The sequence below is a fragment of the Xiphophorus hellerii genome, chromosome 1 (genome assembly GCF_003331165.1).
Source record: "Xiphophorus hellerii strain 12219 chromosome 1, Xiphophorus_hellerii-4.1, whole genome shotgun sequence".
NCBI classification, from domain to species: domain Eukaryota; kingdom Metazoa; phylum Chordata; class Actinopteri; order Cyprinodontiformes; family Poeciliidae; genus Xiphophorus; species Xiphophorus hellerii.
The window spans coordinates 13,714,178-13,823,506 of NC_045672.1; the positions used below are offsets into that span (position 1 = coordinate 13,714,178).

General features: G+C 41.1%; 1 protein-coding gene across 3 annotated transcripts; it reads right to left on the minus strand.

Moving 5' to 3' along the window:
* Positions 1 to 443: 443 nt before the first annotated feature.
* samd11 (sterile alpha motif domain containing 11) lies at positions 444 to 67,342 on the minus strand. 3 transcript variants are annotated; one of them, XM_032572593.1, is made up of 13 exons: positions 66,132 to 66,585; positions 65,168 to 65,259; positions 47,358 to 47,533; positions 37,335 to 37,444; positions 27,236 to 27,328; positions 23,030 to 23,194; positions 15,746 to 15,899; positions 8,791 to 8,906; positions 7,509 to 7,587; positions 6,591 to 7,381; positions 4,169 to 4,302; positions 2,772 to 2,882; positions 444 to 2,535 (listed from the first exon to the last, which is right to left on the minus strand). In XM_032572593.1, the coding sequence occupies exons 1-13, from the start codon at positions 66,583 to 66,585 to the stop codon at positions 2,263 to 2,265; spliced, it is 2,748 nt and encodes a 915-aa protein (XP_032428484.1). In that variant the 3' UTR covers positions 444 to 2,262. The 3 variants fall into 3 exon arrangements, with proteins under 3 accessions (XP_032428484.1, XP_032428502.1, XP_032428493.1); XM_032572611.1 differs by lacking the exon at positions 66,132 to 66,585 and adding an exon at positions 65,884 to 66,087; XM_032572602.1 differs by lacking the exon at positions 2,772 to 2,882 and having other exon boundaries at positions 66,132 to 67,342.
* Positions 67,343 to 109,329: the final 41,987 nt, after the last annotated feature.

A 109,329-nucleotide genomic window follows, 5' to 3' on the forward strand; every position in this document is an offset into this window, starting at 1 on the left:
TGAGTGTGAGTGAGGCGCTGAGGCTGGTGTGTGTGTGTGTATGAAGAGGGTCAGGTTTTCCCCCACAGGCAGGGAGGCCTTGGCCTGCGGCTGAACCTCACACTTCAACAGCTGGTGTTGACCTGAACTGTGCCCCTCATGGGTCACCTCCCCCTTCTACACACACACACACACACACCTCAGGAGACCACGTACCTCCCCCCTCCCCGCTTTGCACATTTTTTACAGAACCACCACAAACACACAAGAGACGGCAGAGTATTTTTCTGTAGGATTTATTTCACCTGTGTGGTGAATAGAAAAATAGGATGAAAACAAAACTTCTGAAGGGAAATCTAGAGAACATTTTTTTTTATTAATTCATTGCTTTTTATAGTTAAAAAAAATTCCATAAGAAATTCAAAACACTTGCATTAAGAGCTTCTTGTGCCTTTTTTTTTTTCCCTGCAACCAAGAGAAAACAAAGTAAAAGTTATCTTTGGAATCCATCTTAAGGGCTGATTTTTAATACATATCATAATCTGCTTTTATCTACTACATCAAAATGCTATAAATATTTTGTCCTCATATTTATATGCTGGGTTAGCATTTGAGCATCTTTTTTTTAATACTTTTTCTTTCTTTTTTTTAAGAAAATGAACAAAAGTACCACCAAAGTTCAGCAAGTCACATTTGTCAGTAAAGAAATTCTTACTCGTGCAACTACGTTAAACAAAAAGTACCACCAGAATATTTTCATCTTAAGCGCAATTCTGTACAATTTTGCATGTTTGTCCTACTTTAATAGTAGTCAACACAAGTGTACAAGGGACGCTGTAGACGCCCTCTGAGGTTTCTCCATTTCTGATAAGTTGTCCTCAAATTGTGCATCAAAATAAACTAGAATATCATTAAAAAGTTTTATTTCCATAATTTCAACAAGAGGAACTCCATATAGATTCATTACAAACGTATTTAAAATGTTTTTTTTTTGTTGTTCTTTTATCTTGGCTTACAGCTAATGAAAATCCATAATTCAGTTTTCAGGCCAGCAAAAAAAATTTTAATAAGAAAAAAATGTACTGGTTGTCCTGAGTTTTGTATCCAAGCATGTCAATTGAAAATTGAGTGGTGGGAAAAAGTGTGGTAGAAATCACTGCAAAGGTAACAACTATAACACCAGCCTTACATTTCTGGATTGAACAAACTCGAGGCCCGGGGGCCAAATCTGGCCCATCATAATTTTTTATGTGGCCTTCTAAACCCTAAAGACACAAATAGAGCCTTCACAGAAACAGTTGTGCCTAAACATTGTTTCATGAAGTCAAAGAATGTTTCTCTGTATTTCGCCAAATTATATGAATGCGAGAAGATATTCCGTATTAAGTCATCGAATCCAGACACCGATTTATTCATATTTTAACACTTTAATGTCGTTTTGTCAATATATTTTGCCACAACTGGCTCTTTCCGTACATTCATGAACTTGATGTCGCCCCAAATAAAACTTAGTTTGACATCGCTGATCTAAACCAACAAACTATTTAAGTACTGATCTACTGAATCCATACGATTTTCAGTTTCTGAATCAAATTGTTGAAATAAATAAAACTTTTCAATGATATTTGAATTTATTGAGATGCAGCTGCATGAGGCTTCTCCGCTTGGGATAAGCGTCAGTGAATGACGGGTCTACCTCAGAGTCCGCTGTACGAGGCCCAACCTCAGCAATTCCCTGTGGGGCCATTAATGCAAAAAGAAGCAGACACATGGTGAGTTCCACACGTCCGGTCATCTTTGGTATCAGGACAGTGGAATGCATAGTTGCAGTGATATAAGAGGGAGCTGGTGCTTTTTCAGCACAGGGTGACGCTGCTGCTTGGCCTCAGGGAAGGAAGAAGAAGGGAGACGCATTGCTCTTAATTCCTGGATTCAGGAGAAACACAGAGTGAGTGAGGAGAGCTTCCTCCTGCCCAGGAAGGAGAGAAGAGTTTCCGCTAGTGTCTGTCTGATTTGCAAGAATGTCGCGTCCTGTGGCAGGGCTCTGCTTCTTTTTCTTGGCAGCCCGTCTGCGACCAGCTGTCTCCCTTTTCCCCCCTCGTCCTCCGCTCCTCTGTCACTTCGCATTTCTCCCTTCCAGCCCAGTTTCTTTGGGTTCTGCTCGTCTCCAAGCCACTGCAGACTCTGTCCACTAGTCTTTTATTCCAGTCTAATGTTTCACCGTCGATTTGAAATGTCTGAAACGTCGGCGAGTCTGGTTTGCTCACATCCGCGCGTCTGCTCCTATGAGGGCGTTTTAGCCTCGTACCGCCCCACCACTGCCGAGCCGGTGCCGTTTTCCTGTTTGGGGGACGAGCATCCGGCCGTAGGGCCGCTGTATGGAGAAGAGCTGCTGCTGGTTGAGGTGGGCCGATGTGGCATTGACAGGGTCAGCGGGGGTTCAGACGCCACGGGTAGGGGGTCCCGATCTGGGGGGCGCAGCACAGCAGAAGGTGGAAACGGGAACGCCAGAGGAAATCCTGTCATATAGAAGAGCCTGCCGACACGACGCGCCACCTGTGGAGTTGAACAGACCAACATGAGTGTCAGAACAGCTCGATTAGCTTCATGCCGCTGACTTTCACTTTATTTGAGAGAGAAGAAGAGAGGCTGCAGTTTGAGGGGCAGGCGAGTTCAAGGGGGGTCAGCTACGCTATGCTAGCAGCTATCCTAAGGACACATTCACACGCACACACTCAGCTCCACGCCAACACACCGAAACACACACTCGCAGGTGTGTGGTGCGTGTGTACCTGAGAGCGAATCTTGAGCGCAGGCCCCAGCTTTAGTCCCAGAGTGTTGAGCAGGTGCTCCTCAGTGAGCAGCGGCAGTGTCTCCCCATCAATGGCGTGCTCCCGAAACACCTGGCAGAGACACAGCCGCTTCAGCCACAGCCCCGACAAACACACACACACACACACACTCTCCCACTACAAAACACCCTCTCTACTGCAGAAACCTTGCACGCCCATCAGTGTTTATACAGAATGGCTGATCCGGTGATGCAGAATGGGAGAACTGATGTATGGAGAGTTATTTCTCGATGGTAAATCCCTCCTTATGTAAAAACTGATGTGCCAAATTTGGCAGCTTGGATAACTTTTTTTTTAAATCAGCAAAAACCTTCATTGCCTCCTAGCCACTAGTTTATTGATATTTGTCAGACAATCAAAATGAGGTATTGGATTGATACCAAAATATGTGGTATCGCTCAGATCTACCAGTCTGGTAGTTGATCTCACTGTTTTCTAGTAGATAAGTATGAGAAATCATCTTTCCAGTTGGAGTTGGATTAGCACCTCCAACAACGGGGACCATGGTTTTAAGCCAGAAACGACTAGTGTCTTCTTCTGGTCAGGGTTGGACAACTAACCCAAGTGTTGGGCTTTAAGTGTCTCTGGGTGTTAAGGAATAAGGAAAAAGTGGAGCAGGCGATCGATAGGCGGATTGGTGCAGCGATGCAGGCGTTGTACCCGTTTTTGTGATGAACAGAGAGCAGAGTCAAAAGGCAAAGCTCTCGATTTACGTTCCTACCCTCATCTATAATCACAACCTCTGGGTAGCAACTGAAAGAACAAGATTGCGGCTACAAGCAACCGAAATGGGTTTCCTCCACAGGGTGTCTGGGCTCTCTTAGAGACGGGGTGAGGAGCTCGGCCATCTGGGAGGAACTCAGTTTTCCTTCCTCCTTTGTATTGTACCTCTGTTTCTTCTTTTTTTTTTTTTTATTGTTTTACTTTCCTTTTGTGGAATTTCTGGAAAGTTGGATCTGGAAAATCAATGATGGTTTGAAACTCAAAAATCTGATCTTCTCTTTCCACCACTGAGCACATCTTAAAGTGCTACCAGGTTCTACAAACATTAAGATTTAAAATGTTTGTTCCCAAATGCTGGACTGGTGATGCTTACACATACATTTGATTCACATGCACACCCAATCTCTCTCATTCACACACAGATTTTGCTGAAAGAAAGCTTGAGCATTCATGCGTCTGCACACATTCTCAGTAAACCTGAAAACTGTTTTACTGTCACCACCTCAACATAAGGACGTTCATCTTAAAATACACTTCAGAGTATCTGCTGTTATTACTACTATGCTGTGGTTTTAGCCTGCCCCTGGCCTCCGTCTCCTCCTCTCTGCTCTCACCTGTGCGTATTCGGCACATCCAGCCAGGCTGCTTATGAAGCCGCATACATCCTCCACGCTCCACTTGCTGACGTCCTCCACAGGGTTTGACGTGGCTGAGTCCTCCCCGTCCATGAAAAGACCCCCCAAAGAGCCTGGAGATACGAGAGGGAAAAAAAAAAAATCAACGGTGTGAAAATGATGTCAATATATGCAGAGGCCACACAGCTTCATCATATGTCAAAAAAAAGCGGTCATTCTTAAGCGGCGGGTGGGTTTAAGGAAGAAAGCCTAATAATGAGATAAACAGATGGGGTCGATGTGGAGGGAGCAGATCAATCGATACGTGTGAATCGAAAGGATCGATGCGTCTGAGTGTCTTTAGTGATGGTCTTGTTTGAGTAATGTGGGGAAATGCCAATCAGCAGAGCAGTGAGGGAAAAGCAGAAGCATAAACAGCAGTTCGACATCCTGGTTACTGTTGCTAAGGCACCAAACCTTTAAAAACCGCTCCTACAGTTGAATGTTAGAGAAAGTGCTAAAGTAGCCAGCTACATGGAGAAACGCCATATGTTGCTTTGCACTGCTGGCCAGCTGACTGAAGAAAGGCTGCTGCACTTTTCCCCCACTTTTGTCTTCGGAAACATTTCAATTCACGGAAATACAGACAGGCATAGCGTGGAAACTAAAGGAGTACCAAACATCAGTATTAAATAAGTAACCAGCTAATATTAGCTTGTGCAGTTTACTCAATGAAGAGCAAAATGAACTCTGCAGAACCACAAATTCTATGAAATTTGTAAGAATAAGAAGGAAACTTCTAAATAGATTTTTTTTTTGCTTATGTTTATATATAAAATAAAAACAATGCTATCTAAACCCGCATAACGAATAATCAAGAGGCTGAAGTTGGCTAAATACTAAAAGTCGTTGCCACCAAAGCCCTTCCTAAATTGCTATTACCTTTTCCAGCTAATGCCAAAAGCAAACTTAATCAGTGAATGCTGACCAGTCATTAATAAAATAAATTTAAAAATCCCAGGGAAAAAGCACTGACTAATCAATATGTAAGGCCCTAACTAAATATAATTTAGGACCTAATATGGACGCATTTATTAAAATGTTCATTTGCAGTCATCTACAACTTGTTTCTGACATAAATATTACTTTCATTTTCTGTTGGGTTCCAAGCTACCAACTCTGTCAAAGAACCTGTAGAACATGTTTTTTCTCTAATGTGTCGCAGTCCCTACAATAAAGAAAATAATCTGAAACAACTGAAATCAGCAGGTTAAACCTTAAAGCTGCAGTAGGAAACTTTACTTATTTATTTATTTTATATATTTTTTAAAACTGTCACTATGTCATCTCAGATTATTTATATCCCAGTATATAGATAATCTGTTAAAAAAATTTGAGCTCCTCTGCTTTTTCCCTGTGGCCCTACAGCCACCTACGGAAATGCACCGCTCTGTCAGAAGCAACCAATCAAAGCCAGGAGGAAGGTCTTACGCCTGTCAATCATGTTTGTGTACGTGCTGCTCAAGACTGCTGGTTTCCTGTGCACAAAAAGGAGCAACCTAATGTTACAGGAAAACTGTTCATCTGCCATCATCTTTGACCATTTGGCTCCTCTGTGGGGAACTAACTGTAGCCTAGCAAAGAGCAAGATGGAGGGTGTGAGCACTGCATACACGGACATGATTGACAGTGCAAAGCCCTTCCTCCTGGCTCTGATTGGACCACAAGGAAGAGGCAGAGGAGCTAAAATTTTTTAAGATCATCTGTCTCTCACTGTGCTATCACAACATAGTGCCAGTTTTAACAAATATGTAAAAAGAAAAAAAATATGTATCCATCTTATAAAAGTTATGAACTGCAGTGCTAACAAACCTGGAAATGTGGATTTCCAGGTTTGTTTAAAAGCAGGAGCTTTAATCACCTTCGCAGCTGTGGTGATAAAATGTGAAATAAAACAGTTTTTGCAGCACTTTTTGTTTTTTTTAATTAAAGCAATGAGATCATGTTAAACCTTTTTTTAAAAATACGTTTGTAAAATATTCTGGGTATGGTATATTTTAACAAAAGGCTGAAATACAGTGAGTCTCACGTCAGTCTAGGCCTTACTTCAGCTGCTCATCCTGAATTTCTTATTCTCAGGTTACGGTCTAATAAATGGTGTAACGGCTGCTGTTGGTCCAGAAGCGGTCCGGCCCGTGTGTGTGTACAGACAACAAACTGCTCCTCCTCCCCCTGCTTTGCTCTCGTGGCTGTGCTGCTGGGGGTGTGTGCATGGGTCACTCTGGGGTCAAAGGCAGGGCCCCTAACAAGTAGAGGTCGCCACACTGGAGACATCCACACATAGAGTGATGCTAATGGGTTTCACATGTCACCTCTAAGCTCCGAGTGTGTGTGGGTGTGTGTGTTTGTTGGAGACTCTCACCCGCAGGAAAGTAAGGGCTGGCGTAGGGAAATCCAAAGGGCAGCGACTGGGCGTGAAGAGCAGGCAATGGCGGTATGAAACCCGGTGGCAGGTGATATTTGAGATCGGCCTTGCCAAGTCCAGGAGTGAAAAGGTTGCGACTAGGTGACTCGGTATCTGCTGAGCTGGAGGCGCTCAGCCTCCCTGAGCGCCCTCCGGTCTCCTTGGCGCTCTCACACCCCGCCTTGCTGCCAGCCTCCTTGCCCCTGCTCCTATCTCTGTCCCTGGGTTTACTGCCGGGCTTGGAAACCAGCCCCTCTCGCCTCTCTTCACTCATCTCCGTCTCGCTGTCTGAGTCTTTCATCTCCTCGTCGTGCACCTCCATGTCTCCTTCCCTTCCCCCGTTGTCTCTTCCTCCTCTGTGATCCCCGGCGCGGAGCTCCTTCTGAGCTTCCCTGCGATTGACCTTTCTGGATTCGGCACCCGGCCCGACAATGGAGCTCTGCGCCTGGGTGTCCTTGGGCGTGGACGACGCTCCCGGTTGCTGCTGCTGCTGGTTGAGAGTGAGGAGGGGAGTGGCGGCCCCGTGGCGAAGCACCAGCATCGCATTGGAACGGCGGAGCAGCTCCTCGCGTAGGGGGTGTCCCTCAGGGATGTCGTGGAGACTGCGCAGGGCCGGGTGGTCGGGGGGCAGGCCGGGAGGAAGGGCTCCCAGAGGGTCTGACCCGAGCAGTCGCTGCTGCTGCTGCTGCTGGTGCTGGTGGAGGCTCTCTAACTCCTTGTGTCTCAGCAGCTCTGCCGACATCTCAAGTCTGACAAGAAAAACACACAGAGACTTTAACAAACAGAACTTTTTTTTTCTCTCACACCTCTTGTTTTTATGTAATAAATCCAGCTGCAGTTAAACATTCGACATATATCTTACAAAATGCAACGAACCTAGCCAGATTCTGCTTCCTTAAAAGCTCCTGTTGTCGAGCCAGGATCTCAGCTTGGGCCGGCTGCAGGAACCCATAACCTGGAAGAGACGCACAACGTCAGACACAAATTTACATCATTTCACAGCTCTGTGCTGAAAGGGCATGGGATTATCTGCACTTATTTTTACACAGATCAGGCATAACATTATGACCACTAATAGGTGAAATGAAAAACATCAATGTTCTCATCATTAAATATTTTAACTTTTTGATTTTTTTTGTGTCATTAAAAAACATGTTGTACATCACTGTAGATCTGAAACCTCAATTTTGCCTTTCCTCTTTGAAGGTGACGTATTATGCTTCCTTGAACATGTTATGATAGCTCATTGAGGGCAGACACAAAACATGTCCGCTATATTTTTTGCACAAAAACAAGAGCTTTTTGCGGGAGCTCTTGTTGCTTTAAATCCTCAAAAGCTGCAGCTGGCCACGCCCCCCAACTCAATGTTTACACTCGCACTTTGCGTGAAACTGTTGACCCCTGAGTCAAACCCAGAAGCAGAAGAGTGGAGCCTCCAACAGCACCCATGAAACATGCAGCAGCTGTTTGTGAATGATAAATCAGCAACAAAATACTCGTCTTGCTCAGGTTTTGCTTGGGTTGCTGGGTGACGGGCTGGGATTAGTCGATTTTGCTAGGTAACTGCATTGCCCGCCAGTGGTAACTTAATAATTGTGAGCTTTAAGAAACGGTGTGTTTTCCAGATACCAAAAAACATTAACTTATTGCCAGAAAACAAATGGGTATTTTTTAAGTACATGGACTGTTTTCAGAAGCAGAAATGGAAGAATAAAGTGCAAAAAGCGAATTCTATATAAAACATCCTCCTTAAGCAAAAGGCAAGCAACCTCTTGAAGTTTGATTTTTTTCGATTTACTTTCCAGAAATTTGTTTTGGTCTATCTGCAAAACAAAAACAGTACGTGGGTCACTCTTTCTTCAAAAGCACCTGATTTTACCAAATTGCACAAGTCTGCTTTCGATTTTCACCATTTACTAGGAAATTAAAATAAAAATGCTTTGTTAATTAAAAAGACGCATACCTAATATTTATCATTTTAGGTCAATTTTCGTCTGCTAGAGAAAATCTCAACCACACAAAAACATCAAGGGACTGCAAACCCACAGACCACAGTTTAGACGCCCCTGTTTTAAGTGATTTTGGAAATTGTAAAAAAAAAACATTTGATTTAAATCAGCTGAAGTCATATAGATAGAGTATGTTGTTCATCACTCACCAGGAGTCTGGCAGAGGGCGGAGGGCATGCCCAGGAAGGGGGGCCGCAGGTGAGGCCCTAAGGTGACGTGAGGAGCAGTTGGAGGGGACAGGAGGGGCGGAGGATGGGACAGCTCTCTGTGGACACAAACGAAAGCCAAGACATTAGTTTACAAATAGATTTTGCTCTGTGGGTTTAGCCGAAGCACACCTTCCCAAACAGAAAAGGGTTCTCCCTGCTCTGAGCTTCAGAGAAGGGAAAAGTGTGCGTTCGCCTCCAAAGCGATGTATGCAGAGTATTTTTATCAGAGGCCCCAGTGTCGCCTCATCAGTCTTGTCACGCCGCAGCATTCGCCGTAGGCCATTGCTCTGCCCTGGACGGCAACTCTTTCCTTCCCCCTGCAGCCTCTCCATGCACACACACACACATAATGAGGGCTGAATGCACAATGCCAGTGTGTCATGCTCCAACAGCTGGGGCGGCCCCTGCGCCTTGACCGGGGCCACGGGGCTGAAGGACCTTCTAATTAACACTCATCCCTCCTCTTCCCTTTTCTTAAATGGCCCTCACTCAGCCTCCCTCCCCGCCGCTCTCTCCACTGCATTGAAAAGATGGAGCATCCTGCAACCTCTCGTTCTGAAAAGGCCTCTCCATTATTGCAGGTCGTCTTTTGTTCTCCTCAAGGGGGAAAGGTGCCTCTCACCTTTCTCCCTCTCTTTCTGTCTTAACCATCTTTTTTTTCTGGTCTTTACTCCCATCTCTACACTTCTGTGTAGTCTTGTTCACAGATTTTTTTTTCCATCCCCCATTCTTTCACCTTTAAGTGTCTTCCTGCTGGAGCCCTTCATTCTGTCTGTTTATTCTGCTTATTTCACTTTTTCTTCCTTCCTTTTTCACTTCTTTCGTCTCAGCTAAAGAAGCACAGACAATGTTTGCCAATGTAACCACACCCCTTGAACTTTTGCACATTTTGGCTCGTTACAACCAGAAACCTTAATATATTTTAATTTGTATTTTACGTGAAAGACCTTCACAGAGCAGAGTGGCATCGTAAAGTGCTATGTAAAATCGACTTTTGGAGCTTTACATCATGTTATCATTTTGTTTCCTCATTAAAAATATACCTGGAGTGTTGCTTTGATTATTTCCTGCATGTTTGAGAAATCCTTTAATCTCTCGTAGCAACCATTAGAAGTGCATAAACCTTTGCTAATCACAGAGCACCTCCTATTTCCACAAAGCTCCTCCTCAGAGCTGCAATCTCCAGCTGAGCTTCCTCACTCAGCTCCTCCAGACTAGCGGCAGCAGCAGTTAACAAACACCTGGTGGAACTTCGCATCTGCTGAGCTTGTTATAGAAACTACGTCTCAATCCAAAGCTCCTAAGAAAGGCTGTAAACAGAGCGAACACTGTTGTGATGTCAAGCTTCTTAAAGAGACAGGGGCCAATTTCAAGATGTTAAATTGGGAAGTCAAATTTGTTTTATGTCGTGTTTGATATATACAACATTTTTAAAACAACTAAAAGTAACATAGTTTCTTGATTGCACTACAAAATAGCACTAAGTGCCTAGAAAATGCATAGTACCAGTTCTTTAACACTGTCTTTTACAAAACAAAATCTCAAAGGTGTGTGACTTCATACCTAGCCTTCTCTACCCTAATTCCTTAAAATAAACTCAACTGCATCCGACTGAGCTTGAGGTTACTTTGCAAAAAAGAATGGGCCAGAATTGGGTAGTGGGTGTGCAAATACCCTAAAAAGAAAAGGAGCTGTAACTGCAGAGAAAGGTTCTGACTCAGGTGCTAAACATAACATGCAAAACAGATGTTTATTTGTACAACATTTACCTTTAATTTTGCAATTAAACACTACTTTTTGTCCATTACATAAAATCCAAACACTATACACATTTACGTTTGGTGTTATGTTAAGAAGCATGACTTTTTATTCAAGCTACCATAGGAAGCTGTGGCAGGAGTGAACCGCATCACTCAAGGCAGCTGTCAAGTGGATGAAGCTTTGACCTTAGGGTGAATAGCGAAGCCGTCTCCACGACCTTCCTTGGGGCTCAATTTCTAGCTCGGTATAATCTCTTTCCGCCACCACCTCAACAATCAACGCTCGGCTGTGTGTGAATGCCGGTTCGACAAAAGCATACACGGGAAACGAGCTGAGCCGAACTACAAAGTCAAAACCAAACGCTGGGACGCATGAAACCGCAGATATTGTTTTGAGACCGTGTTCAAATTAGCCAGCGCCCGCCAGTCTCCATCCGCTCTAAATGGCAAGGACACATGCTGAACAGGAGACGGCAGATGAGATTGAGGGGGGAGAAGGTTAGCCGTGTGTGTGTGTGTGTGTGTGTGTGTATTCATCGATTGCCGCCGAAATGTTAATACTAATCGTATAACCGTTCTCTCCGGCGGTGCCTCGCACTCCAGTGGCAGCTCCAATTAATCTTGGGTGAGGGCTGTGGCGCGTGACCCCAGAGCTGCTAGCCAGGACCCCGTTAGCCGCCGCTTATGTAATTACACCGCCCAGTGTGTAATCACCTGGCCTAATCCCTCAGGGCCAGCAATTAGCCCCACGACGCGCACTTCCACCAGACTACGCCACGGCGTCCGCAAAACTCCCATCCACCCCCACCGTGGCTCCCGCATGCCAGACTCTCATCACAACCCCCCCTCCACCTCTTTGCTCCCTCCTTCCTTTTCTTTCTGATATTCCCTCTCTCTTTCCTCTCCTTGCGCCGCCTTGCCTAGCGTTAGCCCGCAGATGAATAACGGTCAATTAAAGCTGCATGACTGGGGCTGCCAGGCGTCTGCGCCACCATAATTAGGCCTAATCACGGGGAGGAAAAAGAGGGAGCAGAGAGAACGAGTGCGCCCGACACTCCCCTCCTCTCCTCCGTCTCTCCCTCTCTTCCTCCTTTTATAGGAGGCAATTTTGAGGAAGGAGTGGCAGACATTAGACGAATGTGTGTGTATTGGATGCATGATGCACACATGTTTGTGTGCACTTATTTCTCTGAGTCTGTGGTTTTCTTTTAGCACTCTCTGTGCATTTTGTTGGCAAACCACTGACATGCTATAAAAAGATGAAGAAAAAACATTCACCTTTTTTTTTCCTTCCCCTCCCCAACCCCCACTCTTTGCAAAAAGGCTAAAAAGAAGCACAGATGCAAACTGGAAGGTGGACTCATCATCGCGCGGGACCTCTCCCTGCAGAGGGGCCGCAGGCTCATGGGGGATTCACTGGTGTGTGGCGACCTGTCAGAACGGCGACAGCGGTCTCGTCCTGCAACAGCGCAGGCCCTGTGTGTGTAGGTGTGGGTGTGGTGTGTGTGTGTGTGTGTGTGTGAAGGGCTGCCCTTAATGACTGAAGCGTGGGGGGATTAGGAGCGCCGCGCGGCCGCCTTCGGCTCCCTCTCCGCAGGAACACATTTACACAGGAAGCTCATTAAAATGGATGAGGCTCCCTCCACGCTTGCTCTCTCTCCCTCCCTCTATCTCCGTCTCTCCCTGCACCCTCCCTCCGCCCCTCTTCCTCCCCTTATCTCGCACTCTCTCGATTTCCTTACTCTCTATTTTAGTTCATCTCTCTCCGTCACCTCGCCGTCTCCTTTTGCTTCACCTCCGTTCTTAGCTCCCGTGTTTTCTACTCTCTTTGCTTCCCTCCATCCCTCCCCTATTTGCTTTGCACATGTTTGGTGAGCCTAGTGCCATTTAAGGCCAGACAAATGGAGCGCCAGGCTCTAAGCCTATCGAGCAGCCCTAATGATTTGTTTTTAACAATGGGCCCTAATGGGCCCCAGATAATCAATGATGAGGGGTCGATGGAAAGGTGAGCTGCGGAGAGAGTTAGAAAGGAGGAAGCTTCCATCTCTGGCTCGCTCGCTTTCATCTTGCTGCCGTTTTTTGTTTTACTTTAACTGAGCAATTAGATTCATTCACAAGTTTCTCTTCACGTTTAACTCGTGCAACCCTCACGTTTTCCACCGGTTCTTAAGGATGACTGGTGCCGATTTTACACCAGTGTTCTGCTGCCCAATGCATCCAATATACTGGCACTAATATTAATCAGGCTGAAGACGCTTTTCTCTACATTTTGGAACTGGTCTTCAGAACATTTCTTTATAGACCCCACAGAGGGGCATTGTCATGTAAAAATATGAGGGGGCTTCCCTAAACTATCATTACAATGGCAACAGTGAATGCGCACTACAGCTCAGAGAAAATGTTATGCTGTGTCGTTTGGATTCTCTTCAAGGGGAGGAAAAAGCCACGGTCCAAAACTTTTCACCGACTCAAAGTAATTTGGAGTATTTACCCACCGGAGGAGCCTGCTTAGCGTATTCAGGGAGATTTATCCCTCGTTTAATAGAGATTAAAATATCTTCATATATTGTTGCTGAATTTCAATACTCTTCTATAGGAAAAAAAAAAAATCTTTACATTTTTCAAAAGCAGCACCTCCAAGCACCAGAATAAAACGGCATAATAGAGAACTTCCTTTGGCCGTGCAATATGTATGCCATTACTATATGCACCTGTAGTAAGTAATTTTCAATGCTAATCTCTAAGCGTTCGCAAAACGAAGGATTATATTGTCCATAACAAATCTAAAACAGGCCCAATGGGAATGAATTGGTCCAATTCAGTCATTTGGTTGTTACTTCAACTTGACTTGACTAATGCAAACATCAACTGGTGGCTTGTTGCAGCAAAAAAAAAGTGATGCTCAATGAAGGATCCACCCTAAACCATTTGTATCGGTTGTATTCTTAGCAGTATTTTCATGAATTAAACACTATAATAAACTGTACTACTGTTTATTAGTAGTTTATTATTCTTTACTTTATAAAGTAAAACATAATACTGTACTTTAGAATAAAAGACAGTTTATTATAGGGGTAAACACTAACACAAACACTTAATCTCACATATAATTCTGTTATATGTTATTTTTTGAAGACGTTGTAATGTTTCTCTCTATGTTGATTCCGTTCGACATTTGGAACACAACAACAGCAATGAGTAACCTTCTTCTCTTAAATAATTTTAGTGGAGTCATATTACAACAGACTATGAACTGATTAGAGAAAGTTACTTTTAAACCCTTGGGTTGTCAAAGTGGGACGCGAATAAATTGACATACTTGGCACAGAATGTTCTGTGGAAGTCACTTTCCTTTAGTAAGAGTCGAATAGGAAAGTTTAGCAGCTGAAAGTTTTCTGCACATAAGAAAACAAAGAGGAGTAGATCTGAGATTTCCCATCAGATTAGTTACTTTCTGCAAAGGAACTAACCTGTGGTGATTTTTTTTCTTTTCACTTATAAATGCAAACGTACAATAAAAGTACAACTTGGTAGCAAAGAACGGATTCCTACTGTGGGATTTTACAAAATCAAAAAAAAAACCCCTGCTAATTCGGTTTTTGTGCGATTAAACCAATGACATCACAAAAGGCACAACAATCGAGCACCAGCGCGGCACAAATATTTGTTGTACCTGTATAAAATAGAACACCTTTGAAGGACAAATTTGATTTAAAAAGTGCAAATAAAATGGAAAAACACCCCCAAAAATTCAAATATTCAATTGCCTTTTGTGACGTCATCAGGGGTATGTTTGCGTGGAAGCTTGTTTTTTCTTCATTTAAAACGTTTTCACAACCTGATTTTACAACACCTAGAGTTTGATTTTATAAGAATAACTTCTATACCAACACAAGCAAATAGAAGCTGAAGCATAAACCAAGAGGCTAACTAATGTCAAGGGTCAAGACAGTTTAGCCTCGCCTTGTCCTGCCATCACACGGCCAGTAAGCAGATGATTACATACATGCCGAACACCCAGCTGAAGTGATCATCAGCATGTTCCTCATTCATCAATCTTTTTTTAATTTACTGCAAAGCACGTATTAAGAGGGATGGGGTTAAAGAGAGCTCACAGCGAGATGTGAGGATGGGTTTGGACAGTAATGGATGGACGGACGGTGAGGCCTGGGTAACTCTCCCCAGTCCTGTGTGGCTAATTACTCAGTGTTCTGTCAGAGAACAGGCGCGGCTCACCGACTACGTTCACACTGCACCACTGGCCTCTCACACTCACACACACGCACACACACACACGCAAATTAGTAGACATATTCACACAAACAAACCCAGATTTAGTACGCATAGATGAGCACGCATCAGACCGCCGGCTCAAAAAATGGAACAAACAAACATGCGCAAGCACTAAGCTACCCCCTCCTCACTCTAGCACACAAAAATATATACACCCCCACCGTCTCCCAGAGCTGCACCACACAGCGCCTGGCCGATCTGCTTCCTGCTCATTTCCCCCTCCTACCCCTCACCAATCTTTCTCTCTGCCTCGCTCTCTCACACACACACGCAAGCACACACAAAGATACACACACCCCCTGCTGCCGCACCGCCGGCCCATTATCGATCCCCCGCCTCTCCCGCGCCACATAAATAATCGACAAGCAATTACCCGCCCACTCCCGCTGCCCCTGGCTTTGTTTGGGAGGCGTAGGGGCCAACGCTGGGGGGGAGGGAGAGGAAGAGGGAGGAAGAGCAGGCGTGCAACTTCACAGCGGTATAGCTGAGATGTTACTGAATATATATATATATATATATATATATATATATATATATATATATATATATATATATATATATATATATATATATATATATATATATACATATGTGTGTGTGCAATGAAAAAGCCCAACATAAGATTAAATCTTTCTCGAAAAGCAAGACAGAATAAAAAGAAAAAACTGCAAATAGTACGTTGATGAAAACTGACAGGTGTTTAACCCTTTCAGCTCTTCCGCACTGTCCACCTGAGGATGAGGCGGTGCTTATTTATTTATTTGTTTGTTTAATCTTTTACAATTTCTTGTATTATAAGCAGGGAAGGGCTGCAGCTGTTTGTGACGTAGCGGGTTTTTTACCTGTCGGTGTAATGTGCGTCGCGGTGCTGCGGCAGGCCCTGCTTACGTCTCTGGCTGGATGATGAAGAGCTGCCCGCTGAGGGCAGGTGGGCCTCTAAGGCTGCCGGATTCCTGACTGCCGCAGCCAGCGCCTCCTGACGAGCCCGCAGAATGTCTGCAGAAACAGGAGAAGCACAGAAATCAGTGAGTCGACATGATAACGATCGGGATGGATTTATAGTTTTAGGCTGCTAAAACCTGACCAATTCCTCATCTACTAACTGGCTGTGCCTGAATATTGGTTTACTGGGAGACTAAAGGGCAATGAATGAAAGTTTTTTTACCTGTAAAAACTACTAATTCAACATAAATATTTTTAAATGATACTAAGAATAGATGAGAAAAAAGAAAATCATCTGGTGACTTAACTGATTATCCCTTACTGGAGACTGGGTTCAAAAATACCATATTTTTTTCCAGTCAGTAAACACACCATACAACAGCTTTTGGTGTGAAAGTTCTTACTGAGTAAAGACAACTCAAAGCTAGCCAATTAAAAAAATAAACCACAAGTAATGTTCTTTTTTTAAACTATTAGTGTGTTACATTAAAGTAAAGGTTTCTACAACATGCTAAGACATGTCTTGGATTCATTACAAGAGATTGAGAGAGAGCAAGACTTTCATCAAGGTAACAGGAAGGCTAAATGGAGTTCAGCAAAGTTTCTCTGTTTCATGCTTTTGAGTCATCAGTATTAGCGATGAAACATGGTGGAGACGCTAGCAGGTAACACACAGAAATGACTGTTTTAGTAATGCTAACGGCAGTAACCCTGCTAGGCGCTAATAAAAGACGCTAATCATTTCATCTCTGTTTTAAAATAGCAAAACATGGATCTAAATGCTATTTAACAGCCACTGCTTTCCTACAAACACACACAGTGTGACTTCGCTTCTGATCCTATGGTAAATAACTGATGAACCTCAAAATAGTAAGATTCTAAAAATATTTAACATGCTGCTTTATATCTTCTCATATTATAGTCCTTAAAGTGAAATATGAATATGTTCAAAATTGGCATCAGCAGATCAACACTATGAAAACCGGAGACCAGATTCTGTTTTGAACAAATAACACAAAAAAAAAGCACACAATGTTTTTATTCCTCCCCACCCCTGCCGGCGCCGCCGCCATCATCATGCCCCCCTTCCTCCATCCCTCCACCTCCACCTCCTGCCCTCAAACGCTCGCCTCATTCCACCTCTTCGCTCCCTCGGCCTCGCTCTCTCTCTCTCCCTCTCTCCCTCGCAGGAGAAGAGGACTCATCATTATCAGCCAGGCCAGGCCACACCAGGAGACATGGCTTCTAATGAGAGAAAAATCCATCCGGCTCTTTCTCTCCTCCCTCTCACTCCCTGCCTCAATCTATCCACCCCCCCCCCCCCAACACACACACATACACACCCACGCACGCACACCCCTCCGACCCTCCACCACCCTTTTTTAATTAGACGGATCCCTCGGGAGCTAGGGGCCATTTCCGCCGCCGGTACGGGTGTGATGTGTGTTTTTGTGTGTCTGCGTGATTTAGGTGCCTGCTAGTGCGTGCCCGACTGTGTGTTTTGTGTGTGCGTGTGTGTACTGAAGCAGCTGAGTGGGCGCCGGGGCGGTGGTGGGAGGGGGGTGAAGCGACAGATATTAATGCGGCCTAGCTCCGGTGTATCGATCTGTTTGCTGCGCCGGGCCACAGGGGACTCGGCTGGCGGCAGACAAGAGTGTGTGGGTGTGTGTATGTGCATGTGTGTGTCTGTGGGGAAGTGGTGGGGTAGAGGTGGGTTGTGAAAGATAAGAGAAGGATGAGAGGGAAGTGAAGCCCCAGAGCGCACACACAAAAACACACAGTCGGGCTGTTGTGCGCTTGTGACAGGGAGGAACAGGTGACCTCTGAGTTCTCTGTGGTCACAATCCCGTCTCACCAATTACTTTGCATGGCTGGCTCTGTTCAAGGGATGCTTTAGCAATTTTTATTATGGGACCTTTACAACATCCTCCCAAGCAACTGATTTTAAAAGGAATCAATGCTGCAGACCCCAAGGCATCCCGACCATATCCCGTCACCTAACTTTAGGTGTTGGATGCTGCTGCTCGAAACCCCAAACTCACGGATGAAAGGAAAATATGAGTAAAACTGAAAATATGCGTTTTAGCAAATACAGTATTTAACAAAAACAGATTTCTGTGTTATTTTCTTTTAAATTCAGTAGTACATAAAAATAATTGAAGCGTCCCAGATTTAAATGTGAATTGGTAACATGTGCAATTAATGTAAGTTTTGATGAAATAGAGTCCAAAGAGTCCTCAAATCCAGACCTAGAAGGCCAGTGTTGGCCAAGTTTTATCTGTAATTCAACACACCTGAGTGAGTCAAATGGCTGAATTGCCTCCTCTAAAAGTTGCAGTACACCGGCCCTCAAGGCCTGGTTTTGATAACCCCACTTCTATATGGTTGTGTGCTATACATTGTTTCTCTATGTAAAAAAGAAAGCCCTGTGCTAATTTTAATTTGGTTTGGATCTTTAGACTCCTTTCATACGCTATGTAAAATACCAAGCCTAGCTGTTTGCCAGACCTAATTGGTATTTTAGCAGCAACATGGAGCCATCTGCTGAGAACTGTTCTTTTTTTTTTTTACAGCAGCTAATCAGGATGATGCATCAACTCAGATGCTGCATCTCAGACTTGCTTTCTATTGCTGTAGATGGTCTTCAAAGGAATGAAAGTTATTTAGCTTTTCTGCTCATCCACTTCTCTCACTTTAGGCACAGCCAGTACAATATGCTGGCTTGTTCTGGTTCAAAGTCTGGAAAATGTGTACAAAGTAAAACAAAGAAATAATTACACCATTACAGTGGACCGCCGCCTATTCACAGATTCACCAACTTGCAGATTATTTTGTGGAACGTGACTCCAAATTATTCACAGATTATTTTCAGAAGGTATATCTAAAATATTAAAAAGGAAAAAACAGCTTGGGAAGCTGAAATGCTTCGCCGCAATGCTACTTGACATGCTAATGGCTGACACTTGCAAAGCAGCCAATCCAGGAGTGTCATTCATTCTCCTTAGAAGTGATTTTTTTGGACCCCAAAAACGGGAAAAGGAAGAATATAACTGCGGTAGAGCTAAGACCACACTACTGCACCGTGCTTATTAATACATATTAATGTATAGTATGTGCTTGAACAATTAAGTTAGGCTACTATAAGTGTTATTAGACGGGCTCGCATGTGTTCACAGACTTTGTATGTGCAAATATCGGCAGTCTACTGTAATTACTATTCCTTATTTGTAAGTCCTAATTTAAAGTCTAATCAGAGAGAATGTGAATCTTATTAATAGCTATTTTCTGGTGCTAAATTAAATCAGTATTTAAATGTTTCTTTAAGAACTTTGCACTTGTTTACCTCTATTTCAATATTTTGCATGTCTAAACTGGTCAGACATCAACTAGACAACTCTTCATCAGTGAGCACACAATATTTAAAAAACACAGTTTGAGATTCATGAAACTTCAGTTCCAACTTTGAAAAGCAACACATACCACTTATCAATCCCCACTTATAACTCATTATAATGCCTAATCAGTTATAGTGAGATCAATATTTTTGGTTATGTTCTTATGTTTCTAATAAGTTACACAGTGAACAGCATTGGATTGGACTTTGTTGGCAGGGTGGGAGTGTGTTTGGTGTGTGGAGGCAGAAACATGGACGGCAATTATTCAGGGAACCTATTATGCAAGATCCGCCACTGCTAATGCAAAAGGCATGATTTGAATTCAACAGGAAAAGGTGGTAGAAGTGATCACTTACATCTACACTGCAAAAGATTATCTTCTCAAAACAAATATAAAAATATGGAAAACAAAACTTTTTTTCCATGGTACCAGTGAAAAAATCTGCCGAAGGGAATAGCACTTTTAACCAAGATCCATTTATTATTGACTTAAAACAAACTCTTACATCTTGTAGAAAAGTTAGGTTTTTCCTTATTTCAAGCATACCACAATATTTGCACTAGAAACGAGGCAAAAACACTAAAATACTAAGCAACACAATTAAAACACGTAAAAACTGTTAACTGTGAAGTGGTAACTGTCTTTATTTCTTTGGATTCTGCTGTTATTAACATCTATATTTATCCTGTGTATCCTTGTAAAACCTCACCAAAGCAACAGGTCCATATTTTTTCCCTCCCTCTCTCCCTTTATTTCTCTTTTATGTGAGCAGAGAGTAGCAGGGTCACCCAAGGCGCTGCCCTTCTGCGAGTCTGTCTGTGTTTGTGTCCACAGAGAAGGTACTCAGATGCTTCATTTTCCTACTAAAACTCTGGTCTCGTATTGCAGCTGCTGGATCACACGAGTGTCCCTCTCATTACAAATTAAAGTCCTAATTGACAACACACAAACACTAACTGGCCCCTTTCGTTCCATTAAGTTACTTCAGAAAGCAGTCCCAGTTTTTGTACCATCCCATTTTTCTCGCCATAATCATCCCTGAAGTTGTAAATCCCCGTAGTTAAGCCGGGTTTTCCTCAGCGCGAGAATAAAGACTAATGCCTCACCGATGCAGCTTGGCTGGATCGGTGATGAATTTTGTGGATTGGCAGGTCGACAAAAGCCAAAATCCATCCGCTAAAACTCTGCATGCACCAGAAAATTCAAGTATCTTTTCCATAGGAGGGCATTCTGCCAGTCGTCTAAGCCCGGGCTGCTGTAAAGACGTGGTGAATCCGCAACGCCGCACGTCTTTGTCCTTTGACCAATCGCCTGCTTGAGTTTTCTCTACATTTTTTGGACAATGCTAAAGATGCTTCGCGTTTTGAGTCGGGCCGAACAGCAGGAGACAAAACATCCAACCCCTCCTCTCACTTTCATCTGGATCTCTACCCCCACCTCTCATTTTACTTTCCCTCTCCCTTAACCTCCTTTCATCATGTGAAGAGGGAGGGAAAGCCCTCCTGGCCATTTCTACAACCCGGCTACCCCCCCAATCCTCCCTCCTTCTCTTCTTTTGCCCATCAGGTCCAAAGAGAGCTTCTCAAACAACACCTTGCACCTACACACATACACAACCAGACACATGCACACACAGAGATCCTCTTCACCCCCGCCTCTTTCGCGCGCACACACACTTTCATTTTCTGTGCCCTACACTTCAAACACATGAAAGGATGCTCTGCGGGGACCAAGGCTAAAGGGAGAGTTGGCAGTAAGGAAGAGGAGGTGGAAGAGGAGGAGGGGAAGGGGTGCTGGAGAGGGAGATGTATAGGAGACACGAGGGGCCCAGGGGGAGTTGGGAGGAAGGGGTCACTGGGGGCTTATTTGAGACCAGGTCAATGTCAAGGAGGGCTCGGCGGGACGATTCATGTCAACCTCTTGAGAGACAAAACATCCATCTCTCTGCCTGTCCCATCGTCTGTCTAACAGTGTCGGTTCCTTATCAAGCTCCACCTGTTAATTAGAGAAGAGGAAGTCTAATAACGTGTCTCGTAAATAAACTAATAAACCGTCTTCAGGTATCTTGAGGAAGTCGCCCAGTGTGCCGCCTAGGGCTCCTCCAGGGTGTGACAGGATGTGAGGACGCAGACTGCGTTTCACTGTGCAGACGTTTTTACCGAGAACTTATCCTCAAACTCGCAGTCGTACAGTTCCTATCGAAAGCATTGATACTTTGTAACTTTTCCCCTTCTTGTCACGTCAAAACCACAAACGTCATTGTGTTGTATTGGAATTTTAAGCAGCAAACGCAACATAGTGCATGACTGTGAAGTGGGAGGAAAATGACTGATGGTTTTTAAACTTTTTTTTTTTACAAATAAGAATTTGAAAAAAACAAAAAAACTCACGGCATTTGTATTCAGCCTCTGGAGTCAATCTGTTGTAGAGCTACGTTTTTCTAATGTTCGCCAACAAACCTCTGAGGTTTTTACGGAATGGTTGCATTTATACCGAGATTAAATTACACTCAGGTCAACTTTATTTACTAATCAAGTGACTTCTGAACTGATTGCAACGGGTTTTATATGGGGGTATTAAAGTAAAGACTTAACGAATAAAAGCCACAAATTTTGCATTTCTACTTGTAAACTATTTTAATTTATCTTCACAATTATGCACTTCTTTGTGGTGGTAGATCGCATCAAACCCCAACAGACTGAAGTCTGTAGTTTTATTGTGACAAAATCTCAACAGTTCAAGAAAAACCTATTTCTTAAAAGTGAAATTAATGTTTGCAGGACAAAAGATAATGTTTAAAAACTATCTGTATTTCTACACTATGGAAGCTAAAGCAGGGAAGCCCCAGAGGGCCTGGATAAAAACTGTCAAGGCTTCTGGGAAAGGAAGCCAGCGATTAGACCAAGCCATAAAACCCTCATAATGTGACGCATTTTCCCAGTAAATCCTCTACGACACAGGGAAAAGGCAATTAAAGCATTTACAGGCCTTCCCCTCTAGATCTGCAGCCAGCAATTAAGAATCAGTACTAATTAAATAAAAATTAAAGTAGATTGACAACAATTCGGGAAAAAAGCAACTGAATTTATGCAGAGCGATAACATTTTATAAAACTTGTTAAATCTGACGGCTGGGTCTTTAGAGGATTTCAAGGAAAATGTTGACGTGTAATGACGGGAAAGTGAAAATCCAAACAAGTAAAAAAAAAAAAACTGTTTATTTTCCTCCAACAACTTCACCATTTTCAGGCTTAAACCAATATATTTTCTGTCTGTAGACACAAGTAAATCTGTGAAATGCTGGCGGTTTTCTGGTTGTTGGGAGATTTAAGAGGAGTCAGATGGCAGCCAATGAGAGTCCCTGAACCAGCCGTGGCACTGATGCATGTGAGGGCTTGTGGGTGTTGTTAACAGCAGAGAGCCAGGGTGGTCAGAAATCACCCAGAGTGACACTTTGACGCTGGGTGGGCAAGCACCGCAAATAGAAATGTCAGCCATCTCCGAGGGCCTGGGTTTTACCGTGGCAGCAGAGTAACAGAGCGTACCGCAGGACTCTGAACGCAACGCTGCAGAGAGAGGTGAAAGAGCTGCACTGCACCTCAGCGAGTTGGTCGCAGCTGAACTGGAAATTGCTGTAGAACCTCAATTAAGTTTTGAGTTTCACTTCAAAGTAAAGAAAGCAGGACTAAAAGTTGGTCTACACTGTTTCTGGGAAATGTCGGTATCTGCGGTGTTGGACGTGATGGCGAGGACGATGACAACCACAAAAACCTGGGCCCGAAGACTGACCGTGGCCGGGAAGGCCCATGCTGCTCGCCAGCTGGTAGAGGCGTTGCTGCTGCTCCTCGAAGGATCCCTGCTCACTGAGCGCTGACATCATGCGCCTGTAATGCTCCACGGTGCTCATGTGGCCGTGGCTGCCGCCTGCCTCCACCACGGGACTCTGGGAGTTTTCTGAAAAACAGGAGCGAGTATTCACCGACTGAGTTTCATCAGAAAGTACATGTGGGATTAAAGAACCAGGACAAAACACTGTAATGAGTTTAGTTCTTAGTACGGTACATTTTTAAAAATTTATTTAACCAAAAACAATAATTCTGAGAGTCATAAAATGGAAATTATATCCAAGTAAATGGCTTTAAATATGAACCGGTGATAAATAAAAAAAATTTATTGTGATTAAAACATCTGAGCACAATTCAAAACACACTGAACTCATCTAAAGCAAAGAAGAAAAAGCTCCCTTCAGTGGAAAACTTTCATTTCTTACAAACCTACAATGTTTCAGGTTTAGGCTTTCACTAAAGTAGTATTGTCCTTTTAATTTATTGAGATAAGTCCTCATATCCAAGCATAATTTTCATTTTAAAATTCCAAACTAGAACGATACAGAGAAATCTCAAACTTTGATTGGTGCATCTCAATTCTTTGCAGATTTTCTTGATAGTTTTGTTAACATTCTGCTTATTTCTTGTAAGGTTAAAGTGACCAGCATTGCACAGCAACATGTAGGGAGGGGCATGTGGTCCCTACAAGTTGCTAGAAACTAGGCTGCAGAACTTTTTCCATCATGCTGTTAAAATGAGTTTTTAAAGTACAGTGGATAATTTGTGGATTTTTATCTAACCTAGCAGTACCATGACACCTGTAACTTGGACTGTGTCTATTGTATCACCATTTTTGGCTGTAAAGAGAGACGCATTTCAATGACAAAGTCAAGCTTGTTCTGTTCTTAAATGTCCGAATGAAGGAGAAAGTAGACACAGCAAAACTATATACATAAAAAAATGTTTACAGGCCTGAAACTTTGTACTTTTAGAATTTATTTTAAGATTGAAGCATTCTTCAGATACGAGAAAGAAATTTCTCCATATATTGTTCACTAAGACAGACCGGAAACCTCCTCATATTAAGTTATATACACAGAGTCATAAGCGGAGACTGACCCCATGGTGAACTCTCGGTTTCTCTGCAGTAAGCTCTGCACTTTCCATATCCACAATGCCAGGATTTCAATTCAAAATAAGGAAAGCACAAATAAAACCCATAAGAATAAAATGTATGTGAATGCATCAAAGTGGTGCAGTGTAAATGATTTTGTCTATGATATCCACAGAGCTGTCAGCCCTCATGGTTAATCTCTCACTCTCTGACCTCCCTCCTCCCCCCCTTCTGTCAATAGTAACATGATCTAAGGCGAAGGTGGTGGGGGACTCAAGGGGAGGTGGTTCAGGAGTTAGAAGAAGGAGACAGAAGATGAGGCGGAGGAGGGAGAAGCGGAGGGAAAGCTGGGGTTATTTTTACCACCCTCCTCCTTATTGAAACCTGAGTCTGGCCCCGGGCAGGCGAGCAGGAGTGGCGCTGAGGAGCGGAGGTGGAGGTGCTGAGGGGAGGAAGCAAAACACGCAAGCATCTCTGTCTCCGCCGCCAAGCTCCCGCTAATCCACCCAAGGTCCTAAAGTGTATGTGTTTGCGTGCATGTGTGTGTGTGAAACTAGTCTGAGCCTGTCTAAAGTTTTCCTTCTCTCTAAACACAGCGGTGGGTGCCGGCTTTGCAGCTGAAAGGAAAACAGACATCATTTACACAGCGGCGTGGCTCCATCCACACGCTGCTCTCTCTCTTTCCTTCCCTCTCTTCTAGTCTATTTCTTCACCTGCATTAGTCATCAAAAGATAGCGTCTGTCGCCAGACTTCAGGGCCAGTACATGCAGCCGGCAAATCCAGCTCATAAACAGGTGTAGCGTCAGGCTTTGGGCGTGAACAGAGCTAAAGGTTAAAACACAACATCAGCATCGTATTTTAAAGGCTTTGATGCAGCAGCTTGACCATGCAAAGGTACTACTTTATCCCCATGTTGTATGTAATGAGAACATATAGGATATTTTACACACTCTAAGATGCTAAATAAAATTCTGCCCTATTTGCCTTAAAAACAGGAAGCTAGGACTGAATCCACACACACAGCACTACGCAAACAGGCTGCCTCTCAACCAATAACTAACCCTATGCATCTTTTAGAAGCTGCCTTGTGTCCGAGTAAGACTATAATGGCCAGGAATGAGAGCCTCTTCCCACAGAGGAAGTGGAAGAGGCTCCAGGCAGGACTGCAGCAGGTCACAGGTCACCCAGTGGGCAGAGGTCAGAAGGAGGACCCAACAGGACCTCAAAGTCCTCCTACATGTGCCTTCAGCAGATTCCATCTTGCACAAAAACCATCAGAGAGGGTTTTGTGGGGTGCTTGTCTGATAGGACTGACTGTGTGGCGAGCTGCTGTATAATGCATCAACTGAGAGTTCTTCCTCAAGTGAACAGGGACGGCGCTCAGCGGCTGCCATGGCCCCATGCCGGGCGGCTAGTTTCACACTACACCAGGAGGGAATATGAATAATAGAGTGCACCGGTGGGACTGCAGACCTACAGACGGGCTGTAGTTTAACCCAGGTGAGACGGTTGTTACTGCTGAGCTATTTTAAACCAGCACCAAAACATGGCACCATAAAGCAGCTCGATTGTCTTCGGTGGGAAGTTTCAGGCTGAGTGGTATTTTAAAAAGTTACATTAGTTTCAGGGGTTCAACACTCCAAAAAAAAGTTACTTATTGAAATCTTCAGAGGCAAAAAATTTTTTTTAAGAATATTCAAAAAGCTGAAAATTAAACTTCAAGTGCAACCTCACATCAACATTCACTGACTTGGAGAAGATTAAGAAGGAAAAAAACAGAGGACCATGAAATAAGAGGGTGGCTGGAATCAGACAATTTTATGCTTGACCATGATTGGCTGGTCACAAACAAAAAAAAAAAATCCGTTTTTCCAATCGGTGAATCAAATTAGAATTAATTTATTGTCACTGTGCAAGAAAGCACAACAAAATTTAAACACATAAGCTCTAACAACTTATTCTGACAAAACTCTTAGACTGTGGAGATTTTTCCTGCAAGACGAAGACTCAGTTAGTTGTTCTCAGTATCAATAAGGTGGAGGCCAGAAGAAGAACAAAGCTGTTAGAAAGTGAACTACTTTCAGCAGATTGCAGGAAGGATTCATCTGTTGGAGCAAAGCTGTGGTTTTAGCCATTTATAGCAGGGAGGAGTGTTTGGTAATTTGTTACTGTGGACTGATATAAGGTGCTAAAGAAATTAAAGTGTCAACCATCATAATATTGTTTTGAAATAATAGTAAAATCCTGTTTAACTGCAGAGTGGTAACTGCTCTCTCACACAGTGTGACATCACCTCTGTTTCTGGTGTAACTGACAAAAGTCTTCTTAAGTATCTTGAAGACTACTTCAAGATAGTAGTATGTTTTTATTGTAGACGTATGTTTTTATTGAATAAACAATAAAAACATACATTAAAGCTTTTTCTCTAAAATATTTGGTTGGAAACGTCTGCTCTTTATTCCGAAATGTAAGAAATAAAAGTCTTCACATTTGTTATAATGCTTAACAAAAGTATAAAGTAAGGAAACTTTAATTTATCTTGTAGAGTAAATAAAATATACAGTAAGAAATGGCTCTGTTCCACATTTACACTTGGAGATGAATAACTTTTTGACTTTAAACTGTTTTTGAGGAAAGAAAATTTACTATCCTATAATATTATTACTTTCATTTAAAAATAAGCAATAGACAAAGTAAGTATTTAGCTGTAATTAATAGTTTTTTAATGAAAATCACACTGATCTTATATTGTCAGGGGTCAGAGTTTTACAAAATCTATGATTGGTGGAGTTGATGAAATACTGATCACGCTTTTACATGTTGCTTTTCATATAAAGTGGCCTTCCTTTTTTTAATAGGAAGAAAAATCAAACAATAAACTTCCTCTCTTGTCTTGATAGTTCTTCTAGATTTCTTTATATTTGACACTTTTCAATTTTGTTTTTCCTTCATTTTGCTATTTTGTTCTGTCATCCATCACAACTGACATTAAACTTGTATGTTACACCAAAAGGGGTCCATTTACCTTTGTTGTTATGACATATGAATCTTACCTTTTGGAGAGACACTGCGTGACTTCTTGCTATCAGAGGGACAATCGCTGCTGCTGTTGGGAGAGAAGCTTCTCCTTTTGCCCAGGAGGTCGTCTGCGAATGAAAGACAGAAGGAGAAGTCAGAAACAAAAAGACAAAAGCGCAGGTCTCGATGCTGAGACTGTGCTCTGTTGTGTACCTGCATACATGGCTGCTGCTGTGGAAATGCAAAGGAGAAAGTGATGGTTGGAAAGAAAGAGAAATGAAGGAGGTGAAGCAAAGCCACGGGCAGCTGGAGAAGTGCCTGTTCTGTCAGTGATGAGGAGGAAGCCTGCACCGCTCGGGATGACAGATCTCTCCAGCTAATTCACATGTGTGCTGCTCTGTTTGAGGCGGGTGCAAGGGCTCCGTTTTCCTGCGATTTCCCCCAAAATCTCTATCCATCAGTATAAACTGAACTGCTATCAGAGCTACCCTCTCCTCCTCGTCTTTCTCCAGATGTTGGAGCAAAAGTCTCTGGCCTAACTAAAGTGCGCTGCATCGTCTCTCTTTTCTCCCTCTGAAGTTTTTGACAGGTGACATTATGGCCAAATCATGTATTTTTACACTGCCTCCCTTACTCTCCCGTGATGAATGCTCATTTCTCCGTCTGCGTCAGTCTCCCTCTTCTCCCATCCGGACGTGTCGGAGCCCTGCTCCCATCAGGAGCTCTTCGTCTCTCCTCCCATTAAACACTCGCTTCTTCCTCTCTGTTGTCCCCCCCTGCCACCAAAGAGGAGCATCTAGTGTACAATTACAGAGCCTCCCCACCGCCGTCTCCTCCTCTCTCATCTTCCTCTCTTCCTTCCCGCCCCATCCTCCTCATCTCCCCCCGCAAACACGCCTCAAATCAATATGGGCCTAATCAGCGGAGGGAGGGGATGCAGAGCACACTGCGCTCAGCGCCGGCAGGAAGGAAAGAGCCGTTTGTCACTGCTCCCTCGGTCTTCTATATTTCTGGTGCACCTCTCGTTTTTTTTCTTCTTCTTTTTTTCCCTCCCAACTATTCTGTTTCTTCCTGCACAAACGCAGCCAAGCCACGACAGCAACTGCTTCTCCTCTTTCTCACCTCTCGATGCATATTTTTAGGGATGGAGGGGCGGAGGAGGTGGGGGGTGGTTTTTCCACCCTCGAGGAGAATGATTCCTCTCGCTCGCTCCTTCTCTACAAAGCAATTTTTCATCATTTGCACAGCATGTGCAAACAGCATGCAAATATAAAAATAAAAAACGGAGTTACAAAAAAAGAAAAAAAATTTACAAACAACATATTTTTGTCGCAAAGCCGAAGCCGGCTCAGTTTGATATTTACGGACCACGTTGGCTGACAGAGTCGTCTGTCTTTGAGTAAGAAGAACTTCATAAGCCGTGTCTAGTAGCCATCTTGAAATTTGTTGTTTTAAATACAGGTTGAAGCATTTATTTTCAAGTTAATTCATAAAAAGTGGTGCTTATGCATTTAGATATTCAGAATTAGAATCACAAACAACTCTATTTGCTGAATTTGCATCAAGGAATTTTAGTTTGGTGCCACTTTGCTCTCAATGGCGACTTTTGAAATATAACCATCTTAAAGTAAGTTAATTTATATCTTGACGAAGATTGAGTTTATCCACCTGGGTTTAAATCAAAAAGTCTAACCGGGGCATGAAAGATTTATTGTGCCTGCGGTTTTCAAATTCTCTGAACTGGCCTACGAAACGTTGTAAACAACACATATTTTCCCTTTAGTGAAAATGGTGGACCATTTTGATATTTTTTAACCCAACACAGATTTAGAAGATGGTTAATGTTTAATGTTATATACATAATATCTAAAGCTCCTTTAATTTTAGAATGGTTTTTCATTTAATGTTCTTCAAAATGCATCAGTGCAGAAAACAAACATGTAAAGAAATAATAAGCCTAACTACGTAAAGTGTGCTGCATCGTCTCTCTTTTCTCCCTCTGAAGTTTTTGACAACTTCCTCATAAACAATGTAGCTAAACTCCCATCCATATTATAAACACTAAAGATATACTGTAATTTCTGGACTGCCGCTACTTTTATATGAGCTTTGAACACTGAAATGTCTTCATGCAGTTTTGTCTCACACTTTTTGTACCTATGTAGGAAATTACCAAAGCACATTTTATATTTTATCATTAGAGTTATTTATATGCAAGTATGTAACAACTCACTTAAAAAAAATTAAAAAAATCAAAGCTGCTTAATGAGGTATATCCAAGTCTTTGATTGCTGTATGTGTTTGTCTGGATGATATTGATTGGGAACTTAAGCTGCTATAAGCTGTCTCTCATCCTGTTGGCACATGCAAAATGTTTTAAAATGTTGGTTTAAGCGTGAAAAAATAGAGTCCATTTTGTGATCCGTCAAGTCCTATTGCATTTATCAAGTTTGTGTTGTACCACTGCTTTGTAACATACAAGCGTATTGGAATAAAAAAAGGAGCAACATTAACAAAACACTACTGTGTAAGGACTATACATATATACAGTATATGCAGTGGTCACTTGACCAAAGGGAAAGTTCAACACTTTATGCACAGACTGGATACCCTGGAGCGAAATTAGATGAACATTGTAAGAAAATAGATGAAAATTCCCTGGTATGTCACCGATTTGAAGATGAGTAAATCTTCATCATTGCAGACAGAGTGTCAGTCTAGCGCAGCATGAAATTAACACTGATAAATCAGTGTGCGACATATTTTCATAGCACTTACGCAAACCACTTTGCACTGCCGTCTACGTTAGATATTCATTGCGTTTCTATGTTCTGCTGGAAACGTCACAGAAAATTTGGACATGCCAAAAAAGTGAATGGATGTCTAACTTAATAAAGATAAATATTTACGTTTCACAGTCTCTTTTGAAACAGAAGTCAAATACACAATAAAGATAATAAATATTAGGTAAATTATGTTAAAAATCAGTAACACAAGAACAGCAGAGCAGCTCTATCTAGTCACATTGCAGAAAAACAAATTTTCAAATGACAATCCCTGACATCTTTTGCTGAGTTTATATCAACTTGTAATTTTCTGCTTCTTCACAGCTACACAACATAATGTATTTGTGGTCTTATTGTACTTTTCTGTTTTCTTTCAGAATAAAATACTAATAAAAATGCTGACTTGGTGAGACATCACCCATTGAACACTCAACAAAGAGTGATTATTCAAACATCATGAGTACAAAAAGACACACAAAAAAGGGGAAAGAGGAAAAGACTTAGCTGGGAATCTTTGGATTTTGTTACTGTGGAAGTCGAGGGAAATTATTCAGAAAGAAAAGGAGAAAAAAGGTGGTTCACTAATGACCTACTGTTTGATGTTTCTTCTCAGGTCTTAAGGAGATTCAGTCCTTATAACATCCAAAAGAGATGCAGGTAAAAAAAATATTAAAGAGCTCTAATGTACAAAACCATGTATACACTCACTTAATGCATGTGACAACCCTTTTATTTCTCTGTAATCTACTTTTATGATCTTTCAAGTTTCTTTTTTTTTACATTTTCAAACAATATACCACTTTTGTGTTCACTGGTCCATTCACGAACAGAGAAAAAAATAAATAAAAAAAAAATAAATTCGCTGATGGTCTCCATGTATCGTATCAGAGAGTCTCCATTAGTTAAACCTCTTCTTCTTCCAAACAGACACACACTCACATCCACACCCAGAGCCTCTCATGATCAAACACACAAAAGTCGAGGCGTCTCTTGAGCCGACCTCACTCAAGACGGTGCGTCTCCTGAGAAGCGCCTGAGGGCCAGAGATTTGAGGGCGGAAAGCTTTTAAAGCCAATTAAATGGGGCTTCTTAGAGCACCGGTGCTCCCTTTTAATGCCAAACCGAGAGCTTTGCAAGCAACTATACAAACCATTTTACCCCCAACGACACTGCTTAGAGTTAAGTTTCCAACTCTCTGCCTTTTTCCCGTTTCCTAAATTTTACAGAGAAATTACTGGTTGTAGAGTGAAGAGCTCTGTTTCAGCTTCAAACCTGTAATTTTCACCATTGAAATCCGCAAATTATTTAGCCCAAGACCATTATCTTACTAGTAATAACAGTCTAAATGGTAACTTTTCAAGGCATGTTTTAACTTTTGTTTCAGTGGGGTATTTGAGTTCCTCTATATTCACTTGAAGAACAGTTTGATCAGGAAAGGAGGAAAAGGCGTTTTAACTTTCATGTGACAGGGCAAATCTAAGGGCTAAAGGAGCAAATCCCCCTCCTTTTTTTCCCCGTTTCCTCCTCTCCTTCAAACGTCAGTCGCCCTCCTTCCTTCTCTCCGTCCCATAGAGCTTGTTGACAGTGCAGACAGCCAGACTCCTTAATTCCTCTCTTACTCTGTTAATCTGTCATCTTTATCAGGCCGGGGAGGAGGGAGAGCAGGAGAGTGGACCGCGAGGAGCCGAGGGAGCAGCGGGGCGGGGGTGTGACAGGTGGGGACGTGGGGTGGGCCGCAGCCACAGCCCCCCGATCAATCTCCACATTACAGCTGACAGAATGGTGCTAATAACTTATTGATCCCCCTCCGTGCGCCGGGGCCTCCGCCGGCCCTGAAAGCCCTGCCATTGATTGGCTTACGGGCCGATGCAGCTGGGAGAGGGAGCAGGTGGGAGAGCAGGGCAGGGAGGGATGGGGTTAGCCGATGGAGGCGCCTCTGATCATGCTGAGAGGAGGATGCACTGCCACCAACATGTGCAAATCAAATGGCAAAAGGCACTTTTTTTCAGGCTCAAATTTCAAGAGAGAGAGAGAGAGAGAGAGAGAGAGAGTGAGTGAGTGAGTGAGTGAGTGAGTGAGTGAGTGAGTGAGTGAGTGAGTGAGCGAGTGATGGATGGACGGACAGACAAACATTTGCTTAGTCAGCATCAGGACCAGTAAGTGACTGAATTCTGACTATAATTTCACTTCACAGGCTGATAAAGCAACATAAAGCTCTTTGTGATGATGCAGCTAACCTCTTACAAGAGCAAAACGTGAAGAATACACAATTTAAAACCAGAAAAACACATTATGCTTGAACTGATTTCTGTTAGAATCAGTCAGAAATCAGTCACCTGCTTCCCTCTGCGTACCAAACCATCAGATTGGATCTGGAAAGTTTGCAGTCTGATGCATGTCCTGCTGAAACCTGAGAAGGCCGACATGCTAGCAGACCTACAGTAGCTTTACAATGTCAACAGGGTTGATTCTCTAATGTTTTATGCTGTCTAGTATATCCCAACATCTATTTATTCATTTAAAATCTCTGATTCACAATGCCACAGAAGCAAAAAAATATTTTTGTGCTTCATCTCTAATGAAAGTAACGAACATTTAGAGTAACTCACAACAAATCAAACAAAAGACTGTTTCATATTTCTTGCATAAGCGACTTTGTTTTTAAATAAAGAAGATTATATAAGTCCGTCTGATCTGTGTGACCAGAGCTTTGGGAAAATGAGACTGCTGATTCATGTTCTCTGACGTTGCCCTGAAGACAAGTCCTTTCAGTCTAAGGTGTTTTATTGGATTTTAGAGTTAATGAATACAAATGCTTCTCTCTGTTCTGCTGTGGGCTTATTAGCGGAGAAGACAACATAACTATAGAAAAAACGACAGGAAAAGAGCAGCCGGGGTTTTCAGCAACCAGAACAACAATATTAAATGTCACAATAAACAGCATGATTCAATCATGTTTTTAATTTAATTTGGCAGAGCATGAGATTCTGAATATTCACATGATCAAATAATGTGCTTTATCTCCCCACAATCCTAAATCAATATGCATTTTAAAGCTTTCAGATTAGTTTTTAATTTTAAGTTCTTCTTAGGTTGAAAATGAAGCACATGCGCTGTTTGTCACTAAAATCACTCACGACTTTTGAGAAGACCACATTAAGACCACATTAATAGGTTTCTGTTGCTATGCTGCCATAAATCTGTTTGTGCCCTATTTGTTTTTGTTTATTATTTTTAGTATGTCTTTAAGCTGGTGTTCTCAGTGTAAACAGTCTTATTTGCATGCACTTAAATTATTTTACAGTCTGTTGGGTAATAATGTCAGTCTTCCTGTATGATCTGTATGATAATAAACTTGCTACTCAATTCAACATGTCCATCAACCAGCAGAATGTACTTTCCAGCTCTTTTTAAGAGTGTAGTAAAAACGCAATAAAGATTTTATGTATGAGCGGAGATGTCTTCGTGATTCTTGCATGTTTTGCTGTATTTAAAGCTAGTAGCGCTGTCAAGTAACTCGAGGCACTCTGGTTTTTCTCTCTTTACGTTTTACAACCCTTAGTGAAAAAAATTGCATGATCAAAATTGCGTTTTGCGGCTGGGTTTGTTAAGAAAAAGCTAAACGGGGCGCAAGTGAGAAAAAAATCTGATTGGTGCGTCTTTAATTGCCACACATTCAACTTCATCTGCACATGGTGAACATCAAACATGCAACATAGCACTAATGAAACCAATATGGCGGCTACATTTGGATGCCCTGGTTTATTTTGTACCAACAACTGAAACACATTTCTATTTGCTTTGCGTTAAGCTCAGGTGTTTTTCTTTGATTAAACAGAAGCTTTCAGGCATAAGGGAAAAAAAAATATTTAAGATATTTTATGAAAGCATTACCAATATATTGCTTTCAAGTGAATTTATGTGTTTATATCGGAACAGTTAAAACATCCTATACAAATATACCTGCCTGCTTTTAAAAACTTGCATCACTTAGACATGTTTGCCTTGAAAACATGCTAAACGACAAAAACAACTGAATATCTGATAATAATTTATCGATTTAATCATAACAGCATTTTTCTGTCCCTTTTGTTCATGGACGCTGCATACATACGTACATAAAACTCATAAAACTCACTCGTCATTATAGTGACATGAAGTTTTTAAAGGACCTTGAACCAAGAATGTGGCTAGAAATTATTTAGCTCTTCTAAATGAAGAGTTAATTTCACAACTTTGTATTTATATCATCTTTAAATAAATTATCTGTAAGAACTGTTTTTACGAACTGTTTTTACCTTTTTGAAGTAAAGAGCTTTTTGATATAGCAGTGCACTAACACCTCTGTTAAGCAGTTTAATCTTTATAAACCCGTTTCCTGTGTGTTTTAGTAAGAGCAAGTTAAACATCACCGCTGATCCTAGCATGTCTGCTTTGATGAAAAAGTTCCTTTCTATGCTGTACAAACAATAACTTACTGGGAGAACTTTAAAAGCAATCCCCACTTACAATTAAGTAAGTCTGTGATGAACACGACAACCTGCAGATTCACACGCGAGCTAACACCTAAAAACCGTGCAGGGAAAGGTACGCATGCACTAACACACACATAAAAATGTGCCCCAAACCGCTGCTGCAATCCCCATCTCCCACACACACGCACGCACACCCCTACACGCACACGCCGACAGGCTGTAACTGCATCTGGGAGCCTGAGCGTGCAAGCGAGGGAGAGAGAGCGAATGGCGGCCCAAAAACACCTTATCTGCCTGTTTGAGTCTCTGGTCTGACCGCAGAGCCACAGTTTACAGTCTCCACAGGCAGCCAGACTCTCAACGTCGGCGCCCTGCTCCCTCCACCGCCTCCCCTCCCTCCGCTCCTCCACCTCTTTCCCACTTCTGTCTGAATAGCCAGTGGCTGTGGAGGGAGAGAGCGGACGATGGAGCGTGGAAGAGAAGGAGGGAGGCAGCCCTCCTGTCTGTCCCTCAGATTTAATTAATGACCCACTCCGGCTCAGAGACAACCCGGCAAGCCTGCTTCCCTTTGCTCCTGACCTCTGACACACACGCACACTGAACCTTTCTCCACCATCGTTACAGCTCTCCCTCCTCATGAACCACCGCCTCACTCATCAGCTTTCTTTTTCTCTTGATTTCCAAACGTTTCTTCCATCGGTATCCTCTCTCACTGCTGCGGACTTTTAACCTGTCCTTCACAGTTCGCTTGCTAACACTTCAGGTAGAGAATGTCAAACACTGGGATGGACGGGGTGCACACAATTTGATAGCAGGAAGCTGGTTTTAATATCTCATCTTTCGCTTGTACTTCATACACGTCTCAGCCATCTGTGTTTGGCTGCAGCTTGTGTTGACGGTGCGTAGGCATGTCTTTATGGCTACGTGTTGGTCGTGTTTTAGAAAAATTTGCGTCTAATTTCACTGGCAGACAGAATTAGAGCCAGTGGCTGATCGGATTGGACTTGTTTACAGACACAAATCGAGCTGCTTAGCCTGCCTGTTAAATCTCCCTTTAATGCTCAAACAGGCAGATTTTAGGGTCTTGTCATAGGGCGTGCTGCGCTAACACCGTCCCCCTCATCATCACCCCAGGTTTACCTCAACCTACTTTTTTCCTCCTTCATTAGAAAGAACAAAAAATCTGTTTCAGGGTTTAAAAATCTCCATTAGCTGATTAAGACAGATTTTTGGGAGGAGGGGAGAAATCTGTCCCAAACGGGGGTCTAAGACTTTGCATAAGCTGATTGTGCCACAGTCTGATAGCCTCCTCCTTCTAACAGCTCCACCTGATATCGCAGGCACCGTATGGTCAATTAATCCAGCAGACAGAGGAGGAGAGCGCACAGGGAGAGGTGTCAGGTCGGGGTGATTACGCCACTTGCTGAGCCTGTAGCTAGTGGGGTCACCATGGAGAGGGTGGAACTACGGATAGACTTAAAGGAAATGTATTGGCTCCATAATGGCACCAGAATTGATTGATTGATCTAAACTTTGTTGGAATAGATAATGACATGTTTTTTTTGTATTTTTTTTATGCATTTCCCTACTTTATGTTGTCAGACTCATTCTATTTAAGTGGTTTATTGACTCTACGGGTCGGACACGGAGCAGGCCAGGTTGTGACCACTGAAATGAATCCTGTTTTTCTAAAAAAAATAACTATTGTTTTCAGAGTTAATTCATGGTCTACCAACAGGGATTATTACTTATTACAGGTTGGCTGGGATAACATTTCTGTTCTCTGATATTGAAATATATAGTGTTGTAAAAACATCGGGCATATGTTTTATTAAATGTTTACAGATGTAACTTTGAAGCAATATTTACTGGAGCTCAAACACTAAAACATACAACTAGTAAAAATTATTTTAGTAATTGGTTATTCCATTAATCATTCTGACAATTAATCAGATTTAAAAAAAATGGCACATTCTGGAGAGTTTTTTGTTGAACCACTTAATAATTTTATATGACATTAGAAATACATTAAAAGATGCAGATAAATGTCTTTTTTAAAAAAGAAAAAAAATTATTAGTAAATTTGAACCAGCTGAAGCTAAATCTATACCACTTGAAGAGTTTTGGCTAAAACACATCTACAGACAAAGATGTTTTTACATTAAACACACAATTTTCTCTTAACTGCTCCAAGTATGTTGCTTTTTTTTCTTCAGCAGATTGCCTCTTTTTGAGTCTGTTAGCGATCAATCGATTACTAAATTAGTTGACGAATGATTTAATAATCGATTCATCACGATTGATCCGATTAATCGTTTCAGCCCTAAATACAAAACACAATCCTTACCATTGAGTTTTGTAATACTAGTCAAAATGCGACAGTGACACCTGACACGGTGGTGAGCTCCGTTCGAGGCACAGTGACAAATGAATAACCTCAAACGGTTCACCTGACAAATAGCTGTAATTAAATGCAGTCTGTGTCCTATGAGTAAGCTGCAAGAAAGGCTATTAGCCTAATACATGCACACCATGGTAGCTGGGCTCACATGAAACCAGATTAAAAGCAAACAAAGCTATTTATTCTGAAGTAATTTAAAACAGGGGGTTTAACATGAAATCCTGGGGTGCGGCAGAGAATCTGGGAAGAACATTAGGCGATCAACTTAAGAGCGACCTTTAGGAAGGAGTAATAAGATTATCGTCAGTTCCCTCAGCTGAACAAATCAGCGTTAATTACAGAAAATGAAGCATGTACATGTGCAACAGGAGTTATAAAAGGTGGCATGTATCATCAAGCTAAATGCAAAGGGAGAGAGGTGCCTATAGAAGAGGAAAGAAACAGGAGAGAAGGAAGATTGTGGGTTTCCTACCTGTGTGTCGAGTACTGGTGCTGTGGTCAGAGGCTGACTGCTCCTCGGGCATACCGTGCTGTCTGGTGTGGTGCAGGTTGGAGATAATTGTAGAGAGGTCACCGTCCCGACTGGAACAAACACACACAGGAAGGGACAGCGCACTGAGAAAGAAGCTACAAACTTAGAAAAACAAACAAAAAAAAACACGTTCCTTCGACCAGATTTAACCAGAGAAATCCTCGACTCAGATAGAGCGGCGCTCAACTAAACACAGACTCAGCTGCTACAGGTGGCCGTCCTGTCGGCTGCCTCTTAGCTCTGAGGTCTGTAATACACTCTGACAGACTACCGTATCCAGCACTTTCAGCTCTCATCCCTGCTCATCTTACGCACTAAGATGTATTAATGAACATATTCACAACTCATAAGTAGTTTAGCAGCTTAAAACCTTAACATGGATCTTTTTAAACCGTAGTTACTGATGGCCGCTTCTCAGAAATATGATAACTACATACTGTGAAAAGTTGTCTTAATATTTATATATTCCATCAAATGACAGTGTCAAACCCATAGCCTTTACTGTTATATTTAGTAATAAGTAATGTTTAGCACAAAAAACAACACAATTTTAGCTGAAGGTTTTACTTCGACCTTAACATGAGGTTCCTCGTAAGCAAAGGAGTCCAAAAGCACCATGTTGTTTCCTTCAACACCAGAAGTAGGATTAGGAGAACAGTTTGCAGGTCAGACCTCCATTTGATTGAGCTGTGTCCTTCCAAATTTTCTATTTGCCGTTTTTCTAAACTCCTTCTCACACAACTGTGACATGGAGGCGTTTCATTTGCAGTCTGATTACCATCCTGATTGCATTAAAATGGAATAATCATAGGAAATAGGTGCTTAGCGCTTGAGGGGCGTATGGCAGCGCCGGAATATGAGTTGTTAGTGTTGTGGCAAACAATCTCTATGGAAGCTGAATAAACCCTGGTTTAAGGTTTAAATATAATTTACTGATATGGTCAGTGCCGTTAACAACTGTTCATACCCTTCAAACCTTTTCACATTTTTTATGATGCAACTACAAACTTCAACTTGTTCCATGTGGTTTTATGTGACAGACCAACACCGCAATATTGCATAATTCTAAATATAATTTATTGATGTCAAACGAAATGATTTGTAAAGTTTTCACAAGATTTTTAAATATGCATTATCCCTTTGTGTTCACCCTCTTTTACTCTGACACCCAAAATAAAACAAAATGTTTTTAAAAGTCACCATCTGCGTGTAATTTTTTCATCCCATAATAAATGCAATTTAATTGGCAATACGAGGCTAAACTTGAAACTTGATGTTTACCAGAGGTCCATGATTTCAACTAAGACTTTACATTTTGATACTATTAATTAAACCTGCATTGAAAATATCAATTATCCCCAGTTTCCTGAAAACTGTCTAGCTTTATCTGTGAGTTTTAGCATCTCAGCTACTAAAGATGGTGCTACAATCAAATGTTAGCATTAGTGGAATTTAGAGCCCATTCAAAGGGCAAAGTATGTTATTAACACATAACATTTGAACAATCCTACCAAATATCCCATCTGAGAAGTCAATTACAATATTCTGGTAATGTTTTGAACACTTATCATGACCGTGATTCAATAAATATTGTGCAACTCTAACGTTCTCAAGTGATCTCCATGCAATGTTCCTGAAGTTGAGCTTTTCTGTCAAGAGGAATGGTGAAAAGAAACAGTCTTAAGATGTACAAAGCTGGCAGAGATGTGCCTGAAGCTATAATTGTTGTGAAAGGTGGTGCTACAAAGTGCTGACTCTGGGGGACACAAAATATTTGAAAGCAACACATTATTTTCCTTCCAGTTAACAACTGCACTACTGTTGATCTGTCTCTAAAGATCCAGACAAAACCTTGACATTCGTGGTTTAAAGAAAATCAACTTAGGAACATTTCAATGGGCATCAATGCTTTTGCAAAGCAATGTGCTCCTAAATATTAGACTTGCATTGTTACATTTTGTTTTTTCAGTTAATAAACGTTGTGCTGGATTTAAACTTCACATATCAGCAGCATCCATTGATTCAAAACAAAAATCTCATTTAAATCCTTGAATGGTCTCCCTATCGAAATCCTCTTTGAAGTAGGTTTTGGTACGACACGGTAAGAACAGTTTAACGGGGAAGAAGCGGTGAATGGTTCTTAGCTGCCACCACCGTGACGAGGCCACACTGTTTGCGGCTGCTGGATTTGGGTTTTTTTACAGTCCCATGATTACAGGCTCCCACTGTAATGTCAGGCTTTTGGTCGCCAGGCTGTTTTCCACACACTAACAGTAAAGCTGAAGGGTAGTACTGAGGGCGTCACGCTGGCCTCACCAGTCACCTCTCAGTCACAGAGAGCCAGTGACTCAGAAAACAGCCCCAGACAAAACAGCCCCCTTTGGTTGCTAGGCAGGAAGACGCTTGATTGGACTTTGACTTCAGACTTTTTCAACTAATTACAGACTTCATTTTTAGGGTGTAGCTTGCTAAAATTGGTAGCTGTCTGTGTCTGAGAGCCCCGTGATTTTCTTCCAAAAGAAAACGAGAAACAAAGAAGGTTTGTTAAAAGTCGTACAATAACGTATTATCCAGGGAGTCCAGCAACAAAACACAACCTCCACAAACACTACGATGCACCAGCATAAGAAACTGCAGCCAAGTCAATCAGTCAGTTAGCTGCTTTATAACACCACCCTCTGTCCATCATTTAAAGTGATCATGATAATGCCATCCTGAACTTCTCAGAGAGGTGACGGGGTTATTATCCCATGGCGAAGTGGCTCCTCTAAGCCATGAACGCCAAGGACATTGTTAGTTAGGTAATTAGTGCACTTCTCTTGAGCTGTCCCGCCTCAGCTTGGGCTAATGAGGGCTTAGCCCTATCCCCACCCACCTCTGCCCTCCCTCCACCATTCCTGTGGGTGGTGACAAGGTCATACTCAACTCATGGAAGATGGAGAGGGGGCTGGGGATGCGGTTTAAAACCCAGCCACCTGAGTCAGCGCTCCCTAAGGAGCTTCTGAGGCCACGGTAAACTGGGAAGGACGGGGGCCGTGGAGAGGATAGACGGGGTTATATGGAGGCTATTGGACCCGGTGGCTAAGTAGGACATGAGCCGCCTCCTTATCACCTGGGCGCATGCTGTAGACAATCATCTCATCCTCCCCTCATCCCTAAACTGGTCAATACAGGCCCTTCATCAGCACACACAGAGCAGACCCGCTGACCCCAGAGACAGAGGGATGAACTCAAAAATCTGTCCTGGATTTAACTGGTGTTCAACATCACTGATCATAGCAAAACCCAGGATGATTTGATCTGTCATCCTAAAACCTTTGAAATCTGTGCTGGTATATAACAGCTTGATTTATATAGCTACCCCACAGGGGGTGGAGCACATCTTGAATAGTTTGTTAGTATAACACAGGGCAACACAGAGACAAACTCACCCCTAAGGGCAATTAAAAGCCCTTTGGTGCTGAACTTGCTTGGTTTTGAACTACGGAAGGAAGCTGGAGTACCCAGAGAGAAAACAACCATGCACTTGGAGAACAGGCAAAGTCCACCTAAACCTCAGGCCTTGGTGATGTAAGACAGCAGTGCTAACACTATGTCACACCAAGCTCCAGTTAATAAAAGGTAAAATCACAAGTCTGAACATGGTAACTTCATGGTCAAAATATGTATTAAGTGCTACATTTACACATAAGAGCAATAAAAAAGCTAATATTCTTTAAGCTTTCAATGTAATGAACATAATGCAACACAAATGTGGCAAAAAAAACAAACAAAAAAAACTTTTCGATAAATTTCTGCATTGTTTGCAAATCTTTCTCATTAAAATGCATCAAATGAATCAACAACTACTTTCTTGGAGTTTAATGTCTTCAAACTCAGTAGAAACTGAAAAAAAATGTCAGTACATCTGGACAGACATTTTAGAGGACATGGAAAGGACACTCTTAAAAATTAACTCTTTATCTTTGCCTCTGGGAAGTTTAATAGGGACAACATTGCTGATTCCAGCATCAATACACTTTATGATCATTATATCTTTGAAAGTGCTGCGAGGAAAAATACTGTTTCATTTTGGATTGATGACAAATTTATCAAATTTATCAAAACAAAACTGGTACTACATCCCCGTCGAAAGCTCTCCCTTGGAATATTTGATGAGCTATGATCATTTTTCTAAGCGACAAGTAATGAGAACTTTGGCTCCATTTTTCTGCTTCACCAACTCCTCAGTCATTTCCCTGCTTTCAGATCACGTCAACATTTTTGGCTGATGTTACGTCCTGCTTCTCTTGTCTGCTTTATCTTTGTTTTCACACTTGATCATGTTTTGGTCAATAATCAACTTGACTTTTGTAGAAAACATATCTTAGGATTAGGAGAACAGTTTGCAGGTCAGCTCTTTGATGTTACAATTGAAATTCATTCCGTTTTCATAAGTGAGACTGGTTGGTTTATGGACATTAAAGACATTTAAAGTGAGCGACCGCCGCTGCAAAAGAGAATTGGGGAGAAAACAGGGCAACGTTAAAGCAAATCCTTCTTTCCTTATAAATGGATGTGCTTTCCTCAGCGTGTACTTCCCTAAAGTACATGCTGAAATTTAAACCAGCCCAAGCAACATAAAAAGCCTCTTCCACTCACATTAGGAGTCAGCTCAGTATAAATGCACAGTAGTGCCCCACTGTGGCATTGGCACATGAAGCTGAGGCAGCAGAGCTGGAGGTCACAGTGTGAGCTGGCAGAAGCTGGCAGCCCGGCACCCTGACGCCATGTCTCACACCAACGCTGGGAAGGCGCTGACAGTCAGACAGCAGGGATGTGAGGGTGTGCGAGGAGAAAGGGAAGCGAAGGAGACAGAGGAGCGGGGTTGTGAGTGCTGCATAACATCTGGTGCTTACAGGTTTGCCGGAGACAACAGCCGGAGTGTGCAGGCTGCTCCAACCGGTGCAGGTGGCCCAGCAGCAACACTCGAATACAGCCAGGCGAGATGCAATATTCACCAAGCAGAGCACAGAGAGGCTAACTTCTCAGCTGAAACACAAAAGTGGGAACCATTCTGTTTCTTTTCGGTAGTTACATTCATTTGTTTATTTATTTTTGATAGTTCGGCTGGTTCCCGTTGGTGAATTTGTTCACACAAGTCACGCTCCTCGCCATCGAATCAAGCGGGATTCAACTGTGAGCAGGCACGGTAATGAATAAATACAGAAATAGATACATAAATAAGTAAGAGTAGCCTAGCTACACTTCTCCCAGTTGTTCCTCTGCTGTACAGGCTGACATGAGGTCGATAAAGCAGCCAAGAGCAGAAAAAAAAATAAAAATACATTGAAACGGAATATACCGCAATGCTGCACCGAAGTTCCTCACACTCTGATTTCTGGAATGATATACATTTTACAAGCTGTCTTTTTAATATGTTTTTAATAATATTGAGAGATATTCATGTTTCAAGCAACATTTGATCCTTCATGAGTCCACAAAACTCCAACTTTACCTGATTTAGTATAATGTGAAGAGGACATTTTGAATGATAACATCTGTTTACTTCACAGCTAAAGAAGATAACCTCCCAGTTTCAGGCTCCAGTGACAATGCAAACATTATTTTTCAGCAAATATGTCTAAAATTATACAGTTCCATGCTGAAATAATGAATGTTTTGCTGTTAGCCGACACCCGATAAGCAGCTAAGATCTATTGACTGTGTTTCCATGGCAAACGCATGCAAACAAGGCCAACAAGTTTCAAAGTGGAAAGCTCAGCTAAAAAGCTATAAAACCTCCGAGCTCTCTAATTAGCGCTTCAGGGGCAGAGCCATTTCCAGTAATATCACGCTGTTCGTGACCCCTGACTGGCATAAGGTAATGACACGGCTGTTCGATAAATCCGGAGGACAAAATGTCAAACCCGTCACGCACAGAAAGTACGCTATCCGTTTATTTCTCTTAATTTTCTTTTCTTTTAGAGGAGTAGGAGTCAATGCTTCTCCAGGAAAAGATCTGATTTTGTGCAGAGAAGCTGAGATAGTCATATTCTCCGACAGGAATGAGGCAAGAATTTAGTCGACGTGTGACACCAATAAAATCTTCCAAATCTATGCATTATCATTAAGGTAATTCTTCCCACGTAAAATTGATGTAATGTTTGTGACAGAGACTGAAACAACAACATGTTCATTTCTACCAATCAGAAATACCAGGATGTTTGGGAGGGTTTTTATCTAGTTTTTAGATCCTGGAAGGAAGGCATCATCATCAGCTGCCAGATAATCACCCAGACTGAAACAAGCTGTAAAAATGGCTCTCCTCGGCTCTAGAGTAAGAGACCAAGAACGTCAGACTGTCCACTCTACAACCATCATATTCAACCCACAACCGTGTTTCATTGTGACAGTAGCCATAGTAATTTTGATAAGAGGAAGAAGAAGTGAAGTGTCTCTAAAAACTGTAACGTACTTTAATGCTGCGAACCAAAAGGTCAACGCATCGTTTGACTACAGCCATTCCACTCCAGAACCTTCTGATCCAGATCTTATAGTTGATATTAATTTGTGATACCATGAAGAAAAAATACACAAACCGCCTGCAGCACCGAAACTAAACCAAAGAAAGTTCTCCTCAGCTACGATGTTCCCAGAAGTGACACCTCCCTCCTTCTACCTTGCGGAGGTCCTGTCTGTAAACCCTTGAAAAAGTATTCATACAACCTGACCCGTTTCAAACCCGTCTCATTACAACCTCAACTGAGTTTATTGTGAATGTAATCTTGAAGGACAATCTCACACAGTCTAAATTTTTTATTTCCAATAAAAATCTGAAAAGAATGCCATATATTTATACTGAGCTCTAAAAGGTTGATGGACCAGGTTTCACAAGAAACAGCTACAAGAGCTGCAAGTCATAGAGCATCTCTGAACATCAATTTTTGAATCTTGTCAGATTTTTGGTTGGAAATCTGGACTTTGACTGGACCACACAATTAATGAGCATGCTTTGATCTAAACCATTTACTGAGGCTCCTGTACTATGCTTACGGTTATTTTCTGGTGGAAAGTGAATCTCTATCCCAGTCTGAAGTGTTTTTTAACCTCAAAGTGTTTTTTATCATCTCCAAATAGACTCTGACCATATTTCCTGTTTCTGACCAGAAGGAAAAAAAAGCATGATGCTGCTACCACCATGGATCTCTGTCTTAGTTTTTGGTCTCTTCTGGCACATACTGTGGCAAGTTGGAAACAAAACTTCATATGGCTTTCTTCTTGCCACCCTTCCATAAAAGTCAGATTGGTAAATAGCACAACAAGTAGTTGGTAGATTCCCTGATCTACTGTATGATAGAGAGACAGTTATTGTGACGGAAAATATTGGTCTCTCACATGAAATCCCAATAAAATACTCCCAGAGTTTCTGGTTGTAATTTGACAAATTTTATAACCTTGCCAAATTTCTTGATTTAACTATCTGGTGGTTTAGAACGCTGAAGACAATGAAACTAATTTATTCAAGAACAAGTGAACCAAATATAAAAAATAAAAAATAGGAAATCGATTAAATCTGTAAATAATCTGTGAAAGGAGAACAGAACGACAGAACTTTTTTCAAAACACATTTCTGACTGATCTAAAAGCCTCTTTATGCTAATTAACCAGAAAAGTCAAAACTGCAAGTTAGCCCTCACTCTAACTTTATTAAAAACAAGAGCAGAGGGAGAGCGCTGGAGCAGCACAAAAGATCCGTTTCTCAGTCAGGAACAGAAAATTGCCATGACATATTTGATGTATGTATTAGAGTACAGTAATAGTAGACAAGTTGATACAGCTGAGTGGGTGTGACAGACCTCCCGTCAGCCCCGATGATGTGAGGGAGAGACAGCACAGATACACTGACACATGTACACAGAGGCCCTGTATTTTTCACATCCATTGACCAAATCCAATTTGTTAAGACCCTTCTACGACTCACTTACGAAGCTGCGGTCAATGGAAATCACATTTTCATGATTGGACATCCCATTATCCTGTTTGTCCAGACCCACGTCGGAGGGATAAAGCCTGGCCCAGACAGATGCCAACGACAGACCGGAGCTACGGCTCCAGCGTGTCCGCCGCCTTTCAAAAGGGTAAAAACCTGATATATTAGTCATAAGTGTTCTTTAAATTCATTATCATCTTAACACGCCAGCGGCACAAGTGTCAGGGGGAGGGGAGGCCCTCTTAAACGAGGTTAGTGGATCCACTTTAAAGCTTCACAGTAGCTGTGCTGTCCGCTGCGTCACACGCAAGCCTCAAGACGAAAAAAAACATCCCCCGTTTAACGAGGTTGCAGACGAGCTGTTTGTGATGCAGATGGGGATTTTCTGAGTTCATCAATGAATGGATTCAGCTTCATATCGGCCAAATACATCTCATACCAAAAAAACTCTTACATGGATGCAATGTGAGCAGAAAATCCACATGGTAATGATGAAACCGGAAATCGAGACAAATTAAAAAGAAATCTACAACCTCATGAGTTTTGGAAGATTGTGTGAGTTTGAACATCATTTCAGGTCTTTGTACTTCCTCTGCTGAGTGGTGCAGAGTTTCAGGGGGTAGAGATGAACTCCATCACAGGTACGAATTAATTACAAAATCAAACTAAAATTACCCGTCATTAAGCCATGTAAAACAGATCATAGTACAACACCAAACATAAAGGTAAGCCATACTAAGAGCTTCGTTCTAATCAACATCCTCCAATCAAGCTGCTCCCCATCAACACGCAGCTTAAGATGAAGCAGACAGAAACTCAGCCAAGAAATATACAAGATATAAAAAGCAGCAGCATTAACATATAAACAGCTTCAAGCTTTCATTAGCTGGTCCAAGCCCAGATTTAGCATGTGTTATTGAGGCATGGCTCCCTCTCTGTCTGAAAGATGTGCCAATTGTACCCAAGTGTTCAGCAAATGGTGCTGATCAAGGATTGTTTGAAAGATTAGTCCCTCTCAGTCTAGCAAGCCAAGCCACCACGTTGTGAGTAGTTTTTAAAAATCTCAGCCTAGCTTTGTGTGCACACCTTGCAAAACCGTATGACAAGGTTTGATAAAAAAACAAATTTGGGTTTTCCTGAACAATCCAAGACTGTCTTGCCCCTTTCAATGACACCGAGTGATTGTATTGGCTGCTGCAGCTCATGGCACTAGCAATGCATTTTATGATGTACAAAGCAAAGTGTTGAGTTTATGAAGGAGAGCTGTCTTTGTGAAAGTTTTATCTCAACACCCCCAACTGAAACTGCACTGAAACATGTTATCAACAAATTATCGGTGACTCATATCAAAACAGAGAGTAGAAACGCTAACTGAAGTTATCCAGTCTAACAAACCCCTTTGGATAATAACAAAGTTTATTGAAAATTGTAGCTGTACCTATTCGGATACAGAAAACAAAGATTAAGTTATGCAGGTTCTAGATGTGGCATTGTAAAAAATAATCTTTGTAGTTTTTGGATATGTTGGTACAACATATCCTGGGCTTCCTGTAGATACTATGATAAGAACAAAACAGTTTTCATTTTTTAGGAAAAACTAACAGCTACGCTGACAACATCAGTGTTCAATGTGTTAAAAGCCACATATTTCAAATACAAATCATGTAATACTGATAGTGTGTTTTATCAGACAGAGAGACTGAATATTTGCTAAATTACTCAGATCAGTGTAGGGGACAAAAAAATCCTAACAGGGCCATTCCTCTATGAGACACAATATTTCTGCTCACAGGAAAAAGAACAAAACCATTTTAGAAAGTGACGCATGGAATTTACTTCATATTAATTTTATAAAATAAACAAAATAAAGATGGACAGAACCAAAGCTCCAGAAACTGAAGGCTTTTCAGAAGCACAGCTGCTTTTTTTCATGTCAAGAAGAAGAACCTGTTCCCAGACGGTATTGTCGTTACAACTTAGAGGTGCCTTACCTTTTTCTCATGATACTGTAATGCAAATCCTCCTCCTGCTTGATGTGGGCATGATCCCCGCTGGCCCGCTCGCTGCCTTCGCTGTCGTCACTGCTGAAAATTGAAGCCAGTTCCTTCTTGGGCACCCGGTTGGGTGGAAGAGGGATGGTGCGTTTCTCTGCCAAGCGCCCGCGGTTCTGCAAATCACACAACAGGAGGAAGTTTAGCAAGTAAATCCAGACAACTCAGAAACACTTAGGAAACTTGTTTCATGTATATTTATTAAACAGAAACTACAAATGAGTGTTGTTTTAAAATACACAAGCAAAAATTAGGTCACCAATATTTTATTGTGATGATAATTAATGGTTTTCTTAAAATGCGGACAGCTTCTTTTATCAGCTTCACTTTATATATGATATAAAATGAAAAAATAATCTAAAATGTTTATTAATAAAGTCATACATAGTTATTCTGCTCAACAGTAATTAAATGAGCAGTAATATATTTGTCAACTTAGAGGCTCTGGATCAATATGTTGTCATTTCAACTCTTCTTCCTCCAGCTGATACTTATGAGTTTCAACCATTACATATCAGCTTATTTCTCTTAGAGCTACTTTTTGTTTACAAAGTTCTGGACACTAATAACAGGAAAAAATGCTCCAATCTTAAGTATAATTTAATCTAATTGCGAACTGTTATATAAGGTTTTATTTTTCACCCCGTTTCCCCATTCCCAGTTAGGGCAACTTTTATTTTAAAAAAATGACAGCTTATGTTTCTGATCAAACCAAAATAACTCTCTGCATCCTCCTGTTGGTAGATCTCATTTATTGGCTCAACAAACCTAATTTCCTAATAGCGGATGATGATTGGATCAGGCTGTCATGGACGGTACGAAACGTTCTTTAGGCCATTATCAATTGACACGCGGTTGGTACAAAAGCTCCCATGGCCAATGGCAGATGGCTCCATTTTGTCCACAAAAAAAAAAAATATTGACAAATTTCACGACAATGATTTGAAAAACAGTGATCATTTTACAATATATGAAACCTAAGAAACTTATAAGAAATGTATAAATTGGGCGTGCATGTGGTGGCGCAGGGGGTTAGCAAGCCCCACGTTTGGAGGCCTTAGTCCTCGACGCGGATGTCGCGGGTTCGACTCCCGGTCCCGACGACCTTTGCCGCATGTCTTCCCCCCTCTCCTCACCCTTCTGCCTACTGTCGAAAAAATACGAGCCACTGGCGCCATAAAAACTCTTCGGAGAAAAAAAGAAATGTATAAATTAATATTTTAGAAAGATTTTTTGGTTTTATATGTTCTGCACATATTAAACGCGAATAGCTGTCTGTATTTATGCTGTTTTAAATTAGTACAGCAATGTGGTATGATGTTTTTAAATGTAATCAGTTCATTTCTTTTTTTTTACCCCTCCAGGGGGTCTTTTTTGTGGGCTCTAGTGTCCCTTATATGACAGTAGGCTGACAGGAAACAGGGAAGGAGAGGGGGGAAGACATGCGGCAAATGTCGTCGGGTCTGGGAGTCGAACCCGCGACGGCCGCATCGAGGACTCAAGGCCTCCAAATACGGGTCGCGCTAACCCCTACGCCACCACGGCACGTCCCTAATCAGTTCATTTCTCTCTTGTAGTTACATATTTCTGGTGCTTCATGGAGCTATATAATACTGAAAATCCTCATATTTTGAGTATAATTTAATCTAATGCTAACTTTGTTTGTTGGGATTTTATATTGCGTCGTATTTTTATTGTTTTTTTGGTTCAGATCTTCATTTGAGCCAGTCGGCTCTTCTATGACAGATTATAACCTCATATCAAACCAAAATAACTCTTCGGTTTTTATTTACTGGACCAACCAAACTTAATTTCCAAACAGAACACCATGAGTAGATCATTTAAAATTACGTTAAATTATCGGTTGCCAAAGTGGGTACGAAACGTCCTTCAGGCGCGTACCAGTTGATAAATGGTCAGTACAAAATGTCCCATGGCAGACAATTTCATTTTGCCCACACACAAAAAAAATCTGTGTATTACACAGAATCACAAAAGTACAGTGTCATTCGGTTTAATAAATTCTACGAAATTTTTTAATTGAACAATATTATTTGAGAAAGCTATAAATAAAAATAGGTAAATTAGGCTATTTGTATTTATTTACCTGTATTGTAATATGACAGTATTTTCTTCCTTCTCCTCTTGTCTGAATTTGTAAGTGAACACTGATGTATGTAAGTGACATTATTTAAAACAAAAGAACATGTGCATTCTCTGAATCAGCTCACATTAAGGCATCAGTGTTTTACACTTTAAATCAAATAGTCAGGGTTTTGTACACAGAGCATTTTGATTATAGCTGCCAGAATTAGAGAAAAGAGATTTAGTCGAGTGTGGCCCTAGGGGAGCACAAGAGTAAAGCTGGGTGACCTTTAATGTGACCTAAAGAGGTCACTGCAGATTACCGCGGTGCCATCGGGGAGGAAAAGGCGAACAGGGGCAGGAAGGGGAGCAAAGAGAAAAACTTAGCTGAGAGGAGTGGGAGATGCTGGGAGTAAAGAAGAATGAGTCAGAAATTGGAGAAGAGCAAAGGAACAATAGGCTGAAAGGACAAGCTAACACAGGAGAGAAGGCGAGCAGATGTGGGTTTGTACAGGAGGAGAGAGCAGATGAGAAAAAGTACAGAAATAAAGGAGAATGTGGAGGGTCGAACATTAAAGAGAGAGCACTCCGAAGTAGGAGCGCCTTGTCCAGTGTGGGAGACTGGACTTGGATTGGAAACTATATTCTCTTTCACTCTCTGTGCCTACATCTCTGCTCTCGCTCCCGGACGCCTTCAAGCCCTCCAGCTATCCCTTCCACCACACGCAACCCCACACTCCTCCACTCCTTCCTCGCTCCATCCATCCATCCCAGGAGGAGCGGTAGCTTGAGTGGCAGGCGGGGGCAGGAGGAGGGATATGGGGGGGCTCCTAGCCAAAAGGCAAACAGGTGCAGCCCCTCTGGAGTATCTCAAATGGCAGACATTAAAACAAGTTGGGGGAGCAGAGAAAGATGAAAACATCCCTTAGGATGTGCAGGCCACAGGGTTCTGCACATTGCTTTCCTTCTTCTGCCTTGCCAGGAAAGAGATTTTTTTATTTTTTTTGCCTTTCTTTTATTTTACTGCAGTATATTACTGCTGGTGGGTTTATACAAGTTAGACTCCAGCGTCTAAGGATACTGGTTTTACTTTCTGACACCACAGGTCCTTCCTAGCAGTGGCAGGGCATAGAAATTTAGTCCGGGAGCCCAAACAGGACAACAGAAGAGTTAAACAGGGACAGAACATCACTTCCGAGCAAATGAGCACTTCTGGTCAAGACCAAATTTCTTCACAGTGTCAGGAAAAAGGACTCAAGTACACACGTGAACTTTAAACTCCACATCCGCAGATGTAAAAGTGGGTAAACGCTTTCTCACAGCTGTTCAGGTTCCTTCAAATTCCCCTCCAAAGCAGAGGGGCTTTACTTGGAGCAAGCATGAGATGCAGTGCATACAAAAATAGCTATTCTAAGCGTAGTCGTGACTGCGCCTGAGTGTGTGTGTGTGTGCGTGCGGAGACAACCACCCACATGGCCGTGACATACCCAGGCTGACAGCCCCCATCCCTTCCTCCCTCCTCCCGGAAAGCCCCAATCCTTTCTTTAGTGGCACTGACGCAGAACCGGGGGTGAGCTCCCACTGCTTCCGGCAACACTTCCGTAGCACGGAGGAGGGCTCTCCGAAACAAAACATGAAGCAGAACACACCCCTGGCGGCCCACGCAGGCGTGCTTGAAGGAAGAGCGCCGAGCATGTGCACGCACAAACACACGGGGGTGCTTGCTGAGCCCGAGCAACCTTGCTGTGTGTGTGGTCAACCTCCTTTCAGCCATGGAAAAAAGTCTCTCATAAAAGTCCCACTAAAAGCACCTCTATGAATATCGCCTCCCACGCTTTCAGTCTCACAGTCAAGCAGCCAAGAAATATATCTGGGCTTCACGTTTAGATGCCAAAAAGAAAAAGAGAAAAAACATCCATACAGAGGTACATGCATGTAGACACACCGATAACACGGATCCAAACAGCCTCATCAGGGCAGAATGAAAACAATATGCAATACGGGACAATTATAAAACAATATTTAAACCAACTAAAGCATTTTAAACAATTAGCCACATGGGCTTGTTACAATTTACAACCTACTCTGAAGATATGAAGATATGCACTCTATATTAATCAGCCAATCTGATTTTTAGCTCAGAATTCATAAGTATTCTGTACTAATCTGTGTATGAAGTGACCACAAACACACCAGATCTAACCATTTAAGTACATTTTCACCGTCTCCACCACGGCTCCTTAACCCTGTAAGTCCTAAACAGTTCGTCGGACATCCAGCAAAATATGCAGTACTGTAATTCCGCCACACTTTGCGCCATCTGAATAATTCCAACTGTTTCTGGCGTTTTCCAGCAAATATCGGGTTATTAGGGTAGTTTCACCCCCGCCGTAGCAGGGCGTGAAATTAGTCTGAAGGGCGCACTTCTAATAGACGGTAAAGTGCAAAAATAACTTGCTAGAAATTGAAAGTTCCAGTTGTTACAAAAAGAACTGCGTACAATTAAAATAAGCAAAAATATCAAGGCGGAGATTTTAAATTTAGATCATAAAGGGTTAAATATGTAAGTGCTGGACTCTCAGATTGGCCTAAATAAACATGTCATAGTGCAGCACGATGGCATCCCAGAAACATGAATAAAAGCATTTTTAACATGACCCTGAAGTGCTACATTTAAGATACATCTGGTCTGAATGCGTCATCTCCTATATGAATTAATCATCTTACTTTACAATTTACAGATTCAAAAGGATTTTTACAAGAATCCATGCGTCTGATGTGTTAACTCTGAAATGTGAGCCTTTCGTTGCACACTGAAAACCTTGAACACAAATAGGAGATAGCATGCTAGCTATAGTGATATGCTGCTTACCACTGAGTCTGTCCCTAAGTTAAATCATTATGACAGGAAAACAAATTTCATTTTTCTTATAAGTTCTGTAATGTGATGTGAACATGTGATCTTTTGACATTTAAATTAGCAGATTTGAAGATGATACTGTGTTTTACTAGCAAAAAGAAAGTATTAAGATTATGTTGTTTAAATGCTTCGATCTCTTCCTCATGACTCATGTCTGCAGAAAATGTGTGCGATGTGAGCCGACAAATTAAAAGCACACAAATAGACAAATAGGCCGGTCATGATAACAAATTTTGCTGGACGATGAATTGTCCAAGAACTTATTGCGATAAACAATAATATTGTTGTTTTGAGACCATTTTCAAGTAATGTAGTGGTAATAAAGGGATAATAATCCAAGAACACATTCTGAAGAATCAAACTTTAAATTCTAATTAACATTTAAACACTGGAACTGGAAGACATTTGAAATATCGAAAAAGAAAGAAAGAAAACAACAGAAACAACAAATAAAATCACTTATGAAGTCTCTGTAAACAAAATTATCATTCAAACAAAGGGAGAGTTGAAACCAAAGTACCAAACTGAAGACTTTTATCATTCAGTTTTGGTAAAAAGAAAGAGAAAAGAGAAAATGATAAATCAATCAATTAAATGATTGAGTTTCTTTCAATTTCCCATGCAGTTAATTGATTTATTGTTTATTGTGACAGGCTGAGGTGCATAATAATAATAATTTATTGTATCAAATCCTGTTTTGTTGTCAGCTCTCTCTTAAGGTGTTCAATGGTCTGTGGCATTCTCACCCAGAAACAAAACATGAGCAACGAACAACAGACGGGCTGCAATTCACTCCTGAACCATGACTCAGTACATTTTGGTTCAACAGAAAGCAATTGGATACGATAAAATTGATGAGGATGGAAGACACTATTCTATTATTCTGAATGAGAATTATTACTGACCAAAGAAAATCTGTTTCTGTAAGACAGCCCCGGCGAATAGTAGGATTCCACAACAACATTCTCTCAAGTACTGAAACAATTGGCCACAGTGCAGTGCTAAAAATATGTATTTATACATGGAAAAAATTCACTAAATTCAACCTACATAGAGGTTTAATGTGCCACACTGCTGCTGCAGTTCTCCTCCCACACAGTAGGTGTTGCTACTGAAGACAATAATGCTGCTATGGCAGCAACCTCACAGTCAATCTGAAACAGACTCTTAAATGAGTAGACCGCTTGCAGCAGGAAGGATTTTTAATAGACACTTATTATTATACAGGTCAATATTTTAGTTCTCAATAGGAAATGGTAATCTGTTAAAAAAAGAAGATATGTGCAAGTAAGAGCTTAAAAAGCAAAAACAGAGACTGAAACCGGTCACAAAATCCGATCGGTGCATTTCTAATAACTAAGCATCCTCATATCAATGATCAGTTTTACTAACTAAGCAGGTTCAATCACAGCTTAAATGTTTGTAAATGTACGGATTCAGTTTTGTGGGGGTGGGAGGAGTATAATAGTACTAAAGGACAAAGACTCAGCAATAAAAATTATTACTCTTGCAGCACAGATAGAAAACTTAAGACAGAAGTGTTAATGTTTGTGTAGGAATATGAAATCAACTTATTTTTTAAGACATAACGAAGTTAGCTGATGCAGATACACATAAACTTTATTTCAGATGCCAAATATTGCAACAACAGGTGGGGATTATTTTATGTATTAATGTTTTGAAATCATTTTTGGCTCTACTTGTTGTTACAAAGCGGTACGTTGTGTGTGGGATTTTCTTTTTTAAATCACTCATTGTAGAGTTTAGTCAAGATGTGGAACAAAAGGTCACAGAAAATTAAAATAAGGTAAAAGGTTAAATTTTTAAGTTCTTCGTTATTCTATACCTATAGGAATATTATTCTCTAAGCAGAGATGCACAACATTTCTGTCGTGGCGATGTTGCTAACGCGTCGTTTTGCAGCAGGAGTACGTTTTAACTCCAACAAAAATGCTTTTCAGATAGAGAAAGACGTCAACAGAAGCCAGGCCAGCGAGGGCGTTTTTCTGTTCAACGAGAGACATCATAAGCTTTCTCTCAAAATTTTCTTCAGACTTTTAAATGAGCTCTTGGTGGAAAAGTGAACTAATGAGTGTGCTACTTTTTTTTTCTTCTCCCTCTGTTTCTCCTTGCGTTATTTCCTGAAAGGTGCAGTAGCCTGCCGCTGGCTCCAGCTAGCGTGAGCAAGCACACACACACACACACGCACACACACACACCCACACGCACACAGCAGTAGCCGCCCGTGACATTCCTGCAGCTGCGCCGCTCTCTCCCAGCCTCACACGCGCCCCCCCGGCAATCTCCCTGGGGGACGAATGCCTAATGAGTCACGCGCCTGTCTGCCGTTACCTCGCAGCCTGTGTGTGTGTGTGGGTGTGTGTGTGTGGGTGTGTGGGTGTGTGTGTGTGGGTGTGTGTGTGTGTGTGTGTGGAGGCAGGATGGCGGGCCGACTTGGCGCGAGCAACGGGGGGGGGGAAAGGGAGGGGATGAATGAGGGATGGAGATGGAGGGAGGGAGGAAGGGAGGGAGCGTGAGGATGGTGGGAGAGGGAGTTGAGGCGGTCATTACAGCGATAACCTAAGAGCTTTGAAACAGGGCCAAAACAAACTATTACTTTGCCTGTGAGTAAAAATCCTCCAATATCTAAAACTCCAACTCTTCTTTGGCCAGATTTCCCCCCACGTCTTTATCACTAAATAAAACGTATGGACAAGACATTTTCACGAGTTAATGTATGAAAAACGGGATTTTGATTCATATTTGTGAGCGTTTGGACAACATGAGAGCAGTCGGCAGGCAAACATGACCTGCTGTAACCTTGCTACTGTGAATAATCAGATTAAGTAATGGTTTGATTTGAGTATTAACAAGGTTCACAGTAAACAGATTTACCCAGTAACTCAATCAAGACATTTATTTTTATTCAAGGTGAGCATAATGTCAGAGAAAATAAGTAATATTAGAAAATAAAAAGGAAATATCAGAATAACAGTAATAAGGGAGGCATCAAGGAACTAAGCCGAACTGGATAACTCTTCTGGTGACCAGCCAGAGACAATGGAAGACAAAGAGAACAGCACACTATACATACAGGCCACAGAAAAGCTTTAAATACGCCTCTTTGGTTATAGTCAAATCATATGTGAATAAAACATACTTGACAAACAAGTGGTGAAAAAATGCAAACAGAAGCTTCATGGTTCTGAGCTACTGGTGGCCAGTAAGTCCTGTTTGCTTCTGTACCTGAGAAACAAATCGCATTCTTCGTGTTTTTAATAGATTTAAATGTCAATCAATTGGATCTGAAACTGGTTGGGGTGCAGTTGTTAGCTATGTTACCTTGCAAATAAAGGTCTTGTGATGTAAATCCCAGCCAGGGTTTTTTTTGTTCACAGTTTGCATGTTCTTCCAGTGCATGCATGGGTTCTTTCTGGGTATTAGGTTAATTGTGCACTCTTAATTACCCGACATGTGAGTGTGCGCATAAGCACTATTATTGGTTCTGTGTCTCTCTGCGTTGCTTGTGAAAGACTTTCAAACTTAAACTTACCGAAAGCAAAGGAAGCTTACTTGAAATAATATTTTTTTTATATTGGCATTTCCCTTTTACGTAATTTCCCAAAAGCACATCTTTTTAACTTACACTAATCAGCATTTTATATCTACTGTTGATCAGTTCAAACTTCTTTTATTATTGTAATATGATCTATCAACCATCTGCTGTTTCCTACAGAGGCACTTCAGCATTGACTTATGGGTTTAATGTCTGTCTATCAGCCTGTTGCAGTTTGTTCCAAAGAAATAAAACTAAATATCTATCGACTTTTTGAACAATGTAACGTAATGTGATACCTCCAATCTGAAACGCAACAAAGGTGATGTTAGCGAGCTTTTTATCTAAGCAGCGTATGTTTAAACTTCACATAAATGAAAGGCAGATACACAGAGGCGGTGGTATGAAAGGTGCACACCTACAAATGAGGTATCAAAACGTGCAGAAAATTCACGCCATTGGAGCTATTATTTTTGGTGGGATTTGGGGTTAACGTGGCGACATAATTCGCAAAAAACTACGAAAAAAAACCCATTATAAGTCAATGGGAAAAATCCTGGAAATACCCTATTTTTGAGGATTTTCTGTGTCGTCACAAATTCACCTAGAAATGCCATTCAAATTTCATTTTGTAGATACGTCTGTGATCTCTTCGAAAGTGAAGACGGCTCGTCGATACCAGTTACGGTTTGTCCACAATTTGTCTCTAAGCGACCCAAAGTTTCTCATTTTTCCTAAAGTTAGAGTGCTTCTCTCGCTGATTAGAGTGAGAGATCAAGACAACTTTTTCAACCCAAATCATTTTTGAAATCGCCATCACGCCCACAAATATCGCACGATTAGTATCAAAATCGGTCCTGACATTGATACGCCTGTCTGCTCCGGTAAAATGTTTTCGAAATTTATCTAGACCGTACGGTTTTCTGTCACGGTGCTTCAGAGCAAAGTCATGCGACAGGATTTTCTGAGGCTCTCAGGCTCTTTCACTAACACTTCACACCTTGGTGTGAAACTTATTTAACATAGCAACGGAACTCAAGAGGCTATTGGCTGCTGATTTGGACTACAAATACGCATCATTGTAGTTCTATCTATCCTCAGTTGAAACAGATCAGGACTGAGAACTGGCCTTTAGAACTACTTGCTGCTATGGGCTGTATATAACTGATTTAACTCAGTAACTGTTACACATGGGATTAGTTTGGAACTTTAAAATTAAGCATATTGAAAATTTCAAAATAAAAGCCCTGAATATTTTTACATGACGTAATTGCTCTTTTTGGCTTTATTTGACTTTTCCATCCAAAGCACTGTTACACATGGGATTAGTTTGGAACTTTAAAATTAAGCATACTGAAAATTTCAAAATAAAAGCCTTGAATATTTTACATGACGTAATTGCTCTTTTTGGCCGTATATGACTTTTTCATCCAAAGCAATGTTACACATGGGATTAGTTCGGAACTTTAAAATGGAGCATAATAATAATTTCAAAATAAAAGCCTTGAATATTTTTACATCAGGTAATTGCTGTTTTTGGCTTTATGTGACTTTTTCATCCAAAGCACTGTTACACGTGGTATTAGTTTGGCCCTCTGAAATGAAGCATACTGAAAATTTCAAAATAAAAGCCTTGAATATTTTTACATCATGTAATTGCTTTTTTTGGCCGTATATGACTTTTTCATCCAAAGCACTGTTACACATGGGATTAGTTCGGAACTTTAAAATGGAGCATAATAATAGATTCAAAATAAAAGCCTTGAATATTTTTACATCATGTAATTGCTCTTTTTGGCTTTATTTGACTTTTTCATCCAAAGCACTGTTACACATGGTATTAGTTTGGCCCTTTGAAATGAAGCATACAGAAAATTTCAAAATAAAAGCCTTGAATATTTTTTACATGAAGTAATTGCTCTTTTTGGCTTTATTTGACTTTTTCATCCAAAGCACTGTTACACGTGGTATTAGTTCGGAACTTTGAAATGAAGCATACTGAAAATTTCAAAATAAAAGCCTTGAATATTTTTACATTACGTAATTGCTCTTTTTGGCTTTATTTGACTTTTTCATCCAAAGCACTGTTACACATGGTATTAGTTTGGCCCTTTGAAATGAAGCATACTGAAAATTTCAAAATAAAAGCCTTGAATATTTTTACATCATGTAATTGCTCTTTTTGGCTTTATTTGACTTTTTCATCCAAAGCACTGTTACACATGGTATTAGCTTGGCCCTTTGAAATGAAGCATACTTGAAAATTTCAAAATAAAAGCCTTGAATAGTTTTACATCAGGTAATTGCTGTTTTTGGCTTTATTTGACTTTTTCATCCAAAGCACTGTTACACATGGTATTAGTTTGGCCCTTTAAAATTAAGCATACTGAAAATGTCAAAATAAAAGCCTTGAATATTTTTACATCAGGTAATTGCTGTTTTTGGCTTTATATGACTTTTTCATCCAAAGCACTCTTACACGTGGAATTAGTTCAGAACTTTAAAATGAAGCATACTGAAAATTTCAAAATAAAAGCCTTGAATATTTTTACATGACGTAATTGCTCTTTTTGGCTTTATTTGACTTTTTCATCCAAAGCACTCTTACATGTGGTATTAGTTCAGAACTTTAAAATGAAGCATACTGAAAATTTCAAAATAAAAGCCTTAAATATTTTTACATCAGCTACTTGTGTTTTGAGCATTATATAACTATTTTATCCCAAGGACTATTACGCATGGGATTAGTTTGGCCCTTTAAAATGAAGTTTAACAAAACTTCCAAAATAAAAGCCTTGACAACATTTTAAATCGTACTGAATGGTGCACGTCCGCCTTACTTAACGTTCTTGCGGTTCTCCGCGTGCCACTGATTACGTTGCGGCGTTCTTAAGCGTCGATGCCAATTTGTCAAGCTTGATGTTTAGATATTCTAAGTGTGTGATGCATTTTAGTCTCTCATACTGCAAAAAAGAAAAGGTGCTACTTCATAAACGCAACAATTAGTCAACCATGTGATTACGTACCGATGCTTCATTAGGTAAAAATGGATAACAGCGTGTGTGATGAACAAACAGACTATGGGCAACACTTGGTTGGTGAAGGCCATGTGTGAGAAGGGAAAAAAAAAAGTGAGAAAGCACTGTAGGGCAAGCAGGCATGCGACCAAGACCCACGCCTCGCACACACAACGATGGGCGCGCGCACACACATGCAGACACACAAACACGCGTGCTCTCCTGCACACTCAGCCCCCACGCGCTGAGCCGAGCGGGCAGTTGCAGCCCAGTGGAGCGGCACAAGGCGGGGGGCGGGGAGGAGGGGGGTTGGTTCGAGGGAGGGGAAGGGCGAGGGGCGGCGAGGTGGAGGCGAGGCTGGCGGCTCGGCGCTGGGAGGTCAGTGCCGGTGCAGTCAGGCGTGCAAGCGCGCCTCTTGCTCTCCCCCTTCCCTCTTGTTTCTTTCCTCCCTTATTCTATCGGTGTGTTTGTGGGTGTGTGTGTGTGCCTCACTGAGTTTGCCAGAGGAAGGCTTCAGACAGGTAACCACTGTACCATTCCTTTCCCCCTTAGCTAACCAGGGAAGGGCGAGCCAAGAGAGGCGCCGCTTGATAAAGGATGAAAAGTGTTCAAGTTGATCTCGTCAAGTAGAAAGGTCTTCATTAAAGTTCAGCAATTTAGAAATTAGCTCATAAAGGCAAGATAATTACACAGATACGCTGTCTGATCTTCAGAGAACCAGCAGATAACCTTAGCTACGGCTTTATGGAAGAAGACCAAAACTTCACCAAATGAAGTAACTGAAATTATGGAAAATTCTCAATCTAGTCGCAGCCTGTTATCCTCCCATACTTAAGTGAGTTTCTGAATGTACTGATTAATGTGCGAAATGTGGAAGATTGACATAACAGGCCTGATGGTGTACATCTGCGGTGGCAGAAAGCAGCCAAAACTATCAGTGGAAATCACATGCCGAAAGAGGCTAGCACATATTTCTCCACACACCACACACAGATGTTGGGGAGGCGGCTTTTCAACAGACACCGCCATGGGCGTCATCACGATAAACCACATTAGGCTAATAGACAGATGCTCTGGCATATTTGAGCCATATTTTAGCAGAGTGCACACCCAAACGCTCACACTTGCATCAATCACATCAGTGCACTCGCACGGTGTCACACAGAGCATGCAAATAGAGATAGCATCTTCTAGCATGGAGAAGGACGCATACTGACGCTAACGGCTAACCTTTTTTTTTTTTTTTACAATTGTGAGTTAATAATTCATACGCAGGAAGTCTCAAACACGTTGAACCTAAACTGTGTGAAGCAGAGGACTGATTTGTCCAATCGAGACACACACGAACGTATATATTTATAGTTGGTAACACTATGGTTCAACAGTGAGTAAATACTAATGTGCTGCTGTTACCATGGCACCGCTGGATCAACAACAGAAACAAAACAAAAGATCCACAAAACAGATGGACTCTCTCCATAGCTAACTCCATCACAGCAGGGTGCCTTGCAAAGAGTTTTCAAACTTTTTCATATCAGATCTATCTGCGTCAAGTCTTGCCTTAGATTGTAAATTCACAAAGTATGGACTTTAATTAGACCATTTCCTTTAGCCTTTCTATTATAAACTTGACTGTAGGTTTAGGGTCATTGCCATACTGGAAGGGAAACTTCTGCCTCTTAACAGGTTTTCTGAAATTAGCAACCACCCACTAGCTCCCCACAGTATGATGCTGCCACCACCATGTTTCACCACTTGTTCAGGGTGATTTCTACCACACACAGCCTTTTAAACATATATGGTCCAGAAGGTTACGTTTTTATCTTATCTGAACACCTTCTTCTAAGTCTTTGTTGCGTCTTCATGGTTTTCTTTCATCAATTACTTTCCTCCTACTCTTCTTAAAAGCCCAAATTAGTGGAATCCACACCGAAAACCTGTCCTGTGAACAGATTCTCTCTAGATTCATCCAACTCCCAAATACCAATAAAATGAGGCATGAAGTCCGAGATTGTAACATGACCAAATGTGAAAAAATAATCAGCGGATATAATTTTTTATTTTTTAGTTTTTTTGCAAAACTCTAAAACATCAGCAATCATCTGTAATTTCACTGATTATAGCAAACGCTCACGACGAAAAATATGCTGCGATAGACTGAAAGTTCAGGAGCAAGAAAGAAAAAAAAAAAGTGTCTGACGTGTTATGATTGTGTGTTTGCAGTGAGTTTAATTCCACTTTGCCAAGAGGAGCCCTTGATTGAAGGAGGTCTTTACGAGCCGGAGGAGGGGAGTGCAATTTCCTCCCGGCCTCCGCCAGTTCCGCTGAAATAACAGAGCAGAGGAAGCCCAGCTCCCCCGGGACGAGACACACGCACGGACACACTGATGCACACGCAAGCCCGACAAGGCGGCCAGCACTGGACTTACAATCACACACAAAGAAACACCTACAAGGCAAACCAGAACTACCAACAGACAAAAACTCAGACAAACCAACAACTTGTGATAGAACAGTATGTTCAAAGGTCAACCAAAGGTAAAGATGAATCACCTACATTTGCACCGTAATACGTTGGAATTATTATGCTATCAAAAGTTAATTTACGTCAATAATTAAATTCCATGAATGAAACATTTAGATTCATCACACAGAAAGTGATAACATTTCACAGGTTTATTTATGGGGATTTTGCCGCTTCTAGCTACAGAAACCCTAAAATTCATGTTCACAGAACATTAGAACATAAGTCCAATAAAACTTGAAAAAATCCTCACAAACAAGTCTCCATGAGGAGCATAAGGCACAAAAGACAAATGCTACAAATACAGCTTTTCCACATGGTACAAACAAGCAGAATACTAACAGAAAGTTGAGTGGAAGGGAAAAGCACAGAAGAAAATTCATTAAAGTGTTTTGAGGATAACCACAAGAAGGGAGATGCTGCTGGCGTCAGAGCTTCAAGACGTGTTGCATCCCCTTTGGAAAGCTTATGGCCAGAAACAAAGTCCTCTTTACTAAGTAAATTTGTCATATTAATGGATTTAAAGCTTCCAGAGATTAGAGCAAGAGAGAAACAGAATCTCAGGTGCTTCAGATCCAGAGTGACGTTTTTGCAGTCAGTGAAGTTTGGGTGCCATGTCATCTTCTGATGTTGATCCACCATGTTTTATCAAATCCAAAGTCAGAGCAGAGGCATACCAGGAAATGTGATTCACATAATAACACATTAAGCAACAAATATTTAAAAAGTGGTTGAATTTCGATTTACAGCAAAAATAAACGCCAGAGGAGTAGACTGTCCACCTGATCGCCTCTTAAAACTTTTTCTGCTGCAATAAACAAGAACTGTCAGCTAATATATGGGAGGCATAGAGAGTCTGAAGGTTTTATACTTAAATAGTTAACCAATAGCTGTTGCAGTCCAGTAAGTTTGTCGCACTCCTGTACTGCGCAACAAGCAGTTGCATACAGTAATAACAATAAATTTAGGTTAAATTGTGCAACCCTGCTGAAAAACTTCACGAAGGATGCTGATTTCATTTTCCAGCAGAATTTCCAGCCCACACAGCCAAAAGTATTAACACCCGCTACTATTACCAAGGTAGCAGAGTGACTGTCCTGCCAGCGAACTTTCCAGAACCCTACAGAGAATCTCTATTGTCAACAGAAAAAGGAGGAACACCACACTAAGCAACGAAGACAAGCTGAAGGCCACCATTATAGCAACCTGGACTTCCATTACACCTCAGCAGAGCCGCAGGCTGATCGCCTCCATGCCACGCTGTGTTGATACAGTAATTCATGCAGAAGGAGCTGTGAGTCCATACAGAGTACAGTACATGAACATACTTTTAACTGTTTGTATACTAAACTTTTATTAGTCTGAGGTTTTATTAGCTGTAAGCCATAATCAGCCAAATTAACAGAAATAAATGTCTGACATGAATCACTCTCTTTGTATGACGTTATAACATAAAGGAGCGTCACTGTTTACCTAAATAACTGAAATAAATAAACTCTTTTTAATTTATTCTAGCCTGATTTCCTTGTCGAATCCAAATATTCAGAGTTCCCCGCATTTCTGAACTCTTCGGCAAGTTTGTGTCGTGATGAGCAGCTTGTGGGCAGGCAGGTGAAACCTCTTCCCAACAGCTGCTCCACTTTATGATCGCTTGCCTCATGCCTATAAGCGAAACAAGATCACTCAAAGTTCAGCCGTCAAACTTTCAAAATAAATGTCGGCATGAGGTAATTTGTGTCAGTAGGCAGGCCCGTGTGTGTGCGTGCTGGGGTGTGTGTGCGAGAGAGCTCATCAGCGAGGGAGTGCTGCTGCTGCAGCCATGCCCTGAGGGGAGTCAGTCAGTGGGGAGAGAGGAGAGACGCCAGTACAGGCCATACAAGTCCCGCTGCCTTACCTCCTCCGCCTAACCCTCACTGCCTCGCATGGACCTGCCAACATGTGCGTCAGTGTGTGTGGGGGTGTGTGTGGGTGTGGGTGTGGGTGCGGGCGTGGGCGTGCGTGTGTGTGTGTCAGGGTAATATTAACTTGGTGGGTTAGGCTTTAGGCTTCACCACCACACAAGGAGAGGGAGAGCAGTAGAAAAAGACTACAACAACAACAACCATAAGGCTCTCATATCTCTGCTTACGTAAGTAACAAAGTTTTCTCCGTCACAACTGCAACTGAAGTGGAACTGCACAAGCCACGGCAGGCCAAAAAAACCAATCACTCTCAAATCTGTAATGAGCCTAAACATTAGCGAGCACACTCAGAACCTCAAAATAATAAGACCCCCGCCGAACTTGCGCAATTTGTTCTGGCTGAAGCCTTTCCGTTAAGGTGCAGGTCTCCGTTGTTGGCTGAAAGAAATGTCACCAGTTTTACCTATATCACTCAAACACCTCCGGCTTATCAACCGCCTTCGCCTTGCGTGCCTCGCACACAATAATCAGCGGTAGCCATGCTCAGTAGCTCGCTAAGCCTCTTACACCCTTCCCTCAAGATTAGTGCTTGGGAGCGACGACAGATGCGCTCCGTGGTGATAAAAACACACATACACACACACTGCACACAGCCGGCTGCACCTGTGTGAACAGATTTGACGGCGTGCTTGCTCAAAGCTGACACACAGACACACAGAAGGGAGAAAAAAACAAAAAAAAACTGAGCGCGGTGATGCCATAATCGTGACACACCTGCAAGGCCTCAAGGTTTGGCTCGGCGCCCTGGTTCAAGCCCCCGAGGAAAGAGCTAGGCAAACAAGAGTTCAACGGCGGACAGTTGAGGAGGAAGCGGATTCAGTCAGGCTGAAATGAGTCTGACCAACAATATGTCTAACGTCTAGGGAGCGTAATTGGCAGCTCAGTGCCTTCAACTAAAGAGCTTTTCAATACAGAAGAGCTGAGAGTGGTTCTGATGTTTACACTGAGAAAAATTACCATCAAAGTTGGTGTGTGAGCCTGTGGGGTCCTCACCACGAGGGGTGAGGAGATGCAGCTTCCACATGTTCACACACAAATCACTCTGAAAAATATTACCAAGACTGGTCCAACTTTTAAACAAGCTAAACATCTTTTTAAAAGTTGTAACAATATTAAATCGTAACATTAGTCAGTAGCTGTGCGAAACAGATTGAGAGGATCTCTGATTTTTAGCTGTAAAAGAATTGATGTGAATCAATATGAAATGAAAAACCATTTGTTTTAGATATTGCTAAATCTTGACCTCTTGTATGGACTTTACAGGCAAACAGATCCATATGTGCAACTATATTGAATCTAATTTCACTCTAATTCACTCTAAAGCATAAATTCACATTCAGATTCAATTACAAAGAATCCAATTGGTAGAGTTCTCCATCTAACGAAGCTGGACCAATCCCACACACAAACATTTCTTTTTACTTCCAGTGAAGTAAAACAATAATTAAAACAAACAAGTATTTTGACCCTAAATAACTGCGTTGTATCAATAAATGTTCTGTTTTGTATTGATTTTCCTTCGCAGGAGGCTGTATGACCCTCACTCAACAATCCCTTAACCGTTTTTACTCTAAACACAAAAGTAGCATTTGAGTTCAATAAAAGCAGCAACTCTGAAGATGCTTCTACTTATTATTTTAAACATGAGGACAAGGAAAGATTTGAGACAACACTGCAGCATTCTTACCACTGGAGATGAAATCCGGCAGCCAGGACAGTCACAAATCGGAGGGTGCACCTGTAAGATTCCTTTGGACATGAGAGTCTTGAGACTTTTTCCTGAAAACCAAGAGAGACTGCACTTCAGTGAATATTTAGGATGGAGTCAATATTTCTCCTCTATCTCATATGACATTGACAGTTCAGCCTTTTCACATCTCCTGTAGGTGAACTGAACATATATCCAAGTAAGTTCCACGTTAATTATACTCACTGCCCAGTGTGGGCTGCTAAGGAGACTACTGTCATCTGTCCATAAGAACTGATATAACTAACTATTAGGCTAGCAGTTTGGACCTGGGGGCGCCATCCCTCCCCCCCCACACACACACTCACATCTTAATGCGTCCTGCCTCTACGTGTGTGTGTAAGAAAGAGTGCAAAAACTGGACGCAAATATACTAGAAAATGCATCCTAACAAGCCAAGATAATAACAACAGAACAGAATGACAGCTGGTCAGATTATTTAAGAGCTAAAGTACCAAACTCCAGCTAAATTCATTCCACAACAGCAGCTATAAAACTGCTTGAAACACGTGTAAATGTGTCTACAGTTACTTTAATCCAGCATATACTGCGTAAAAGCATCAACTCCCATGCAGGACTCCACGATCCATCCCGCCAAAAACATTCATTAAATAAATAAAAAATGCAGAGTCTCTTAATTTGCATCTATGTCTTACTTCCACCTCATCCCATCCAGATGCCCCGGTCTGGTGAAGCGATCGCAGCCCAAAGTCTGTGTCATAGCCTCGGAGGGAGTGTGGAGGCTACCCATGCGCCCCATCTGTCTCCTTACGCACTGACGGCTGTAACCCTTTCACTCCAAAACCCAGCTCGCTCCACGCAAAGTGGACTCCCTGAAGCTTTAAAGTGATGATAAAAATGTTTTCCTCCCCACAATATGAATGAAAGTTAGTGCTTCTCTTACCTTTGTGTCTAATGCTCCGCTTCCAGTCTTTGGCAGTCTCCCGTCCACTAACAAACTGGAACTCGTTGGGGGTGAGCCACTCGCCCCTGTATTTTATCGAGGGTCCCTTACTGCCCTGACACAGTTTGTTGATATAAAGCAAAGCCTTGTTCTCGCCGCACTCCACCTCGATGCACGGCTCCCCGTTGTCGAAGAAGGGCTGAAAGTCCGGGATGGAGGAGAACCTCTCCAGCATCAAGTCGTCCGTGTGGTGGTGGAGGTGCTGGTGATGCAGCGCCGAGTCGTGGAGCCCCAAGTACGCGCGGTGATGGGCAAAAATGTGCTCGTAGGGCGGCGGGTGCGGGGTCACCACGGGGATGGCGGTGGCATTTAAAGGGGCCAGGTATTCGGACTGGTTGAAGGCGGTCAGAGCCATGTCGTCTCCATCCAGCCGCTCCTTCTTGATGGCAGGCATGTTAGTGGGAGCCGAGCGCCGGGAAGGAGTGAGAAACTGCGCGCCCGATCCAACTTGAGCGTCCTCCTGGCGTGCAAGCGGGGCTGAGCCAGACTGGAAGACGCGCCGCTCGGTTTTACGCAGAGGAGCCCCCGTGTCGCCGTGAGAGAGCGGTCTGCTGAAGTTGCCGGATAGATTCCCATTCAGTAGTTTCCAGCTCGCAGCGGCAGCGTCGCAGCTCTCCTACCTCCCACATTTAATCTCGCTCGCTCTGTTAATACCTGTCATGCTGGGAAGCCCTGAGCCACTTACATTAGGTTAGATCACCACTGCTCAGAGTGACTCGTCCTATCACATTTGGGTAAAATTAAAAGATTTTTATTATGATTATAATGAGGCGAAATTTAAATAAAGCCAGACCAAATTACTTCCGAGGGGAATAGGGAGTTATACATGACCAGTACTCAGTTACACAGCTGATTTAAAAAATAAAAATTTAAAAATGAAAAAATAAATAAAAATTAAATAAACCACATTGCCACACGTTATTAATCAGAAACCAAACTCAAACTGAGAATTTTCGCGTCATTAATGCCTCTGAAAGTTTAGAAAGAGTTGTTGAGATTCAGACTGCTGGGTGTTGCTTAAGTCACGCTGAAGTTCACAGACCCAGACCAAACAAGATTTGCACTCTCCGCCGCTTCTCAACTTGGCCCATTTAAACAGCGGAGGCTTGGCGAGAGCGCGGCGCAGGAAGGAAGGAGAGGGGGGCGGGAGGGAGGCCTGCGAGGGACGGCGCTTCAGCGACAAAAAAAAAAAAAGAAAGAAAGAAAGAAAGAAAGAAAGAAGCATCCAGGAACCACGAACCGGGAGCATGAGGAAGTATAACCTACCACCAACTCAACAGATTAAAAAGAAGGAAGCTAACGGTTTCATTTCCATCTACAACCACTATTCAGCATCAATGAACAGGGATCGTAGACATATTCTGTAAAATTGGTCAAAAAGCGTTTAGTTTAAGTTGCAGCTGTAAGTGACATCTGCTCAAATTGGGATTTTTATTGACTTTGACACTTAATAATTCAGCAGACGCCAGAACTGAGCGCAAAAGTATGATTATCTACATAGGACATCATTATATATAAAAGCTGAAAAATATACATAACGCATTAATGTTTGGATGATTAGACAATTGAAGAAACCACAAGCTTTTTGTAGTTTCAGTGAATTTTAGCCATCTTTTTCTGGCACAGTCCGCAGATTTTCAATATCGTCCAAGTCAGGGCTTTGACTTAGCCTTCTTTCGTCATTTCAAAACCAGTTTTCATGTGTCTGGAAAGATTGCACACCCAACTATGTTCAGGTATCAATCATCTTACCCAAACTCTCCTCCTCAAGGGAAAGGAAATATGTTTAGGATCTACCAACGGCTCTTTTCACTAGCTCCTACTAAGCGCAGCTTGACATGGCTCAACTCACTTATAAAGGTTTTTGATCACCTGGTTCCCCCTTTTTTGTACCTACTTTGCTGGGGTTTGAACCGTGTTGAGTCAGGCTGAAAACCCAACATCAGAAGACTATTAGTCATAGGTAGAGACAATAGTTGTGTCACAAGAGGGACTCTGTTGATGGCTTCTCAAAAACAAAGTTATGAGAAGCTTAAAAAGCTGCAGCGCCATCACCGGACCATCAAGGACCACAACGAATGGTTCAAACCAAAAAACAAAATGGAAGTGGTACAATCAAATGGACAGCATTTACAGGCACTGATCAGCAAGCAAAGTTGATTTCACTCTGTCATTGAGTTACTGGATTCCACAATGGATGATGGAGAGTCCTGAACAGAAAGCTACAATCTTATAGTTCAAAGGAAAGTTACTTTAAAATGAACATGAGTTTAGAAGGTGTCAATCAAAAAAACAGTCCTTTCTTCAAATTGGATGCCTTCAAGTTAGTCTGGAATGTGTAATTCCTCACAAGGATAAACCAGATGCCTTTTGGAGAAAGGTTTTATGATTTGATGAGACAAGCATTAAGATATTTGGCACAGAAAAGACTTTGTCCAGATAGCTCAAACTTGGACAAATCATAGGTAGCATCAAGGTGCAATTTGGTTAAGAGCCATTCAATATTATGAAAAAACACTGAGTGTATGTATTTAAACCTTTGAGTATAATTTTAACCATGGCTTAATTAGACCAGCGCAATCAATTCAAATTTGGGCTACCAATTTTTCTGGTTTTAAAAATCGTTGAGTTTTGTACATTCATCCCAGCATGTATGAAAAAGCTTCAAAGAAATCACAAAGTGTCAAAGAACCTGACATTCATGCCAATGATGAGTTTATGTAAATTTCTGACTGGTTCTGGTGAAACAGAGCAGTGGTCTCCTGAGTAGATGCCACAGGCCACCTGAGGTATCCACAAAGGCCCACACTGGCAGCTCAAACGCTCTGGGTGGGGTACAGCCTCCTGTCTGAATGCAACCATCTATTTGTTATACTTCACCTACGATAACTCCACCTCGTCTCCTGTTACCACACAGCACCACCCAACTGCTGCAGTCAAAGACTTCAAACCTAAACACCTCTTAAACTTGTCAGGCATCAGGGTAAACATCACAAAATGTGAAAATGTTGTGAGATCTCACTGTTATTTCACTCAGTAAAAAGTTGTTTTTAAATTCTTCCACTATGAAATACAGCATAACAAGTTACTTAAAAAAAAGCAGGCTGTGGATTGTTGTGTACTGGATCCCCAAAATACAGTATAGTATTGATAATCTAGTCCAATTTTATGATGTTAGAGACACAATCAATGTATTTTATTGGGATTTTATGTGGAAAAACCAACACAAATCAGTACATAACTAAAGGATAAGCAAAAGGAAACATGGTTCTGAAAACAGTTAACATTTAAAAGCTTTTGGGAGAAGGCTTTCTGGTAGGATGAGATCAAAGTTGAACTTTTTGACCTATACACAAACACCACAGATTACCCGAAATGGACCATTTGTGAAAACATGGTGGCGGCCGCATCATGCTGTGGGTCTTCTTTTCTTTTGTATGGACAAAGAAGCTGGATGGAGATAATAGAAAGATACATTTAAATGACTTTAGATTGGGGCAGAGATTCATCTTCCAGCACATCAACCTTAAACATAGAGCTACAGACCAAAGTACAAGCTAGTTTGGCCCAGTCAAAGTCCTTTCCAATTAAGAATCTGTAACAAGACTGAAAATGAAAACTAATGCTCATAGGTGTTGTTTAAGCTTGAGTCAATTTGCAAAGCAGAAAGGGCACAAATGTGTCTCCAGATGTTCAAAGCTGGTAAATCCACCCCAAATAACACACGGCTTTATGGCTTTTATTGGTAAAATCTTTAGAAAACTGTCTTTCCTTTCACTTTCACAGCTCAGCAAATATACACTACCAGCACTGACTCAGAGAGGATCTGCAGAAAAACATCAAACCTGTAGACGTGTGTCTCTATAGGTCATGTAGGCCTAAGTTTTAAGAGTGCCTTATAAAGCACTTGCAGAAAAGATTTTTACGGCTTAAGAGTTTTAAATTTCACATACCTTCTAGTGTACACCAGATTTACCCTTTTCATTTTACTTAACGAGGTTTACATGCAGAGATATAAGTAAACTGTGAACACCTGTGGCTTTAACTGAAGAATAAGCCTGGAACCAGATTTTTCTAAAAGCGTTTTTTTTTCCCCCCCTCCACGCTGTCTGCGGGGCAGGTTCCCCTGAGCTCCTGGAGCTGCTAAGCAAAACCACATCTGACCCCCATCCAGCGGAGAACCACCCAGGTGGATCTCACACAGACACATGGAATAGCCATTCCAGCAGCAGAGGAGGGGTCCAAAGCGCAGTGTGTCAGGAGCTTATAAATCAGCCCAAACTGCCTCTGACACACACAGGAAGGAGGCACGCCACACACCGCAGGCGGAAGCGGTGCAGGAGGCGGCCAGGGTCCAGAGCCTGGCCGGAGCTTGGTGTGAGGCCTGCAGCCAACGGCAGGCAGGCAAACACCCAGCAGAAACACGCGCCAGCAGCTACCCCACTATGACGGCGGACTGTAAACGGACATGTTTCCACTTGGACTGAAGGAGCTGTGATGTCTGAGGGGAATGTAATGGAATTAGTGGTTTTGTGGATTAGGCGAAGAGCGGAGAAGATTTTACACACTGAGCAGAAGAAAAGTAAAAATAAAGATGAGCTGCCATCACTCATCTTCAAAAAAAAATAAAACAGCCAAACAGCTCAGAGTGAAAAATGACATTGAAAGGTGACATTTTTTAGCTTAACAATAATGTCAGCTGCCACATGTTGAGTGCACCGAGCAGCGCTGCTGACATCAATCTTGAACTGCTGACATTTAGGGCGAATGTTTACAAAGCCGTTTCAAGGAAGTGGAACGCTACGTTTCAGATGAAAAGCTCTCTGATTCTGTGTTCATCAAACCAGCCCTCGCCACATCGAAATGTCTCAATGGAAACCTCGCCGATCGACGCGTTGGCGTTGGAGCTGCAACGCCGGGAGAGCCCTGATGAAACTAGTCATAAAGGGGACACCCATGCCGACGCCCACTACCATCCCTGATCAGTGACTCACTAACTGGGGCTAATCACAGAGGGGTTCCCCAAACCTATACAGTGACAACACTCAAGCTTTCACATCGCATTAAATTGGGTTCATGTTACATGAGTACATTTTTTCCATCAGCACACAGTGTGGCTTTAAGAAAAAAAAAAGCTTTTCATACTGGGGAAACCTTCTCTAACCTTTCATACTTGTTACTGACTTCTCTACATAGTAGATATCTTCTGTTTAACGGTGAATGAGGAAAACCCAAAGTTAGCATACAACCGTATTACAGTAAAGAGGTACGCCGTTCTCATACTGCCTCCATTTTGTTTGTGTGACAACATATATTTGTCAACAACTCAGCCTCATTATCAGTGTTGATAATTTTACAAAAATGATTGGTTTAGAATCTTCTTTATCTTTGAAATTAATCATTCTACCTTTTATTACCAACCTTCTTTAACTACAAGCTCTGGTCTGTTGAGATTCAAGTGTTACATTTAAGATCTGACTGTCTTTCCGTGAGAATTTAGGTGAATAACTTTGCGGTACAGCGCCTCACTAAAGCTTTCATCACGTTTCTCCATTATGTCACTTCACAACTATAAACTCCAACTCGTCTTACTGGGTTTTATGTGACAAAGTTCGTGTCTCATACAGATGATACCCAATATTCATATTTTTAGGCCTGAAAACTTGAGAACATAATGTCTTGTCTGGTGGCCAAACAGCTCAATTGTGGTTCTCATCAGACCAAATAACTTTCTTCCACTTGACCATGGAGCCTCTCCCACAGGCCTTTTGGCAAACTGAAGTAGAGATTTGATCTGAGTTTTCTTCAACCTGTGTCTTCCTCACTGCATAAAGCTTTAACTGGTGATGAACCTGGACAACCAGTTGTATGCCTCGACAGTTGAAGCTTGTATCTCCTTCAGCGTAGTCATGGTAACCTGGTGTACCTATCTCACCAGTCTCCTTCTTGCACGATCACTCAGTTTGTGAGGACGACCTGATCTGGGCAGATTTACATACGGACATATTCCTTTCATTTTATGGTGATGGATTTAACTCAACTCCAGGGGATGTTCAGGGCTTTAGGGATTTGTTTGTATCCATCCCCTGACTTATACCAATTGCACCAACTGGCTGGACCCCTGTTGAATTAAGTTAGTCACAGTAAAGGGAGTGAATATTTATGCATTCGCTTATTTCATGTTAAGTATTTTTATGCAATTGTCAATATTTTTTGACGATAACAGTTTTTTTGGGTCCAAAAGGCCAAACTCTGTTGAGTGATTTGCAAAAGCACTAAAAAATTGAAAACATCAAAAGGGGTGAATATTTGTTTCGAAAAATATTAAATTGTCATGTGTTAAAAGCAAAGAAGTCCACATGTGCTTTAACATGAGTTGAAGTCTGAGTGGTTTGTAGGGACAGCTGGTCAACTACAACAGAAAAGATCATTTGACTTTATTGCTAATGGTTCTTCATGTCTAAACACATTTCACTTAGATCTATGTAGATCAAATTTCTATGTTATGATAAACTTCATCTTTAGGTTTATCTGTAAACCTAAAAGTTTAGGTCAAATGTCTTCAGTGATATTTTAAAAAGTTAAATTTGTGGTTCTAATTGTAATTTAAAAAGCCATTAATAAATAACTCATAGCTAAATCCAATATCCCTGTACCACTTTTTTTTTTTTTTTACTGCTAATCCTGACAAAAGCTTCACAGGAAATATCCAGCTGGACAGCTCTCTATGTTAGAAAAAAAAAAAAAACAACGTGCAGGCTACTTGCCTTCCCTCTCACAGTGCAGCTTTGTCCTTTCCTTCTCGGCATCGTCCAGCAGGAACCCCCCTGCAGGGGCCCTCGCCTCTGCGCCGTTGTTGGCAGCGGCCCCGGAGCCGCAGCGCTGCCGGCGGGGGAGAGAGGTAATAAATAACCCGGGGAGAGGAGCGGAGACCGCCGGGCGGTGCACAGTCTGACCTGACAAATACTCACTGGAAAACCATCAGAGAGCGAGAGCCCACCCCTAGCGCTTGGAGCCAGCCTTTCAGACATGAGGAGCAGAATATATAGGCCTGCCCCTGCTGGAAAAGAGGAAAGAAAGACAGACGGAAGCGTCTCCGTCTCTTCCCCCGTCATCCGCAGCCAGACGCCGCCGGAGACACGGCGAGAGTAATTAACTATTAAAGGAGGGGATGAATTTCTGTTGAAAGGTTAGACAATACGCCTAGTCCAACTTTCCCACAGAAAAATAAACGACCGACACGAGAGGTTAAAGGAAAAACAGTTATCTGGACTTCTCTAAGCGCGGAAAATGTTAAACTTTTTTTTAGTTTAACAAAAACCTGAAAGCTTTGAATCAAAAACACACCGGGCTTACAAACTAGCTGGCTGCTGCATAAGTCGGATTCAACCGGATTTTTATAATTTAACAGTATAATAAAACTCAATCTTAAGATACAAATTTCTGCTGGTTTTTTTAAAAAAACCACATTCAGTCAACTGTTAATCTTTCACAAAAGTAACTAAGTGAATACAAAAAAGGTTTTAAAATTATGCCATTTATTATAGAGGAAAAGATTTACATGTTAATGTGGATCTGTGACAACGTTATTGTAACACTCAGGGTTAGTAAATTGAAACATTTCTGTGAAGAGTCGTACCCTAAAAGTCCTTCAAAAGTGAGCAGGGGGGGTTAGCAATATTTTGTCATACAAGTTCCCACGATAACATTAACATTATTGGGATTTTTTCTGGTTGAGGCTATCTTGTGAGCAATAGCCAGTTATAGTAACCATGGCTTTGAATGGTGAAGTTGTGATAAATGATAGTCATATAATATGTTTGGCAGCATTTTGGGTGTCCAGTAGAAGCTATTAAAGGTTATTTAGTGAAAAATAAGAGACAAACAATATGTCTGCAAGTTGCTCAGAAGCTGTAAGAGGCAAACAACATCACTACATAGAACAACCAATGGCTGGATATCAAGAGGTACATTGAGCTACATCACCATCACACTGCACCATATGGGCAATGGGAAATGTTGTACTGAAAGCTGAAGGTCTGGAGAGATTCAAGAAATCAGAAAGAGATGCCGGTTTGTTGAATTTGTGGCAAAATCAGTAAAAATGCAGAATAAAGGCCTTTTCATAGCATAAATTTGATCTTTAAAGTTTTCTTGAGAGCAACATTAAGATCTTCCTGTTCTTATGAACTCAGTATGGAGCCTCATATCGTGTTGTGAGCATTAGGTACTGCTACACCCCTGAAAGTGACATAAAGAGCACAATCCCAGTCTTCACAAATGCTTAAAGGCAGATGTTATCACCAAGGTTGATACAACCAGTTATTTTATGTTTTTATGACAGTATCTTGGATCCAATTCCAGATTTTGACCAGGCCTCTCCAAAACCTGTATTTTTTAGTTTATTTCTTGTCTCCTTATTGTTGTGCAGCATATTCCAAATGTCCTTGAGCGAAAGTTTCTGTACTGATGGCTGGACATTCAGCCTTCAGGACTTTTCAATTAGAGGAAAACAAATGTTTCATTAATTATAGCAAGTCCTCCAGGTCTTGAAGAAGGAAATGAGACCCAGACCATCACCCAGCCACCCCCTCATTTGACTCTCAGTATGGATCTGAAATCCAGTGATGCTGCTTCTTATCTGTTATTAAATTTCTTTACATCAGGTCACACTGTGTTGCTTTCTAAGATCTTCTGTCCTACTTCATGTTGTCAAACAGGTTCTAGTCAAGATATTTCTTGACTGTACTGAATATGTATACATCTGATGGTGAAAGTACAAACTTGAAACCCAATACCACTTTATGGTTTATCACAATTATTTCATGATTTTACAAAGGGGGCAACTGTATTTATTATCAAGTCTGGGTTAGTTTGGATAATTTCCCCCCCAAAATTAAATAATCACTTGTAACTGTAAATTGCTTTTTGTCTATATTGAGGTTATTCTAGTCTGACACTAAAGGCTGAACAAATCTGAGGGCAAATGCTTTCCCATGACACTTTAGTTACAATAAAACATTGTTTTCTGTTAGTCTTGCCATTTGAAACAATCCACATCCTCTGGTGAGGTTTGTTGAGAAAGCTGCTAGAAAAACCGTACAACCATCTTTGAATGATATTATTTTCCGCCTAATCTGACTTAGGTGAAGTGAAATAATTCAAACTCTCTGATATTCATCCTCGACAACATCTAAAGCCAATAAAGCACCTCTGTCCTTGGTGCATACCATCGATCCCTGTTGTTCAGTCCAACCACCAAACAACCAATTTGATACAAGCAAAAATATTTTACAATTAATTGTTTTATTCTAGTTGAGCTGCATGTTAGATAGACTTATTCTACTTAAAGCCTTACTGAGCAAAATTTATGTTCAAAGTGTATATTTGCATGGCAGTTTAAAACACGAACACTTCAGCTAGAAAATGGGTTTAGGTGACGCCGAGTTGTTGAGTCCATCCAACCCAAACCAGCTGCAAAGAAAAAGGTTGTTCTGAGAACGCCTTAAAAAATAAACCAGGCCAAATTTGTCTTTAAATTTAATTAAAAAATAAACTAACTTATGAGTCCTGGGCTCTTAGTTGGACCAAAGCAAGAAAAGTCTGTTTCAAAAATATTCTAAACAGAGCAGCAAAACTACTTCATGCTTGGTGAAAAATACATTTTATCCATAATGAAAAAATTAACACTCATTCTTATTGCCGTCCAGATTAATTCATGTCAGGGGAATTTCTTTCAAATTTTATATTCATCTGATGGAAAAGATGCAGCCATTCACGCTAAATCAATCAAAAATACAGATGTTGTCTTTCTCCCTGTATTGATTTTGTCTGTGTTGACCTCAAGATACAAGGATGATCCACAAGTTCAGCACCCTGCCTGTATGCTTAATGTGTGAAGGCAGAATATACCACCTGCAGGCTCTGCTGGGCCTCCTAAGTGAAAATATCATGGAAAACCTGAGGATTATCGAGTGACAACATAGAAAGTGTGACCTTGCACCCATGTCAGGTGGTGAAGATGTTCAAAATAAAATGTAAACGTAATAACAGATTTGAGAAGCATACGACATTATTGAATTGAGAACAGAAAACCGATTCATGACGCTCAATTCACTGCTAAACTACTTTATTTTTCGTAGAGTTGCTTCTTCAGATCAGCTTTTTGTGTAGTAGCCTTTAATATGCCTGGATCGTTAAAATGAGGCTACTTCTGCCAACTCTCATTTTTATTTATCGAGACATGAAACTTCTCAGGGGTCCTGAAGGGAGTTCGACTCTCCGAAGTCGGAATTTGTGGAATTTAATTTCAGAAAACGTTTCAGGGGATGCAGACTCTGGGCCTTGAGATTAATATTTTTCTGCGCACATGGAGATACATCACAAGTGGAAAAGAGGGGGGAATTTAAGGATAAAACTGTTCAAAATTAGGCAAGAGTCTTTTTGGAAAAGCTTGAATTTTGGCATTTCACAACCATCCATCTGGTGGTAGTACTAAAAACCACTATAAAACTCATCCAAAGTGTGTTTTACTAATTGCTCACCAGACAGTGTTTTTGGATGAAGAAACCACAACAGCCCATCTTTTAATACAGTCTGAGACTGAGGTTTTCAAACATTTGTTTTGACCATATCTGAACCTTGTATGCACAGGTAAAACTATCTTCTGTTCTAGAAATTTACCCAAGAACTCCAGGTAAATTTTCTTCAAAATCCTTTTAAAAGTGAAACAGTGGGACCAGCAGTGCTCTATCTCCTGAATTTTAGAGTTGGCAAGCAGGCAGCGTAACATTAAACCAGAGGGGAGGAGAGGAGGACTGAGAGAGAGGGAGGGGGGGTTATGCTGTCGTGTCGGCGCCCTTGGCCTCCCCCAGTGGATCTGGGGGGTCAGGCGGCTGTCTCTGATCCCACACAGCGGCTCTTCCACATGGGATTTATTTTCTTGCTGGATGGGCAGGCAGGCGGCCCAGGAGGATTCTCATTTTAGACCAGCGTCTGTAGCTGTCAACGCCAGCCGACAGAGGCGAGCGGACACCCGACCCCGAGTATCCTCCCTCAACACTCCCCTTTGGACTCCCTCCCCTCCTCCTTTTATTCCCTGTGCACGCACATACTGAGAATAAACATTTTTTACAGTTTCCCATCTTGTCTAAATGAAAGCTTTCACTTATTACAGCTCAGTTTAAAATAACTCGATTAAAAATTGAACATCATTGTTTACTCCATTTTGTATTTAAACCCCCGGTGCAGTTCAGGAGTCCTTATCTTTGGTTGTAAAGCTCCGTGGCGAACTTCAGGCTTCAACAAGCAATGAGCCAAGTCTATCGAGAGAAAAAAAAAATGCACAGCGTCTCCCCTTCCTCCCAAGCGCCGTTAATAATTTGTGCAGTAAAAGATAGCGTGCCTCTCTGAGTTTGTGGGAGTTATTGGCACAGTATTCCCCACCATATTTGTGCGAGGCAGTGATAGGAACATAAATTATTTCTTATCTCTTCCGCAATCCATTTTTCAAAGGGCTCTCTCTGTGTTTGAAGGGTAGCAGCGCCAGCAGCCAAAGCCCAGATAGCGGGCTACATTAGCCTCCAAGAGATCCGGCTTGCTGATTCCAAACAAAGCTATATGCACAGAACTCATTGATATGTGCAGGCCCATTTAGGTCCACAGTTTAATAAATAATTAGGCCTCTAGAAGGTAAAACACCAAAATATGAGCAACAACTACAACAACAAATGCAAAAAAAAAAAAGAAGAATATCAGGTCGAAGCAAAATCAAATTAGGATTATTGTCTCAAAGCTTTGACTGTGCAGATTCTACAAAGGCTACAGACAGACAAATGGTGTTCATCCAAACATGAACCGAAAGAAATTCGGAAGTGGGGAGAAATAAGTGCATTGTTCTGGTTTCAAAACAAAAATCTGAAAAGTGTGGTGGACATCTACACTCCAAAAATACAAAATCTTACCAAGAATTTCTGTGTAGTTTCTAGCACAAATATCTTAGTACACTTGAAATAAGAAGTAACTTTTCAGCAAGATATAGGAGCTTGTTTTAAGTAAATAACTCCTTAATGTTGATGAGAAAGTGCTAGTTCCATTGGCAGATTATTTCACTTATAACATGGGAAAAATGTCTAGTTTTTATCTGAATGTATCTGCCAGTGGAACTAGTACTTTCTCATCAATGTTAAGGAGTTATTTACTTAAAACAAGCTCCTCTATCTTGCTGAAAATTTACTAGTAAGTTTGTTTTTCTTACTTCAAGTGAACTGAGATATTTGCACTAGAAACTACACAAAAAAACACTTGGAAAGATTTTGTATTTTTGCAGTGTAAAGACTTCTATTTTCTGCCCATTCCTCTTTGTACAACAAAGAAATGTATTCAGATTGGATGGAGAGCATCTGGGAACATCGATGTTCAAATCTTACCACAATTATATTTATGCCTGGACTTTGACTGGGCCATTCAGTTTTATTGTTCTGATGGAACAGAAACCTCCACCACAGTCTCAAGTCTTCTGCTGCTTCTATCAGATCTTCTTCCAGGATTTCCCTGTAATTAGTCTCATCTATCTTCCTATCAACTTTGTCCAGCTTCAATCAGTCAGTTTTTATTATAGGGCACTTTCAATATACAGAACGACAAAAATAGAATGAAGTAATAAGCTAAACGAGGCTGAGGAAAATAAAGCGTACAGATATTTGATGGTGATGTTGGTTTTAAGGGTGTGCTTGTCTCTGCTAAAGCATCCCTCAGCATTATGGTGCCACCAATATGTGTAAATGTGGGGAAGATGTGATTACTTTTCCTCCACAAGTGCAATCCAAGAAGTTACATTTTGGCCTCATCTGACCAGATCACCTTTTCAACTATGTCTTTTTTTCTGGCCAGCCACTCAAGCCTCAATTTTGTTCACAAACAATAGTCGCCCCGTCGACACTTTCTCCCACCTGAGCTGCGGACAGGTGCAGCTCCTCCATTATTACCATTGGCCTCTTGGCTGGTTGGCAGGCAGTCACCTTTTTTTCTACCTTTGCAGTTGTTATACTCCATCCATTTTCAAATAAGGCCTTCACGGAAAATCTGGATTACGCTAAATGCTTTATTACGTCCACTTCACATAAACCAGATGGGTCAAAAACAAACTTTTAATCCATATAAAAAAGAAACAAGAAGTTTTAGCTGAAAGTTAAGAAACAACTCAGTGTTGTGAGTGTGCTCAACACCAGATTTCCTGACTTAAAACATTTTATGAACCTCTTCCTAATCAGTCATTAAAGTTTGGAAGTAATCTTCACTTCTGGCTGATCCGCGGAGACAAAATGACAGATGATAAATATTACACTCTCCCAAAAGCATTAATGTCTTCTTGCAAAGAATAAACCCGACTTGTTCCAGCTACTATTGATTTTTTTTTCCCCTCTCCCTGTGTGATGTGAAACCAGCAATCAGCACTGCGGTTCGAAATAGCCCTGAAACTGGAGCCGAGACGTCAATGAGTCGCCAACACATTTCAATTAGCAAGCCGCCCGGGCCGATCTCTCCCTCGGGGCACAAAGCACACACGGGGTCGACAACACCTAGCCCAAGTCCACATATGGTCTTGTATTGGCTCAAATGAATCTGATAAGGCAGCGAGGGGAGGACTCAAACATGCCGCAGCTGGCTCGTCGGTTGCCGTTTCTGAATGCAAAAATGCAGAAGATGAACTCTTTTGTTGGCAGGTTAAATCAGCAAAATGAATGAGGGCCAAACAATGTGGCAAAATTCTTGCGCTGCTACATCCTAATTGTGCTAAGAAGTCAGACAATGTGAGTTCCTGTCTGGATCCATGACACAGAAGTCAAAATTCTTCAGTAGTTTATTACAGCTGACACATAAATACACGTCAGTGAAGTTTGTAGATATAAACTATTTATAAGTGCTTTTGATCATTTGAATAGCATCTAACCAGATGCACACATAGAATAGTGCAACCTTTACTGCTTGAAAGTATAAATTATAGAAGAACACTTTGTCATTGGCTTGTATTGCCACCAGTAATTAGCATCACAACAAACAAGGAAAATCCCAGTGGTTTTCCAGTTTGTGAACAAAGCGCTCTCATCCTGGATGTGAGATCCCAAACCTTCTGACCTCCGAGGTCAACTCAAGGCAGCAGCAGAAGTCACGAGGAGCTCAACCAACAAATTTTAGCTTAACAGATACATCAGTGTGTAATACTTTCTTTGTTTCCCTTTAATACTGCTGCATTATCAGAAGGTCAATCTTAAATAATTAGAAAATAATAACTGATGAAAAGACTCGAAATACACAAACATATCAGGTGTTTACTCCTGTTCACAGGACCAACAGAAAGGGATTATTAGCCTACTGTAAAGTATGTCTATGTACTTCATTGTATATGATCAATACTTGGTTTGAGCTCCTTTTGCATGAATTACTGCATCTGTGCAGCATGGCACGGATGCGATCAGCCTTTGGTTCTGTTGAGGTGTGATGACAGCCAGCAGGTCATCTGCAATGCTGCGTCTGGTGTTTGTAGTCTTCCTCTTCACAACAGATCGTAGATTTTCTATGGGTTTCAGGTCAGGATAGTTTGGTAAGAGCAATAACACCACTGAATCGTTTTTTTGGATTGATACCATGTCCTGCTGGAAAATAAAAACAGCGTCTCCATAGAGTTTTTCAGCAGTAGGAAATATGAAGTGTCCTAAATGTTCTGGCAGACAGCTGCTCTGATGTTGTATTTGATAAAAACACAGTGGACCAACAGTGAATTTCCCTGTATGTCTTTAATAGGAGTTTGCTTCATCGTCCTCTCAAAGCTTCTTTTATCTCTGTCTATGCCTGTTTTTTCAACAAAACTGTCTCCTTCCACTCAACTTTCCATATATATGAATGGATGCTAGACGCAGTAATTAGATAGCTTCTTTGGGAATTACTTTTTGTCCTTTAACCTCCTTGTAGAGTGTCTCACTATTGTCTGCTAAAACAACAATCTTTGTCATGATTGTTGGCACGATTCTGTATTTAAGGTTCTTTCTTATTGCTGTAATGTTCAAATTTTCTGACATATAAGCTATAATTATCAAAACTATCAGCTATAATGCTCTTGAAATATAAAAATCTGAGTAATGATTATTTAGAAATGCTCACATTTGTATTGGATTACTAAAAGAAATTAGCTTTTAAGATGTCTACTACATTTACAGTGCAAAACTATAATAAAAATGCAACATGTTAATAGGAATGGGATTTGTTCTATTAATGAGCACACCTTTGCTGTTTAGATATCAGAAACCAAATGGAAAACTAATTTAAACTAAAATAGATTAAACAGTATACATCTACATACACAGATTTTTTGAAATCAGATTTTTAGTTCATTAAAATTGTTCTAAATATCTAAAATGGAATTATATCCTCCTATTTTCTCTTAGTAACACATCCTAACAAATTACTTAAAGAAAGAAGTAATAAAAAAGTTTAAATAACTCTCAGTCCAAAGTGTGAGACAAGATAACTGGATGTTTCTGTGTGTTTGTCAACCCTATGTCTCTTGCTTGCAGCCATGTTGTTTCATTCTCTGACAGTTCCCATCAACAGCAGCAGACTAGCGCTGGAAATGTGTGCAGGAGTGTGTGTGCGTGGGAGTGGGTGTGTGTGCGTGAGTGTGTGTGTGTGCTGTACATTCTCCACCGAGAGGCCAGGGGGTTACGGTGGAACCACGGGGCCACTGCGACAACCCGCCGCCCTCCCCCTCGCAGCCCCCATACCCCTCTGGCCTTTTGCTCTTCGCCTGGCTGGCAGCCCTGCATCAGACAGACGCACAGTCACAGGCTCTGCTGCAAACCCCCTGCATCAGAGTCCACACACACACACACACACACATAAGGCTTCACCAACCCCCCACACCCCCCCCCCGCTCTGGGCCGATCGATACAACTCTTCGCCTTTCATCTGACCAGAGCTTTGGAGGAGCTGCGCTTCCTAAAGAAAACCCAATACAGCACTCCCTCTCCGGGTAGCTTATTCTGTATGTGTGAAGCCTGCCTTCATGTTCATCCGTTTGTCAATGAGAACGTGTGGGGGCGAGCGGCAGAGAAGGAAAGGATTCATGCGCTGCGATACAGCTGCTAAAAACTGCAGATAAATATAAGCTGTTTGATTAGACTGGTGTTGCTAGGGAAGATATGCTCTGAATAAAACATGTAAACATATCTAAAGTGATGCTGCCAGGATCAGATAACTCTTCCGTCCAAGCATACATCTCCTTGTTTTGATAAAAAAAAAAAAAAAAAGTCAACTCACTAAACTTAATGTTCCAACCATGAATACCTTAAATCTCCAGTGAGTGAAATTTATTTTATGCAGGAGCGCTCTCAAGCCAGTACGAGAAAAGTTCACTCCTGGTGGAAGATCCTCATAAATACTTTAAAGCAAAGCGAGGCAATATTTGCTTCTCACAATCTGCCCTAAACTTATCCATCACCTTCCAGAGTTGCTAAAGTATTGTGAGTTTTAGCTGCTCGTCCAACAGATTCCCTCTGCTCTGCTTTGTGGACGAGGAAACATCACTTACTGAGTGGAAGATGAGCCCAAGCATCCAGGTGTTGACAGAAAAGATGCTGTTGAGGTCTTAGAGAGGTCAGGTAAGAAGCATCACTTCCCACAACAAAGTCATACCAGATGCAGACAGCTGAGGACATCTGGGACATCGCACCAGGTGGGTTTAACACTAGAAGTGTCTAATTGTACAGTACGAGTTGGGCATAACGGGACAAATTTAAACTGATGCAACTGGGAAGTTATTGGTGTAGGCTGACATTAAAGAGGAAGAGGATGCCACTTACTGATGCGCCGCCTCCAGCTAGCTACGGACATTTTGTTTCTGCCATTGCAAAATGAGCATTTTCTCATTTTATTGTACGTATGAAGACAGTGGTGGTTAATGTTTATACTGAAAAACTGGCGATGTGCTCCAAGAAAGAGACAAAGGAACTTAGTTTCAGAGATCTAAACCGTAATCACCATTTGGTGATGCTCAACTGTGTCAGCAGTTCATTTTCCACAACAGTGCAACAGAACTAAACAGAAGCCTTGAAAGATGTGGTCAGGTCATTGAGGTACATTGTCTCGCAAACAAGTACAATGAACGTTTCAGATACCGGTAGGTATAACCACGCTCTGTCTGGTGGTGAGGACTCAGTAAAAACTTTGTTGTACTTTTGTGTCTATGGTAACACGTTTGAATTGTTTTAAAAGTAAAGGTTCATTAGCACCCATCTGCAGAAACTGATGATATGCTGAGGGTGTAATTAAGCCGTGTGAATCACCTGTGTTGCAGAAGATACATGTCTAAGCCATGCAGGTCACAGGCTCTTTAGGACCAGAGTTAACATGAAAATGTTATGAAGCTGCGTGTTTAGGGTCGCTGTCCAACTGGAAGGCGAATCATCAGTCTCAATTTTTAACAGGTTTTATTTGTAGGATTGCATTTAGTGTCATCTAATTTCCCCCATCAACTATGACCATTGTCCCTGTCAAAGCTGAGGAAAACAAGATTTCTTCCGCTGTGTCATTATTTGTTCATTACATGGGAAGCAAAATTAGAAGAAAAAAAAGCCAAACACCAACAAAAAACACAGTTTATGTGGTTATGATCAAAGTTAGCAGTCAAAATAGCGCTAAGAAATACAATTTTACATCTTTAGACATAGATTTAGATTTAGAAAAGTATTTAGAAAAGCATTGTATAATATATTTACATATTTAAAATTGAAATATATTTAAGTATTGTATTTAAATCAATAACAATATATACTGTGGTAGACACGTAATCAGTACGTATTGATATTGATTACGTCACCTGAACCGCACAGCATTCTTGGGAATGTAGGAAGAGGAAAGATGGTCAGATAATCAAGGAAAGGTCGCACCACCAATTTAGCAGTATTTTAGATATTTAAAATACAAAAATAATCAATAATTATTGCAACTGACCAATATGAAATCAATATCATCCAGCCCTACACACCAGGTACAAAAAGGCTAAAAACTGTGTCAAGTTGCAAAATCAGTGATGCAGCATCATTTCAGCTCCATAAGACAAATCTACATAACTATTCTGACTCCAGCTCAGAATGTGGCAGTGATTAATTGTCACTCTATTTCCATTTATTACCACGTCACTTACTCAGCTTACAGAGGGGACTTGCTGAGGGTTAAAGTGTAAGAAAATAAGAACTTGTGCATTTGTTTGTCACTACCTGAACTTTCATTTCAGTTTTTAGAAATTAATGCTACAGTTGCAGATCTTTTATTTTATCCAGATACTTCTAAATGCAAACCAGTCAGCCACCTTAGAAACTCCAATCAGTACGTTGTGAGGACAGATGTTTTGTCTGTCCAAAATAGCACTCTGTCTTCTGTTTAAATTGGCACGATGAGTCAAAGGCTCGACTCAAGAGGTACCATCGCTGGCTAGACTAAAGTAACACCCTTACTTTACCACCACCCCCAACGCGCTCCACACAAACATCCAGCAGACCTTAAAGGTACGACGTGAAAGGGTGAACAACAGTGGAACGAAGCAAGCCGTTGCCACATCCATGGAGCTGTGGCTGGCGCAGCGTAAACAAAGGTGAGCATTGCCACATGGAACTGGGACATTATCCCAGTGGAAATATCTGGCTCTGGATGACTCAGACGCACAATGGGACTGAAGAGACTATTTCCAGACTATCCAAAACAGGCTAATCCCAGACTGATGCTAACCAGATTTCAAGTGAAGGATAAGCATGTTTTGTCACTTATACCAATTCCCCTGTCAAGGCAGAGCGCTTCAACACCTGGCCTGTATTTTGGCCTGTAGCACATGTCAAGCAGGTTCAAAAATGTGAAACACATGTTCATCCTGCTGTTAACATATTATCAGGTGATTAGATGGGATTTTTTTTTCATGCATTTCCTGCATGTACATTGCTGTGGCAAAGTATTTGCCCCCTTAAAAGTCAAGAATAGATGTCCGATATTCTCCTTCAGTATTTTTGGCAGACTGCAGAATTTATGGATCCATAAATTAGGACAAACCGTCCAAGTCCTGAAGCAGCAAAGTAGTATCAGATCATCACACTAACACGACCATATTTGACTGTCAGTCCAATGTTAATTTTTCTGTTAACGCCAGGCGTAACGGGAAACACACCTCACAGAGAGCTCCACTTTTGTCTCATCAATTTACAGCATATTTTATAAAAAGTCAAGGTACTTCTTCGCAAATGTGAGACAGGCCTTTCCATGCCTTTCCATGGGTGATATTTTTGTCCAGTCTGTCTTTCTTAATGTTGAATCATTAACGCTGGCCTTAAAGGTGAAGGAGGTAACGTCTACAAAAATATGGTGACAGTTTTGAGACAGATAATTTTAGCAGCATATACACAAGTCTGACTGGCGGTGCTAAAACACTCCTCCTTGCTATGGTTGGTTGTTTTTGACCAGGAGCATTTCTGTAGATAGTAGTAGGACCACAGGGAGGAGGTTGAGGAGCTAAATCTTTTCACAGCTTGTCCATCTCATATTATAGTTACAAAAGAGACAATTTTAACAAATATGTATAAAACATTTTTTGTAAAAGTCACCTAATGCAGCTTTAACTGAGACACGTGAAGCCTGCAGTGCTTTATATGTTGTTTTGGTTTCTTTTGTAACCTCCTGGATGAGTCATTGATTCACACTTGTAGTAATTTTGGTAAGAGAAACAATGTTCAATGTTCCACTAAATCTCCATTTGTGAAGAATCCCAAAGCCTTATAGATTACTTGTCCTTTCTACACTGACAGATGTCAAGAACATTGCTAAGGACCCAACCAGTTCTCCACAATCAGAGCTAAGAAAAGCAGGAGACCGAGAAGAGAACGAAGCAGACGCTACGGCGAGGCAACTGACATAGCAGGTGGATGAACGGAGGCTCAACCAGTCTGACAAGAAGGAGATTAATGCGAGAGGGAAGCGAAGAAAGGAAAACAAGGCTATAAATCAGTCGCCAGGCCTCCATGCTAATTGTGATTGAAATGAATTTGTCTGACCCACAGCACAAGGAGTTGAGTTTTCTACTGACCAACAGAACCACTTCCAAGAGAAAGCAAAACAAGGAGTTTGGCAGAGAAAAGGATCACTACATACTCTGCAAATAAAGTTTGACAATATTCTTGACATTTAGAAACCATACCAGTGGTGTTACCATTTGGGTAACACTTTATTTAAAGGAATGTGCAAAGGACTGACATAACACTGTCATAAACATGACATAACACCTGTTATGAACATGAAGGAGTCTTTATGAATGACTCTTGTCATAAAGTGTCATTCAGTAAATAATGACACTTTAATACACAGTTGGCACTTTTAATGGACTTTCAAGGCAACGTTTAGAGCAACTTTGCATTAAAAGTGTCATTATTTACCAAATGACACTATCAGTCATTCATAAAGACTCCTTCATGTTTATGACAGTGTCATGTCAGTCTTATGCACACCCTGTCAAAAACGTGTTACCAATGTGGGTAATCAAACATCTGATTTTTCACTTAGACTTGCAGATATTTCATTGTTTTTCAGTCTAATTATAAGGTTTTACTGATATACTTTTTTTTAGTTAAATGGAAACTTTGTCCATTGTTTGAGCTGATGTAGTTTAATCTCATTTTACTGCTGGAGACAAAGCTTCAATCATTCATAAGTTTTAATTATGCATAGATCCTAAGAATCAAAATTATTCATACAGACTATTATATACCTAAACCCACATAAAATGTTTGGTTAATGTCTAACAGCGAAACTACACATTTTTTAATGATCAAAAAGCTTTGCCACAATTCAGGGTAGCTATTTGTGTGTATCTATAAAATATATAGACGCTGGTACACAATTTTGTTTATATATTTTCTCTATAACAAGATCACTTGTGAAGATAACCTATTTGACTGAAAGCAAAGGAAACAGTAACTTTGGACAAGAAAATGTGTGTGAACTAGCTGAGCATTCGATGCTCTGGTCTCGTAGGGATTTTCTCTCTGTTTGGATCCAATATTGTGGCCCCAAGAGCCTGCAGACAGCATCCCAAATTTGCTCCAGAAGAATAACATACAAAAGCACAGAGAAATACAGTATTTCATAACACACAATCATCAGATCATACTTAGATTAAACAAATATGGGTTATTTATTTTTGACTTTTGTACTGGATAATTAAAAGCAAGAATGAAAACAATATTAGCAGGATCTGGGGAGTGTTGATAAATGCATGGCCTACTGTAAGGGGTGATTATCAGCAACAGTCTGAGCTGCTGAAGATTTTACATCCTCTGACAAAAACTACGCATCAATCACCTCCACATCTTATTGTTCTTTGAACCCTGTAGGTACAACAAACAATAGGAGCATTGCCTTTCAATTGGGTGAGACAGTGTGCACTGCTGCACTGCTCAGCACAGCGGCCTTCGCTATAACTATCGGGGTTGTGTTTGCTAAATGAGCCAGAGCAACACTGCAGAGCTGATACGACCAGGGGCTTTTCTCTGCCTGCACACACTCTGCTCCCCCCGCCATCCTTCCCCTCCGTCAGAAATCTATATTTCATAAGTGAGCTGTGGAGCTCCAGTGCCCAATTATCAGCAGATAAGGCACAGGAAGCCCTGAAGCGCCGGCACGGCTATTTAGGCGGGGAGGGGGGAAGGAGCTGGAGAACGAAAGGCAGGCAGGCAGGGACCCAACCCCCCAGGGGCACTTCGCCCTCACTGCGTTATTTTTTTTCCCCTTTTCTTTCTCCTGCTGACAGCCTCCTCCTCCTCCTCCTCCCTCTTCTCCTCCTCCTCCGCTCCCTTACCTTCGCGGCAGGGTTCAATTAATGCCGGCGGCAGCCAGCACCAGTAGCCTTGCTGAGCCTGGGAGCTGGAGCCTCTATCAGCACACAGCAACACGCAAGGCTGAGTCTAACTAGCAAACTGACGTCAAGGCAAGTTGGATTCAGAAATGCAGGCGCAGGCACACGTGCACATAAACCGAGGGGCTTTCAGTGTCTCAACAATAAGCACGATTTGGTCAGTCATGGAAGGTCTCAAATAAAACTAAACGCTTTACTTTGAAACCAGGAAAACAGGGGAAAGCATGCTGTTACTGCAAGCTTTAACCCCGTCTCATCTGGCAGAGTTCCCACACATCCATGTGAAAATTCCACATTTTTGGGAACAAAAATTTTCACAGTTCTTAATTTCTTTGTAACCAGTTGTAATGGAATGGATGGATAAGTAGACTATAAAATTAAGATAACATTTTGTCCCCTATTATTTATCCAGATCTGGAAAATTCCTAAATAAAATGCTAAACTTTTCCAGATTGCGAGGAACTGTGGAATGCTGTTTTTAAATAACGTTCTCTTTGCTAAAAATGTCATTATTCAGTTTAATATAAAACTAAACGCGAATATGATTCAAAATCCCCACCAACTACACATTTTTTCATGTTATTTTCAGCCGCCTCCTCAGACTGTCACTTTTAAGTAAGGACTGTTCACGCTCCTCAGTAACCCCAGTCCTTTTTTAGTCATGGGGCAAAACTCATTGTTCCTCTCACGTTTTCAGACCCCAACGAAAAACAAACTCTTAACTGCCAACGCCGAGCAAGGTCGGCCAGGGGTCAGGCACAGCTCTCGGATACGAGACGGATATCGATTCGCTGGGACAGGCCATTGCGCACACACACGCACACACACCCACACACGCACACATTCTTTATTATTTCCCCTCCTCTTTTTCTCTCCCTCACTCTACAGTCACAGGGCAGGCATCAGCCAATAGATCAGCCAGGGGCAGGAAACAGGACAGGGTCAGAGGGGACATCACTAGTATGCGTGCGCGCGCATGTGTGTACATATGATGATAAGACTAACGGCCTGCTGAAAGCAGCTCTTACCCAGGGCTATGCAGGACCTGCGGGCTCTGACAATTCACCTCCAAGCGGCCAAGAAAACAGCTCTGGCCAAACGCTGACGGAGTATTTATATACTGATAGTCATAAACTTGCATCCAGACGCACAAGTGTTTGTGTTTATGAGATTGTCTGGTTTCAGAGTGCCGCACCTTGATATTTATCATTGAAAAATGATATCCCGGGACACTTGTCACCGCAGGACAGTCAGTGTGTGGACTGCGTTGAGCAATCCACCAGTGGCAACAAGACTGGGCTACGGCCAAAGCGGAGCTTCTGCAAGTCTGGGCAGACTGGAGGCTCAGCTGGACTGTGCAGCCTCAGCAGTGCACGCGTGATCATATATATTTATGTGCCGTGCATGCGGAAACAACTTGGTGTGTGTGTGTTTGTGTGTACACACACTAAATGCACATTTGTACAGTATGTGAGAGAAAAATCGAGGATGGGGTGGAAGAGGGCATGCAATGCTTCCAGGCAGAAAAAGGAGGCCAACTCCATCGCCCAGTATGAGGAGAGACGCCAGTATACGAAGACAGGAAACCAAGCAGAGCTGCTTCAGTACTTGGTGTGTTCAATTAACACAAAAACAACAACTCCAACACAATCTGAGAGAAAGAAAATTGTTACAAAGCCTTAAAAAAGCATTTTATACCCCTTGAACCTTTTCAAATTCTGCCACTTCAGGGATTTTTTGTGATGGAGCAACACAAGGCAGAATATAATTGTAAAGTGGGAAGAAAAGGATTCTACGGTATTCAAATGTATTTCAACAAACAAGAAAAGAATCTTTAAATAAAGTGTGGTGTGCATGTTCAGCCCATTTAGATGTGATATCCCGAAATAAAATCCAGTTCAACTAATTGTTTTCCCCTAAGTCTTAAACAGTCACACTGTTTTTAATTTAATCTCAGTATAAATCTAGCTGTTCCGTGAAGGCCTCAGATGTTTGTTGGAGAACATTAAAGAACAAACAGCTTCATGAAGACCAAGGAACACAGCAGACAGGTCGGGGAGAAAGAATTTAAGGATGACTTGGGTTATAAAATAAACCAAGCTTTGAACATTTCACTGTTAAGCTGCAAATATTATATAGGAAGAGAATGTAAAACTGACTGTAAAGATGTGGCCGTCCACCTAAAACAGCAGGTTTAATGAAAGAGTGAAAGAAAAAAAGGGATTACTAGTGGAAAACTGATTTCAGACACCTTTCACCTCCAATTATCCGTTGTTTTTAGCATTCAAGAAAAAAGCTATATATGGCTAACACTACACCCTGAACACACCATCTCTATGGTGATGCATGTTGGAGGCAGCATCATGCTGGGAAAGGGAAGCTGGTCACAGTTAACATGGAGAAGAATAATGCTAAAGGAAAGGCAGACTTGGAGGAAAACCTTAGAAGAGTAATGGTTGAAAGTTTTAATCTCTATCAATCAATCAAGCAGGTTTTTAAAGCACATTTCACCTCCTGGAGTCTAACGAAAGGTGTTTCTACAAATTATTGACACAGGAGGGTTGAATACTAATGTGATCCACAATTTCCACATTTTATATGTGAAAAACTGTAAAATACTGCATCATTTTGTTCACACCTCACAGATATCCACTATGTTTTACTGGTTTATCTCATAAAATTCCAGTATGATGCACTCTAAAGTTTGTAGTTGAAAAGGTTCAAGGAACATAATTGTATAGTCATGCTCAAAATTATTCAGACTTCTGGTAGATTTAGTTGTAATTTTTCGTTTTCAGCACGTTTCTTATGGTTTGAAGTAACATTTTAGAGTGGCCCAGTCCAAGTCCTGACTTAAACCTGTCTAAACTTAAAGTCTTGGAGTTTCTCACCAAATATAAATCACCCAAATACTGGTGGAAACATTCGCTCAGCAATGTTTAAGAAGGGCTTGATCGCTATAACACTAAAACAGATTTGTGTATTGATTATTAGAAGGGTTAAAATAATTTTTTCCATGAATTTTAATACATTTAAAATAGCTATTTTTGTCCAAAATTGACACTTTATTTGTGTTTTATTTTTTAAAACAAACTTCCGGGTTGGAAAAACATGATTTTAATTGGAAATGTAACATAGGTTATGAATAATCTTTGGGTTAGGGTTAGGGTAAGGGGGTTATAATTTGTCTGTGTATGTATCAAGGGTTTCCCTTTTCTGGCTGTACAGTATTGTAGTTTGCTAGAAAAATATACAAAACCAAGCCTAAGAGAGAGAAAAAAACAACGAAGAAAAAAACAGATGCAAAGCCAAGACAGAGAGACAGTCAGGGGAAGTGAACTTCCCCCGCTGACGCTCTTGTTCCACAATGAGAATCCCCCGGCCGGTAGCCTCAGACATCTGGTTCCAGTTAGCTCTCTGCGCTTTGACGCGTTTCCTGTGCTGCTGCTCCACGCAGCCACGGGTGCGACACAGCCCTCCCAAGGCCATGACAGCTCTGCTCCGTCGAGAAGATATACTTTAACTCCTAACACACCCGAATACGCAGTTAATCATCCACTGTTTGTATTCAAACAAACACAACAGGGCTGTGGCTGTACCTCGCCCTGTAACGCAGTCAGGTGCAGATGAAAGGCATTTCACTGAAATTCAGTTTGTAAAAGTGAAAGTGAGAGTTTCATTAAATGATCTGTGTTGCTCTGATGCCATCACGCATCAACAAAAGCAGTGATAATCAGCAGATTGACTGATTCTCATTGGCTTTTAAGTGTAATAGGAGGCAATTGCATTGCCATGAAAGGTAACAGCTGCACATAATGCGGCGCTGTTCACATCTGTTACCCGAGCCACATGAGGCAGCCGCCTGTTAGTTACTATGATAAGACAGTAAAGAGATTCTGACACACTCAAGCAATCACACCCCTAAACTTCCCACATTTTGTCATTATATAAGATGTAATTTACTGAGATTTTTAGATGGGTTTGAATATCATTTTGGAATAAAAGTCAGAATTTGTGTTCAGACTCTGATGATGTCATATAACCTAAACCTGATTAGAACTTCTCTGCTTTAGCCTTGGTTTAAAGGTAATGCAACAAAAAGTGAAAACTTCCAGAGACAGAAAATCTTTAAGACTTTGAAAGTGTTGTATTTGGGAACTCTTGGTACGGCCTCTTTTGTCACCCATTCTTTGGAAGTCGGATGTTTCAATGCAACCACGGATTTAGTCAAAACGCCTCTTGGTGAGGTGATTCCTTGTGTGGGGGAGTGGAAAAGGGTGACCCCAGAATGGAGAGACAGATATCAGAGATGCAAAGAAAAAAAAAGAAACAAGCGCCCACTCAGAAATGCTTTCCTGCAATATGAACATAGTAACCTTGTATGCGACATCGGGGATTACGAGTAGTGAAAGTGAGAACGAGGGGGAGAGAGGAAGAAACAAAAGTGCATTGAGGGGGAGGTAAAGAGACAGGAAGCAGCTTCTCAAAGGCTTTCCTGCGTTGGAGGGACTCCCTGCACCTGCACAAATTCTCTGTAAACAATTTCTCTGAAATCTTAGCAAGACTGGAATTTTGCTGACCTCACTTTTACCCTCTTTAAAAAAAAAAAAAAGTCAGACTCATTTCTTTCTTTATTTACCAAAGACATTAAGAAGAGACACCGTAAATCAAGAGGGAACAACTACATCCAAATAACATTTGAACATGTTTTCTTCAAAAGAAAACGTAGCCCTTTAATTGAATCCAATTGGAGGTGAATGCGAGCAAAACGAGGCCAAATGAAAGTTTAAGGAGGCCGTATTGATCTGTGTGGAGGTTAGGGGTAGGTCACCCCTATCAGAGAATCAACAAACAGCCGCCAGCGCCCTCCTCAGCTAATCCAACCACCTTCTGACCTGCCCCACCGTTTCCATGGCGAATGACCCTGAACCGCACAGACCATACACTCAGCTCATTTCTGAGTGAAAGCAGCTCTGCAAAGATGCTGGAACTACAGAAAAATGCTTCGCACACAGTTTTCATTGTTTTTTCCAATACAGTTTTGGTGACTAATCAGAAATTATGCTTTAGCAAAAATTTTGTTTTTTCTGTTTTGTTTCACAAGATTTGTAGTAATGTTTCCCACTGTAATTAAACATTCATGTAGCTTTGATTGGTATAATATGTGAAACCTCATTTAAATGAGTGATACAAGTTGCAGAGTTTTGTTTCTATGAAGCTTAAGATGCTGAAATTGTTGCGTTGCTTAAACTTTCTAGGGCCAAAGATGTTTATTTGTGCTTTAACATACATTAATAACACTGAACTGTGCTAAGGATTAACTTAATTCACCAAAACATTTTTGTTGTGTCCTTCATATCAAAAGATGTTGAAGGTTTAACTTCTAACAGATCAATTAGTGTTTTGCAAATAATGTCAAAAGAATTAGAAAAACATCAGTCATTTCAAAACACGTTCAATTTCTGCATCCAGTGCAGGAACAGGTATATGTTACTTCTTAGGAACAGGCTGAGGGTTAAAAGGTTAAAGTTGGGGTCATCTAGACTGTGTTCTTTGACCTATTTAATCCCATTGATCTGGTTTTAACTCTTTTATCGTTTGTCAATTTTCCAAATCTCTCCTTTTGTCTTCTGCCCAAGCTGAAATTGTAAATTCAATTCCCCACATTAATCAGCTGGTGTTCCACACAGATCTGTGCTGGGTCCAGTTTTCTTCAGTATAAATGATTATCTATGTACCTTAACATACAGTATGTCAGTATATGTCGATGATGCTGTTATTTTTTTTAGAAAACCACATAGGCTGCGAGCAGGTGTTACGGTAAAGATGGCATGCAATCTTTACATCTGAATGTTTTAAAACAGCTAAAATGCGATTCTCTAAAATTAACTGAGCAGGCTGATTTTTTTCTCTTTTTTTCAGTGGAAGAATGACTTCCATTTGTCTCACCATATAAAGATTTAGTGTTGTGTTTAAATTCAAAAGTTAAATTCAACATTCACATAAATAAGGTCTGTTCCAACCCACATTACAAACCAAAGTATTTATTAATTAAATTAATTAATTTGACATGTTGGCCTAATACAAACTCTACTAATTGTTAAACTTTAAATGGTATGTTTTAGATTTATAGAGCTTGTTTTTATAGTTTCCATCACTGCAATAATTTAAGGAATTGAACCTTGTTTTATAATATTTTTAAAAGTGCAGAAACTATTCTTAGTTGCTGTATGCTGTGGCTTCTGCTCCTCTGCTTTACATTTCAAGTCAGCTGTAAATAAAACAAAAAAAAACCAGCAGGGTCAGTCTTCATTCTTTCTTTACTTCTTATAAAATGTAAAGCAATGTGTTTTTGACAATCAGAGCAGTCTGCATTAGAGTCATCTGTTATGTGTTCATTATATTTATATTATTGTCTTAGACAACAAGCTGGACTGCCTGTTATCACACATTTAAGGTGGGTACATTTACATGCTACTTTTATTTGCTTATTTATTAATGTAAAAAGTTCCTTTTTCAACCCTGAAACAGATTTTGACAGCCATGCCCTTCATATAACATTTTTTGGTCTGAGAAATCCCAGATTCTAGCCTTTCCTCACTGTTTCCAAATCACCCTCCCTTCATCCTTCTCTCCTGCTCGCACCCCTCCCTCCCTCCGAGGCAGGCAGGCGGTGGTGGTAACCAAGCCTCTGGCAGTGTGTTCCTATCCTGCAGGAGCCCTCAGGTTCCAACCTGTCAATATCCCAGGCAGCATCTTGGCTCTGGTGTGGCTCAGTTAACCTCCTCGCCCACTGCAGCCGCACGAAAGGCTCCTGTCCCTCCGCCAGTCCAAAGAAAAGCACGTCACCCCTAAGCCATCTTCTCCTCCAAAAAAAAAAAATTTGCTCCAAACCACACACAGTGCAAATTACATCTGCAAAGGGCAGCATTCTGGCAGGAGCAGAGAGCAATATGGCAGCTGACAGCAGCTTTCTGCTCGGATGTTTTGGATGACGGTCACACTGGAAGCTTATGATGATGAAGAGGGAAGAGATAAAGCCCTAAGGAGAGAAGAGCGCAGTAACTAAATGACATAGGTTACTCCGTCTCATAATTATTAATTTCAGAGTGAGAAAGTGCCACTTAATTTACCAAAGCAAGGTATTAAAACTGATTTCAGGACGAGTTGAGGACAGACTCAAGATGGTGGTCTTGGAGAGCGTTTTTAATCGTTATGTGTAGTCCCGAGTGTGGTAGCAAACATGTGGCAGCATGTCACCAATCCCATATTAAACACACACACACACGCCTTCTCCTCCGTGCCTGACTGCGAGGCACCGCGGCTGTCTGCCCGGATCTCAGGTTACGGCCCGACCAGACTTTGTGGAAGCTTCTCTCCCACACCCTCTCTCCCCCTCCGCAGGCTCCGGAGGACATATCGGGTTGCCGGTTCAGCGCCGGCCAGGCTTGGCGCTGGCGGCAGCTTGTGATCTTGGGTGCCGGTGTGTGTTTTTATCTCCCACTCTTTGTATCGGCACAGACTGCTAATGTCTCTGCAGGTGTGTAGGTGTGATTACCAATACAGTCCCTTGAAGACATAAACCTCAGCTTCAAACCTCAAATTAATACACCATATTACAGGGAATTTTTAACCCAAACAAGCAAACATGTAGTGCTACTTAGGTGTGTGTAGCAGTGAATATAAGTTTGCTTTTAGGTTTATTCGTCTAAACAAAGAATACTTTATCCATATCTGAACAGCTCGCTGTAGCCCGCTTGTTAGAAGCAGCTGCAGGGAAGCAAGACCCACAGGTCAACATGCAGCAGATCTTCTATAGGAGAGGACCTTGTGATGGTTCTACTGCTAGCTCGCTTGCTTCCTAGCCCGGCATGGAACGGCACTCATGAATTATGCATAGAGACATCTGCCACCTCTGAATTATAGATCTGTAGAGGGCCCAGCATATGGGAACAGCCCAGCAAGTGCTAATGGCTAACTCCCAGAGACAAAATATGGGTTAGAGACGCATGAATGATAGTTAGGTCATGAAACCTTCCAGTCATTTGGGTGTGAGGTGGAATGTAAATGTGATTATTAACATGTCTGTTTTTGTTTGTGGCTGTGCTTGTTCATACGAAGGCTATAGAGCAGAGAGAGGTTGTACTTTTTGACAAGAAACAGGCAATCTTAAGACTTTCCCTTTGCTCCCAGACGTGGGGCGGTATGAGATGCCTATGGACGAAAATGCTTGAGTAGAAATGTTGACAAAAATTTTTAAAAAAAGTCTGGTATGATCTAAACCAGCAAACAGCTTTTATCTACAACATCAAGAATTACCCTAACTGATGCTCAGTGGTAGTTCTGGCATGAATGTTGCCCTGGGCAAGAACCGGTACCCCGCAATGACCCCACCCCAATCAATCATGCAAATAAGACAAAAGCTCATTCAGGGAGAAACGGTGTGATAACAAAAGACGGCCTCCTACTAATGCCTAATGCTCAGGGTGGCATGTTTATTAGAAACCGCCACTACTAATGCATTTAGCATGTTGCTTCAGTCAAAATACCAATGAGTTGATTTTGATATAGTAGATTTAAGCAAAAGTATGGAATAAAGACCTACTCAGTTTTGTAGTTTTTAAGTGCCTATGGGTAAAAATTGTTTGTGCTTTATAGAGAGTATTACAAGAATAACAAGTTGATATCTGCTGGTTAACAGCTTGACAGAGTGCAGTCTCAAAACAGCCACCTGTTTATTTTATCCAATCAAAACCACTGTAGCAACTATACAGAGCCAGCAATTAAAACCATCTTATAATTGGGTTTTCTGTTACACTATTCATCCTTCGTAGTCATTGACTTCTTTAGGTTACATGTGAAGTTTAATGGAAACAGAATCAGGACAAAGTGAGACAGTTGTGCAAAAAATTAGCTAATTAAAAACTGATCCAGTGTTTCTGTGGGTTCCAACACAGTGTCAGAGTGCAACGTTTACTTCCTAGTCGTCGTTTTTAATAACTTCTGGATATCAAAACAACAACCATGTGCTACAAAAAGAGGTTTTTAAAAATGTCCACATTGAAAAGTGCTTTTAAAAATCTATATGAAGAGGGTTGAGAAAAATATGTGGGACAGTGTGGAAGGGAATTTAAACAAGACTGATTCATGAAGATCCTTTAGTTTCCACTGCCAATTTTTCATGATCAAAGATTCTTTGAAACAGATACATTTGCTTTTTTTTTTTGTAGATTGAGGGAATAGCATGTTAGTACTCTTTCAACCAGCTGACCAGTAGTGTGCAGCAATAGATAAATCTCCATATGGACAGGAAAGCTTTGCTCATGTCATAAAAATGTCATCGCTCATGTCATAAAAAGAACTTCATTATGTGATGGAAATCTGAGGTTTACATTTACAGCCTTCACACTCTTTGTAGACCGTAGCACCAGGAAATGACACGTGTGTGTGTATACTACACATGACAGAGATATGAACATCTATGACTAATGAAACTTTCAAGCACAGGCAAGCTACTAAGCAATGTCAGTAGAATGAAGTGTCGTGCTACAGTACATCAGCTTTTTAAAGCCAATTTCAGCCAAAGCGGTGGATAAAAATGAACAAAAACAGAAACCATGACTCTAACAAGTGATGCCTGGTATCTCTGAGCCTTTTATGTAGGTTTCCTCCGACTGAAGCGCAGCCTGCCTGCATATTCTATAACCTGATTGCAGGCCCCGCTCTTTAAAGGAGCACAGCGAGGATGGGGGGGTGCTGTATTTTCTTCCGGCCCAGTCAAGCAGGAGGCCCTGGTCTACCCGGGACCACTTCGATCGCTGCTTTTTTCTCTCTCTCCCCAGGATTATCCTCTTATCAGCACTGCAAAAGCCAGGCTGCGAAGCACCAGTAATTAGCCTATCTTTAATTAACGAGCACTCTGCTTCAAAACCACCCACGGCCGGCGTAGGCTCCCACTTGGAAGGCAGTCGGTGCAGCGCAAGGATGAGCAGACTTAATCTTGTTTTTGTCTGGGTGAGGGAGAGTGAACGCGTAGAAAAGGGCAAAGTTCATCTTCAAGTAGTTGGGGAGCCTGCGCTGAGCAGAACATCCCTCATGCATGCTCGCTTGCAAACAACAAGGGAATCCTGCCACCCACAACTGTTCCACTTCACTGTACGTATGTGTTCGGGCGTTCATTTGAGGCTGTTCGCTGGTGTGTGTGGATGAATTGCTGCACATAAATCATACTGCCTCCTCACTCTCATTAACAAACCTAAATTTACAGGTTTACTTAAGCCTCCTTCAGATCTGCTGCGGAAACTCAGGTGGGAGGATATGAGGGACAGAAGTCACTTTAATGAGCCTTACTCAAGTTTACAAGAATCACAACTTTGCTTGTGAATACTTTTCAGAACTTGGAATAAAAGAAAGGAGTAAATGTTAATGCAAACCTCAGAACTTTTGGTCAGGTGAGTGGAATGGCTATAGATCAAAGAGGACTGGGACACACGAGGGCATTGGGAGAGAGGAGACAGATCTGGATGAAACCTGGACAGGGAAAGCGGACGATGCCTGAGATCGGCCTGGTCCCGGGACTGTAGAGCAGGAGAGGCGACGGCGGCCCCAGTATGCATACATTAGTGGTGCTTAGGCTCACTAATTGCTTCTCACTTAGACAAATCTCCTGCAAATCACGGCTGCGCCGCCAGCACTGGCCGGGCCCCCCGGGAAGCAGAGACGGCAGGCAGGCGGACAGAGCGAGAGACAGGAGGGGGGAGGAAGAGGAGGAGGAAAGGCAAGTGGAGCGTGTGTACCAGAGGCGCTTTGGAGCAGTATGGAGGAGGAAGGAGGGTAGGTGGGGGGTGTGGTGGGGGCGGAGGGAGGGAGGATGCTCCCATGAGAATGGACAGAAACGAAAAGAGAGCGAGAGAGAAAAGCAGCACTTCAAGTGTGGCTCTCTTTCTGCTCATCCATAGTCCGGACTGAGAATGCCCCCCTCCCAACCTCTCACACCCCCTTCACTCACAAGCCCCACCGCTGCTCTGTTCCTCCATCCACCCCCCACCGTCTCTTCTACAAGCTCTCAGATCTCTGCTCTGCCCCCTCGCCGGCCCCTCCTCACTCTCTCCATCGCTCCACGGAAAAGTGAAGGAAAGATGAAACTCTACAAAGAGGGGGGTAAAAAAAATAAAAATCAATAACACAGATGGATAGCTGGATAACAGGGTCCGGCATGCTTCGGCAGTGAGGCAATCCAGAGGGTGCCCACACAACTTCCACACAGGCGCAGAGAGATGGGCAAAAACAAGACGCCGGGAAGAAGGTGGTGATTAGCCTCAGGAAGTAAGCATCGCCCGCAACACACAAGCACGCACTTGTTCATGTCCTGCATGAACTGCAACATATGGGATGCACCCATACACAAAAAAATAATGCACAAGGCCAAACATGCAAAACTAAACAACCGCAACAAAAACACCTGGAACTTTCAACTGGGCCTTAATTTTTAACTGGGTGAGATGCAGCAAAACAGTGAGATGTATGATGTAACCTGAGGTAGGAGAACACACTCCACCTTAACAATAGAATAACTCTAAAGATCAATATTATTTTCTGATATTAGGTGACTGAAGGCAACAATTCTTTTGTTAGTGTAGTTTTTTAGGAACCCCCTCAGGATAACTATGTACAACAGGGGTCCTCAAATCCAGGTGTCCTGCAACTTTAAGATGTGTCTCTGCTTCAGCACACCTGAGTCTAATAATCATATCATTAGCAGGACTCTGGAAAACTTGACTGAAGATTCAGACATGTTGGACCAGGAAAACATGTAAAACTTGCAGGACACCAGATATCGAGGATACGATTCATTATTTTTAGTGTATTACTGAGATGTGATGGTGTGTGAGTGACTAAAAGGTAGCTTTGGATATGTGTGTGTTGGAGTGGATGAATATACATGTAAATACATATATTTTGTGTGAATCTATTTGTATGTATGAAAGAAAAACCAGGGACTGGAGTTGTGATTTAAATGACTTTATTTATAAACACATCAGATGTAGACGCTTCTCTGTTGCTATGGTTGTCTTCATCGTCCTCGCTAAATAAATAAAATATCCTCCAAAACCACTCAACCTGGAGCTGAGAACATTCAATACCGTAAACAGGTTTGAACCCTTAACTCTCATGAAGGAGCCTGTGTCCTCGTGAACATGTTCACTTACATGTAAGAGTTTTGAGGGTGACAGTTAAGAGGTTAAAAATGTTAATTAAAAATATATTGCGTTAATGTCACTATGGCTGTAAATCACCTGCTTTATCCTATGATACATCCATTTGCTTGTTTGTTTGCCAGTTTCACAAAGTATGTCACAATACAATTTTGATTCAGTTCACAAATATATGACCAATATGATGGGATGTCATATGCCTAGATAACACAATCATTTATATCTGGATCAACTCACAAAAACAACTCTAACAAAATATGACTTGAAATTTTCTTTCTAAGCTTTTACAGACATCAGGCATTGAAATAAAAATTTTAAAATAAATACAAATCTTAAGCTTGGCCGTATGGATTGGTAATTACATTTTGCATTGATATAATTGGATTGTTAATCGTTTAATTGAAATACTGATATAGATAGATCTATTGTTGCACCCCCAAAATGTCACTCAGGTATCCTTAACAGTAGCCAGCAAAAATAAGTAGTAACACCCAGAATTTATGGATATTTTTTCTCTCTTAATAAATTAAAATATGAATGTTTCAAGGATTCAACCAAACCAATTAACTCCAGTCCAACAGATTTCTGAATCATTTTTAAAAAGCCCAGATATGAACAAGTAACCTTACGTTTTCTATTTTAAAAAACATTTTGGCGATGTGGGTTGAGATTATCTAGCTATCTGTGAAACCAGTCCGCTTGCTCACTTTGAGGTTCCAGCTTGGCCTGATGCTGGAAGATAAATGATATACTATTATCTGCTTTTTCTTCTAATCATCTCTGAATCACAGTTTAACTCAAACAAAAAGCAATAGCAAAAGAGGTTCTGACTTTCCACCACTGAGTTACAGTTAATGCACCACAAGATAAAGGTTAGCAGAGATATAAAAAAAACACAAGAGAAGCTGCGATAATGTGCACAGTGAGCTAGAAGCTAGAAGTCACTGTAGAGGTTTAAAACCATACGACTTTAAATGGATGTGTCATGGCAGCATTGGATGTACAGATTATGAAAAACAACTAGATAAGTTTCCTTGAATCCTATGAACTTTACATCATGCTACCACACAAATAGCAAAATTGTTGTGTTGTGCTAACGTAAGCAGAACATTGCTGGTTAGGTTTCCTTGGAGGAATACATTCATTAAGTAAACGTGGCAACCCTAAAACAACCGATACCTTAAGTAGGGTTAATTGATTATTTTAAGTCTTCAGAGAAAAACATCTTACTCAAAAATAAGCCTACCTGCAGTTTTTTTTTGTCAAAACCTTCATTTCATTCATTTTGTCACTATTTACAGATACAGAATAATAACACAGGATGAAGATCTGAGATCTATTTTAAAGGCTCTCTTTGCACCCTGAGCTTTCTCATTACCAACAACACCAACATGTCCAGGGACCAAACAAAAAATATTTAAATTCTGACATTTCAGAAGTTCTACTTTCTCTAAAACACAGATAATCATGGGAATATCTCACTTTAAGCAGGAAACGTGATGTACTTCTCATATGCAAATATGTGTTGCTCACTAAAAAGACTTTAAAGTTCCAGGTTTGTTGTGTTTGTGTAGTTTTTGTGTTGATTGTGATCAAATGTAGTTGGGCATAAAATTATTCATTCCCCTTGGAGATGAGTTTCTAAATTATTTTCATGCCACCAAGAAGTTTGTTCTTATAAAAAAAATAAGACAGGTAAAGCAATAAAAAGGTAGTATCAGTTTAAGAATTATTATATATTTATACACATTATATTTTAAAATGACATGAAGGAAAATTATTTAAACCCTTCTTCAACAGAGACATATTCATAGCTGTTCCAGAAAACAAACCTGTCCGCTTTCTGCTTGTGTCCGCTAGTATTTGGATGATTTATCTTTGGTGCAAGGCCTTACTGTCGTCACCCTAATCTTTATCTCCCTCCACAGATTCTCAGTTAGATTTGAGTCCAGACTCAAGCTGGTCCACTTCAAAACATTAATATCACCTCCAGGCAGAAGAGGCACTCTGGTCAATTTAAAAGCTTTCTTTAAACCTGACCATGCAGTGGGGTATGAATAATTTTGACCTTAACTGTCTGTAAAAGGTAACACCAAGCACAGTAAATGTATTTTTCCTCTGTTTATGGTAGTAAACACATTTTATACTATCCACCACTTCATCAGGGTTCAAAACTGTCCCATAGCATGCTTTCACCACCTCCGTACTAAGGAGTTCATACAGCTGAATTTTAAATATTTTCACCAAAAATCTACCTGCAGGCATCATTATAGTCAAGTAGCTATTTTTGTCTGTTTCTTTCTTGTTCGTATAGTAAAACTTAAACTCATTTTTACTATCCATCTGTCAATCTTTCTGTAAATAGTAAAACTTTAATAGATGTAACAACAACAGTATTCTGGTAGGTTTCCATACTTCTCAGTTCTGAGTCTTAATGTCTGAGCTCATGATCCGAGTCTAATTCTGAACCCAGCAAACTTTATTCACTTATCAAAGGCTGGTAATTACATCCAAATGTTTTCACTGAAAATGTCGCAACCTGCAGTTGTTCATAAATTACAGTAAAGCAAGTCCGACTTTTTGAAATCTATGATGCTGTGAGATATTTCCAGTGTGTTGATCGTTCCAAGGGGAGCCGTCACATAAACCGTTCTCATGTTGGCACGGAGATGTTAACAGCTGCAGTCAATCATGATTACTAACGGGAAGTGAAGCGGTCCTGGCAAGTTAAAAAAAAAAAAACAACACACATTTTGGAGCTCTTAGTTTTGCTAAATTAATAATCTATGTGGGCGTAAAGACACTTTGGAATCTGTCAGAATAATTTGTACTATGTAGATTTCTGTAAAATCCCCAATAAATTCAAACTTGTGCTGTGAATTTATGGACTTTTTTATCTCTGTGAAACCTTGAAGATCAACAAACAATAAGCTCCACAAAAAAAACATTTAAAGAGCTGACAGGATGCGCAATTTTGCAATATTATTGTCTCTACTGAACAACTGTGTTGCATGCTGTACCTTATGAAAAGCCTCACTTGTGGAGAAAAAAACCATAACTCAAGGGCTGGCAGCAGCTTGTGGACTTTCTCAATTTTGGCCATGACATCCTGAAACAAAAACAGCATATTGTAAAAACCAGAGATAATTCAGCAATAAAAGTTAAAGTTAATACAAACAGACATCATGGAGGCATGTTTACATTAGAGGTGGCCTGAAAATGTGAATATCCAAATTAGCAATGCAGTTTAAGGTATCATATTTATTTGGTCACTCTTTGGACTTTGAAGGTCTTGTTTTAGCTCAAGAGGGTCTTCAGGGTTCAATTACAGACAAACACGTGAAGCACAGATTTTTGGGAAATACCTCACAGTGAGATTGGCAGTGCATGAAAAGGTGTGGCCAATTACATACCACAAGAAAATTCAACAATGCAGACACTTACAGTATGTCTAATGTATACTGCAGGAGATGTCAGTACATTAAGATTTTTCAAAAAAAGTTTTTTTTAAAATTTGATTCAAATCTCTGCTAAAAAAAAATAGTTAAAACAGACAATTAACAACCAGCATAATCTCACCTCCGACTAAAGCGTTAGCTTAAAATCACGTCAACCATCTGAATTAAACAACCCTCTTCAATTTGCCTCAATAGTCAGAACTTCGCTGCATTTCCGAGGCAAAATGAACAGCCACATATGTTGACAAATAGATGTTGGCAACTGTTGATCGGTTTACCCAAGAAAGAAAACGGACCACTGAACCAGGTGTACTTTCTAAGGGAAAGAAAAAGGCAAACAATGCCTGAAAGGAGAGTAGTAGGAGAAAACAGCAGAGAATGAATATGCTCAGGCTCTCCTCCAGCTCTGTAAACACCAAAGCCACTCTAATGGTAACTAACCAGTTAATATTCACATAAGAATACAAGTTCAAAGGTTAAAAGTTTAAAAGGTATGAAAGAAGCGGTTAGTACACAATGTGAAATTTTAATTTGGTTATGTTAAGTTACTTTATGTCAGTATTCCTTTATGTAAAACCCTGATCTGAAGTCTGACGTCAACCTGTGGATTATAGAGATCTTTATATTCTTTCCTCCGACTGAAACCTGTACACACTGGTCACAAAGCTTTTAGCAACAACGGTAAAGGTGAAAGGTCAAAGACTTTACAATAATGATGATGACCCCAGTCTTCCATACACATATTACATATACAAGCACACACTCACACATGTAAACAGGCACGTATTTCACCCCTCTTGCCTCCCACAGTCCTGTCTGTGTAGAAATCACTATAATTACCTCGTGGCCTTTTTAAGGTGATATTTTCTGTTTCAGTAAAAAGCCACAAGACTGCAAGACAGCCATTAACCTTAAGAGACTATAAAGATGTTATACACAATGTGGCAAATGTAAACTTGTTTCCTCAGATTAAACACAATGACTTGCAAAAAATTATTATTGAAATTTCAGAAAATGACAGATTTTAAATAACGCATCAGTTTTAAGAAGCTTATGAAAGTAATACCTGCCAGTTTCCTCCCACCACTGTTCATAACGTAGTAAAATGATCTTGACATATTTAATCGCACAAGTGTAACTAATTAACACGAGCATCAAACTGGTTAAATATTTCCACTTATTCAAAGCCGAACCTCTCAAAAATGTCATGTCTTTTAAAACGAACCAGCAGCACCCCCTGCTGGTAAAACTGGCACCTCGACGATCCACAATCACAACAGGCAGCAGAAACTCCTAAACCAGAGGAAAATAAATCACTGGCTCCATCCTGTGGAGACAAACGTAGATCTCTCGCATTTTGGATTAATGACATTTTACTTATTTAGATTGAAAGTAACCTCAAAGCCAAATAATTCACACGTCAGGTGTAGGAGTGGCAGCTCAAATTATCAAATTAGCGATTAATTACAGCAGAGGTACATATCCTACAAAACTTTAGTCTGACTCCTAATTAATTTTCTAACAAACTCAGAGTAAAGTCTCTTCCATGTGCATTTGAGGACACAGCTAATGAAAACAACATCTGAAAACATTTTATGGAGGCAGATTGTCTTTTTTGTAAGAAAACACCCAGACATGTTTTGTCTTATAAATATGGTAGAGAAAAAATAGTGACAGTAACAATGACAACAGAAACATTAAGATGCAAGAGTGATGATCAAAAAAGGTTTATTTTGCATTCAATTGAAGACATTTATGTACAAATAGAGTTTTGATTTGAAGACTGTTACAAGAAAATGTTTTTTTATGTATTCAAGATACCAGCTGTATCTGTTTTTAATCAGATAAGCTCCTAAGAGAAAGTATGAACATTGCACGCTCATATGAATAACCCAGCATAGCTTAAATTCTGTAAAGCTAACCCAGTATGTACTAAAACAATAAACTACAGTAAATGTATTCTTTCTACAGGCCAGCAGATGGCGACCACTGTGGCTGCATAAAGGAGAGGGGTGGTTCATCAAGCTCTTACCTGATTTACTGTCTCAGGATTTTCATATTAACTTTCAGTAATCAGTTTTCTGTGGTAAAATGTTGATTCGTAGCATAATTTTCACATTTAGGATATAACTATATATATCCGAGATTGCAGGTTACAGGTAGGTGGATTTATTAGTTCAACAAAGAGGGGTTATTTCACCGTTTTTATTTATGAGCTACAGTGTATATTACCAGTATGAATCAACTGTTACAAAGGCCTTCCACTATAAACATTATAACGCAATAACAGAGACATTGCTAGGCCGAAAGAGCGAATTACGGCATTTAAAGGAAACAGACATACCTGTCTAACAAACATCATTTATTATCCCCAGTAGCAGGATAACACCAAATTAGAGAGGCAGATGTAAACAAAGGACTGCAATACAAACCAGCATTTCAAAATATAATCGATGCTTCACATTGGATACACATGTAAAGCATCGATTACTATCAAAAACCACTTAATGTCCCATTCAATCACTCATGGATATTCAAAACTGCTTTGTTGAGTTTAACCGGCTGATTCCTCGTGCGTGTTCTGCTCTTTGTGTGTTTCGTTTCTACCTTTCTGCGGCAGAAGTTTTCTTGCACATTTTTGAGGAGACAGTGCTTTGTTTAAAGCCAGCCCCCTGGTGGTCAAACTAACATTATTTCAGTGAAGTAGCTTGCAGAGGTGTCCACAGTCAGTCCTCAAGGGCTGGCATCCTGCATGTTTTAGTTATTTCCCTGGTTCAACACACCTCTGCAGAAGTTTGACAGGGAGGTAATTGGACCATTTGAATCAGAGTCATCTAAAACTAGCAGGACACTAGCAGACCGGAGCTGGACACTTAAGTAAAGACTACCTCTCTAGAATTGCTAGATGTTCTTCTTGTGACTTCCTGAAAGTAGTGCTACTTATTTTTCCCTTGACGTTTTGGCCAACTCCAAGTGTAATAATGTTACTTCTCTAAGTTTTCTTTTACAGACGCTGCACCTGGCCTTGTGTTTCGATGTGTTGCCATCTCCTTCCTGGAAGAGGCTGTTGATTAACTACATTCCATAACTCTGTTCTTTTTACTTTGAAGACACAATAAAATAGAAATCAAAGGAGCCTGACTTGATGCAATTATCCGTCTAGTACGACTTGCTGTCTCATGAGATCTATAACGATGCATTTGGCTAGAGTTCCTTATCTACATCACTTTTGACCGGTTGGCATTATAATATGAGACAGTCCTGCTTTACATTTAGGTTCAGACAGAACAGTTTTTATTTTTTTCTGTATTAATAGATACGTGGAAACAAATTGGACATTGTGTACTTGAGTTGAGATTTAGCATGAATTAAAAAACTAAAATAAACTGAATTGAATTTTTTGTAGGTTTGTTGCTACTCTATGTACTGAAATAATTTATGCAACTAGTATATTTCCATTCATGAAAGTACCTGCAATGTATCAGTGCCCAAACTTCACACCTCTGAGACAACTGAATAGGAATCAGGCTTATGAGCAATGACTTTTAATATGGGCAGTATCTGTGGATTGTTTATGAACAATTTTAAGTCCAAAGTACTTATGCTCTAAATTGTATACGTTTTAATGTTTTGGTGCACCTTTTTTTAATTATTTTCCCCATGTACTAAACGTATATAACAAACTTTAAACTTTGGAAACTCAAAGGTCAACATTTTGAAATGTTAACCTTGTTTATTACATTTCAAAATGACCTCCATGAATATTTAAAGCAAATATATCCTTAAAATCAGCGCATGAGCATTTGCACATCTTTGTTAGTGATAGCTTCCTACGCTTCAAAGAAATCTGGTTAAAATAGCAGCAGTGTTGGATGATATCTGCAACTGAAAGCATGAAGCTGTTGCTGAAATGGAGAGCTCCTGCAGTGAGCAAGTGCTGCATAATAGATGCACAAAGGAGCATTATCACATGTCCTTCCTCCCAGCAGCTGTTGTACTTTAGAACCATCACTACTCCCAAGAGCCTCCATTTCAAATCCCTGCTTATATTAGCACAGTTATTTAATTTATTGTAAATAAATAAATATGGCTGTTTTCTATGAAAAATATGGACTCTACTAATTTTAACTTCTTTTTTTTATCTTAGTAAGCTATTTATTGTGGGGTCTCTTATTGTTATTTCTGTATTCGGTTTGCAGATTTCCATTAACTCTTAACCTGCTTCTGTTACACCACAATTTTTCCAATGTGGAACCACAAAGGATATTTCTGTTCTGTCAAACTATTATATTATTGTAATATATTACTATAATTATTATACTAATATTATAATTATTACATTATATTATATTATATTATATTATATAGAACATTGACTATTCTGTCAAACTTCTGAGAAAAAGTCCAGTCAGGCTTCACTTCTCTATATGTGGCTAATTGCATCGTTGTTGTTGTTGTTTGCTTACGTTACGTTTTAAACTGCCTTATATTCTCCTAAAAATAAAAGGATGTTTACCAATAAGCATGTTTTCCTTTCGGTTAAAAGTTGTTTAATTAGTTACTCACCGAAAACAGGCAAACTGCAAACAATTTCTATAATAGATGTGCCGAAAGGAAGCAGTCGTTGTAGTTCGCTCATCAGCAGGCCGACAGGTGATAATGAGGCTACTGACGAGCTGCCGTCAAGTGTCTAGAAAAAAGCTGGTGTCGCAAAGATGCTGTTTTAAAATATGAATTGTTGTTTATATATCATAATTTAAAAAGCTTATTTTACAACAAAAAGGTCTGTCCCGAATTGTTATCTTTCATTTTGTGTACTTGAGTAAATCAAAGCTGTAGTCCAAATTCAGAGGCTGAATCCTCCATCCAAACCGGAAGTGAGCGGCTGTAGATTTGGACGGTCTTACCAGACTGATTAGATGTTGTCACTAAGTTTTTAGGTTTTCACATACCATAATAGATGAATTCATTATTTAAAAATTACTTTTTTATTCAAATTATCCTTGTCTGCTATTAAAATGTGATTATGTGGGGCGTGCCATGGTGGCGTGGTGGTTGGCGCGACCCATATTTGGAGGCCTTGAGTCCTCGACGCGGCCGTCGCGGGTTCGACTCCCGGACCCGACGATATTTGCCGCATGTCTTCCCCCCTGTCCTTCCCAGTTTCCTGTCAGCCTGCTGTCGTGTGGGGGACACTAGTGCCCACAAAAAGACCCCCAGGAGGGGTTTAAAAAAAATGTGATTATGTAAAATATTTAGGGATAAAAAAGAGGGTATCTGCAAGAAGGGAGGAAACTTTCACTGACTGCACCGTCAATGTAGTGTCGTGGTCTGGCGCCCCCTTTTGGCTCTATATTTAATAAATAAATTACACTATAAACACATTTAGCTGTAAATGATGAGAGGTAGAAGAAGAAAAGAGAAACCATACTTGAGATTACATGAAAAGGCAGAAAAAAAACGTTAAATTTGTCTCACCTCTTGTGTTTTTCTTGTTTTTTCTAAATATTTTAACGAAA

Excerpts from the sequence above, each read along its gene's own strand:
- samd11 (XM_032572593.1), bottom strand. The coding sequence starts at position 66,585 with ATGCCTGCCATCAAGAAGGAGCGGCTGGATGGAGACGACATGGCTCTG. Across the intron at positions 65,260-66,131 it reads GCGGAGCATTAGACACAAAG|GAAAAAGTCTCAAGACTCTC; the intron begins GTAAGAGAAGCA and ends CTTGGTTTTCAG. Across the intron at positions 7,382-7,508 it reads AGGAAGCAGAATCTGGCTAG|ACTTGAGATGTCGGCAGAGC; the intron begins GTTCGTTGCATT and ends TTTTCTTGTCAG.